The sequence below is a fragment of the Arachis hypogaea genome, chromosome 5 (assembly GCF_003086295.3).
Source record: "Arachis hypogaea cultivar Tifrunner chromosome 5, arahy.Tifrunner.gnm2.J5K5, whole genome shotgun sequence".
Classification (NCBI taxonomy): Eukaryota; Viridiplantae; Streptophyta; class Magnoliopsida; order Fabales; family Fabaceae; genus Arachis; species Arachis hypogaea.
Window position 1 is genome coordinate 112,662,613 of NC_092040.1, and position 104,988 is coordinate 112,767,600.

The window sequence follows — 104,988 nt, forward strand, 5'->3', positions numbered from 1 at the left end:
ACACATCAATTTCAGTCTCATTCCGATACAGTTTTCAGCATTAAGCTACTAATGATTAAGCAATGAGATTCCAAATAACATACATAAACCAGACACAAAATAAATAATTAGCCATACCTTATTATACATATATTAAGAGAAAACATCAAAGTCAATAAACACATGAATCAGCCATACATTCTTATAAGTAAATATGCACAAGTACCTTTTGCATATCTGATATGAAGTTAAACCCATTAGCTTAAAAATCTTCCACATCCTCCTGGAGTATCTCCAGAAACCACTTCCAACTTTCTTTGTTCTCTGATTCAACAAATGCGTAGGCAATAGGATAGATATGATTATTTGCGTCCTGTCCTATTGCAGTCAGTAACTGCCCCCCATAGTATCCTCTTATGAAGGTCCCATCCAAACCTATAAAAGTTCGACATCCTCCCACAAACCCCTTCTTGCACGCTTTAAAGCAAACATATATCCTCAGAAAAACTGGATTTGAATCAGGCATGGGATTTGTTTGTATCCTTACTGTCGAACCTGGATTAGTCTTCAATATCTGGTTACCATAATCACGAAGTCGTGCATATTGTGCAATCTCAGAACCTTCAATCCGCTCTTTTGCTTTCTTCATAGATCTATAAATTTTCCTTTCATTGATTAGTACATCATACTCGGATCTGAAGTATTGGTCAGCCTCTCTAACTGTCAAGTTTGGCTGCACTCGAATCCTCTCCTCCAACTCATTTATGACCCACTTTCCATCTGCTGACTTACATCGATTGTCCCTACTACATGTATGTTCATTTACGAATGTCTTTACCTGAAAACTTGCTGGAAATGTTCTCTTGGCACAGTATATTTGCCAAGGACACTCCTCATCATAGCATATAGCCTTCGATCTTGTAGAATCACATCGAGCAAAGAATATGCTCCTTCCAATATTGATATTAAACTTTCTGACAGCCTTCCTGAAGTGGCTTAGAGTTTCAAACTCCATCCCAACCTCCAACCGAACCTGGTTAACTGGAGCATCAGGATTGCTCTGAGGAAAAACTGGAGTTTGTTCGGTATCGTCGTCACTTGCTATGCTATGCAATTCCTCTGATTCATAGCAATGATGACCAGGATTTTCATCAGAGAAATCATCATCATCAACGGGGACGTAGAATGTTGGAGGCTTGTCTGGATCGGGGTTTGGAATGAAAGACTGGCCTGTAGGGGGGCCTCCTAGTTGATCTCCTCTTATTCACCTTTGGCCTTCCCTGAACCTCCTCTGAAGGATTGCTCTGATCATTCTGGGGAGTCCTATTGGTGTCAGAGGGTGGGACTGTCTGAGAGATTGATTGTGAGAGTGGATTCCCATATGGATGAGGGGTGTATTGGGTTAGTTGTTCTGGTTCAAGAGGTGCAGAGACATTGGGTTCAGAAGCAGGGACTGAGTCTGAACAAGCAGTGTGTGTTGGGTGCTGATCTTGTTCAATAGGTGGCTGGGAAGGTTGGGACTGACTTGGTGGTGGTTTATCTGGTATGCCAGGTGTTGGGGGAGGCTGAGAAACCTGTCCTGCCTCAACATATCCTGAGAGTTGTGGGTCTGCTGTCTCCTCTTCCATAGTGATATTGTGGTTTATCTGGGCCTTACTCCTTTTTCGGTCATCCATCCCAACTTGCAGATTACTTACAATATCAGCATCATCTTCATCTTCTACTACTATCAACCTTCTTTTGGGACTCTTTTTCGGAGTTGGAACCCTTTTAGCACAACGCTTTACTCTCATCTTTGATGGAGTCATGTTATTCTCCTCCACTAACACGGGCTCATCCACCGGATGCTCTGTATATACATTTACTCTGTTACTGTTCTTCACAGCTGCCTCATACATCCTAACTATATCCATGTCAACCTTGAGGTCCCTCAACCCATCATCAAGCCCTTTCCCAGGTTCCAGCCAGAAAAATTTAGAAACAGATGTATATCCTATGTCCTTCACCAAATTAGATACGAAAAAACCATTCAAGGTATCAACATTAACCCTCTCTATCTCTGTGACTTCACCACCAACATAAGTAAGCTTCCCACACGACCCTCTCTCAAACTGTCCTCTATGATTAATACACAGTGTTATATGGATGGTGGCCATTCCTGAAACTGAAATAAACCAACACATTCTAAGATAACAGTGCATGTTACTACATCTAACACAAACCATAAATCAACTACTTCAGCACCTAACAGAAACCCTAAATCAATTAATCAACTAATTTAGCAACTCTCAGCCATGATTTCATATGGTAATGTAATATGTCCAACTAGTCTCAGTGACATTTGAAATAAATTAACACTGGCAATGACATACCTCAGTTCTCTGCCGAGCAAAGGGGGTGACCTCTACACCGTTGGCGACGAAATCCCAGGGTTCGAGCTCCGCTGCCTATTCCTTGCAAGTTCCTCTTCCAGGTTCTCGTTTTGATGGCTCTGTACTGCTCCAAATGCCTTTTCCAACTTCCGAATGACAACGTTGAAAGCAGTAACACCCTACCACACAGAGCCTTACGCTTAAGTCGTAAAGCAGAGGTGGCAAGGTATTACGACCTCTAAAAATTAAAATACATACTTATAATAGTAGAAAGAAGATAATAGACTAGGAGCCTTGAAAAACAAGCTAAACAAATTGATAAACAGAAAATCGTGACACACTCGCATGGATATTCGTAAAACGGACAGGTAAAATCGAAAGATAACTGAACACATATATATACATATCAGAGTTCCAAAACTCAGATAGCAAGCTCCAGACTCGACCTGCGAAGCTAAGTCCGACCAGAGTATATAATTATGTTTATATACAACCCAAAATAAAACTCAAACCACAAAATAAACCCCTGTATCTCCAAGTCGACCTCTAGGAGGGACAAAACACAAAATATACAGGCGGAGATTCTATAAACATATATACATAGCATAAAACAAAATATGACAGTCCAAAAGACAGTTCTTCGCTCGTACAGAGGATACCCAAATGCTCAACGAGGTGTCTCTCGACCTGCATCTGAAAAACAACAACATAGTATGGGATGAGAACCGGAGGTTCTCAGTATGGTAAAGGTGCCCGCATAGTTAATATAAAAGGTCTCGGGAAAGCCAGAGGCATTCCTAAAACTTCGACACTCAGAATCATTCTTAAGGAAAATAAACTAAACCAAAAGTTAGGGAAGCTATCTAAGGTATTCTAATTCTGAATCTAACTTTAACCTAATAATTCACGTTCTGTATCCTCTAATCCTCCGAATCATTGGTGGAACTATCCTCTCTCCTCACACCTTCGTCAAGAGGAATTTTCCAAAAAACATACACATACAATTCAAGCAAAGAAAACACAGATAGAGAAGCATTTACAGCAAGTAGAACAGGTAGCAGATAAGTAGAATTTAACAGTTAAACAAACTAAAGCAATGCACACCCAAACAAAGCAAACAAATGCATATGATGTATGCCTGTCCTATGGCTGATGAGTCTCATCTGTCGGTTATACAGCCAACCCGACAAGTCCTGGTAGTTAACCATTGGACAGTCCCTCTGTGCGCGCATCCCCAAGCTCAATAATATTCCATGGAGTCAAACTCCAAGCTCAAATATAATATTCCATGGAGTCACACTCCAAGCTCAATAGTATAGTATTCCATGGAGTTAAACTCCAAGCTTAATAATATTCAATATTCATATTTATATGCATGCCCATGGGGGAATCCAGGGAGTTAAAGTGCCCGGTCACATCTTGCGACAGAGGGTCAACAAATAGTCTCAAATACACAAGCCACATAATAATCTCTTTCCCTTTTAAAATATTACCTCAAATCAAACTCCAATTCTTAAAGAAATTTTGGCAATATCCCCTCTAAGACTCAAATTTCTGCCACCCTTCAAGGGTCCCAACTATCAAACCAAACACCTCTCAGTCACTCAAATCATTTCCAGTAACAAATTATTTCATAATCAAACAAATACTAATATTAAATCTTTTTTCCAAACCGACCAACTTCAACAGCAAATTATTGACAACAGCTAAACCTCACATTTTATACTATATACACAATCCATCAATTATACATTCAGTTCATTCCTATCTTAAGGTCTTTTAGCCTAAGTTTTCACGTGACATTAAACATTAACTATGAGAAACCAAAACCATACCTTCGTACGGAATCAAAATATTCAAAGCTTCGGAGAAGCTTTCTGACTGAGCTATCGAAGAAGAAAATGTCCAGAATCGTCTATGTCTCCTAAAATTCCCGTTGGCCAAACCCAAAGAAAAGATGAGCTATGTCACTGTCAACTTCCACTAATCAAAAATGGTGCCAACGTGTAGAAGAAGAGGTTACGAATACTCTTACCGGATTAGATTTTTGATTGGAGTTACGGATTGTAAGAAATCGAAACCGAAAGTTTAACGTGATTTACGTTCTTTCGCTCCTCTCCTCTCGGTTACTCTTCTCTCTCGCCTCTCATTCCTGTATATACATACATATATATATGGCGGTGCAAGTATAATAATAATAATGAAGTAAATATTACTTAATTTCTTCAGTTAATACTATTATATATAGCTAATGATATAATAAGACTATAATAATACTCATACCTAGATATTATATATATGTGTATCCATATGCAATGGCTTTCCATTGAGTAAATGGCTGCCGCCTTATATATATATATGCGTCCATGCATAATAGTAATAATAATTAGAATAATATACATATATATAATCGTAATGCATAATCAACACCGCCTTTTATTTTTGTGCTTTATGATTAATAATAATAACAATAATAATAATAATAATAATAATAATAATAACATGAAGTTAAAAATAGTAATAATAATACTAGCGATAGTAATAATGGTCGTGTAATAATAATAATAAACGTAATAATAGTAATAATAATAGTAATGCAATGAATATAATATATATAAATTTATAATGCAATTTAATACTTACGATAATCATATACAATAATAATAATAATAATAATAATAATAATAATAATAATAATAATAATAATAATAATTTGAATTTGATTAAATTTAAATTATTATAAAATTAATTCAATTACTGATAATAAAAATAATTTTCTAAAAATAAGAAACTCTAATTTTATAAAATAAATTATAACTTATTTATATTTATATTTTTAAAACTGAGGGTCATTATATTCTACCCACCTTATAAAAATTTTCGTCCTCGAAAATTGATATAACATGGAAAAGATTCACGCTAACGTAACCTCCCTTCTTAAACATATCAAAGAAAAACAGAAAGATTTGGCATGCTTTGTTTGTAAATCCAGGATATTCTTATGGCTTAAAAGTCTACGCAAAACGGAAGATGCAAGATAGACTTGATACAGAAAGGTTATAAGGCAGGTTGGTATTAGATCGACGGGTTTATCACTTCTAATACTCACTTCGTCTAGCTCTTAAGTTCTGCCGATTCTAATGGTTCCACCTTTCGTAATACAATCGAAACTGGTTCAGTCTCTAACACTAAATCTATCACAACTTACTTTTTCTCTTGACACCTAATCGGTTATTAAAGAGATATTTCTATCGGCCTAATTTTCTAGTATGTATCTAAGTCCAAAACTACGTCCAGTCTTTCTAGTCCTAAACTTTCATATTCGATTATGTAACCTAAACGAAAGCGGGGTCCTAGCTCTATACAGAACAAATCCTTTCTACGCATTCGGTATCATACTTACCTCGATCCTGTCGTGGCCAACCCGTATCTGCGGCTCTCCCACGCGAACAATCTCTAGACATGTGTCCCGGTGCTCCACATCGAAAGCACATTCCCAGTCCGTACCTGCGCGGCTCCTCTGGAGTAGTTTCATCAAAGCCTTCCTGTAGCAGTGTCCACTTCATGGAGCAATCCTCTGCGAGCTGGCTCTTCTTAACCAACTCAGTGAAATTTGTTAGCTTTTGTGGATACACGTAATTAAAGATATCTCTCCTTAGTCCTTTCTCATACTGAGCACACTTCCATTCCTCATAATCGGCTGGATTTCCTTGACAAGTTTTTGAGAAACGGCACAGATTGTCGAATTCACGGGTATAGTCAGCGACGGACATATCCTTTTGCTTCAGTTGCATTAACTCCAATTCTTTTGCAATGCGAAACGCATGCAAGAAATATCTCCCGTAAAACTCTGTCTTGAATCCATGCCAAGAGACATCCGTTAACTCCACCTGCAAGGTATGACACAATTCTTGCCACCAATTCTGAGCATCTCCTTCCAACATATGAGTCACTATCTCTACTGACTGTACTTCAGGAACATGCTGAGTGTACAAAAACCTCTCCACTTCTCGAAACCACTGATCAGCCTCCAGGGCATTCGCGTTTCCGTTAAACCGAGGTGGACCACTCTTGAGGAAGTCAGTAAGGGTCATAGACCTATAGTATCGACTTACGTTACTTGTACTAGCACTAGGGTTTCCACCTGGACGTCCTCGCATTGGTTCAACCACGGGATTTCCTCTCTGAACACCTCGTTCGGATCCACGAGACGACATTTGGTCCCTGTTCACACCAAACAAGTGATATTAAGTTGATCAGTCTCAATATCGCAAGTTTAATGTTTCAAGTTCCAGATGCATGCTCATGAACATTTATGCCACATATATCAATCAGATATCCTAATAGCACATACACACACCCAGAGTATGCCCAGAAGCATAATCAGTCCATCCCTCAGGCTCTATAGGAACGAACTGCTCTGATACCATAATGTAACACCCTACCACACAGAGCCTTACGCTTAAGTCGTAAAGCAGAGGTGGCAAGGTATTACGACCTCTAAAAATTAAAATACATACTTATAATAGTAGAAAGAAGATAATAGACTAGGAGCCTTGAAAAACAAGCTAAACAAATTGATAAACAGAAAATCGTGACACACTCGCATGGATATTCGTAAAACGGACAGGTAAAATCGAAAGATAACTGAACACATATATATACATATCAGAGTTCCAAAACTCAGATAGCAAGCTCCAGACTCGACCTGCGAAGCTAAGTCCGACCAGAGTATATAATTATGTTTATATACAACCCAAAATAAAACTCAAACAACAAAATAAACCCCTGTATCTCCAAGTCGACCTCTAGGAGGGACAAAACACAAAATATACAGGCGGAGATTCTATAAACATATATACATAGCCTAAAACAAAATATGACAGTCCAAAAGACAGTTCTTCGCTCGTACAGAGGATACCCAAATGCTCAACGAGGTGTCTCTCGACCTGCATCTGAAAAACAACAACATAGTATGGGATGAGAACCGGAGGTTCTCAGTATGGTAAAGGTGCCCGCATAGTTAATATAAAAGGTCTCGGGAAAGCCAGAGGCATTCCTAAAACTTCGACACTCAGAATCATTCTTAAGGAAAATAAACTAAACCAAAAGTTAGGGAAGCTATCTAAGGTATTCTAATTCTGAATCTAACTTTAACCTAATAATTCACGTTCTGTATCCTCTAATCCTCCGAATCATTGGTGGAACTATCCTCTCTCCTCACACCTTCGTCAAGAGGAATTTTCCAAAAAACATACACATACAATTCAAGCAAAGAAAACACAGATAGAGAAGCATTTACAGCAAGTAGAACAGGTAGCAGATAAGTAGAATTTAACAGTTAAACAAACTAAAGCAATGCACACCCAAACAAAGCAAACAAATGCATATGATGTATGCCTGTCCTATGGCTGATGAGTCTCATCTGTCGGTTATACAGCCAACCCGACAAGTCCTGGTAGTTAACCATTGGACAGTCCCTCTGTGCGCGCATCCCCAAGCTCAATAATATTCCATGGAGTCAAACTCCAAGCTCAAATATAATATTCCATGGAGTCACACTCCAAGCTCAATAGTATAGTATTCCATGGAGTTAAACTCCAAGCTTAATAATATTCAATATTCATATTTATATGCATGCCCATGGGGGAATCCGGGGAGTTAAAGTGCCCGGTCACATCTTGCGACAGAGGGTCAACAAATAGTCTCAAATACACAAGCCACATAATAATCTCTTTCCCTTTTAAAATATTACCTCAAATCAAACTCCAATTCTTAAAGAAATTTTGGCAATATCTCCTCTAAGACTCAAATTTCTGCCACCCTTCAAGGGTCCCAACTATCAAACCAAACACCTCTCAGTCACTCAAATCATTTCCAGTAACAAATTATTTCATAATCAAACAAATACTAATATTAAATCTTTTTTCCAAACCGACCAACTTCAACAGCAAATTATTGACAACAGCTAAACCTCACATTTTATACTATATACACAATCCATCAATTATACATTCAGTTCATTCCTATCTTAAGGTCTTTTAGCCTAAGTTTTCACGTGACATTAAACATTAACTACGAGAAACCAAAACCATACCTTCGTACGGAATCAAAATATTCAAAGCTTCGGAGAAGCTTTCTGACTGAGCTATCGAAGAAGAAAATGTCCAGAATCGTCTATGTCTCCTAAAATTCCCGTTGGCCAAACCCAAAGAAAAGATGAGCTATGTCACTGTCAACTTCCACTAATCAAAAATGGTGCCAACGTGTAGAAGAAGAGGTTACGAATACTCTTACCGGATTAGATTTTTGATTGGAGTTACGGATTGTAAGAAATCGAAACCGAAAGTTTAACGTGGTTTACGTTCTTTCGCTCCTCTCCTCTCGGTTACTCTTCTCTCTCGCCTCTCATTCCTATATATACATACATATATATATGGCGGTGCAAGTATAATAATAATAATGAAGTAAATATTACTTAATTTCTTCAGTTAATACTATTATATATAGCTAATGATATAATAAGACTATAATAATACTCATACCTAGATATTATATATATGTGTATCCATATGCAATGGCTTTCCATTGAGTAAATGGCTGCCGCCTTATATATATATATGCGTCCATGCATAATAGTAATAATAATTAGAATAATATACATATATATACAATCGTAATGCATAATCAACACCGCCTTTTATTTTTGTGCTTTATGATTAATAATAATAACAATAATAATAATAATAATAATAATAATAATAATAATAACATGAAGTTAAAAATAGTAATAATAATACTAGCGATAGTAATAATGGTCGTGTAATAATAATAATAAACGTAATAATAGTAATAATAATAGTAATGCAATGAATATAATATATATAAATTTATAATGCAATTTAATACTTACGATAATCATATACAATATTTATAATAATAATAATAATAATAATAATAATTTGAATTTGATTAAATTTAAATTATTATAAAATTAATTCAATTACTGATAATAAAAATAATTTTCTAAAAATAAGAAACTCTAATTTTATAAAATAAATTATAACTTATTTATATTTATATTTTTAAAACTGAGGTCATTATAAAAGCCGTAGCTTCAGGGTGATGGTTTGGGAGTGTTCCCGGTGTCTTCTCCGGCTAGGAAACAAAAGGACGTTCTCTGCTAGGGCATAGTCAGGGTCCTGCGAATTTCTCTTCAATGTTAAATTGTTTAATGTTAAATTCCACGTGGATTGGGCTTTGGGAGGTTCGGATTGCCATGTAGGACTATACAAACCCGAAGCAGGTGCCAACCCAAGCCAGGCTATTTTTGTCACACGGAGCCCAACTCTCATGGTTACAAAGTCAGTTTCCTTCTACGATGGGTACATTTGTCAGCGTTCTGAACTATCATGGGTACAAATGGTCAATTATTCTTAGATTATTATATGATGTAACCTCTATCGTACAACATTATAAGGTTCCATTTCTTTTATTTGTCCCATATATAGACACATATATTTTTTTCATTTCATCATTTCTTTTATTTGTCCCATATATAGACACTTATATATTTTTTTCATTTCATCAATGGAATTATCGTTTCAAATATAAACCTTAAATAGAGATCATCTTTGCAGGCAACCCAGAAAGATGTTCATCTACAATTTTATTGACCAATTATTACTAAAAAATAAAGTTAATTTTCTAACAGCCATATTTTCGTTTTATTACAAATCATAACAGAGTATGATTAACACATGTTGGAGACAATGTGAACCTAAATAGAAACAGATAAAGGGAAAAGAAATGGATACTTATTAAGTTTTGTTGAATGAATAGTGCAGTAAAAAGTAAAAACATTTTTTTTCCTTCTTTAAGGCAGTTTCTGGATCCCAGCATTGTTATTGTTACCGAACATCATCAAAACCGTTTGATATGTTATAAATGCAATGCAATTCATGGTCCTAAGTTCTACCATAGGAAAATTCTACATAAGTAACTTAGATTAGAGTAAGTAAATACCTTCTTTTGAAAAACTTAAAATTATACACCATTTCTACTTTCATGCTAACATGAAAACTACGGCCTACCTCAGAGGCTAAGAGAAAATTCTAAAGGATTAAAGACCTAACAAAAGCACCATACCATACAAAGGCAAGAGTTCTAAGTTCTACTTGTTCTTTGCATAGCTTCCTAAACTGTACATATCAAAAGCTGATTGCAACTCTCTTCTCTTTTCTAGCAAACATTCCTTCTATCATCACCACAAGGAGGGATCTAGCTCCACCAGAATTTCCCATGTCAACATTTCTTGTGTGTTGATGATGCTGTTGGATCCACAAAAGACTCTTTAAACATTGGTTCCTGTTTATAGGCCATTTCGCTGGGATTTGTGTTTGATGAGCAAAGCTGCTGTTGAATGCAGTTCTTAGGATTCTGCTCTGAATCTAACGGGATAGAGCCAGTGAGCGTTTTGATTGCAAATTCAATGCATGGATCCATCCATGAAACATCAGGTTCCTTTTCAGAAGATGATGATCCTGTTTGGTTTTCATTAGTCTTGATGGCTGTTTCGGCTGCACCAGCATGTTGTTGTGGTATAATAGCATAGTTTTCTGGATGTGAGAACACATTGCACCCTCCCTTGTCATCACCACCCATATTTGCAGTAAGAGCTTCAGAATGCTCACTTGATTCGCCGGATACTTGCATTTCGAATGTTTCGCCGGTGAGAGTTTGTATTGCAAATGCAATGCATGGGTCCTGCAGCAGTTCTTTAAGAGGAAACTCATGGGAGTAATCGAGCACATGATCTTTCATAGTAGCATTGTTCTCTTGAGGCCAAAATGAGAAGCATTCTTGATCCTTGTTGCTTCCATCCTCTTGTGTAGTCTTGTTGGGAAGCCTTTCTGGAGTAGAGAACTTAGTTGACTGTAGCATGTTTGCTGCACTCTCAGATTTGCACTTTGTTTCTGATCCACCATCAGGCACATTCATCCTTTTCGCTGCGGCATTAGGCAAGCTGTTAGAGGATTTATCCTCATTTCTGATGGTTTCTCCCTGGCCTGATTGTTTAACTGCAGCTCGGCGTGCTCGGCTTCTTGTTACAAGTTCTGGAACTGGATCAAGCTGAATTCCAGCAAGGCGCTTTGAGGAACGGCGAGGAAGATTGATCTCCTTTTTACGCCTTTGTCGCTTTTGAGATTTTTCATTTCCCATTTGTTCATTTTGGGGAAGTTGCTTTGCTTGAGAATCTTCTTCACTAGCCTTCCCTTCTATCTGATCCGAGCCTAAGGTGGTCGATTTTGTCCCCATCGTGCCTAGATCATGTAATAAACATACATTGATACATGCATGCAAGATCTTATAAAGTAACATTGATAAAGAAAAGCTTGCATATGTTTAGAATAAAACTAAATTGTTGAATGGAAAAATTATAACAGTATGTGTACATAAGAGAAAAATTGGGAACTTTACACTGAGCAGAAGTATTTTCAGAGATTGGTGTAGATGCATATTCTGCTGAACACACAGGCTTTTGATCCTGTTGATCATTGGATATCCTGTCTGAATCTGAGCTCAAACCCATGCTAACAGATACAGTTGGTTTTGTGGTCGATACTGGCTGAAAAATGAACAGTAATTAAGAAGTTAATAAAGTAGAATTCTTTTCATAGAAATAGTTTTAAGACAACAGATTTAACAGAAATAATTTTAAGACAAAATCTTCTAATGAATATTAATTAAGGTACCAAAATAGTTAGATATGAGTTATGCTTGTTCCTAATTGTAATATTCTTAATAATGGATTACCTAACCAACTCCATAAAACTCCCCCTTCATTAACACAAGCAAAATAAGAAAACAGTAACACAACAAAAGAAGAGTAACCTAACCAACATATTTTTTTTTCTATTTCACATTTAACATCAACTCATACACAAAAAGCATGGCATGCAGAAGTAAAATTTCATCGAATTACAATAAGCCCAAAGGTGGCAATCCTTACAGAGAACTTGTCAGCTTTTAACTCTGTATCGCCGTTGTCTTTCGGCTTGAACGCGTTCCTTCCTATTTCCCCAGATTCAAGATAACGATCAACGTCTCTTAGCGAGCGGAACACATAGCCGCTTGCAGGATCTATGTAGTACTGCAAAGAAAAGCAGATAATCTGAAGAAGTGAGTCATTCAGGAGAGGCCAGAGGTGATATATATAGATGTATAAAGCACTTGAGTGTTCAAATGAAACAGTAAGCATGAGAGACCTCTCCTGAAATGCTGTCGAAAAGGTTATCCAGCAGTCATAATTTCAGGAGAGTCAACGCTCATTTATCATGTGTGTCCAAAGAGACATTTATAACTCAAATTTGAGTCATAGTCAGTTACAGATATGTGTAAATGCATTTAATCAGTGGAGTGTTTTCATGGAATGTGTGAACAGACTCTGATTGTCAATGCAATTTCTGCCTTAATATGAGGGGATGTGAATGATGAAAGAGAATATTGAAGTAGAAATTAATAGCATTTGTACACTATTGCTTAACATATTCATATCAAAATATGAATAATTATGGCCAGAAAGAGGCATTTTTTCATTTAATAGAAGTCAAACAGTTAATTTCGTTTATCTCCGGAGGACAATGTGAGGTACAGCAAAATATTTTCAAGATGAATGGAAATGGTGTATTACTATGGAATTGAAGATTAAGTGGCAATGTACTATGGAATTAGTGTATTACTATTGGATAAATGCACACTACTAAGAAATCTAAAATCAAGTGATTAAAAAAAGTAAAAGTTACAAAACTACCACATAAAAAATCAGCATCTTATATAGGAAATGAAAAACCACATTTAATTTCCTCTAACATGATAGTTAATTTAAGGGTACATTGACAATGCAATAATAGATTCTAGGTAGAAAAAAGAGACAAATATTGTGTGGGACAAACAAAATTTGGGACCAAGAGAGTGTTATTTACGGAATCTCTCCTAAGTGTGTCGCCCTTTGTTGTGATTCTGGTCTTTTTCATCGGTCCGGCCGGCAATCCTTTCTCAACTACAACCTAGATCGCTTGAATAACCAAAGTTTTACCACATAAGCTAAAACAACAAGATACACATTAAACATAAACAATGCCATGAAAAGAAAGATTTTGTTGACAGACATTGTCCGCAACTCTCCGAATGCCGACTTTGTTCCGAGCATTTTCGAGATGCCGAAAAACCTCTACCTTGGAACTGAATTTTAGTCCGCTCGAGGGTGAAAAGTAATACTGCAATAAATATAAGATTTTACCTTGAATATCATCTTTGATAAAGAGTTTTTATTATTTCCAAGCAATAATAGAAGTCAAAGAGAGGTAATATCTTAAAAATGCTTAAAATTTAAGAAATGTGGTTGCATTTTAAATCAAGTCAAACAGGGATATAGAGCAATAAAAGAAACCAAAAGCCATGTCATAAATTGAACCCAAATATGGCATTCACCAAACTTTCTTATGAGAAAATTATCCCAAAATTTCTCCTGTTTCAAAAGAGCATAGCCAGATCCTGTTCTCATCTTATAGATTCAACAAGTAACAGTGATTTTCTGGAGATACAATCCAAAGGGTCCATGGATAACATGCAAAGCATAGATTAATCTCAAATGTCAAGCATGTAACATTTTCCCCTCTCAAATTCACAGCAACTCCTAAAACCCTTCCTTGAAAACAAGTTAAGCATTAAGCAACACCAAAGATTCCAAGTTCCAACCTAAGATTTTTCAGACTACAAAGTACTAAACATACTAACATAGCAAACTACAACAAAACCAAGTACAAGTCTAAAAAATTTCCAGTCTTTGAACCCAACTAGTTAGGCCTAGTTCCAAGATCTCACATTTTCTTCAAACCCCATAAAAACAATAAAGCAGGATATAACATTGGTAGAGTCAAAAGAGAGAAAAAGGGGTTTACCTTGTCTCTCCTACCATTCTTTCTGACTTTAACTTCCACAGTCCAACCTTGTGGCAAACAGTCGCCGGAGCTGGGGTCTTCCATCGGCTCCGGCAAGTCTCCGGTGGCCGGAGAATCAAGTTCCTCTGGCTGTGGTGTGTTGAACCTTTGTATCTATCTATATATCTCTCTCTATGAACTTGTGTGACCCCCACTGGCTACTATTGTTATTGTATGTGTTCTTTTTCTTTGTCTCGTTTTCTGTGTATAGTGTGTGTGCGCCACTAGCCTAGTACCTACCACCGAGTCAGAAAACATAGAAAAAGAGAAAATGGGGTTCCATAAACATAACTTGCATTTTTCAGACAAACCAAAAAAAAAAATATATAAAAAAATAGAATTTGCATGGCCACGTGGTGCCAAACACATTTGGCATTTTGCAACTTGGTTTTGGTTTCTCATTTTTCTTCTTAGAAAACTATGATAGTAGAATTTTCCTATGTTTGGGTGCTTCCATTGTGATGCACACTTCAACATTATGACATCTATCTATCTATGAATCTCTCTTATCTTATGTGATGCAATCTTATGTGCTTCAGTTCTCTGTGTCTGCTTTCACCGTACACACTCCACTTTAGATCTCTTTTTTTCTCTTCACAAAAGAGAAAACTTTCTTCACTATATACCTTTTTCCGTGTCTATTTTCCATCACTTTTTTCAATTTAGAATATTTCTCATTTTACTCTAATTAAAAAATTATTTATAAAATTGTCCTTATGTATTTGTATTTTTTTTTTTGTGAGTATATGATCAAACGAGTCTTTTGAAAAATTTTACTTCAGACATTTTTGTTTCTAAAAAATTTTTTCTCTTAATTTTACAAAAATAAAATATATAAGTTTTTATTTTAGTTAGAGTCGTCGTTTTTATTTAAACAAATAGATTTTTAAGAGTGTAGCGAAAGAACTTATATGTCTTATTTTTATAAAATTTAAAAAATTTTAAATAATAAATTTTTTTCGAAAATGAAAATGTCTTATGCAAAATTGCTTTTTTTTTTTTAATTATTACATATGTTATGTTAACTATGTTTAAGTATGAATGTTAGTTCACAAAATTTTGTATATAAACTATGCATGTTTTGTTCCTTGTTCTATGGTTGGAACTTGTGATGCTGCCTTTTTTTTTTTCTCTTAAGTCATCTTTGAATTGCACTTTATTTTGTTGAGGAAAGTTGGCGCTGGATTCTGCTAAAAAGACCAATGTGTCCCCACTACCACCTCTTGAGTCTTGGCTTCACGTTTCTCCAATCATTCATTGTTTTTGTTGCCTTCATCATACACAACTTTCAAAGCCACGGATTCAACAATACCTTTAACTGCTTTTTTGGGCCTTCTGGGATTTTCACTTCTTCTCTTTCCCTCTCTTCCTATGGAATCTTTACATTTTTTTTTGTTTTAAATTTCTTATACATACTCCAATATAAGTAATTATTATTCCTTGCTATGTTTTGACCCAAAATGGGTCTATAAATATAAAATATAGAGTAAATTTAAAAAAATAAGAGAATAGAATTATGTCACTTATGAATTGTGATAGGTACTACTTCCTTTTTCAAAGAAATGTTTCTCCTATTTTTTGAATTTATTTAATGAATCTAAAAAAGGAAAATGATGTTTATTTTAAAAAAAATGGAGCATTATAGTTTTGGAAAATGATTTTACATAAAGCAAATAAAAATACAATGAAAATGATGTATTAGATTTGGATAGCTGTACTAATATTAATTAATATTAATAAGAAATGGATGATGGATATGCTATTATGGGGATTCGGACAAAGTGCATCTTTTAATTTCATTTCTTTTAGATTCTATTAATTGAACATGAAGGGTCAATATATATTCAAAATTATCTTCTAATGTTTACATTTAACATTGATAATCAATTGAGTTTAAATTAAGCCTATACTTCTAATTAACGAAAACAATTATACTATTATTAAGAGCTTCATATTTCACCACAAATCTATTGACTAGAACTCGTTAAATCTGTGACCTTCAGAAACCAGACCATAGAATGTCTTTTTATTATATTATCATGTTTTGGCATTGGCCGTACGAATTTGATGGAGAATAATCGCTTTTTCAGGCTTCTATTTTAAATTTTCTTTTGGGCTTATTTAATGGCTACATATTGGATCTGGAAGTAGATTAAGCCCAAGACCCTACCTAAATAAAACACCCTATGTTGGACCAAAAAGTCAAAAACAAATTGGCTCACATCGTTGGCTTCCCCCTACCAAATGTGCTTATTCGTTTATTTAATTAAATATTGAGGGTTTGAATTTTATTTTGTACATGTAATAATTCATTGGTCAGCATAGATTTTTAAATGAAGTTTAGATTTCCGATAGATCCGTCCTTGACCTGTCGAACTTAGGAGTAGGTAGATTTTAGACTCAATCCTAACCTTATCTGCAACTAGGGCTGGAAGTGAGTCGAGCTGAGCCGAGCTAGACCAAGCTCAAGCTCGGCTCACCAAAATTGAGCTTGGCTCACGGCTTGACTCATTAACAATCGAGCCTATTTTTTAAGCTTAAGCTCGGCTCACCGAAAGCTCATGAGCTGGCTCAAGCTCACGAGTTGGCTCAAATAATAGAAACATAAACACAAAATCTATAATTTTATATTAATAAATGATAACTTATATATTTTAAAAAATATTTAAAAAGAACAACTTTATATATTGTTTATCTATCAATAAATATAAATTTTTTATTTATGCCTACATCAAAATTATATGTAATAAATAAATATTAAATTTTAAATAATTAAGATCATTAATATATAAAAATTATATATTAACTATTTCATATGTAAATATATAATATTAAAAGTATAGACTAAATACATATATATATATATATATATATATATATATATATATATATATAAAATCGAGTCAACTCACGAGTTAATGAGCTGAGCTTATCCAAGCTCAAACTCGACTCATTTAATTTATGAGCTCAATTCCAGACTCAAGCTTCGCTCACGAGCTTAGCTTATCGAACTATTAACGAGTCGAGATCGAGCTAACTCATGAGCTGACTTGACTCACTTCCAGCCCTATCTACAACTTTATAACATTCCAACTTTAACTTTATTCGTCCTCAACTTTAACTCTATTGTTGGATCATAACAAATACAATATTCAATAATCTAATGAGATCTTGGGTTTATATTTTAGTATTTATATATCACTAAACTGATTTAACTTTTATATGTACCTAAGTATTAAATTTTTATTTAAAAGTCTTGGCTTAGTAGTTAAAGAGTTTTATATGAATAAAAGATTCTCGGATGTTTAAGTAGGATTAAGCCTCAACCTGTAGATCAATTCGATCCGTGCTTAATCCTATCGCAACGAATCGAATTGGCAACTCTACCCTAACAAAAAAAAGTATATATAATTTCTTTTTTTGAGGTGAGATAAATGTAACGCAAACAAATTGTTAATAGGGTTCCCTCCTACTCATTTGAAGATGAATCAAACTAAAAAAAGGATTTGAATTTTTAGTGCAAAATTCATTGGTCACACAGAATATCCAAGTGTAAAGCACATGAGAAGAAAAAAAGAACCATTGGAAACTTGAACAAATTAAAAGCATAGGACAACATAATAATAATAAGTGCATATATCTATTATTGTACTCTATTGGAGAATAATAACAATATATATAAAAAAAAAGCATATGATAAATAATGGAACACACTAAAGATAGTAACACTGGGTTGAAAGATTGGTACACAAATTCATCCTATTCTTAGTAGTATCTTGATGGAGTTGAATTCTTAATAATCAGATACTGGTAACAAAAACCAAAAAGACAATAGCATGATCAGGAATGAGATAACTTGCACCTTACTCAAAAGGAGAGAAAAGAGTCTCTAATTAACTGCATGAAAAACAGAACACTACAAGAGTTTGAAACATGTTATCAATTGTGAAGAGGGTTTGGTCCAGAAGGAACAACCCTGTGAGAAACTGCTTGAATATGCTTCAACTTGTTCTTCTTTGAGTTCTTCTTCAAAGAGGATAAAACTGCTGAATAACTCTCCACAAACATAGAAGAAGAATAATGTTTGGACCATGTTTCTGATCTCATTTCTCCATGACCATCAGTGTAATCAACTTTCACTAAGTTATTAGCATGGTTGACTACACGAGAAGTAGCTGAACCTTGCATTAGTGTGAATAAGAGAATGATGATGAGATGCAGAAAAAGGACTAATAGGGATTTTGAAGCTATCATAATTGTGATGATGATGAATGGATAGAAAATCACTGATGAAATATTAATGTGTCATTGAAAATAATTGTGGCATTTTTTCTTTAAAAGTCTAAGGAAGGTTGTTTAGTCTAGCAAGTAAGAGACTACGGTCTACAGCAATTAAAAAAAAAAACGATAATATTAGAGAGACAAAAAAAAACAATTAGTCTAAATTATTTAAATTTATTTTATTTAGTATTTATTTATTATAGAATATATTAAATAAAATCAAAAAAATAAATTTTGATAATTTTTTGTTAAATTTTTTTGTTATCAAATATTTTATAACCATGAATATGAAATATTGAAGCAAATTTAACATATAATCATATAGATATGCATATCTCTTCGTTATATTAATTATTTGGCGTGGTATTAGAAATTTCACTAATCTGATTTTAATATAATACAAAATTTTCTTCTTTAGGGTTCTGAAAGCCATTAATTATATTATATTATTATTATGACTGTTTCCTACTCAGGGGCGGAGCTAGAAATTATTTTGGGAGGGGCTAACATAAAAAATATAAGTTAAAAAAAAAATTAAAAATTAAAAAAGAATTAAATTAAAAAATTAAAAACTTAATACATACATTTTATTAGTTTGGGGGGGGGGGAGCCATTGCCCCCTTGCTCATAACGTGGCTCCGCCACTGTTCCTACTCGATCGATTAAGTATTAATTAACGTATATTATATAATAAAACAAAAACAAATTGGAAAAAAATATCTAATACCCTGATATAGTTAGATTATGGTTGGCATATTAATTCCATGACCAAATGTGGTATATGCTTAAATGTCAAAAATTGACTTTGCAGAAGTTGCCATTTAATTTGATGTATTGGGTGATAGAGTAGAATATAAAAGAATTTTTATCTTTTAAATTTTGAATTTTTACTTTAGAGAATAAAATATGGTCTTTTATTTTTGAATAATTTTTTTCATATTTTTTCTTTTAGTTTTACTTATAAAATAAATAGTGAAAGATCACACCTTTATCTTTTAAAATGAAATTTAAAATTTAGATACGTCGATTTGCGAATTTTAAAATCTTACATGACAGGAGACCAGTATACATATAAAATATAAAGTTTTTTTAGATAAATTGTAATGATATTTTGATATTTTATTGATATTAAAATATAAATTAAAAATTTTAATTATTTTTAATGTTTTATTTTAATTATATATATCAAGTATTTAAAATATTTTTTGTTTTAATAAATAATAATATATATTATATCTAACTTTATTTTAAGAATATATATTAAGAATAAGATTGGACATGCTGACACGTGATGATATTTAGGTGTCTCTAAGCGTGTCCGAAATTTTTTTATTATTTTTTTATTAAGACACGGTTTGACACAATAGACACACGTGTCAGGCGAGTATCGGTGAGCGTCGTGTCCGAAATGTGTCCGATATGCAATAGTTTATAGACTACTAGCGTATATAAAACGAATCTTTAATCATAATTTAAGTAAGCTAATTAAATTTAAAATACAATTTCATTATTCTCTCTTTTTGATGCAATACAATAATTACATTTCTAATATAAATTAATTGTTTTTTATTATATTTAAAATACTGTCAGTTAACTAATATACATCAAACTATGAATACATTTTATCGAAAAGAAAGTAATATAAAAAATTATTAGAAAAAAAATCTTTAATACTTTGTCCTTGTTATATATGTAATTTACTTGAACAAATTAAACACTATAAAATAGTATCGTCATCATCTTTTAATGTATGTAGCTCTCATGAGTTGAAAAGTTGCATCCTTGAACATACTAAATTATATACATATATAATAATATTATGATGTTATAGTAATGGTTTCAAACTTTCAATTTTTCAATAATTTGAAGATGGCAAAAGCAATAATGAATGAGCAAGACAAGTTAACACCAACAAGCAAGTTTATAAGTTGTAGTCTTAAGTACAGGACAAATTTAGTGTCCACCTTTTCATAGGGGTAGCACATTTTCTCACTACTTTATAACTCAATAATTTTTTACACTGTTTATAAACAAATATATTGAAAGAGAAACTCTTGGAGCAGCAATTTTTAATATTGTTGAACAATATAATATAAATATTAAATTATTTTTAATAAATAAATTTTATTAATTTATGTATATAAATTTTAAAAAAATATAAATATAAATTATATTAATTTATGTGCACAAAATTTTAGTAAATATAGGTACAAATTATATTATTGTTGTGTATAAAATATCTATAAATATCGGAGCAAATTATTGCTGAACATATAACATTGTTCTAATTGAAATACATACCTTATGAATCAAGTGGGTAGGGGTTGCACAACCTTTATAAAAGACTTATTATTATACTTTCTCATGCTTTAATTTAAAAATTTAGAAAGCAAATTTCATATGCAGTTTGATGGCTATAATCAATTTTTCTTTTTTTTTTCTTTTTCTACTCAGTAACTTATTAATTTCACTTCTTGTACTAGCAGACCAAAGATTTAAAGTCATTGAATTCATGATCTTTGCCATGTGTCAATTCATGCAAAGGGTGCGCTACTACATCAATTAAGATTTAGTTAACTAACTCCATTAAATTTTCTTGAATTATTTTCATGAATTAGTTAAGATGATTTATATTATGGATGAATCAAATAACTAAAGGGAAGTAATTGAAAAATGAGAAACCACCGTGTCTGTGTGTGAAAAAGGAAAAGAAAAAAAAAACCTTCATGGTTAAAACAGAATTGATGAATTTCTCTGTTGAACCTAGATTGAAGATTTTGTAAATGTACTTAAAAATCTATTTATTTATTTATTTTTTATCATACTGGTGCTCATTCGTGTATCTCCTTGTTTTTATAATTTCAATTGCAGAACAAGAATCCAAAAAATTGAGGACAAGTAAATCAATTGAACCTGAACAAAGTTGATGAGGATCTTCTTCAGTATGAACTTGCTAGATACAGATGAAAATAAAAATAAAAATACTATTACTAATAAGAACATGACATAATTAAGTAATTAATCTAACATAAAGTATTCTCTTTCACTATATATATAAAACAAAATAGCACCCCTTTAATTATAATTCTTATGCCACCTAGAACTACCAGATCTAATCTCAGTACAAATTTCATAGTGGTGCTTAAATCTCAGTTGTGAAGTGGATTCGGTCCTCCAGGTGTAGTTGCATGTGTAACAGTGTGAAGTTTACTAACCTTTTTATCTTTAACAACTTGTTGTGCTGAATGAAAATTAGGGAATGAAGTGAAAAACCTTGTTGTTGTTGTTCTTTGTTCCTTGCCACCCCAGGAAATGTGCCTCCAACTTGAGAGATTTAAGTGTATCATCACTAGTATAAAAAGAAGGAACATTATGATTAAGGATGAAGATTTATGATGATGAACTCTCATAATTTCAAAATGATAAGGAAAACTAAAAGGAGAGAGAATGAAGATGAATAATACACATTGATTTTAATAGCACAAAATGGAAAAGACATTACTTTAGTGTTTAGTTATATAACTCCTATAAATATATACTATAGTAGGTGGTTTTGCAGTTGTGTTATTTAATTTACTCAAAGGATTTTGTTACTACTTCAGTATATCTTCTTTTTTCTATGTGTTTTAATTGTTATACTGTATTTCTTTTTTTTTTTTCTTCATTAATTATATATATATTGCAATCAATGAACATGTGATAAGAGTGTAGACACATGAGCCAAATTATATCTCAATCAGAGGTAGGCCTTAGGTTAATAATTGATGTTTTCATTGGCCACAGATGGCTAAAGGATTAGGAGTACTAATGTTACATGCACGTACTCTACAAACTCTTATTTAACAATTGAACTTATTAGTTAACTATTTTGAATGGCTCAATTGTGTAGACATCCCTCATGCATGTCTCTGTAACCATCATTGTTTCTTACAAACTATTTTGTTTCCTAATTATTTGACTCCAATTAATAACAATAAGAGCAAATTATACATAACTTTAGTTTAGAAGCTCATTGTTATAGCAACACAGATGTTTTGATGTTTTGAGGGAAACAGAATTTGAAGAACTTTTATTTTTAGGAACAATGATGCATGGACACCTAAATTCGAATCTCTCTCTGAATTTTGAAGTGATACTTACAAATAGAGGTGTTCAAATCCAAACCGATCCAAATTAAACCGTTCATCCAATCAAATTCAAACGAAAAATCGATTAAAATCGCACTAATTCATATTTGATTGGATTCTATTTTTTGCAAATCGGATTTCGGATCTATTTTTCATAACCGATCCAATCCAATCCAAACCGCGTGCTATAATATTATTATTTTATTATTATATTTATAATTATACTTATATCATGTTCAATTTGTTATACATTTTTCTATTATTCATGTATTATTATTATTTAATAAATATTTTATATTCAAAATATTATTTATTTATTTATTTTAACTAACCTATAATTTTATTTCTATTGTTATGTTATCGTTGGCATTTTAAGATATTGTTAAGATTTGTTATGTCATTGTTGGTTATTTAAAATTTGATGTTGAGACTTGTGATATGTATTTAATTTTTTTTATTTAAAAAACCACAAATCCAAACCGCTTGTAATCGGATCGGATCGGATTTCAAAAAAAAATCATCTAATCCAAACCACACCGAACATAAATTAAGCGTTTTCCCTTAAAATCGAACCAAATCGCACCGCGAACACCCCTACTTACAAATAGCATTTTGGAATAAAATAATAGTGACTCTTACATAAAAATATTTGTATGTTAAACAGTTTAGTCAAATGTATCAAAACATTTAAAGTTTGTAAGCTATTTTATAAAAAGTCAATATAAATATGAAAGCCTTATTATCACTTTGAAAGGTAAATATTATTTAAGATAAGAATACAAGAATGCAGGAAAATTAAACCATGATGCTATGAGTATTGAAGTGTGTGTAACTAATTTGAATGTTTAGCAATGTTATTTATGTGTCTCAATGCACAAAATTGTCTTTCATTCTTTCTTATGGTTCAACAAGGGGATTGCATAGATATCATAAAATACAGTTGGAATGGCCAAGAGAAATTTAAGGTGGGAAAAAAGGAAGAAGAAACAGTAGAAGGGTAACTTAACTCATTTGACTTTTCCAAAGATATGGAGTATTTTGTTATAATGGGCAAAGTTTATTCATCAATCTCTTAGGGTAGCAATGGGTAATAAGAAGCTGAATGAACTGGCATCTTCTCATTCGTATTGGATTTTGATTTTGATTGAATAGAACAGCAGTTGTTGGTTCATTATTAACAAGAGAAATGGGACAACCCAATTAATTTGAGCTTTTAAATCTATGACCATAGAGTATGGGGTAGGTAAGTAGAGAGTGCAATGAATATGCAAGCAAAGCAGTACTAATTTTACACGTCACCTTTTATTTTTTATTTTTTCTGCATAATATGAATAGTAGTTCTAACTTTGTGCAACAGGTGAAATAAAAAGCATGTATATCATAAACAAGTTAGTATGAGTTTAAAATTTAAATTTGGGTACCCCAATTTTGTCCACAAATCCAATCCATATCCACGTTTATCTCATGCCAAATTAAGATCAAAATTGACAAATTATTTCAAGGGTCTACCATACCAAACTAAGTGGTTTGATATTTTTTCAATAAAAATTAGAGGACTATTTAATGTATGAGTGGAGATTTTCAGATATTTATGCTCCATCTTATGCATCAAACAGACTTACATCAGTATGAAATTCACATTATCTAATAGTAAGAAGATATATAATACACATATATACAAGAGTAATATGTATTGGATAGAAGACTTTGTTGTTGATGATTAGATGATGATGACAAAGAATACAATCCAAGGATTGGTTGAGTGGTTCTAGAAACTACAAAAATGGATGTGACAATGCAAGGCATGGCCTTTTCCATTTGTTAGGAGTGTAGTGTCCAACCACAACTTTGCTGTCTGCTCTCATAACAACATGCACAAAGCCAAGATCCCAGCAAGTTTCAAACCTGTCATACACCCCCACACACGCCCCACCACCCTGCAATTCAATCCTAAAATTTGATGTTGGATAAGATACATATGCCTTTTAGATATGCAATTTTGAGCTTGAATTCACTTTTCACTGTCCATCTTTTGTATCATATCACTTTGACACGAAAACTAAGTACTTTGAAGTTCTCAAATGTTGATTGGTATGCGTGTTATGAAAAAGAGACATGCAATGCAACTTTCAACATCTGTTTGGGAATGATAGCCAGCATGGAAAAGATGCTTGCACAAATCAGCTATGGCAAGTTTTCACTTTTCATAGGGTTGTGGAAGGGAGTTCAATGGCAAGTTTTCGTCACCCTTGAAGTTGTGGAATGCGGTGAGAGACAAGGGAACAGCTATCCATATGTGACAGTAACCATCTTCCAACTCCGAATCGATGCTCACCCCTATCATTGTCACCGATCCCTTCGCACCCGACCATCCCCTTCTGGAGTCCAAACTGTTGATGACACTCTATCCACTAAAAAGAGTGAATACCCTACCCGACTCTGACAATTACCAAGGACAATGAAGCCCCCAAGAAAAAAAACACCCCTGTACCAAAAAAAACAACATCAATTTTTTTTGGCACAGGAACCTCGTTGTCCTTTCGAAGTAATTATCAAGGGCCGGGTTGAGATTTTTTTTTGTTAAGAGCCTCGTTATCTTTCAAGGTAATTGTCAGGGGTTGTTTTGGGGTTTATTCAAAAAGGGATAAAAATTTACATATAATTGTCTTTACGTAAAAATTGATAGTTAAGAACAGGTAAATAGTAATTCAATCAAACATGTTAAATCATCTAACAGAATCTCTATTCTAAAAAATTCTCTCAAACATAACCTTAGTTTTTTGTTGTGTTCAGGAATCAACCATGCACCTCAATCACATAAGCAATACTCACAGAATCGGTTGTACCAAAGTAATATAGAAAATTGACCAACATTTAAATAGAGGACAAGTAATATAGAAAATTGACCCTTTAAGATTCATTATTCATCAAATGCAACATTTAAACAAAGTTCCATAGTAAAATCCAACCTAAACTAAAAGAAAACTTGTCCCAAATCATGTTGAACACATCCACAAAAGATCAACATTTTCTCATAAGCCTCTATGTAACCGATTCCATTATTTGTAAGTATTTGTTAGACATCAGCCATTACTCTTTATCTGCATCAACATGTGAATGGTTTTCCTCACTTTTAACAGCTACGTTTTCTGAGGAGCCACCTTCTTCAATAGTAGGTTTGGGAGCATCACCATCTTGGGGAGAGGATTCTGATGATTCACCTTTGAATTCTCCTTCGGTCACTGGAACTTCCTTTTTGATGGTTCCAACTTTAACATACTTGCTCATAAACTTGTATTCCCAGTCTTGCAACGCCTCAAGCTCAAATGGTCCAAGACCAGATATATCACCAGTTAGGTCTTTCTCTTCGAAAGACATTTTTGCTAACGCTCTGCTAGCATCCTTGCCGGCAAATAGAGCATATGGTCCACCAGGTCCATAAAACATCCTAACAGAAAATACACATACAGAAGCATTTATCATTTTTTTTGTAGGACAGTTTACTTTTGGATGATTTTTTATATGTCTAAAGCTCATAACTTCAAAATATCAGTCTCTCCAACAAGCTTAATTTCAAAATAAGTAACCTAACAATACATAATTCCAGGTAAATCCATTATGTGGGTACAATAGATAGGACATCAATGCTGTAAAGAGAACCACTTCAATCAAACTATGGTTCATTCAGATTAAGGAAACATACAATTCTATAGTTTCTCCAAATCAATTTGAAATTCATCAAAAAGATGTAGTTATAAAAATTGGAAAGAACACAATTACACATGGAAGTGTGTGAAGCATCTACATGCAAACAAGACACCCTTTTCAGCTAGAGAAAAAATCACTTCTGACTCCTCACTAAGGGACTGCTTGGTTGACTAGGTTAGGTTGCTTACAAGGTGTGGAAATGTTCAAATGAAGGCACCTCATGAACCTCACATTCATGAAGAGTTGAAAATAAAATTCAGTCACTTTCACCATAGGCCACAACTTTGGTTAAAAGTCATTTTCACTAAAGCGCTCTAGAATCTAGATTTTACCAACCCACTCTCCACCTAACTGAAACTAGACATAGCAAAAGTGGTCCAGATTATCAGAAGTTGGAAAATGTAGGTTTAGAATTTAAGAGTGTACTTGGATACCACATAGGTCTACATACATCCATCGTTTCAGTTAGCTTAACACACCAAATTTCAGAACTTTCATAGAAGCACATCCTCCTTTCATGATATCAACGACAAAATAACCACTAATCACATTCTAAAAAACAATAATAAGACCTCCATGCAAACAAAAACAAATCAGTTTCAAACCCAACAGAAATATAAATAAATAAATAAGAAACAAGCATGAAATAAAATCATCACCTGATTACAACACAAAAAGAAAAAAGGCACAAGAAGTATTAAAGTTAAACAAACAGAATGAAATTCCAGAAATATACAATACCCAATTTTCTATTTTTACCTTTTCATCAAAAAGCAAACCAAAAAAGTTCCTTGAAACTCACACTCGGTTCAAAATACAAAATATACCCAAAAAAAATACTTTGACCATCAAAAACAAGACCCATATCCCCAATCACAAAAAGCAAAAAGAGTCATAATCAAAATCAAAATTTTCCCCTTTCCCCCAAACTATATATACCTGCTCTGTGAAACATCATAGATCTCACCCTTGATGGCCATGAGCAGAGGCTTCTCAGGATCAGTGCCATCATAGGCCTTGAGCTCCTCCTCCGTGACCTCACCGAGCTGAACCGGCGGTTTCAGAGGCTGCATCTGCGGCTCGAAATCCCTGGTGGCTCCATGGGTGTTATTAGCGGAGGAACCAAAGAGGCCCGAAACGACGTAGTAAATGGCAAGGAAGAGTGCCAAAAGAGTGAAGAAGGTGGGTGGAGAGAGGCCAGTGTAAGCCACTATTGCTTCCTTCAAAGTCTCCCACAGTTGCAGAGCCATTTGTGTGTGACTGTGAGAGAGAGAGAGAGAGAAAAGAGAAGAGAGAGAGTGACACGTACAAAGAGACAAGTGAGATTTTTATAGGAACAGAACAGCATCAAACTCCGTAGCTTATTTGGTGCCTTAGATTTGTAAAAACTAAAAACGTTATCTTTTTTATTTTTAACCAGTGGGTAAAAAAAGTACAACAATATAAATGATTTTTTTCAAAAAAAAAATTATTTCAAATTATTTATTCTAATTTTAAAAATATATTAGTAAATATTGTACTATTAAAAATAATTTATATATTTTTATACAAATTTATAGTATCATTTATAAATATACATACAATTTTCAGTTTTACCTTATATACATAATTAGTATTAAAATATCATTATCATTATCAAAATTTTTTAAATAAATATAATATTTTATTTATTTAAATTAGAACAAGTTATCTAAATAAATTGAAATGCAATTAAAATTACTCAATTACAACTTTATGCAATTCGTTATCTAAATAAACATTTTCACACTTCTATGTAAACTGATGCAGGGTGTAGCAGATTACGAAACACAAAGAATATGCAACAATCTAGTGCGAATTATGAAGAGAAGCTGATTGACTAGAAATCGCTATAGAGTGGAGCGATTTCTAAGAAAGAATAAACATGCATAAACCGCTGGAGAGTGTAACTGTTTATGCAAAAATGGAAACTTATGGAATATGTGGGAGGGAGCCACGAAATTATACATAGCTAAACTCCTTATATACAGCAGTGTGTCACGATAAATTTTAAAAAGTTAAATTTAACAGTGCTTGTATAGTTTTCTGGAGTGTTTGAGAATCCTCTAGATGGTTTCAGAACATTCTATAATGACCTAGAAGGTCTCGGAATACCTTAGAAGGTTCTAGAAGACTCTAGAAGGTCATGGTGTATTCTAGAAGAGTATGGATATATATAGAAGTATGAAAGATATTTGTAATGAAGGTTTTAGATGATTAATCTAGACCGTTGATTAGATTTAATCTCAACCATCCATTGAGGAGGTGGATAGCTATAAATAGGAGGTGAGAGTTAGAGTTTGTGTGTGGGTCATGTGTGAGTCATTTGTAACAAACACTTGAATAATAAAGTGTTCTTTCCACCAAAACTTCATTTCTCTTGTGTTCTTAACTTTCTTGCTAAGTATCGAGGGTTAGGTTGACTTGACTTTAACTCGAGAGGTTGAGTAAGTTCGAGTGCCGATATGGTAGCGTTGGAGTGTATCCAAGGCCGTGACAATTCGGTATCAGAGCAAAGTTCAAGAGGGAATACAAGTGATTTGTGGGTATGACTTCTAGCGTAACTATGGAGCATGTTAAGTCTCAAAAGGGAAGGGATACTATTCCTTCTCAATGGGGAAGCAAGAAGGTGCGCTCTTCAAGTGAGCCTAGAGGTAAGAACTCTAACTTCTTAGAAGATAGAGTTTCTATGTTGGAGAATGTTCTATCTTCTATGGATGAGCGCTTTCAAATGATAGAACATGATAAGGAGACCCTCGAGGGTCACGTGTTAGGAGAACTAGATGCTTTAAAGAAAGCATGCTCCAAATCGAAGAGAAACTTGAGAATTCTTTAAAGCTATTTGAGGAAGTTCGAGTTTGGTTCGAGGAGGCAAAATCTCTACCAACCTTTATAAGGGAGACGACAAAGATTGATCTTCCAAAATAAGAGGAATTCAAGGGTGTGAGGGACGCTCAAGAGGTGGAGAACTTCCTATGGCAAATGGAGAGGTACTTTGAAGGCCAAGGGGTGGTCGAAGAAGCAATAAAGGTACGTACTGCAGCTCTATACCTTTCTGATAATACTACTTTGTGGTGGAGGAGAAAATGCTTAGATATGGAGAAGGGTACTTGCAACATAGCCACATGGAAAGATTTCAAAAGGGAATTGAAAATAAAATTCTTCCTTGAGAATGTGCCTTATGAAGTAAGAAAGAAGTTGAGGGAGTTGAAGCACAAGAGTATGATTAACGACTATATAAAGAAGTTCACTACTCTCATGCTTTAAATCCCCAACTTAGCATAAGAGGATGCATTGTTTTTTTTCATTGATGGACTCCAATCTTGGGCAAAGCAACAACTACAAAGAAGGAATGTTAAGGATGTCGATGAGGTCATCGTGGTGGCCGAATCACTCACTGAGTATCATAGGGGAGACTCTAAACCCAAGTTTTCCTCCAAACCTAGTTCTACTAAAGGTGGGGGAGAGAAGGAGAAGAGTTTCTCAACCAATAAGCTAAGGAAGGAAAATACTCTTCAAAGAAAGAGTACAAGAAAAAAAAGAAGATTTTCATGCCCAAAGGAGGATGCTTCATGTGCAAGGGACCACACTAAATGAAGGACTGTCCCAAGCTAGGGACTCTGGCATCTATCGTCGAGGAACGAGAGGCCCAAATTCAAGTAAATGAGTGTGTTGGATCTATCCAACTCATGAATACTGTGAAGGGCAAAGAGGCAAGCACCACATAAAAGAAAGGCTTGATATATGTCAAGACCTTTATAAATGAAAAACCCGTCATGGCTATGATCGACACTGGTGCTACACACAACTTCATCACGCCTGATGAAGCAAAGAGGCTTGGGTTAAAGATCATCGAAAAGAATGGCTGGTTCAAATCCGTGAATAACAAGAGTGAACCTCTTAACGGAGTAACAAAAGGGGTTGAGATGACTCTTGGTTCTTGGAAGGGTCTTATGGATTTCTCAGTAACACCCATGGACGATTTCAAAATAGTCATCGGACTTGATTTGCAAAGGAAGGGAAATATAATACCTATGCAGTTATGCTATACTATGACATAGTATGCGTCATGGAGAAAAGGTCTCCATGCATGGTCCCTACAGTCTCTAAAGTTGGAGGACCATCGATGCTCTCTGCTATGCAACTCAAAAAAGGGTTTAAGAAAGGAGAAATTACATATTTTGTTCTATTACAAGAGGAGTCAACATCTGAAAGAGAAGACGTTCCTCCTGAAATCAAGAAAGTCCTTGAAGAAAATAAATATGTGATGCCTCTCGAGTTGCCAAAACAACCACCACTTAGGAGGAAGGTGGACCACAAGATTGAATTAGATTCAGGAGCAAAGCCGCCTGCCTCAACACCTTATAGGATGGCACCACCAGAACTTGAGGAGCTGAAGAAGTAACTCAAGGATTTGCTAGATGCTGGATTCATCCGTCTATCGAAGGCACCTTATGACGCACCAGTCTAATTCCAAAAGAAGCATGATGGTTTGTTGAGACTATGCATTGACTATCAAACATTTAACAAGGTAACCCATCAAGAATAAATACCTTATTTCTGTGATAGCTGATTTGTTTGAACAACTTAGTAGAGTCAAGTGGTTTTCAAAATTGGATTGAGGTAAGGATATTACCAAGTGAGAATTGCTGATGGTGATGAGCCTAAGACCACATGTGTCATGAGGTATGGATCGTATGAGTGGTTGGTGATATCACGATAAGTTTTAGAAAGTTAAATTTAACCGTGTTTCTAAAGTTTTTTGGAGTATTTGAGAATACTCTAGATGGTTCCAGAACGTTCTAAAATGTCCTAGAAGCTCCCAGAATACCCTAGAAGCAGTGGTGGAGCTTGAAACAAAATTTTGGGGGGGCCAAATAGAAGATAATTGTCAATATGTTTTTCATATGAACCCCATTTAAGATAAGCTCGTCTAACCTCATCTCTCTGATTTGGGTGATATTACCAAATTTGGATCCGTTTTCTAGGGTTTCATTCCAAAGAATTAAGATCAAATTCATCAGATGCAACTCTTTGAACTTTTGAAAGTTGTATCTCACTTTTTTCGTGATTCATTAAAGTAGAAGAACTATCTCCAAGTGTTGATATTATAAAAGTTATATGTTCTCCTTTTTAAATATTAGCATTCCTCTAAAAGAATACATCAATTCTTTAATTTTTCATAATTATTTTATATAAAAATTTGAATATATATCCTGTAAAATATTTAAAAAAGAAGTTATTAGAAGGATAAATATTAAAATTTATAATATTTATTGAATTTTTTTATCAATTTATACAAATACAATAATATCAATATTTATTGAATATTCTAATATTTTGTATCATATAAAAAATTAAATTAAATTAACAATACAATATAAAATAATATTAAATTATATAAATAAAAAATACATAATTTTTTATATTTGAACTTATAAAGGTAGAAGGGGTGTTGCTTATTAAATAGAGGAGCTGCGAAATGTGAATACACTCGATTCAATCCAAATCCAACATGTTTGAATGTTTAAAACTAAAAACTATTGTATAATAAAAGCAAGAGATGAAGATTGAACTTTGGTATTTTAAGTCATAGTAAAGTATTTGAACTAACTAAACTATTTTTTTATTTTTTGAAGAAGTATTACTAATTTTTTTTAACAAAAGTTTGGGGCCATGACCTCATTGTCTCAACTAAGCTCCGCCGCTGCCTAGAAGGTTTTAGAAGACTCTAGAATGTCATGGAGTATTCTAGAAGAGTGTGGATATATATAGAAGTATGAATAGTAGTATGGAATAATCTAGAAATGTGTAGAAAGTTGTGGTATGATAGATATTTGTAATGAATGTTCTAGATGATTAATCTAGACCGTAGATTAGATTTAATCCCAACCATCAATTGAGGAGATGAATGGCTATAAATAGGAGGTGAGAGTTTGTGTGTGGGTCATGTGTGAGTCATTTGTAACAAACACTCGAGTAATAAAATATTCTTTCCACCAAAATTTCATTTTTCTTGTGTTCTTAACTTTCTTGCTAGTATTGAGGGTTAGACTGACTTGATTTTAACTCGAGAGGTTGAGTAAATCCGAGTGTCGATACGGTAGCATTGGAGTGTATATAAGGCCGTGACAAGTGGTAGGCAAATGTAAAATAGTTGAGTGCCATTCTTCATAATAGAGGGTGGAGAGAGTTTTCTATTTTTACGGCCGTTACATATTTAACTTAATCTTAAACAAGCTTCAAATTAAATAATTAACCTATTTTATTTTGTCAAGTATTATATTTTCTTATATCTTAATATAAAAAAATCAAATATAAAAAATTAATTTAATTTCTATATCAAAATAAAACTATTTAAAAAGTTTATACGAATTTTTTTATAAAAATAAAACCATTTATAATAGAAAATCTTTTATATTTTACCATTCTATTTTTATTATTAAATTTATATTTAACATTGTGTGTGGTATGAAGTTTCAGTTTTAATTCTATTTTTGCACATCTAATTTTATTTTTATATAATTTGCTATTTTTTTATAATACAAAATTCTAGACCCCAATAAAACATACATAAAACATATCTTACATTTTTTTTCTATTTTTATCTACTATATCATATACAATAAAATACTAAATACTAGTTATACAATAATTTTTTTACCTACTATATTCTACACAATAAAATATTTTATTTTATATTAATTTTTTTACATTATCCATCTATGTGAAACGAATCTTTAATCATCTTTTAAATAAGATATTAAGTTTAAAATGCAATTTTATTATTTTCTCTTTGATATAGTACAATAATTATACTTCAATATAAATAAAAATAGTTATTGTATTGTTTCAAAGAAAAAATAATAAAATTGTATTTTAAATTTAATATCTTATTTAAACGATGATTAAAAATTCGTTTCACATAAATTGATAATGTAAAAAAATTAATATAAAGTAAAAATATTTTGTTGTATAACATATGATAGATGAAAAAATTTATTCAGATAATGAATTATAAAAAATTATAATCGAATAATTTTGGTTGCATTTTAATTTATTTAGATAAATTACTCTTTAAATTATGTTACGACTGTTATTTTTTACATAGATTACATATTTGCAAAGTGTTTGGGATATAGATTAATTATAATTATTACTGTTAAATTATGTTAAATTGTAAAATAATCTTTATTTTTCATAAAAATTTTATAAATAAATATAAATAATTATGTTAAAACTTAAAACTATTAAGCGTATTGTATTGTTTATAAAAATATGTATCAAAATCAATATTATTTAGCTTCTTTTCAAATGATAATAATTAATTAATTATAGTTGAAAAGTAAATTTTTTGTGCTGAACAATTATTTTAAAAATTTTGTTAATTATAGCTAGTGATTAAATTATAAACGTAATTTGTCTCAAAACGGCGTCGTTCTTTGGTCCCTTTGTTCGAAACTACTTCCAATCTAACGAGTTTGAAATCGAAACCTCTCGTTCTCTCTCCAAAAGGTTTCGCATTTTTCCCTCCTTTTGAAGAAGCAACACTGTCTCTGCCTCTCAATCAGAGCAACGTCTCATACTCTCATTCTCCGTTCTGAAAATGGGTGTCAAGAATTTGTGGGACATCCTCGAATCATGCAAGAAAACGGTTCCGCTTCACCATCTCCAGTTAAGCGCACTTTCACTGTCAAAATCTGTTTTTTATGCAGAATTGTGTACCCTTTTTGCTGAATTGAAGTTGGTGTATGTTGGATTTTTCATTTTGAGCTACAGGAACAAGAGGGTGTGCGTGGACCTATCGTGCTGGATGGTGCAGCTTCAGAATGTGAGCAAGTCACACGCTTGCATGAAGGAGAAGGTTTACCTCAGAGGCCTCTTTCACCGCCTCAGAGCTCTCATTGCTCTCAATTGCAACGTTGTTTTCGTCGCAGGTGTGCCACTGAGAATTTTTCTTCTCAAGTTTTGAGATTTGGGTGAACTAAAAACACAGTCTTTAGAAAAAAGGGGTGTTTTCTATTTTTGTATTTTATGTAACTATATGATTGTAGCTTTCAAATGCAAATTTGAGTCTTTTTTTTTTTTTTTGGCCTCCATTTTTTACTGGTGAGGTTTGGGTATAGTGAATGCAGGGAGGATAGTTGAATTGTGATAGATATGAAAAAAGTCAGTGATTTTTATTTATGGTTAGAGGTGATACACTTTAGGCATACATGTATCTATTTCTTCTACTGTGGTGGTTGTCCACTGTGATTGGATTGGTCATTGGAGCTGGAAGTATAGTTATTGAAGTTGCAGGGGTAATTTAAGAATGATGAGACGAGTATGGATCTGAATTTGATTTTAGTTTGGGAATTTCACTGTTAAAACTTCTAAAGGTTAGTTTCATTGGTATAGAATTACTGTATGGTTTTTATTAGTTAGCCTATCCACCATATGCATAACAACCAATGGTCCCAAACTTAAGGATAAACCCTTAATTCAGGAAGCAATGGGGTGAATGCTTTTTCCTGGCTCTTGTTTTTTCAGTAATTGGATGTAATGATGTATGCTATTGACTTATGGCATCTTTTATAGTGGTGATAGTTAGGGTTTATCTTCCTACATTAATTATGATGTTTTTATTATCGTGTATTCTGCCTATATGCATCCCTGTTGAATTTGCTTGCTTTTACATTAGCCTCTTGTAACCCTTGATAATGAGTAATCTTCAATGTCTGGCAGACGGGTCAATTCCTGCCATCAAATTATCAACTTATAGGCGCCGCTTGAACATGGGGAAAGAGGTTAGTTTCCCTCTCATATTTGTTTCCTTTTTCCATTTTTAAATATAGCACACTTTATAAATATTTACTTGTATATGTTATATTTCTCCCATTCCCTTTCTTGCCTCTTTTAAACTCACTAACTAACTAACTAACATTAATAATAACAGGTGGAACATAATGAAACTAACTCACAGCAAGTGACATCATTAAGAAGAAACATGGGGTCTGAGTTTTCTATAATGATAAAGGAGGCTAAAGCCTTGGGGATGGCTCTTGGCATTTCTTGTTTGAATGGGTATAATGTAATCTGTTTTCCTCTAAATAATGCTGTCATAATTTGTCTACATGAAAGTACATTTAACTTTGTATTTAATAGACCATGAAAATCTCTCAGTTAATTTTTGTAAATTTAAGAGGATATTAGTTCTAGAGTAAATGAATACATCTAGTATCTACTTTAGTTCTTTTTAGTGGTTGATTGAAAAGGTTGCACCAAATGATTTAAAAGTGTGTTATTTTGAACTAATGTTGAATTGCTGTTTTTTTCAAAATTCAGGATTGAAGAAGCTGAAGCTCAGTGTGCTTTGTTGAACTTTGAGTCATTATGTGTGGGTACCATGTATACTTATTTGGCCACAAACACTGTTGTTTTACTCATTATTATTTGATTTTCGTGTGATGCTTATGCCTTATGCTATTTTTGTTGACTAAAGTATCGTTACTCTTGACATCCATTTTTAATTTTGGTAGGATGGATGTTTCAGTTCAGATTCAGATATATTTCTTTTTGGTGCAAGGACGGTGTATAGGGATATCTGCCTCGGTGAGCAGAACACCATTTTTTTTATCATATCTTGATTTTTTTGGACATTGATTACTCATTATATCCATACATACAACTTATAAGAAACTTTTTATTATGGGTTAGGTGACGGTGGACATATTGTTTGTTATGAGATGGCAGACATTGAAACAAAACTTGGATTTGGAAGGGATTCACTGGTAACCTTCTGATTGAGTTTCAAGTAGTAGTACTTAAGAATCATCACACTTGTTTTCTTTTATTTTTACATTTTATAACTGATTGATTATGTGTCATTGGGCACTGTGTTTGTATATTGCTAATTCAAACAGTTCTGTTGCTAATTCGAATTGTTCATTCTTCAGATTGCTCTCTCTTTACTTCTTGGCTGTGACTATTACCAAGGGGTTCATGGTTTGGGTCCGGTAAGTCGGTCCAGAATAACACCATGTTGCTTAGCAGAGCTGGGGATTACATGTTATACAGATGCTTATATTTTTGCATGATTTTCTCCTTTTCTGTAGGAATCAGCTTGCCAGATTGTAAAATCAATTGGGGACAAATTTGTTCTTAAAAAAATTGCTTCTGAAGGGCTTGAATGGGCCAAAAAAAGAAAAGGTTACCTTCTATGCTACATTTTAGTTCCATTAGTTTTATACAACTTTTACTCATGTCAGGAGCATTTTTCAAGATACTCATCAGTGGGAATTTTGTTTGTCTTTTATTTTTATCTATGCAGGAGGTGTAAATAATTTACAGAAAGACGAGAAGGTTTTGCAAGTAATTAATGCTTATATGAAACCAAAATGTCACTCAGCAGATTCAGATGTTGTGCATAGGTAGGCTTATTTCGTTCATTCGTTACAAGTAAACCATAGTTGTTGAGTGACATCAGTAATTCAACTATTTTTAGGGCTTTGGCTCAGTACCAGTTTCAACGTATTAAACTCCATCAGATATGTACTGAATTGTTTGAGTGGCCTTCAGAGAAAACAGGTTCTTAATCTTCATAATTAGTCAAGATCTTATATTCTTATGCTTTAGTTGGGTTGCTATGTGACAATAATGTTATTGGTTCAGAACTATAGAGTTTATATTCAATGTTATTCTAATATTAAGAATTGTTACAAGTTTGCAGTAATAGATGGTTAGTTATGCTGATTGAAGTTTCATTTCATGAAATAGATGGTTACATCCTTCCGAGCATCGCTGAGAGAGATTTACGAAGATTTGCTAATTTGCGGATAACTTCATCTGAACTTGGATTGAACCCTCCTTTACATGAGGTTCTGTTAATCCCCTTGTATTGTTTTTACTTAGAATGTTATAGTGTTGGATGCACAATTGAACTAGAATGTGAAGATGTCTCTCTTGTATTACAGATCCCTGTGAAGTGTCCTGTTTCGGAAATAGTCAAGAACAGAAGAGTTCAAGGGAGAGAATGCTATGAAGTTTCTTGGGAAAAAATGGATGGACTTGAAACTTCAATAGTACCTGCAGATCTTATAGAAAGGTAGTAATGTAACTGATGAACCTGTTTAATTCCTTTCTTTAATCACACTTAAAGTAGTATTTGTTATGTTATTCATGATGTGCAGTGCATGTCCTGAGAAGATTTTGGAGTTTGAGGAGAGAAAAGCTCAAAAGAAGAAACAAAACATTCAGAAAAGAAGATCAAAGAAGAATGAAACTGCATCATCTGTGGCTGAACTTGATGAAAAGCTTCAGAATTTGTTGCTGGATATCAATCTGGGAGACAAAGGCAACCACAATGGTGAGAGTTTCGGATTTTCAACTGCAATGGCTGCAACTGATCTCAGCACCTCAGAGTTTTCATATCAATCCCATGGTAACATAGAAGATATCAGGAACATATCTACCAATGATGCTGTTTCTAGTTCCATTACCATTTCAAGTATGCATAAAGTTGAGGTCATAGATCTTCTGAGCCCTTCACCAGCACCTAAGAAATCTCATGAACAACGATCAAGTAAACAAAATGTTGAAGTGATTAATTTGAGTGACATAGAAAATGACATGTCACCTGAACACAAGGAGAAAGCAAAAGACTTGAGATTGTTCTTAGCAAGTATTAGAAATGAAATGCACTGAATGGCAATGTTTGTTTCTAATTGTAAACTAATATGTAAAAAACAGATGTATTATTGTTACTCATCTTCGATGTTAAATATGTTGATGAAAGAATTCTAACGCTTATTTGATTATATTAAGCTCGAATTATTGTTGCTGGTGTTATCATTATTATTTAGATTTGGCTGCTGACATTGAGGTAGTGTTTGGAAGAGAGACAATGATCGAGAGACTGAGATTGAGGGACAGAGACTAAGAGATACAGATTGAAATACGTTTTAGTATTGTGTTGTGTAAAATAGGAGACAAAGACTGAAATAAGAATGACGTTCTAATTTAATTTGCACAAAAAGTAAAGTTGGAATTAATTAATTACAATAGAGGTATTTTAAATATAAAATGTTATTAAAATTTCAGTTTTTATCTTCAAAAGTTTCAGTCTCTTGTATTTTCACTTTTTGAAGGTAGTGAAATATTAAAATTTTAGAGATAGAGATTCAGAGACTGAAATTTTAGTACTAATATCTAGACTAAAAAAAATAGATACTGAGTCTTAATCTCTCCATTTTCATCTCAATATTTCAAAACAAATGTGAATCCAAAAAAGTTTTATTTAGTTTCAATTTAGTCCTACCGAAAGTCAAAGATAAATAATTAGCAAAATGTCCTACATGACAGAAGTATAAGAACAATATCGATAATTTAGAGAGTAAATATAAGACTCCAGAGGCATAAAATCAACCGTAATGAATTAATATATTTATTTATCATTTTTCTTATAATTAAAATGAAATATTTTCTATAAAACTAAAAAAAATGTTAAATAGGATTACGCCCAAAACGTATAAAATAATATAGACATAGTAAACTAATTAAAATACAAGATGTATAAAAAGTCTTGGTCAATCTCTTGATAAGGACCACGTGTTAACAATAATGACAAAAGAACCTCATCCATTTATAGTGTCATTCGGTCATTCTTTTCAAGTAGAATTTCATTCTTTGCCAGTGATACGTTAAGATCCTAAGCTTTTACTTTTTTTTTTAATTTTAAATATATGAACTTAATTTTGATTCACTTTTAATCAAATATTATTAATAAAAATAACTACTTTTTATATTTAACGTATAAAAAAATATTTTAAAAAATAAATACAATTTAAAAGATTATATAAAAATTATGAATACATCAGAATTAAACTTTAATATACTACTTTTATAAGTTAAACATATAACTTGTAGGTAATTTTTTAAAATAATACTATTTAATTTCAGCAAACCTTTTTTTAAGTTTAGCAATGCAAATGCACACGTAACTGTGGTACAGGGAATCCAAAATTACGTATAAACTCTTAGCTTATATACTGTTTTCTTGATTATTGTGTCCAAAATTGTATAGCCTATTATTATTTATTATGATTGAGATAGTCAAAGAAGCAAAGCATGCTCAAGAAATGAATAACTTATAACAATTATTGTACCAGAAGATAAATTATTGAATTGAACAGAAGAGAATCTCTCTTTGGTATAATTAAGTTAATGACACAATAATACAATAACCTATAAGTTTAAAATAGAGAGGCGATGAACTTATTATTAGATATAAAATTTAGGTTAAATTATTCTATTAATTTTTGTAAATTTATAAAATTTATAATTAGATTTTTATATGTTTTATTTAAATTTTTATACTATTTTAATTTAATTTTATAATTAAATTTTTATCAGTATAAAAAATAATAGAGTAATTAATAGAATATTTTTTTATAAATTAAAAATATCCATAATTAAAAACTTAATTAAATTTTTTATTATATATTTTTAAGAAGAATATTTTATTAATTTTAATTATTTGTACATAAAAAATCTAATTATAAAATTAAAATATATAATTAAAAGAAAAATATATAAAAATATAATTATAAATTTTATGAAATTATAAGAATTAATAATAGAATAATTAAACCTAAAATTTATTACATACTTCTATCTAATAATTTAAGTTTTTAAGTTTTTATGGGAGATAATTTTATATCATAATATGAATTGACCTGTATAATCGTTGCTAATAAATAACTTGGATACATACTAACCATGCAGGAATTATAGTTTTTAACAATGTTCAATTGGCTAGCTGGTTTTTCATGTATAGTATAGTATATTACAAGGATGTCACAATCAATATAATGTGTCAAATCATTAATAATTCGATGCGTAAGTTTCTCCAATTATGATGAGTTGAAAGTTGAGCTAAACCAAGTCCACATTATCATTGTCATGAGGACACATGTTGCTAGAACCAAAAGACCGTGTATATATATTCATTCATTATTGATTTATAAAATTTTAAGAATAAATATTTTACTTTCTTTGATTAACCAAAATTAAAATATATTAATGTATATATGTCTTGAGTATATAAAATAAAATGATAGTTTTATTAAATTTAAATTGGGTTAAAATAAGTTGTTATCTTGTCCGTCGGCTCTTAATTAATTAAAACTAAGTATGATTTACTAAACTAATAAAATTAGAATTAAGTGTGATCGAGCAAAAGATCGGACTTAGTTTACGAGTGTATAAAATATTATTATGATTATTAAAATATATTTTAATTTTTGATATTTATATTAAATTTTAATTTTATCTTTAACTTTTAAAATCTCTTATATATTTTTATTTTAGGTATTTTATTTCGTCATATTTTAATTTTTTAACTAAAATAATTTTTTTTCAAAATATGCTTTTTTTTTTTGTTTAAAGTAGCAGCAAAGATCATAATTGTAACTAGTGTGATTTGAAAATGAAAATAATAGAAGAATAAGAAAAAGAAACAGATAACGGTAGTATTTTTTAAAAGAAAAACTTTTAATTTTAATCAAATAAGACAAAAATAAATAAAATAAAATATTTTAAATGTTAAAGACGAAATAAAGTTAACCGAAACATTATATATTATTATTATTATTATTATTATTATTATTATTATTATTATTATTATTATCTCGAATCATAGTCCAGCTTAGTAGTATTGTTAATTAATGAATTAAGTTAGCTAAAATTAGAATGAAAATTATAGTCAAATCCTTGGAGAAAGGTCGCCGTCTAGATATGTGAATGTAATATATAATTGAATACTTCCATAAGAATATCTACATTGTTTTAAATTAATATAATTAAATTATAACCAACAATTTTAGTAGATGAATAAATTACTCATTTATTAAAATAATTTTAAAAATTTAAATACTGTTTTATGTATGTAATAATTTATTAATAAATAATAATTTATAACTCTTTATTGAGTCAAAAAATACAGTAAAAAACTATAATATAATTAAATTATATTTTATTTTCATTCTTTTATTATTGTTAATTAGTATAAAGATTGTATAAGGAAAAATAAAACCACACAAAATTTGTGGTAATTATTGAGACTCCCAAACGACCTGCTATATCCAAATATTACACGCTTATATAAGTTATAAGCCATCACAGTAAGATCCTAGCTAATACACAAGAAAACAATGCAATTAGATCTAAAAATTCAATTAAATTATTAAGCATGCTCTACCATGAATTGATCTTTTAAGAAGGACTTCATAACTTTCTGTGTCGCATGCTCCATGTTCTGATATTTATATGGACAAATCTAAGATCTCTTATGAACAAAAGATTTACATCACAAACTCTTTCAACGCAGAAAGCACGTTTGGATTATTCCACGTTTAATATTACCTCAATTCACTTTGTCAAACAATCAATTTGGGTTGGTCGAATTGTCAATTTACTCGTTCACTTAAACAAGTATTAAATTTGAATCCTGTGTATACATTAATTTACTGGCCAACAAAATATTTTTAAACAGAGCTCAAATCCGCAATAAATTAATCTTTAGTCTGTTAAGCTATGAAAAATACTGTGCCTAAAAAAAATCACTTTTCTAGAATGTTTTTCAGAATATATTAAAATTGCGATACCAAACATGTTTGCGAAAATAATCTTTATGATATTTATTATAAGTGTGAAGTAATTTTTTTTAGTTAAATTTTTATTTTGACTTCATAAAACTATTTCTTTTAAGTTAGTTTTTTTATATTGATTAAATATATGTAATACGTTGTTATTTAAAGATTACGTCTTTTTCTTTGATATAGTGTTATTTTTTTTAATTAATATTATTCAAATTGGTGCGATTTGTTTAAAAAAATTATTCAATTTGTATTTTTAAATTTTTTTATTTTTGAAAAAAAAATCAAACGGATTGATTTTAATATTAAAAGCTTTTTAATTTTTAAAAACATAAATTGGACAGTTCGATTTGTGATCGTTTAATTTGTTTGAAAAATTAAACAATATAAATAAATTGAAGACACCAATTTGTATAAAAACACTATTCTCTTATACTATTTCATGATACATATCTCTCTATCACACAAAAAAATTAATAAGCGACTTCTTCTAACTCTCAAAACTTTTAAGATTCTATGACAAGATTGATTTAATTTTAATAACATAATAAAATAAAAATGGTTGGAATACAATACAAGTTTCTAGAAAATTTATCACATGAACTTTTCTATTTATTACATACACTACAAGAAAATAGAGTTATTTTAACATTTTATTTTTTAACAATATAATTAAATGTCAAAATTAATATATATTTTTGACAAATATCACAAATATCAAATTTTCTATGTTTTCTTGATGAATAATTTGACCATAGAAAATTACTCTTCAATTTTGACACTCATTTGTTTTCAATTTACTCCACTATTTTTCTTCTTTTTTGGGCTCTGTTAATTTTGACATCACACTACTCTCAATTTAGGATTATACTACTCATTTTTTATCTTTAAAATCTCAATTTATTATTTAGTTTCAAGATCTCATTTCATTCTTTGTTAAAATTTTTTGTTGAAAATATTTTATAGTCAATAAGTGTCAAAATAAATAGTGTTTTTGACAATTAATAAGTATCACAGAAAATATATTCTCAAAATTTTCTAATAAATTATTTTTGACAGCCAATATTTATCAAAATAAAATTTAAATTTTTTTCACAATCATTTATATGTTAAAAATACTATTTTTGACAAAAAATTTATTAACATATTTTCATAGTTAAAATAGTGTCAAAATTTATTTTTTTGACAAATTTTAATTTTCTTTTACACATTATAACCCTAAAAAATAATCTATATTGTTGTAATGATATTTTCTTTGGCATTCTAATTTAATGCTTGTATTATACCTTTGAAATTTTGATGGACAATTTAATATTAACACACCAAATCATAGATAGGTTAAAGAATACTAACTATAAATTAAAATAAGTCTGTCTCAAAATTTTATCATCACTAGCTATTTTCAACCATAATAATATATATAGTCCATTATGAAATGAACATCTCTTGATACTGAGTACGTGGCCAGACTTAAAACCAATTAACTTGATGTCTAATTTTTTTAATCAATTTTTAATGCATGTACAACGATTCTAATTTTTTTTAATCAATTTTTAATGCATGTACAATAATCTGGCAAAGAGATTACTAGTATGTTAATTTATTTAACTAAAACCCAATTATTAAAATTCATCATTATTTTATGTTTTAAAGAATCGCATTTTCAATTATCAGCAATATTTAAGATTTCTTGTTGATCTCATTTAACTATTTTATTATTAATTATTGATTAAATCTTCTCAAATTTGTAATAATGTACCTTGCACGAGTTTTGGAACTTACTGAGTAATCTTTTCTCTTTGTCCCATCTCTCTCATATTCCTGTGTCCGTTGACCAAATTGAGATCACAATTGAGTCAATGATGGGATAAATGTTCCTGTTTTGAATTTGGCATATGCTTCATTAATTATATATTAAACGGAAGCTACCAAAAGTTTTATATATTTTAAAATATTTGAATAAAATATGACCTTGCTTCTCAGCTTATGTATTTTTCTCCATTAATAAAGACAAATGTGCCAACTAATTTAATTTATTAACTAAAATCTTTTCTCATGTTTCGTGAGCTTTAAAAAGACCATCTAATATATGATGAAGTGAAAGTAATTTGTTAATATCAACTGAAGTAATTAATATAATATTGAAGGATTAGACTTTTCATCCCCATTAAGGATTAGACTAAAATAATCTACCAAATAAATTACATTAGTTAAAGTGATTAGTATGTTAATTTTATCCATCTCTTAATTAATTAAGTATTCTGAAATCAATTAATCATGTTTATTTAATGAGAATAATAATAAAAAAGGCGAAACAAAAACCTAAAGAATTTATAATATTAGTCTTTTTGGTTCTCTTTTAATATATGTGTTTGTATGTGTATTGAATAATAATAAAATTATTTATTGATTAATACCAACACTGAATGGTATAATACTGGATATACATGTTAGATATTATAATATTTTAGAGTAATTTTATTGTAATTTATTTTTAATTCAGAAATGAAACATATAAAATTTTTATTTTAAAAACTAAAATAGTAAAAAAAATTTAAATCCAAGTTTTATATTAATTAGATTATATATGAATTTAATTAGTATTTATTAATTATAACTTCACAAAAATAAAAAATATTATAATAAAATATATTAAATAATTGTTCCTTTGAATTATTCATTTATATAAAAAATAAAGGGTATATTAAGAAGAGCATACAAAAATAAATGAGAGAGATGTGGCAATAGTACTCGTTTTGGGTGTTCCTTTAATTTATTATTGTTATTAATAAGATTTTTCCAATAAGTAAAATTCCTAAACCTAATACACGCTTTTTCCTTCATAATTTTGGATGGAGAAAGCCATAGAGGTGGTTATGTATTTAGGAGACTATTTTAATAAAAATATTAAAAATATTTTTTTTAAGATGTTATATGTGTCATGTTATTATTAGATATTTTTATTAAATTGATTAATAATTTATTTTTAATAAATTAGTACAAAATCGATTTATTATAACAACAATAATAAATTTAATATCTAAATGTCTGCATTATAATTATTAGACTTAATTTAATCCGATAAAATTATATAATCTAAATTGAATATCTTTAAATTTTTTAATAAAAAAATAAATATATCTCTAAATTTTTGTTTGTGGATATTTAAATTCTTAAAAATTTAAAAATATAATTAAATTCATAAAAAAATTAAATTTATTGTTATTGTTATAAAAAATTTGATTTTATTCTAATTTATTTAAAAATAAAAAAATAATCAATTCACTAATACGTTTAATAATAATAATACAATACATAAATATTTCTTTAAAAAAGCATTTTAAGCATTTTTATTGGAGCTTCCCAAGTACTTTATGTGTGCCAACTAAGGAAAACAATGAAGACAGAATATATGTCAGTTTTGAAACCATGTGGAACAAAAATTTTTTGAATCAAAACCATATGTATGTGTTAATAATGTGGATGATACCTTGACATTATTGTCAATCAAGATTATTATACTTCTCCAATAATTACAGCCTCTAAGCTATTAATATATAATTTTGTGGACCTAATTAATATATATTTAATAATAATAATCATAGACATATAATTTTTTGAAGGTGCAATTATTCTGGCAAGGTTGATTTTGGTTCAAATAATTCTTGAATATAATCTTATTGCTGATTCTTGTATAGTTAATTATAGTTGGAGCTGGTATTTTATGTCACCACTCATTAGATGCATACATCATCCAATCATAGGGGATATTTTTTGCAAGAGAAAATTTGACGTGTGCCATAAGAATAGGGGAATTATTTGATCAGTTACTATACAATATATAATTCTTTTTGTCTTTTTCGTTGTGCAATAACATATATATTCCTAGATATCTATATATAGTGCCTTTTTTAATCAAAGCATATCCCTTGAGATTAATTAATTAAGTTAATTTGGTCTTTCTTTTCACATCATCAATTTTATCAAATTATGGACTTTGCTTATTTTTTCCTTATTTACTAAGTTTAAGGTTAGATTTAATAAGTATATAAACTTAATATTAATTTAAATATACACATAATATTTATTTATCTACTATTACAGAAAATTTATTTTTTTTAGTGGTCATTTATTTTATTTTTAACAACAATAAAAATAATCATTAGTAGATTACCACCAATTAAATATTAACTATTTTATACTTCGTCGCTAAAAATTTTTAACGTAATTATACAATTATTGTTGGTAAAGACTTTTTAATTGCTACAAAAAATAGTATATAATTATCATTATAATATATAGTAATAACGATAAGTATATAATTGACACAAAAATATAAGTTAAATAAGATATATAACAGTTATTATATTATTGTTATTAAAATTTTATTATTAAAAATAATTTTGTTGTAGTGTATATATTAATAAAATAAATATATACAGTATTTTTTCACTTACCAGATTTAAACTATACTTGAAATCTTTGGGATGTAAATAATGTTTGAAGAAACTAGAAAGAACAATTTTACAAGTTTGTTTATCTTATCTTTTCCACATATTTTTATTTTACTATTCATAGGTCACAACTATAACGAAACAGGAAATCAAAGAGTTTGAGTTTATCAAGTCTTGTATACACACACAGTACTTTATGTTAATTATTGCTTTTGGGATAAAAAATGTGTCGGCACAAAAGCAGGTAAAGGTTGACCTTGAACAAGCTAATTGAGTGTCCTAAAACATTATGTGTTTAAGGACTTAGACAAATTAATTAAATTTGAAACAATTAGGCATAGTTTAGGACTTTAGGTTGTAGGTGAGGTTGGAAGATTCTTATCATGTATCATTAACAAAGGCCAAATATAACATAAAATAAGATTTTGATATTATTAGGTAAGAAAGGAAATCATTAGACATTAAACTATTATAAACCCTACTTAAGGTTTAAAATATATTGTCTCATATATTAACAAATTAATAACAATGATCAAAATGGGCCCGTCCTTTTGCAAAAAATCAAACCATGCACATTGACGTGGTTTTTAATTTGAGTATAATCAATTTGAGTTGGTCGAGTGGTCAACTTACTCGTTCGCTTAAGCAAGTATCGGTAATAATTTATTATCCAGTAACAAATTTTTAGATGAAATTCAAATTTGCAACAGATTAATCTTTGATCTATCGAGTTGAAAAATACTGTAAAAAAAAATTGAATAAATTCTATGATTGGTGCAGAGAAAAATGGCAAAAAGAAAAAAAATTGTACAAAACTATTCCAACATTTTTCAAGTTGGTAACCTTTGAGAGAGGTATATAGGATGAAATGAACCTGGTTTCAAACTCACACAGCAATATATAAAACACAAGTTTATTTATTTATTTATAGTTATTACATAAGGAAGTTACATGCTTTTGTTTTTATATACATTTTTTTATTTCAAAGCTCTTGTGTATGTGAATAACTGAATTAATTATAGCAACACTATTATTCACTGCTTTATATATATCAATCAGCTTGTTCATCACTGTTTCCATGCCAAATATTATTCTTAATTTTTCTCTCTCTGTCTCTCTTTCTCTTAGCCTCTTTGTGTCTATTCCGTGTGTCTCTACTTCCTCATATATATCTGTTTTTAAGGAATCAATAAAGCTTACATATATATACCATACATTAAACTGAATTTTGTGTGTTATAATTAAGAAACAGAAAATGGGGTGCCAGCAAATAGAAAAAACAAAAGCAAAACACAGAAAAGGGTTATGGTCACCTGAAGAAGATAACAAGCTCAGAAATTATATCCTAAACTATGGCCATGGTTGTTGGAGTTCAGTCCCCATTAAAGCAGGTTAGTGTTTCATCATTTTTCTCTTCATCTTTCTCTTTCTCTTTCTCTTTACCACTCATTAATTCCATATATATAAAGCTTTGCTTTAATTATAGTTTCATATGATAAAATGTGCCTAGCTACTAATTAGTTATTTTCTAATGCTGGCATGCTTCAATGAATTTGGCATCAATGATAAGCTTGTCCAATATAGTTAATCACTAATTCCAATGCAAATTGAGAATCAGAAATGTGATTTGAAGTTCAGGATCATTTTGATTGGTAGTATTCATTATTTTACTACATGGTGAGTTGTTATATATAACGGAAAAGTATAGGTAGATAATGAAAATTTTAAATAATGTGAATAATAGATATATCGGATGTTTATTTCATTAGGCGTACGGATAATTATTTTAATATTAAAATTTAGATGATTAATTTAGAGGTGTAATGTATTTTTATTTGATTAGTGGTTGTTTATGTTATTTAAGATAGTCATTGTTTATCTAGTATTCTCCATATATAATTAAATGTATATATAAATACATAGGGTTGCAAAGGAATGGAAAGAGTTGCAGATTAAGGTGGATTAATTACTTGAGGCCAGGGTTAAAAAGAGGCATGTTCACCAAACAAGAGGAGGATACAATTGTCACCTTTCACCACATGTTGGGAAACAAGTAAGCAACGCATACACAAATAATTGTACTTTTTTTCATAATTATTAAATTATTAATTTATTATTATTATTTTAAAACTGAATTGGATAATTGCTTTGCAAGTCAAAATTATGATAACATTTTAAAGTCTTAATCACCTAATAATAATTAGTGCAAATGGTTCAAGGAAAGGAAATTTTATTCATTTCATTGTTTTTTTCTTCTAAGCTTTTAAGTTAAAGAATTCAATTGGATTTGGCAGCTTATTTGTCATTTAATGATATTTTATGCTAAATGGAAAATCTAATAGGTTAGTAGACCATGAACAACTGGCATAGAAAGCATGCTCCTTTGTTTTTAAGTGAATGTACTTAGAAGAAAAGACACATGGGCTAATATTCCTTATTTGTTTATCTGACCCTCCATCACATTCAATCATTTATTTATACATTTTATAATTGGATAATTCTTCTTTATTCTTTCTTCACAATTATCATGCTTTGAAATGTGTATGATCATTGTAGTGAACATGATAAGCTTAACTAAGAGCTCCATCCTCCGAATTTAGAGCAGAAAGTCAACAAAATTTTATCCCTACTTGTGCTATTGTGGGGGTCCAGATTTCATTTATTTCTAATAACAAAGCACTTGCATAACTTCCTTTGCTATGTAAAAAATGTTACCTATAATATTTAATAAAAAATTGCTGCATATACACTAATTTAACACTAAAATCAGTATTATATATTTGTGTATAAATATATATTTTTTAATTTATTTTTAATATATATTTTATATTAATAATTAATTTTAATATATATTTGACATCATTGATATTTAATATATTATTTATGCAAAATTTAGAACTTTGTCATTTGTTCATACAATATATGATACAAAATACCATATTGATTTAGGTATTACAAAAAATAGAGGCGAGTAGGTTTTTTTTTATTATCAATTTTGGTTGGTATTTAATTAGCACAAGTATCAAATTGTCTTTAATATAAATTTATATATGTAAAATCTAATAAATATATGCAAATATAATTATGAGTACAATTTTTTTATAAATATGAGTATAAATTATTGTTGATCAAATATTAATCTAAAATAATAATATTTGCTAATCCTATAATACTAAAGTAGGTATTATTCACTATCAAATGAGATAATAAACTATTATTTTTTTATAAAAAAATACTGATAAATCTATTCATGAATAAAATTAACATCGGAATATATTTGTTATACAAAAATCATGTTTATAAATACTATTTTTTGTGATGTATAATAAATTTATTAGCATCTAAAATTTTAATAGTAAAAATGATATATAGTTTATTCCAAATGAAATATAAATCTTATCTAAGTTAAGTCCACACCTCTACATCTATTTTAAATCAACGAATAATATGAATCAACACATTATATATCTTAAAAAACAAGCACAAATTTTTTCATAAAATCTCTTTATAATTGAAAACATTTTATTCTGAATATTATAGACTAACTTGAATTATGTTTGGTTATAGGTGGTCTCAGATAGCACAAAAATTGCCAGGAAGAACTGACAATGAGATAAAGAATTATTGGCATTCGTATTTGAAGAAGAAAGTTGCCAAAGAAAAAGAGATTGATGAATCTCATCAACAAGTTCAGTATGCTACCTCAAGCTCAGAAACAATAGACTATTCATTCTCTCCCAATAAACTTGTAACTAATGATCCAAACTATGGATTGTTACTACAAAACATGGATAAACCAGCACCAAATTTAGTTGATCACTCATATGAACATAATCATAATAATATTACTAATAATAATTACCAATTATCCAAGGAGGCTTCACATGGCTCCTTACCAAAATTGTTATTTGCTGAGTGGCTTTCATTAGACCAAGTAAATGGTGGTAGTTCTATGAACTCAGATGAGTCTTTGATGATATTGGGAAATGGGTTTGATCAAAATTCAACTTTTCAAGAAGATTTGATGCATATGTCATCATCAGAAGGACCCTTTGGTGGAGAATATCAAAATAGTCTAAGTCAATGTTCAGCAACTGAAGTGTACAATTCAGAGGTTAATAAGTTCTCAAATCAGGTTGTTGGAAATGACTACATTCAACATTTCATTGATGATGATGCTGATTTGTGCAGCAATTTCAGCCTCAACAATGGTGCAATGTATGTTATGAGTAATTCACTATGAGGACAAAGTTTCCAAATGTCTTCTAATTTATTATTGTCTTACATTACATACTGAAACCAAACAAATCTCAGCATTATAGTATACTTATATGAGTTCAGAAGGATATATATATATATACTAGATATGTATCTGTATTTAGTTGTTATTCTTCATATATATATATATATATATATATATATATATATATATATATATATATATTTGCTGATGTAAATTTGATTCAAAAAAAGATGTCAAAATCTGCTGGTCTTAATTAAATCAATTTGTTTGTCTGTAAATGTTTAAAATTTCTAGCATTGGAACTTATAAGGCTTAAGTGTGAGAAAAAATCCAAGCATATATGCCAAATCTTTAGCATTTAATTTTGTCATGATCAAGAAATTAACTCATATCTTTGGCATTGATAACGATCCTTTCACTTAAAGTTATTGCAAATTCAGTACACCCTCAATTTAATATACACATGAACCTAAAATGTATCAGAATTTTATAGTAATAAATAATTAGAAAGAAACAGAAAAAGTACTTCATACTAACTTTGATGGCCTTTTCAGCACATGAATGAAACAAAGGTTTTTATAATCTATGGACCAAGCATTGAATTTTAATCCTTTGGGTTGGAATTGTACCCAACATATTTGTGAAAGTAACATTTACCAGTGACCAAAGTACCAAAATATAGAAGCCAAGTTGACATATTTGACTCCTCAGTTACCCTGCAATGCAATTGACATCATCATTATTGTTCATTTAATAGCAATAAGTCTTATTAGCTGACACGTGGAATATGGCCCCTCTATGACATTCCTTGGAATAGTTCAATTCTAATGATTTTTTCCCATTTATGATATATACATCTGTGCCTTGTCTTTTCTAACTTTTGTCCATTGGTTCATATATTTTTTCACTCACACAATCACAATGCAGCTTCTATACTCTCCCTAAACATTTAATAACAAGCTCATAAGTAAAATTAATCATCAAATGTCTAATATATATCTTTATGATATTAACAATGTGTCAAATGTGATATTTACTTATCAAAATTTGTATATCAATCAATTCAGTTTATTTCAAACTGTGATCACTGCTATTTATCTTGATGCAGGAATCTCTCACTATCTGATAGCTTTTTTGAGGATTCTTCACATCCCAACACTTGTTTCTCTGAGTATTTTGTCATTTTGCACCATTCTCTTTAAAGGGATTGTGATGTTTATTATTTTTTTTGCTTTTTATGCTGTCATTGAGAACCTTGATGCATTGCCATAGTGGTCATGAACTTCATTAAATGCAAGCCTGAAAACTCAATTGTCCTATACATTATGCATTTATTGCCCTCAGTTGTTTTCAATTTGACTCATCCCATCACTTCACTTCACTTGATCTTTTTACTTCTGCAACACTCCAACTCTTATTTTAGAGTGAGAGTTTTATTATTATTGTTGTGGTGATGAGGCACTAGTAGTAGAAGTAGTGGTGGTGAAGATGGGGAAAACACCATGCTGTGATAAACATGGAGTGAGAAGAGGTGCTTGGACTCCTGAAGAAGATGAAGCATTGATTGAATACATTAAGAAACATGGCCATGGAAGTTGGAGAACAGTTCCAAAGCAAGCAGGTGCAAGTTTGAATTCCCTGTGTCATTGCATTTCTATTTCTTCTTTTTTGCTTTCTTTTCTAGTGTGGAGTTTTTTAGAACTTTTTGAAGCTAGAAAAAAAACAGAAAAACCAAGTGGGGTGTCTTAAAATTGCACCAACTCAAATTCTTGAATTTAACTGGTCAAGTCTTAGATGAATATAACTTTTATACCCTTGAGAAATAGTTCACAGAATCATGTTTGAGGAGAAAATTGATGACAGAACCATGTATATCTAAGTATCTAACTATAGGTCTTAAAAATTAGTTAAATGTTGTATGAAAAAATGAACAAACATGACACATTATATGATTCTGTTGGTGAACTCTAATCTTTAAACTTGGCACTAACTAAGGTCTCCTGAGATGTGGCAAAAGCTGTCGTCTAAGGTGGATAAATTACCTTCGCCCTGACATAAAACGTGGTCCATTTACAACTGAAGAAGAGGGTACAATTATTCAGCTTCATGGCATGCTTGGAAACAGGTACCTCACATTATGAGTTAACAAAGAACAATAATAGTGCTTGAATGAATGAATGAATGAATGAACTCTAGTTGATTCCTTTAATGTTGATTTCTTCAGTTTCAGCATTTATGTTGCAATTCCATTATGCTTGTAATGTTACATTCAATTTGCATGTAAAAAAACAAATACTTTTTAGGTGGGCTGCTATAGCATCCCATCTTCCAGGAAGAACAGATAATGAAATCAAGAACTTTTGGAACACGCAACTGAAGAAGCGCCTGCCTCGATCCTCCTTCGTGCCTGATCATAACAATGTTAAATCTGAATCTCCTTCTACACGCCATATGGTGCAATGGGAAAGTGCAAGAGTTGAAGCTGAGGCAAGGTTGTCAATGGAATCCTCATTGCATAATTCATTCTCAGCAAGTGAATCATACCAGGATCACTTTCTCCAACTCTGGCATTCTGAGGTTGGACAGTCTTTTCGCGTGATCAAGGCGAAAGAAGAAGGAGCAGTGGTGACTCAGAACCTTGTGTCACAAGCATCATTATCTTCGTCCAAATTGGAGTCGAGTTCTGAAGTCTCATTGAAGTTGAAGAACACAGAAAGCAGTTTCTTTGCTGACATTACACATGAACAACAAAAAAGTAGCTCTAAGGCAAAGCTTGAAGATGGTGGCACGGCCGAGTCGAGTTTAGGCTATTATGAATTTCTTGATACTTCTGATTCTTCAATAAATCATCTGCTAGATGTGCCTGATGGGGAAGTGTTGTTCTTAGGACAGAATGACAATTTCCTCAATACCCTTGATGGTAGATGTGAGTAAGAAAGAGTCTTCATAATATGCTTTGATTTTAGGATCATTTTATTGCTTTTTCCTAATGTAGTCATAATGTTGCAGCAACTAATTTGAGATCTTAATAATGTCCTTATCATTGATTATATCATTTTTCCAGGCTCCTAGACTAATCAAAGAGTAATTATTGGACAAAAGGAATGGAATAATTTAATTTCATTGTCCTCAAAGTAGATGGTATATATAAATAAATATAAATATATATATATATATATATACACTCCAACATAACAATCTCTATAGACACATAATGAAAGGAACATTGAACTAAATTTTGCATGACATAAAATTAAACTCAGATCACACAGTTGTATTGATATATGAATGGGAAGAGATGAAAGAAATGCACAAATAGTAATTCACATCTTTGATTTCCAAACAGGCTTTTTTGCTTGAATGAGAGGCATTAGAAACAACCAAGGAGTTTCTTTGGAGCAGTTCCAGTAGCCCTATACTTTGCAGCTACCTCCTCTGCCTTCAAGAGATCCTCTCCTTTTTTAGCTTCAATGATAGCTCTCTTTTCTTCAGCTTCTTTGTGGATTGCAGCTATTTTGTTCTTTATTTTCTCTGCATATTCTGCCTTTTTCTTCTCTAGTTGCTCCTACTCACATGTGAAAAAATTTGTCAACTTAGATTCCTCTCTTTTTCCATAAAAAATCCCAAGAAAGTGATATAAAATAAGCCACAATTTGGTATTTAAATCTAAGTGGTCCCTCAAATTGGCTGACTGCATGCATTGAAATAGTTCTCGAGATTAGCAAAAGTGCATCATGTTAGTCTCGTCATGCCGTTAGAGACTAACGTGGTTTTTTTTGTCAATCTTAAGGACGTAATTGATGTGATTAAAATATCAGAGACTTATTTTAATGCATCCGATCAATTTCGAGGACTACTTTGAGGATTAACTACTATTTATTTGCTTGTAGGATCAATTCTAATAAAACAGAAAGAGAAAAGAACTAATGAAATGAATTCTTACTTCAATTTTTTTCAACTCAGCCTCCACAGAAGCTTTCTTGCTGTTCTCCCATGCAGAAATGGCTGAAAGCTTCTTGTGAGCCCTGCTCAACGTTTTCATTTCAATTAGTATTCAAAACATTATTAAATAAAGCCAAAGAACAAAAGAATATGATAAACTAATATGAATGCCTAATGCTAAATTAGCAAAAACAAAGCTACTTTCTAATAGAAAATTTTCATTCAAAAGACCAAAAGAAGAACAAGATGTTTTCATTTGAAGCAAGGAATTGATGCTCTTACTTGTTTTCTGCTTTTGACTTTTCACTTTCTTCCCATGCTTTGACTAGTGATAGCCTCTTCTCTGTTGCAACTCTTGCAAGCACAGCATCTACAAACCCCAAAGAAAAAAGAAAAAAAGAAAAAACATGTTTCATAATCTGTAATTTGAAGATAATGTTGCATAAAAGAGAAACCAAAATTCACAAAGAAAATCGACATACCTCGGTCAACGGAGCCCTCAGATGGTTTCTCTTCAACAAGAGGCTCTGGCAATCACCAAATTAACAAGAATAAACATAACAAAAACAATTAACATCAACTTATGATTGTGATTATACTCATGTTTATGAACTAAACTGCATGGTGAAAGTTTAGAAAGTTTGAGCTAAATGAATTCTTTGCTAATAGAAGAATCAATCTCTCTGCTAATAGAAGCTGAAGGGTGCAGAGTAATTCAACTTAAATAGGAAAATTCTAGCAAAAAGTTAACACATAAAAGAACAAGAACAAAAAAGAATCAAATACAATTTCTAATTCTATTTCCAAAAGGGGGAAGATATATGATAAAATAACAACAACCTATTCTATAGAATTATAACAATTAAAAATTTCAGTGATTTTTATACTTTTTGGGAAAGAAGAGAAATATAATATCTATAAACACCATGATGCAAGATTTTTGTTTTGGCACTAAAATTTGGAAAAAAAACAACCTTGTAAGTTGAAATTCAGAAGAACAACAGAAAAATATAAACAACACTTGCTCACAACCAAACATATATTAATCATTAATAAAAGAATAGAAACAAGAATCCTTTTGGAGCATATAATATAATAATAAAAAGGGTAGTAGTTATAGTATATATAATTAGATATCATACTCTCAACTAGAACAAGAGCCTTGGATTCATCAGGCTTGGTATCTGGAATTACAGATTTCTCCTCAGCCACATCCTTAGAAGCTTCATGAACATGTTCTTCATGAGAAGGAGCCTCAGTTGTAGCAGCTGGAGAAGGATCATCAGAAGAAGGTTTTTGAGATTCCACACTAGTTTGAGGTTGCTCTTCTGTCATTTTTCTTTACCAATAAGAGAGCTCAGTTTAGTTTACAAAATTGAATTATATGTAACACAAAACAAAGAAAGCAGTTTCACTTACTTCAAAGTTGAAAGAAAGAGAGAGAGAGAAATAAGGGGTTGGTTGAGATATTATGGTTGTAGCTGTTAAATGAAGAATATGAAGAAGGATTTTTCTGATTTCTTAGGGGGTGTGTTAGGTACAAATTGGCCTCAGAATGAGTTGGCACAGTAACAGATTATGGAGTATGAAAGCAGCTCCACATGCTATCTTCCAATCAAATTATTTATATACACAAAACAACACCAAAATGGATAACCAAACTTCAAAGTTTCAATCACTCTTTTACACATACCCCTTTCTGGGCTCCATTTTCTTTTTTTTTTTTCCCCTTGTTTCATCATTTTTCTCCTTTGAGTTTCCATGTATGATTCATTGAGATAGGATTAAAATGAAAAATAAAAAAAGTAATTTGATTGCCATAATTGTTAATACACAAAAATATATATGATAACTATTTTTAATAAGCAACATAATTTTGAATTTAGTTGCATTCAATTTGATTTATCATTCTTTTTTCTTTAAGATTTTTCTTCATTTTTCGACCACGCACCGTTGGATGAATACCTTTAGTGCAGTATTTTTGGAAAATCCCCACTTTTTATTATGCTGTCCTGCTTTTGGACATCTTTATATTTCATTTTTCAATAATTAATGAAATATACCCTAAAAAAAAACATAATTTTGAATTGAGAAAAGTATAACTATTAGTGAGACATAAAGTATATTTTTATCGTTGAAGTTTGTCAAAAATTTTAAAAATATCTTTAACTTTTATTTTATTTTAATTTTATCTTTGAATAAGTTTCAATTTATATCAAATATACTCCTAATAGCTAAATTTTTAAAAAATTTAGAATCAATCCAGTAATAACGTATGACATTTATGTCTGATTTGTTTATGTTAAAGGTTATTTTTGTAAAATTATTGTTAAATTTATCATAAAAAATTAGTCGTAAGGAGTATATTTGATACAAATAAAAAATTTTTTGAGACAACATTAAAATAAAATAAAATTTAAAGGTATTATTTTTTTAAATTTTTAATAAATTTTAAAAATAAAAAATACTTTATTCTGGGAGAGAAAAGAAAAAACCGTAGATAACAAAGATGGAATCAATTCTAATTAGATGAATATGAATATTAGTCTAGTGGAAGGGTTACATAGCTCTAATAAAAAAAAAAACTCAAACCTAAAGGTTCTCAAAACAAAATAATATTTGATAATGAATACTCAATTATATTCGAGATTTTATTTATAAGGCCAAGGGCATCAATTCTTTTTATTATTTCATTAACAAAGGTTCTCATATTTAATAACTCTTAATTTTGTGGGTATGTAAATCTCTTTCTTTGAAAAATGATAACCAAAAAGGAGCAATTTTAATTAATCATTAAGTTCAATAATTAGCCCTAACATCTGAACCGAAATAGTTAATATAGAAAGAACATCTCCTTAATCAATAAGCCAACACCCTAAATTATTATGTCGATATATAATATAAATACCTAAATCAAAACATTTCACGCCAATAAACATGCCTTCCTTTTTGTGAGGAAAATATTCTTTAATTTAATCATTTCATAATCTTCCAAATGGGAATATTGGTGGATACTATAAAGTTGAACATAATTCGTTGGCATTATCGTATTAATCAAGGTTTCACCAGGTGTAACAAATTAATGAGTTTAGTTCTAAAGGTCAATAATCTCTAAAAAACCACTCATGTGTTAATTTTATTTTTAAGAGATTAAAATGTTATCTTTAAAAAATACACTTATAATAAATTAAATTGGTCTCTATTTTAGTTAAATAAACATACATAATATGAGTTTAATTTGATGCAGTAATAATATAAAATATTTTATACAATTGTGTAATCATATTTGTTCTTTTGAGATGTTTAATTTTTTAAAAATTAAATTTACATACGATTAATTAAAGATTAATTTAAGTATTAAACTTAATTTTAGAATATATATATCAAAACGGTGTTTAATTTGTGTGTGGAGTAGCTTCAATTCCATGATGAAAGAGAAAACGGAGAAAGATTCAATAACTTCATAGAGATTCTTTAGAGTTTTCATAATCGTGCACAAAACGGAATCTTATTTTGTTTGTGGGACAACCTTAGAAAAACACAGCTCATTAAATCTCTCACAATCAATCCCAATCGACCAACGTTGGTTTCTTGCTCAACTTGTCCAACCCTTTATTTATTTATATATTTATTTATTAATAATGCTTTCCATAATTTTCTTTTGCTTTCAATGTATTTATCATTTTGAAGACAAATCTTAGCTGGAAGATATAGAAGATTATTATATAAGGGGTGAGGGTCCTTTTATTTATTGCAATAAAGTTGAGGGTGTGATTGTTACTACTAATTATTATTATTATATCTCTCTTTGAGAAGTAACGAGAGTACTTTTTATTATTGTTGAATTATATTTACTGAAAAATATTATAAACATTCCAAGTATTGATAATAACTGTTTGAAATAATATATACTAGTATTTAAGTGATTTTATAAAGCAACTGAACTCATTATTGCAAATTAATCTAACTAATTACTAATTGATACCATAAACAACAATATGGAGTGCATAGCTCACTTGATAACGGATTTTTAATTTTTGAATAATATTACATAACTAATTTTTTCAATTAATATCAATTAGTTTTTTAAATTATTTTATTTATTTTAAATTTAGAGTCTAAATTATAAACTATTACCTCTAAATCTTAAATTATAAAATTGATTAATTGTTCCGCCCAACTTAATAAGAGCCAGAAATTCATTTTGCGGACTACCGATTCGACGGGTCTTTGATCCATATGTGCAAAAATGACCTGCGCGTTACTCTACTTCTCGAGAAAGACCTAAACAGTCAGCAAAAGCTTTCAGGCGAATGAGTCTAAATCAAAAGACCCACCCAAATACAAAGTATAAATGAGGAGGGACCTTCCTCTCATTTATCCTAATTAGTCGTCTCGTCGTACTGACACTTATTTTGTTATCAGAGTATCTTTATAAGTGGCCCCATCCGCCGACCCACTCTCTTAAAGCCTACGTTCAGATCCAAATACCTTCCTCTCTTTAGTAGTTGTTCTTGACCCAACACTCAATTGACCTCTAATCCTAGGAACAACCGAACACTAATATTATTAACTAATTAACATTTGGTTCTTATATTTTCTATTAATTATTTTTTATTGATTTAGTGATGAGTGTGCATATCAAATTTCAAATAGGATTGTTTCTCGTAGAAGGGTATCTAATCCGGAGAATTATTATAGGAAATGTGTAGAAAAAAAAGTAGTATCATGAATAGTTTTACTTTTATAAAGCATAATTTATTAATTTTGTTATCATCAATAGTTATCCCATTAGCTTCCACTTTATTAGAGAGTGCAAGCCATATTGGTTAATAAAAAATATCAGCCATTATTGGGCTTCTCCTTAGTTCTCAGGATCATTCTCGACAATCCAAATTACAGGTACAACACCATGTCCTCCATTTCTTTATTTATTGTTCATCCAACTTTTAAGTCATGTAATAAAAATAATAATATTTTCATAAACAAATAAAATTATATTATTTGTAAAATTCTATTTTTTGTTTGCAGATAATCAGGATAGTCCAACCCAATTATGAATAGTAGAAAAATCGGGTGAACCAACCTAATTTTATTGTGGTCCTCCAGTTAAAAAAAAAAATCGAGGTACTATTCTTCTTTTTGTCGAAGAAAAAAAAATTAGGAAAATGTATATCTCACACAAGGAAACACAAACCAGAAAAAATAAAGTATTCGTATTAGAAAAAGAAATAGAATTGTATTTATACTTGTAAATGCTATAGATCCAATAGTTAAAGAGTAAAATATATTTACTATTGCATGAAACAATTAATTTGTGAAATTAAATATAGTTTCAAGTAAATATGAATATGTATGTTAATATGATTATCTTTTAAATTAGATTTTAATAAGTATTATCAATATTATTCTCTCATAACTTGTCATCGTTTAAAAATCTTAAAAAAGAGTACCCAGAGAAAAAAAAAAGAATGTATATGAATCAAGAAAATTATGTCAATTTCACAATTAAGAAAATGTAACAATATTTAATAACATTTTGTATTAATTTTTCAATATATCACCGCTCTAATTCCAGTTTTTATAGACAGAATTTAATATTAGCAACAACAACAACAAACTTTGTCCCACTAGGTGGGGTCGCCTACATAAATCAAACAATGTCAATGTGCTTTATCATGTATCATGTTTATAGAGAGATCGTTTACATGTAGATCTCGTTTGACCACCTCATGAATAGTCTTCTTAGGTCTTTCTCTACCTTTCACCCCTTGTCCATCTTCCATCTCATCTACCCTCCTAACTGAGTGTTATATCGGTCTTCTTTTCACATGTTCAAACCACTTGAGACGCAATACATGACAGAGCAAAAATAACTATTTTTTATATTAACTGCATGAATATAAAAAATTATGATGGTACTACTATGTAAAACGTTTTACATTGTTATAATACATTAACATTAAACTCTTTATAGATATTGTAAATAGATTGGGACATTGCGTTATGGTTAGTGCTAAATAGGTTAGGACAAAAATAGGAAAAGAAGAAAATTGGACAAAGGTTTGGTCGAAGAAACAAAGTACAAACTACAAAGTGTAGAAATTGATTGGGAGATTGTCACTATTTGAAACTATGTCCCCCCTTTTGTATTGGCCTTTCTTTAAGTTACGACAAAAAAGACCATCGGTTTTCATATTCCATCACTTTGTTGTTACTTTGGAATTGCACATGCCATGCTTCAAGACAGAATATTTGTAATTTGTTTGAACCTCTCTCTTTCGGAAATGGTAAGGTTTTATTTTTAGCCATTCAGAAATGGTAAGGTAGGATAAAGTATCATTTCAACTATAACTTCATCAGAGCCACTGAGATATCATGAATTCCAAATAAAATAAAATAACATATTGAAAATAGAGCAATAATGACATCATCATTGGATGCAGATCCCAGGATATTATTGCACCTTTGTACTAGAAAGGCAGTTTGGTGGTTTGTGTCTATATTTATTTATTTTCAGTAATTTTAAGATGACAAAAAATAAATCAGAATTTATTTTATTTAATAATTAATAAATATTAAATAAAATACGTTTTGGTTATTTTTGGCTAATTTATTTTTAGAAAATGTAGAAATTTAAATGTAGTCAACTTAACGTGAAGTTTATAACTGAGAGTCGTTAGATGATTTAACTGATTTGACTAAATTTTCATTTAACGACTCTCAACTATCAACTTCACATGAAGTCGACTGTATCTGAGTTTTCACTTTCAGAGAATCTATTGTTGAAATGGTCTCTGAGAAACAAAATAATAGAAAAATAGTAAATATTTTAAGTTACTCACAAAAAAATGGAAGAGTGAATCTGGGTCTAAATTTGTGCATCATGTAGATTTTAGCATAACTTTACACCAATATGTAGTTTCTATTAAAGCAATAGTATTATATTATCTTATTGCATTGTGTACTAAGTTTCAGTTGATGTATTTAATTAAGTCATTCTCTTATAATAATATTACACGTTTACAGATGACAAATTTTGTTGAAAGTTAAATGGATAATGATGGCGACAGAAGAATTATTTTGACCTTAGAAACTTGATGAAAACATTCATTCAAAATCTCACACATTTTTATGATCATTTTAATTTAGCTTGTCTTGAAAACACAGTTTATCGAGAGATATTCATTGTTTTCAAGAGATGGATGAACATTGCTTTCAATGACAATCTTCATTGTCAAAAAGAAAAAAAAATAATAATAAAAATAAAAAATTGAAAAAGTAGCTTAAAAGAACATGCACCAGAGCAAATAAAATATACTATTCCAAAAGGTTGCTAGCTAGAGATATTCAGTGCAAGCACAAGAAACAGAAACCAAAAGATATATAGATTAAGAGTAAGATAAGATGGTAAGAATAATGAGTGCAACAAAGTTATATTTTTTGTTTGCTTAAAACTTATGACTTCGCTTTAATTTCCAAGCAAACATTCAAAGTTTTTTTTTTTTTTCCTTCTTATAACTTTTCTTTATCATCTCTTTAATAATCGTATGATGATAATAATTTATCTTTTCTTTCAACTGCTATTGTAGATAGATGAATAACATTTAATTTGATAGAGAAGTGACATAATAAACAAGTGATGACACAAAATTATAACCACATAATTGTAGAGAATTAATAAACTTGTAGAAAGCACATGCCATATTCAATAATTGTATAGCCATTGAAGTAAACATCAACGTGAATTTGTCCCCAAGCAATGGGCAAGGAAAAGGTAGAATGTAGCACGTAAATGAGGTTTGAAGACACTTCATTTTCTCAATTTTCATTGTCACTCCTAATTAATTCTATTTAGCCAAAACTTTTGTTAATCATATATAATATACAACTAAATGTGATGCATTATTAGACTTTGTGTAAAACTCGAGATAAGAAATTCAAGTCAAAGAAAAATAATTAGGCGTATATAAATGTCCATGTCTCTTGTAACTTGTAAGCTGAAACTTACAAGCATATATGAGCTAGCCCATGAGAGTGACAAGACGGCGACACCCCAGAATTTGATCAGAAGCATGACCAATTTTTCTTTGTTCTAAAAGGCCCAAATATAAAACAAATAGCACTACCCCAAAACCTACAGTACTGCAATGTGTCCCACTCTCCCTCTATCAGATACCAATTTCAGGGCCCAAAAAAGAAAAAAAAAAAGAAAGAATGTATTACAGTATTACACTATTAATGTTCAACCATTTTTTTTGGTGACTAATGATCAACCATTTTAAATGTAAAGTATAATTTTGATATTTTACAAAGTTACACAATTACATCCGTTTTTTTAGATAATTATTCACACGGTTAATATAAAATGTAATTATTTTTTTAATATAACGTTATATAATTGGATGAACATATAAAACTACATTGACAGTATATTAAAATTAAATTATTTAAATGTATATAAAAAATCAGATAAACTAACTATCAGTATAAATACATATTAAAATATAAATAAATAATAATTAATCTGCTAGTTGATTTTTTACGTGCATATAACCTTTTTTATTTCCGATTCACAGTACACTAAAGACTCATGTCAGACGAATAATAATAATAATAATAATAATAATAATAATAATAATAATAATAATAATAATAATAATAATAATAGTAAACATTATTTCTAATTATGCCATTTTATTTTCGTTGAGTTACAAATTACAATACTTACTTCCCACTAGTAAATACACATAGGATTGAACATTGATGTACAAAAAGTGATGTATATGAAAATGAAAAGGAATTGAGAGTATATTACCATATTATATGGGTGAATAGTCATCTTCACCGGGAGCAGAAGAAATAGAAGACAAGACAACAAAGGTACCAAACAAGATTGTGACAATGGCAGTGAAGTTAACAAGGAGTGCCTCTGAACCATATTTAGCCACACCTGCTGAACTCTCCAGGAATGTGAGCTTCTCTAAGAACCCAAGAGAAGCTGTCCCAAGTGCAAGCACATACACTATCAGCCCAAACAACACGTGCCATGGGATTGATTGGCTTCTTAGTGTTTCACTCCCTCCAGGGTAGAAAAACATCACAAACCCAAATATCCACTGCATGCAGGTGTATTAATTAAACAATAAATCTCATTCTTATCATTGAATAAAAATACAAAGGACAAAATTGGTCTAAAACAAACTTGTCCTCCACCATTATCTAGAAATCTTGAGGAGTTACTTTGTAATAATAGAGATTATACTTCAAAATCATTGTGACCATCAGATTGAACTAAACTATATGATGAATTATTTATTTAATTTGTCACAGCTTAAGATTGATATCATGTCTGTATTTTTCTTAATGCATGTCAAACTCTTGTATGCATGTAGGTTTAACTGTTTAAGGTTTAATTAATCTAAGATTTCAATGGTTTTACCTGAATCCCGTAAAGGGAAATAACTCCAATGCCAAGCCATGAATGCAAGCTGTACATATTGGCGATGCCACTTTCATTATGATTCTTGAAGGCAGCACAAATTCCAACTATTCCAAGTACTAGTGCAATTGCATGGAGAATAAGATGTATCAACTTCTTAATTTCCTTCTTCAGGGGTAGAGCCTTGTAAGTTATGATAGCTACAAGTAACCGAAAAATATAAAGGGAAAAAATATGAGACCTATAATAACTATGCAAGTTGAAGACAAAATAGAGAATTGTAGAAATAGTTACACATTAGTTCATAAAACGGTATCTTGTGAAAGTATTTTGGTTACCTTCACCTCCCATGATTATTAATCCAATTAGCATAAGAACAGGATGGATCTGTATCAAGAAAAAGGAATGCGTAAGATTAGGGGCACTTCACTAACTATATATTGACATTTTTATATAATAATAGGCACTAATATAAGATATATATGGGCTTAATATAGATTAGTAACTTCAACTTGTGTAATATTATATGATTATCTTGTGTTATATATAAATGATTGTATTAAAAACTAAACCCAGTCCCAAATCAGTTTAGTTACTAATTCATCAATGTAATGGTAGGAGAAAAAAATAACAAAAGCATCTAAATAAAGTAGTTTAAGCCTTTTAAGGACTAAGGAGTACCCTTTGCCTCATTTATTATTTGATTTGAAACCACATGAATGTATTAGAATATGGAATTCACACCGAAGAAATAGAAGGATAAGCATGTGGAGCCTGCAAGCAATGAATTGTTGGGACCCCTTTTTTATGAGGGTTGGGGCCGATAATAAATAGAAAAGATGGAAAAAAAACTTGAAGAGCCTTTTTAAAATATTGTTAAAGTAAATAAAAAAATATGTGAAACTTTACAAGATTGAAGTAAATACTAGTATGAAATACTAAGCAGAAACTGAGAAAAATGGTGGTAGATATGTAAAGTGTAAAGTGTAAACTGTCCACAAAATATACAATATTAGTCTCTAATAACTTTAAGGTAATCAATCACTGAAACCATGGAACTCAAACTAAAGGCAAGGTATATTACTAGTGTGTCTTGCTTTTAAGGTTCAAACATACAAGGCAAATGCCAATTTCAGTTAAGGTTCATTCAACAGAGGACCAAACGAAACAGAGTAAGAATCAAGAAGAGCCATATATCAATACATCATAGTACCAAAAATAATAGCAAATAGAGAGTAAAGAGCAAGATGAAACAAGAAACATACATTGAATATGAGATTTTTGTTGGTAGCTTCCCAAGCTAAGCCACCCCTGAAGTGTATGTTCCAAAGCAAGACCATGACAATAGCAGCCACTCCTAGAAGGTGAGCCACAAAGGTAAATGGAAGAGCAGGAACTCCCAACCCCATCTTCTTCAATGTTTTCTCCTTTTGTCTCCCAATCTGAGAAGTAAGAACTCAAGTGAAGTAATAACTGATAAGCTTGAGCTGTAGATGGAAAGCACACATACTATAACTGAAGTTTCTATACTTACTGACTTCTAGATGCTCGCCACGTAGCTTGTTTTCATTGGAAGTTTGAAGCAATTTTGTTTTGGCCTCGTGTCTCTTCTGTGTGCGCTACAATTTTTATTTAGTTTATTGCATTATTTTAGTGGTGTGTATTTTTTGAAAGCACAAGTTATAAGAACGAAACATTGGAGGAAAAGAAAAATTACTCTGAAGCACGAATACGATCTCTCAATCTTAAGATTTGGATATGCACACATTTGACACATTTTTTTACATGAAGGTGTCTAAAATTAGGTATTGAAAATAATTTTAAAACACAATACATGCTTTACTCTTTTTTTAAGGTCTCAAACTCTCAATATATAGTTTTTCTTTTTAGTTGACTACGGTATTTTCAATTTAACAGGTTAAATACTAATTTATTGCGGGTCTGAACTATATTTAAAGATCTACTAGTCAATAAATTACTATATGTATAAAGTGAAATTCGAATTTCTAACAATTATTTAAGTTGATGAATACATATTTCTTTTTTTTTTTTGGTTGGTTATTGTATCCTCTAACTCAACAGGTGAGTGAATAATACATATTTTACTTTTGATTTTTGGTATATTGAGGGGCCAAAGGCCCATATCGTACTTTACTTTACTTTGAATCTTTGATGACTAGAAACTTTCTTTCATATGAAGTATCCATTTTCTTTTTCTCTTTTTGTAATTGGACTTGTTTTTTACCAAAAAAGGGCAATAGTACGAAAATGGTCCACTCCAAAAAATGTGCCTGTACACAGTAGGCCTCAATAATTTTTTAATATTTTCTTCTTCAAGTTACAAGAATCTTCTTTTTGTTTTTTTCGGTACAAACTAGAATCTTCTTATGATAAACATTTTTAAATACAAGGTCCAACATACGTTTAGGAGTATTAGGTTGATCCAATCCAAATCGATTTGACCCAATTGTATATGGGCCACAGCAGCTTGGACTATGTTAGGCGAAATGACTCAACTAAAATTATTACCTGAGCAAAAGATAAATGTTTAGTTATTAAAGATCTACACCTCCAATCCATATTGACCCAATAAAACAGAAATAGACACGACCAAAAAATAAAATAAAAAACTACTCAAAGGAGAAAGAAATGAATTGTGGGTCGAGAAAATAATTAGGAAAATGAATTCTTTTCAAGTTTGGTTTCAGAATACTTCTGGTTATGTTAAGAATTTTATTACTTTAAAATGTGTTTTTCCTTTTTATATATCATTTAATTTAAAAGATAAAGTACTTTTAAAATAAAAAAACATTTTCTTTAATTTAAAGTACTTTTTTAATGTGAAACATAAATAAATTTCGTTTAATGATCTACCATCGAACTTATTCATAATTCCTCAAGCGTTTTTGGCTTTTGGCTAGGTATTTTAATTTTGACAAAGGAAAGTTATTAACCAATAATTCCTTATCTAGACAATTCAAGAACTTTGCAATAATGCATCTATCCATTTACGATACCTATCATCCTAGAGGAAAAATGGATAAGCACTTGACAACCGATTACACTTGTCAATCTCTGAAGCTTTGATTGATATGATGTCATTGCATGATAAGTACCATGCAAAGCAACACAAACCAAGCAGTGCCATGGAAAGTTGAATTGCCATAGGCGATGACAACTTTAGAAGTTAAGCTGTACAACACAACAACAAACTTAAACTAACTGACGTGAAGCTACACACACAGAAGGCGACACTTCACACTTTTAGGGTGTTATTTTCCAATTTGGTAATCTTTTGGGTAATTTGTTTTAAACCATATAATAGAATTATTATAAACTTCAGGATATTACTGGAGAGCCTGATTTACGCAAATCTGATTTTCTTATCTTAGATGTAGTGATATTTTTTGTTTTCTTTTAAATTTAGAAAATAAATCCACACAGTTCCATAACTGATATCCAAGCATAGTTAGATATCTTCTGATCTGTTTGTTTTAACTTGGGCACTATAAACATTGTCCTATTATATGATAGAGTATAAGAAATTCATGGCCCATGCGGCATGCGCACAAAATTTCCCTTTGGTCATAACAAATTAAAGTCGACACTCATTAAAGTGTTGATATGTTATCCTGTCGGCCTCTCCATATCAGAGAAAGTGAAGATGTTTCTGTGAACATGAAAAGCTAATCGAATGTTTATACGCCATACGATAATAATAGGAATACTTAATGTACAATTTTTGCATTAAAATGCGGTGTAGTGCCTGCTTAGTAGTATTAGTGCTTACTAATTTACTTAGAGCAAACATGGGCACTTCTAATTCCCTTTTGTGAATGAATAAATGATGGTGAATGAAAAGCTGATTTAACTTTACCATTTTGTCAACATATTGCCATGATCTGCAAATAGAGGTGAGACAAGAAATTGCTGGTGTTGTAGCCCTCATATATGGTTGCTAAGAATTAAAGACAAACTCATGCTGATGGAGAATGAATTATTAACTTCTTTTAGGTGTAAAGGATACTAAAATGAGGACTTTTACTAAGTACTTGAGAATACTGAATGAAGAAATGGAAGTAAGGTGGGTTTTTTTATTGATATATTGAAATGACCAATAGACCAGTTTAGTTGACAATGATGTGTTCATGAATGGAGTGGGGATTGAACTGGTAAGGAAAGCATAGAAGCTGACTGCACTGGAGCAGCACGGAAGCTGAAAGGCTATCATTAATGATTGATGGGTTCGGAACTTCGGATCCCTATAATAATCTATATGCTGGCCAAGGAATTTGGTGGAAGCTACGGTGTACAGATGTTTTCTCTTTAGTCATACAAATTGTACTACCTATTTGCATCATTGCATGCATGTGGTTCACTTCGAGCTGATTGTGACCGGAAAAAAAAGGCCCCAGGGGACACTTATTAGCACAGATCACACAACACATTCATTTACTTACGCTACGGAATACCATGTTGTCCCTCAAATTGAGAAATATGGCACATTATGACATTATTATCAACCTATGTAAGAGTAGAAATTGTTCTATTCATTGTAGTACTCATAATTCTCATATAAGAAGTCACTGCGGACTTCACATTTTACGGAATTCAATGTAACTAACTAACCTTAATAAAAGAAGCCTTCATTCCAAGTTCCAACTATACGCCTATACGGCTATACCCACCGAATTTAATTTTACACGTGGGTAATACTTGAGTGATTTTTTTTTCTTGTTCAAACTTTTTTGCCTTACTATGATTACTAATATTTTTCTTAAATATTTATTTTCTCTTAATATATTAACTATAAGATATAGATTAGTGCAAATTTATTATTTTTCCCCTACTAAGATATAAAATAGATCTATTTCCCTTTTAGTTTTGACATTTTGTTCTGCAAGTTTGTTAAGAATATTAAATATTCTATTTCTATATATGTTTCTTATTTTAAGTATTTACTCACTACTAAATATTTGGGTCTATCTATTTCAATGGAAAAATGATTAAACTTACATCAACAGAGATACAGTTCATTATGTTTTTGCATTTGAAAAGATACGCCTAAGAAAATAAAGTTGTATGGGTCAGTCTTGTGATTTTATTTTGTCTGGCTCCCTCAGATGACCCCTTCCATTTTCTTTTAAAGTAAAAAACAAAAGCTAAAACCAAAAAAGTGAACCATACAATTCAGAAACGTTCCTTTATTTATTTCCTCAGTCCCTTTAGTCTTCCGAAGAAGCTTTTAGTATCAAATTAACTTCTATTAAGTTTGCTAACGATACAAGTTCAGTATAGCATCTAGTACTAGTAACTAAGCCAATAAATCAGCAGGAAGGGATTTGAGAAGAGCGTACCGACATTTCATTCCAGTTGGTAACTGAATCTGTCAGAAACGTACTTTCAGGTTTCAAATCAACACAACAACTGGCCAACTCACCAATGACGTGTCACTGGGACTCCTAGGAATTAAACACTGTCAGTCTTCCATAAAACCAAAGTGCAATATTTTATCAATCATTCAGAAAATCATGTTCAGGTCATGGAGCAAGAAGAACAAAATAAAAGCTGTATTCAAACTGCAATTTCAGGCAACTCAGGTAACACTCACCGAGGCATAACAAAGTTTTTATGCCATCTTATGCTAAATCTAAAAATGGGGTTTGTCCCAGATTTTACTCAAAACATATTTACCAGGAAGTTTGAAAGATACAGTGGATACTGTAGATGGTTAAGGAGTATGAAAGCTAACATATACTGGGCATGTCATGCCTATGAACAGATTCTGTATACAGTATCTTATCTTGTTCTCTTCTCCTTTCTATCAGGTGCCAAAGATGAAAAAGCCGGCACTGATGATAGCTTTGGTTCCAGATGGTGCTGGGAAGCCAACAGTTAAACTAGAGAAAGTTGCTATCCAGGGTGGATCCTGTTTATGGGATAAACCAATTTTTGAAACAGTTAAATTCGTTAGAGACACAAAATCAGGAAAACTACATGAAAAAATCTATCATTTCGTCGTTTCAACTGTAAGCTGTAGACTTGTAATTGCATACTATATAGTCTACCGGACTAGGACGTCGAATGGAGGGTCTAACCTTTAACCTCCCCTGCAGGGATCTTCAAAATCTGGATTTCTTGGAGAAGCCTCAGTTGATTTCGCTGATTTTGCTGCAGAAACTGAGCCATTGACTATATCTCTACCCTTGAAGTTTGCCAATTCAGGAGCGATTCTACATGTTAGTACCTTCTGTCTCGCTCCCTTACTCGTTTATTCTCTCTCAACATGCACACATTATTCATTCTCTTAATGTTGGCATCTATCTATTCAAGAATCTAATCTTCGGGGGAGATTTTAACATTAAGTCATTAACAGCCTATTACCATCATATTGCAAAACATAATACCTCACATAATTGTTGAGACAGGTGACGATTCAGAATATTGAAGGATATACAGATCAAAGGTGAAAAATCAATCAACAATTCCAGTGAAAATAATCTGTTTTAAGTTTATTTATTTTGCTTTCTTGATTTTATATCTGATGTGCTTGCTCACTTTTCACCTCAGTTTCAGAAATGGAGTAGACAGTGGAGGTGGAAGCTTGAAACACCAGCAGAGCAATCGCAGTACAGATGACAGTTCCTATAATGCTGAAGTATGACCTCTTTCTCATATGAGATGAATATATATATATATTCGTCATTTTATAGCCAGCACTTTCTATTCAACAAAATTGAAAATTTTCTAAATAAAAACTATTTAGGAGGATTAGTTAAGAAAATAAATAATGTATATGTTTAAAGTAATAAAAGTATTATTAGCATTTTGCATTATGGGAACTCAGCAAAATGTCACCTTTGAATAATCCAATGGCATCACTCTTGTGCTAACTTCATGGCAGGATTCTTCTAGGCTATTACTATTACCACCGCCCATCAGAACGACTTCAATGCCATCAAATGGAAGAGTTGAAGTCCCTGCTTCAGAAACCCATAGGCATAGGAGGTCAAACACAGAGGTGTCAACTGGTTCAGTGTCAGATGGGAATTTGGGTGACTGGACTAACAGCCTGGAAGATAATCTTCCCATAGAAAGGTTGCTAATAGGGCCTCCTGATAGTACCACTGAAAACCTCAAGACAGAAATTGCTTCTCTAAAGAGACAAGTAGAAGTATCAGAACAAGAGCATCAATCACTTCAGAAGCAGTTAGAGAAAGAAAGCATTCGGGGACAAAATATGGCAAGACAGATAATCCTCCTCAGAGAGGAGAGAAATATGCTCAAAACAAAATATGAGCAGCTCAATTCCCAGCAGAACCTTGATAATGAGACCAAAGCCTCAAAATCCTTGCCGTCTGAGATTGAAGATACTAGGCTTCAGTTAGAAGCATTAAAGGAAGAGCTTGTACATGAAAAATCTTTTAGTGCCAGTCTTCGCTCACAGCTCCAAAAGACACAAGATTCAAACTCTGAACTGCTTTCGGCAGTGAGGGAGCTTGAAGCAGTGCTGGAACTAAAGAATAAGGAAATTTCTGACCAGATTGACAAGCACAGTGATCGGACAGAAATAGACCTCTTGAGGCAGAAAATTGCAGATCAGAATCGTGAAATCGACACTTATAGTCAGCAACTTGATGAGTTAAACGAGCATATAGAAGTGCTCACTTCGGACTCCGAGCTATTGAAGAGGGAAAACCTGGATATCTGTTTGAGATTAAAGAAAGTAGAAGCACAACATAAGATGTTACAAAATAAACATTCAGCTTCGTTGACTGCCATAGAACAACTTGAATCACAGGTAGAGATATTAGAAGAAAAGATAAAGAATCGGGAAGAGGAATTTTCAGAGTCTTTGGTCTACATCAATGAGCTTGAAAATCAAGTCAATAATTTGGAGAGAGAACTGCAAACACAGGCAGACAAGTTTGAAGAAGATCTCCATTCTTTGAAATGTGCAAAGATTGAGCAAGAAGAACAGGCCATGAAAGCTGAGGAGGCCTTGAGAATGATGACACGCAATAATGCTCTCGTATCTGAGCGTTTTCAGGATGAACTTCGAAGGCTTTCAGTTGAAATGGCATCGAAAGTAGAAGAAAATGAAAAGATGATCGTTAAAGCCAATGCAGAAGCTGATGAATTGCAGAAGCAGAACAAACTTATGGAAGAAACACTCCAGAAATGCAATCAAGAGCTCAGGCTAATTACAAACCAGAACGATTTGAAACTGCAAGAGCTCTTGAACCAAATGAACTCAAAAGAAAAAACAGTAGAGATGTTGACACAAGAACTTGAGGTTAAATCTAAACAACTTGAAAATGTGCAAAGGCAAAAGGATGAAAAGGATCACGCATTATCAAAGCAAATTCAGGTTCTTAGGATTGAAATTAAGAAGCTGATGGTAGAAAAGCACGCATTTTCTAAAGCAAAGCCAACAGAGCAAATGACCGAGGTGGTATTGCAAGGGAACCAAGATGTGGATAAGATACTTGGTACCCTGATGACAGAAGTGGAAATCTTGAAGAAGCATCACAATGAATTGACAAATATCCTGCAGAAAGAACATGCTGAGAAAGAAAATATGTGCAAAACAATATCTCAACTAGAAGGAGAGCTTAAGAAGAAAGAAGCAGAATTAAGCATTATGGAAAAGAAGCAGACGAATAACAAAAGACAACCAGCAGCAGCAAACATAAATATGACTCCAAGAGACAACGAGCGTTGTGGTGCATCTCCTTCCAATGAGGAACAGCTGAAGACATCAAATTCAGAATGGCACAAGGTATGTCCAGCTTCAATTCTTGAAATCATAAAGAACATAAGTTTCTATCACATATTAGGGCATGCATGCTTCAATACACACACTGTTAGACTTGATGCTAAATATTTACTGTGTTGTTATATATGAACACAAGGGCATGGATGCTGGAAATACTGCTGTTGGGTTGGAAGAAAAAGGAATATGCAATTTGGCTGAGAAAAAAGTTTGTCAAGCACTGCACAGAAGGTAAAAATCGAATTCATTTCTGTCCATCTAAACTCCAGGTTCTCTTGAACACATCCATGAACTTCAATATATTCATTAAAATTGAAAAACAAAAAAACTGCAGCTTGGGATTAAGAAATCAAATTTCTATTTATGTTGCACATCATCCAGAAACTAATTGTTGCTTTCTTTTCCCTCCATTTTACTCTGACAGTGATGCGAAAACTTGCTTGCCAAATGAGGTGATTCTCTTCAGTCATGATCATAGTGGTCGGTGCCACACAAATGAATTGTTGAATGAAGTGGCACTCCTAAAGGAAAGGAATAAATATATGGAAAATGAGCTGAAAGAATTAGAAGAAAGGTATTCGGATATTAGTCTAAAATTTGCAGAGGTAGAGGGAGAAAGACAACAACTTGTTATGGCTCTACGTAGTATCAAGAATGGTAAGAACTTGAATTCTTAACAGGTGTTGTTACATAATCACATTATAAAGCATACAAGGGCCATGAAGGAGGCAACAGGATATCTTAATCACAATGGGTTCTACTAGAGGTTTGAGACCTTTATAATGTATGTCAACCATGACTGTCACTTGATCAGAAATATCCTTTCCAGTATTTCTCCTCAAACGATACATGGACAATGTGGTTTGGGATGTTGCTTCATATGCCTATGTAGCAAATGTATGTCATCAGTTTGATCATTTTGGCATATAAATATGAGAACAATACACAGATAAATGAAAAATGATGTTCAGAGGAAAACTTTTGGTTGAATAAAAGAGAAAAAACAACTCAAAAGCTATTGCCTATTGAATCCAGAAAACCATCATCTTAGCTGGTACTGGTGCTTTTCAGAAGTTATTGTAATAAGCAAATTTGGGGAGTTCCTATTTGTATTTTTGATGTAATTAAAACAATATCTTGTATCATGGCAAAAGCTAGCTTTAAAACGCAATTTTTTTTTTCAGGGGGGAAAGGGTGGTATTTTTCACAGGTTATGTTCCTATGAATTATGCAGCTTTCCCATTTTAAGATGCAACTACCATTAAATTTATGAACGCACTGACATTGAATTGATGAATTTATTTCCATCACTTGAAACCTGCATACTTCAACTAACATTCATATAAATCAGAAACTGCATAGTCATTGACTATGAGAATCTGTGAAGTGGTACAGCAGCAAAATAAAGACGATGTATACCTAGTCCTGAAAGCATCTTTTTTTTTTTAAGGAAAACAACCTTAGTGTATGAAACTTTCTATTGTGCAAGAATTTCATTGTAATTAACGTTTCAAAGCAAAAAACCTTTCAAAGGTTATACCCATCAAATGTATAATAGTAAATCTCCATTCGTTACTTCAATGATAGATTATTGTGCCCGATACCGTGACTGATCTCTATCGCTCCAGACCAGCTTAGTTTGGCTTCCACTTCCTTTCCTCCCAAAAGTAAGTGTCTGCAGTGACCAAATGTCGATGAATAATAGAACAGAAGCGTAGTATGGATATCAAATACTAAGCTAAACTTATAAAGGACACAATTGTAACTTGCAGGCATCTTAATTTTTAAGCAATTAGCATTATTGCTGAAATGAAGATGGCGACATAAAGTTATAAATATCTACCGTTCTGGACGAAGACTATCCCCCGTGAAAACATCACACCCAGTGTTACATTATTTATCCATTCATTAACATGCTTGGTGTAAGGTAAAACCCATAAACAAAATCGTATTTAGAACTCTACTTTTCCCGCCACTTTTTTCCATATAGCAGTTAAATATATTATATACAATTCGAGTATTGTCAGTTTACTAGTCTACTCCACATAACAGAAAACTCTTAGGAGAAAGAGAGAGACACTATCCTGTTGGAGTTACCTTGGTTGATATCTTATCATTTGGAGTATGTGAGGGTAGCGAAGCGGAATATTTTCCTCTCTTGACTGGTTCTGAAGATTGCCCAGATTGCTTCTGCCTTTTCTGTTGAATGTTTGCTAGAGTCTCACCAGATTGGTACTTGAACAACTCAATTATTGAAGGACTTCTTCTCTTAGAAACGTTGGACGTGTTACCTGGGTACCCAAAACAAGGAGCAGATTTCCCACTTGATAACGATTTTTGACGCAATTTGCTCTTCTCTTTAAACCTGTTCATAAATTCTGTTGTCCAAGGTGAATTCACGGGATTAGTTGACCAGCGTGCGCGTGAAAGTGGAGTTCTCCCCAAATGTGACATTTCCTCCTGGAAGGGTAATCTTTGCAGGTTTCCCATAGATGTCTGAGCTAAACCCTCTTCGAGAATGTTTTGACCGTGCTTGAAACCAAGAGGTAGTACATCTTTCCCAAAATCTGGTTCAGCATAGTTATCAACCTCCTGTGGTGTATTTTTTGAAGATCTACATGCCATTGATGGGTTGCCTTCAGGGTGAAAGCTATCACCAAATGACAATCTCCTTGCAATTTTGTTCTTTCTTATGTGATCTTTCTCGGTTTCAATCGTCAAACTTGGGAACTTCATGAAATCAGAAACAGAGAAGTCTTTATCTAATAAGGGAAAATCAGTGAAGTTAACCACCTCACCTCTAATGTCCTCATGCATCTTCTTAGAATTACTTGGTTTATGCCAATTCAGTTCTGTGCTCATCGTTGCAGTGTCCAGCATATCATTTTGAGCAAACTCTCTATTTTTTAAAGATGAATGGGGCTGTTCCACCTGCAGTTCTTCATCTTTGAAGTTCCATAGATCACACGACGACTGGGGAAAGCTGGCAGGGTTTCTCATTGTAGTCATGCTGGATCTTTGCTTTGGCTTGAAAAATTCCCCCATGGGTAAACTAGCCTCTGCCAACTCACTGGATCTCCCAGCATCTTTTGGCATACCAAGATCACAGAATTTTGGCATAGCAGAGGAATCCGGAACAGCTTCAACTACTGGATTTAATGTGTTGAATTGCAACAACTCCTCAAGACGTAGTTCATCCATCTGGTGACTACTTGCATTAGTTTTCCTTTTTCTTTGATTGTCAACTTGACGAGATAGATAACACTTATCTGAGTCTGGTTCTGATGACACCGAAGAGGAGCAGTCTGTCATTATGGATTTTGAATCCTCCCGCTCTCCATATTTACAGAAAACACTGAACAGAGAAATACTTTCTTCTGGAACGTTGTACTTCTCTAAAACATGCATCCTTTGTTCATGTGACCAACTAAGAAACTCATTGAGCGTGACCCCTGAAGATAGTATACAGTGTGCCGTTAAAGGATTTACTCCAGGAAATTGTGTAAGAAATGACTCTGCAAGAGTTACTGACTCGGTCATTTTAGGATACAGACCCATTTTCGATTTGGTGACACTCTTAATGCAGCTTATTATAACTTCAGTTGTCAATTCTGGTGAGTAAGAGAAGAAGATCTGTAAATCAATTCCCAAGCTTGATGCTGCAGCATAAAGTGCATCTGAGAATTCCATTACAGTTGAAAGGAAGTTATATTCTCCCTCGAAGACCTGAAAAGATAAGAAAACATATGGAAACACTAGTAGATAAAGTATGAAGCTCAACTAACAAGCACCACAACAACAACTCTCCTATTTTAAGGATCATGTTTACATCATATAAAATGCAGATTCGGCAATTTAATTTTGCCTGTTCCCTTGTGTTAACTGCTTACTGTCTTCCAAGCATAAAGTTTCCCCTTCTACACGAGGTCTATATTAGATTGTCTGCTCATTGAGATGCTGTTCTTCCAAATTGTCTACAGGAAGGTCCTAAAATGGGAAAGCTGAGGCTGAGGTAGGAAATTAAAATTTCGCCCAAAAGGTTTCACAAGCAACCCCTAAAGAAAGCATCTGACTAACAAGTCATCGACAAGCAATTTATCACTTTCGAACATACTCGATACTGCAGTATTTTGTGAAGTTGAGACAGAAATAAATATTAATACGCACGTATATAAGTATAGTACAACTTATAAAAGTGAAATTACCAAAAAGCAGCCGCGGAAGTAAAAACTCAGCATTGTCAGAACATCTGCTGCAATATTCTCAATATATAAATGCAAGCTTGAAGATGCTTCAGTGACTGGTGTTGCTTTCTTCGCAAGATTTGTACTATCGTACCATGCCAAGCAAATTGCAGAACTTAGTATGATATCTACAGGTAAATCCAAATCACGTTCAACAACTTGAATTCCTCCTTTCTCCATCGCAAGAATTACTTGGTAAGAGCTTCTTCTAGAGAATATCACTTCCTTATCTACGTTTTGAGTATTCACAATAATAACTGACCCGGTAAAAAGCTCCATGCCTTGATGACCATGGTCAGTTTTCAATCCAGCTATTAGTGGCACAAAATCATCTGCTTCAGCTGCAACACGTGAAGATTCTATGTTGGCAGGTGTAAATTCTGGAACCCGAGCATTAGTATCTGTAGACTCTACTGCAAAATTACATTCCCGGCTAACAGTTGCTTTTTGAGGGTTTAAGAAGTAATCAAGACTGCTGATCTCTGACACAGACTTAAATAACCTAGAAGCCCTCTCAGCACCTTTTTCAGGTAATGGCTCTTGACTCTCTTTAGTAGAAGATCCACGTTCCAGTTGTTTGATTGGAGCAAATTCTGTAGGACTAATGTCAAGCAGAGACATATTATCAGAAAGCAACTTCTGCAACTCTTCACTTTGATTATTGTCATGAGCATCTGTAGTATCCTCAGATAAAACAAGATCAAATACTGATTTTCCATCCTCACAAAATTTCCCTATGAAGCCTTGGTTCTTCAGATCTATCTTGGCCCATATGTTCTGATGCCAACTAGAAATTTTGTAATTGCATTCATCTTCCTCTAGTAGATCCCAGTTTAAGTATATTCCATCAGATGCAGATAGGGGACGGGTCTTCAAGTTGGAAAAAAGTTCTTGAATGATATCATGCAGAGCTATAAGCTTTTTGTAATCAGAGATAACAGGTACAGGCAATGATTTGAATTTGTCATCCATTAGTGCCATCTCATTGCTGACAATCAATTCATCAAAATTCTTTAAGTTAAACTCTTTCTCAAACATCCAGTTACTTGATTCTAGAATATCTGATGATGATTTGTGATAGAAGGCTTCAATGCTTTGAGTGAAATCCTCATCAAGGAACACAAATTCCTGAAACGTTACTAGATTCATGAACAAATTAAAATCGGCCTGAGATGTACCCTCCAGGGCACCAAAATGTTCAGTTTCCAACATATTTATAAGATCACTTTCTGGTGACATGGGTGATAACACCAGGCTTTGCTTTGATGTGCACTCATCAGAGAAACGTTTCACCATATTATAACTCATAGACTTGTCATCCGTGATGGATTGGCACTCTTCATCAAAATTAAGAGATTTGGTAAAATCAAAGTACGTGCCAAGAATTTCTATCAGAGATAAGCACGAGGGAATTCCCAAACTTTCTTCATCCACTTCTAAATTCAGAAACATGTTTTGGCCTGAGTGCAAAGGGTGACGAACAGAAATGCTATCTTCAAAAGAATATGCATCCTCCACTTTTAGGTACTCTGAAATAGCATTTTCAGCACGAGGTATTGCTTCCAGAGCCTCGTAAGGAAACTGCATTGATGGCTCAGGCTTGAACATTTCCTGTTCAGAAAACAAAACAAGTAATTCTCTGTGAATTTCAAAGATGCGCATATGAACAATTAAAATCTTCGTTAATAAATGTCCTTTTCCCTAAATGTCTATGGCCTGTAAAACGGTGAAGGTTGGACTATAAGCTTCTGTTGTGCTATAAAAATCATACCAAATGAGGCAATACTTTTACCCAAACGAATTGGATATTATTTAATTTGACTGAGTATGTACAGTGAACTTACAGACTAATTTCATGAAGATGAACAGTTCAAAATACAAAGTGATTATGTAAGCGTGTTGCACGTATAGTGTTGTTACCATGCAATTTTTAACCTCCGGCGTTTGATCCAGCATTTGCACCCACTCCCTCTCAATGAAGCAACCATTGTCCTTTAAAATCCAAAGAGAAAATAAACAAATAGGGATGTAATCCGAAATACATAACAAGTTACAACAATAAATATAAAAAATAAGCATCTCTCACCAATAGTGCATCTAGCTCAGGTGTTTCGAATTGAATCACTTTGTACGCGTTCGTGCTCTTATCACTGCAATCAATTCTTTTAATCTCCTATGAACAATAACACTTAAGACTTTAGCCATAAACCAAAAATAAAAGGAAAAAGAAACGAAGAGAACAAGAATCACGTAGCTACCTTCGGAAATTCAGTATCAGCTTTGGAGCAAACATTTCTACAGCTCTGGCGTCCATCCTCTTCAAATGACGTCTCAGCTTCTTGCTGAAGAGCAATCAAATCATTCAAAAAGCACAATCACTTAGAAATGCACATAAATACAGTTTCAGAGCAAAAACTATGGTACTGATGATATAATCCACACAAGGCGCAAGATGATTCACTATTGCTCATCAAACTCATGCAGATGTAAACAAGCTTCTAAGCTTCAGAGGCTCAACTCACCTGGGGATTCTGATCTTCATAGCTTCCGCGGCTGAATGACGAGGAGCGATCTCGATCTCGAGGTGGAGACGGAACAGCAGCTGGATCTTCGAGATCGAGAAGTTCAAGATGGATTTTGTGAGGTAGCACGGAGGAGAGGAAGATGGAGAGAGCGGCGGCGATCGGCAGTGGTTCAATGTGGTGGGAGACAGGGAGCGTGGAGTCAAATCGCAGGATGTCGTGCACGGCGGATGTAGGCGGCGCGTGGAGGCGAGGGACGGGGAGGTGTAGGAACCGTTGCGACGGAGGGAGAGCAAAGTAGTCGTTGTTCAGAAAGCGAGTTCGCATTATTCCGGCCAAGAAGAATAACGAATTTTGAAATCGAATTGAATTTCGCGCTTTAAATTTGGTATTTATAGCACATAGCATTCGGACCTTGGAGCATCTAATCAATTCGGGTACGAATGTCAGTATTCGCTCCTCTGGCCCAAATTGAATCTGAAGTTCGTTGATTCTATTCTATGTCTAATAGACCCAAAAAGTGAGGTTGTTTTTGTCAATAAACATGTGTAATATTTCATGACCAAAAAAGAAAATGTGTGTAATATATTAATATCAAATGAAAATTTTTTTTATCTAATTTTAATTGGTCTAATAATTAATTCACTACTTTTCTGTTTAAGTAAATGCGAGTTGGAATCTCATGTCTAGAACAATCCATTAGCCGGCGACAAAAAAAAATTGGGGATTCTTTTTGTAAATGGTAGAAAATTGTCTCATAAAATTACAAAAGAAGTTTATTGATTATATTTTATTAGAATTTTTTATGTCTTTCTTCGATAATTAATTAAATATTCTCAAAAAAATCAAATAAAATATATAATAAATAGTTTAGAAATACAAATATTTGTTGCTTATAAAAAGAATAATATTTTTTAATTTTTATTATATTTTTAAATGTTTTTAAAAATATTATTATTTTAATCTTTTAAATATAATTTTATCAACATAAGAATTTTTTCCAGAGATTTTTAGTAGGTTAACCACAATTATATTTTGATATTAGGACTGTATTACTATTACTAAAATTATAAAAATATTACATTATTACATGTAAATTAATTTATGTATAAATATATCTATTATTTTTAATTAATTTTGATTGTATAGTGTATACACGTATATGATAATTGCTACAATTAATATATATAACTAACATTCAACGTATATTCCATTTAGTGACTCCCAATTGCTATCGAAAGCTTTGAGAAATGAGATTATTTGAACAATTTACGTGTGTGTCCCTGTGCTTAGATTTGATGATTCGTTAGCCTTCTAAATATAGCACGATGCCAACTTTAGCAGGTAGCGTTATCCAGTGTTCTCTCTTCTTTATCACAAAAAAACATTAACAAATGATTATTGCATGTCCAATACGAAAGCAACAGTGTTATTCCTACAAGCCACGTGCACTAACTATCTAACACGTGTACATGCAAATGGACGCGTGGTTGTTTCACACGTGTCCTCAAATTTCACATGCCAAGTGCCCACGTCCATGCAAATGTGGCAGAACAGGGTAACATATCTTTCTCTATATACTGTTTTGAGAACCATGTTTTGTCAATTGAAGTAAGAAGTAACTTCCTTCTTCGGTTATCACAAATCTTTTTTCTCTCTGAAGTTTTAATCATGGATTCCAGACAAGTCCAAAGTCATGACTATGATGAACATCACAATCATCCACATGGCCATGATGTTGGCATTGGCATACATCAAGGTATAGCATGTACAGATCTCATTTACTTTTGATTCATTTATAATGTTTCTTTTAATAGATATGTGAATGATTTATAGTTGTTGGTCTGTTCTTGATTTCAGTTCTTCATGGTTCAGATGAGCACCAACATGACCATGAGAAGAAGTCTGTTGTTAAGAAAGTGAAGGCAAAGGCTAAGAAAATCAAGGACAAAGTCACCAAGCATGGTCATCATGACAATGAACATGATCATGATCAGTATCACTATGAAGGTCAACATATCCCTGATGATCATGATTTGGATGAGGAAGATGATGAAGATGAAGAAATGATTGATGACCCTGAAGTCCATGGTGCACCAAGTATGTTGTTGTACTAGTACATTTAATTTATTTGCGTCTTGTGCCCTTTAATTAATTTATTTATCCAATGAAACAGAAACTGAAATTCTCAAGAAAATTTCCAGCATGATAGAAGAACTTAGCCCTGTTTATAACTGACTACCTTCTATAACAAAAATGTTTTTTCTTGTCTCTATGTTTGTTTTAATGATAAAAAGAAAATATTTGTTTTAAGTTGACTTAGATTATCACATCATTTATATGCTTTATTGTTCTGCAGTTTATGATAGTACTGCTTTTAGAAGTGCTGTACCAGGCCAAACACAATACTTGGCAAGTCCTAATGTTAATTTAGGAGGTACATCAGTTATGGGAGTAGAACCCCATCATCACCAGCCAAGAGTTGTAGTTGTTTCTTCAACTGCTGAACCTGATCAAAGCAGAGTCACTGATCCAAGTAAAACATTTGTTGGCATTGGAGAAGACAAGGCAATGCATCATAAGGTTAATTTGGAGAGACCAATGGGATTGGAGGAAGATCCTCATGCGCCACGTAGTAGTCCTCTTTCACATGCTCCTGCCAATTACCAAACCAAAGTCACTGATCCTACTGGAGCAGGTAAGTAGAAAAAAAATTGATATAGTCACAATATAATGGAATGGTGTCTGTGATATTTATGTATTTGTTTGATACAACATTTTCAAAAGTTGAATAGGTGACCCAAACTTCATGAACTAAATTGATTGTCACAAAGGATTCAAGGAACAAGTTTATGTAACATGTTAGTACCAAACTATATTGAGTTATTGTTTTGGTGTGATTTTGGCTTATAGGTGGTGGAGAAATTGATATCACCCCAGTTGAGAGATCATTGGAAAGAATGAATATCCAAAATGAGCCAAGAGCTGACCAAGAATCCAAGGTTCTTCCAACTATTTCAGAGACTCAATATCCTTCTCATCTTGGTGGGCTTGGCCACCACAACCACCGCTTTTCACCTGAGCTTTCAACAGCAACCAAAACTCCATTCCCAACAGCTGATAAAAGCCATGATCAGTACTTGCCACACTTGTCAAGTGAAATCAAAACTCAATACCCTTCTGCTGGAAGCCATGACCAATTCGTGCCGGAATTTTCTAACACACTCTACCCTCCAATTAAAAGCCATGACCAAAACTTGACACAAGAGTCAACAGTTCAGTATCCTTCTACTGAAAGCCATAATCAGTTTTCAGCAGAAACAATTCCTAGAAGCTCTAATATATATGAACAAAATCCTCGGCAAAAACCAGCTTCCGACACCACCAAGGCTAGATTTGAAGAACAAACCCAACCACCTTATGAAGCAATGGAGAAACCATCAAGTCAAAGTAGTTACACTGACAAAATCTCTTCAGCTACTTCAGCCATAGCTGATAAAGCCATTACTGCTAAAAATGCTGTGGCCTCCAAGCTTGGATATGGTGAGAAAGATGATAAAACAAAGTGCCATGAAGAAAACATAAGCAGTGATAAACCATCGAACCAGAGCAGTTACACTGAGAAAATCTCGTCCGCAACTTCAGCAATAGCCGATAAAGCTGTGTCAGCTAAGAACACCGTAGCTTCGAAACTAGGTTATGGCGACAAAGGAGACAGCCACGAAGAGACACAAGGAGAGAATGCTGCTGCTACTTCCACAACAGAATATGGGAAGAGAATAGCACAGTCCTTGACAGATAAACTTGTACCGGTTTATGGAAAGGTTGCTGGTGTAGGAAGTGCAGTGAAATCAAAGGTTCCTGGAACCTCAACTGGGAGTGAAAGCGACAGAGGAGTGTCAGTGAAGGACTATTTTGCAGAGAAGTTGAGGCCTGGGGATGAAGACAGAGCTCTATCTGAGGTTATATCAGAGACTCTGCATCATAAGAGGAACAAAGAAGAGGAAAATGTAGTTCATAGGGAAGCAGATAACGATGTGAAGAGGGTGGTTTCTGATGCAGTTCACAAGAGAGGAGAAGAGGAGGAGGAGGAGCATGAGAGAAGGAAGAAGATACCAATGGGGAAGGTGACAGAGTCCGAAGAAGTGAAGAGAAGGTTGGGGAGTGGAAATGAAGAGATAGAGAGGTATGAAGAGAGCTATGTAAATAGTCCTGGGAAGAGTGTGGTTGATAAGGTTAAGGATGTGGTTTTTGGTTCTTGGTTTACCAAACCGGATGAAAATCAACAGTCAGAAGGTTAGAGTTGTCGTTTTTCTAATTTATGTTCTTTAAACTTTAAAGAAGAAATATGAAGATTAACATGTAGGTGTCTAAATTTTGGCTAATCTATTTTGATGGTAAATTTTAAATTATTTTAAAAATTAAATATTAATTTTTTTAGATACGGTAGCAATAATCTAATGTGTGTATTGGTTTCAGGTGGGGAGCAGCTCCCCAAGAACTCTGGTGCTGTGGACGTGGATCAGGCGGTGAACCAAGCCGCGGATGCAAGATGACTCCATGAGTCGTGTAATTGAGAAATTAGATTCCTGTGATTTGTAGTTTGTACGTGTGTGAATGTGTGTGTGTGTGTGTGTGTGTGTGTGTGTCTGTTTGTGTACATGTGAAAGATGTGAATTTGCATTATCGGACGATTTGCTCTTTTTTAAAAGGTCTTGTTTTCCATTGTACTATTGTTATTACCAAAATTAAGCACTACTTGTGATTTTGCATTCATCCTGTATTGCCTTTCTGGGATTGTGCATTATCAAAATTGGTCAATCACAATTAAAAATATATAATGTGGTATCGTTAATAACAGGGTTATCTAGGTAATTAATGATTTCTCTTTAATTCTTTTGAATAATATTAACGACAACTCTAAAATTGGTCTAATTCAAGTAAAACTGGTCTAATTCAAATAAAACGTAATATTTTTTAAATTACTAATTTAAATCTTAATAATAAAATAATTATTCACACACTTAGTGAATTAAAAATTTGATATATTCATTGTATATATTATTTAATATTTTTATTATATATCTATATGCGGCTCTGTATACTCTATACATTTATATTGTTTATCCTCCTTGATCGATGGATGCAGAAAAGAAGATGGTAGCCATATTCATCAAATTGTGCCATTCTTTTCTGAAGGAAGTGGGAATGCCCAGCGAGGCACTCGACGAGTTGCTTAGCAGGGTAACTTCCACAACCACTACCAGCGACCTTCAAGCCTTCCAACCGCTCTTGTTTTGGAAATATGTCTATGCAAGCTTCTATGCCCTTGAACAGAAAATGGCAATAGCCCCATTCAACAAGCCTCAAATCCCTGATCTCAATCACCTCGTACCACACAAGGATGAAGTTGGCCCCTCTCGTATGCTCCCCATGCAGGTACGTGTTATGTATGTTAACCAATAATGGAGTCATACTTCTAAATTCTAACTAACTACCTTATCAGTAACTGAAGTAGAGATATGATCCTGATCGATTGGCTTCTTTTTTTTTCTAATCTGAAAATGGAATTAAGGACCCTGATGCTAAGAGTACTGTTGAAGTCCAAGCCACTACTACTAAAAGAAAGGCAGTTCATCAGGCCTGTCAGAGTGAGGGCAAAAGGTTTAAGGGTGAATGAGGTCCTGCGAACTTTTCCAATTTAAAAGACCAAGTTGAGTGGTTGACTATGTTTTGTGTGTATTTCTTTCTAGATGTTCTCTGTTTTCAATTTGGGTCACTCTTATAATTCCTCAGATGTACTACTTCTTTCTCGTCGAGTGTAAGGCAGTGAATATTTCACAACGATGGCATATTGAAATTGTGCCTTTTATTTCTATCTTAGTATGATATATATTAATGCAAAGAAAAATAAAATTAAATTAAATCTTGCATATAAACTCATTCGCCTGTTTTTTGTTTTTGACATTTTGAGCTACTTTTAACACCCAACCCCTTCTTGAATCCGAAGCCGTTAATTGCACTAGTTGGATCATTATGCTCAAATAGTGGCACACATGTAGTGCGTTGTCTTTTTTCTTCTCTGCTTTTTTTTTTTTTCGGAATTAGGTGTTGAATTGTGTTATTTCCAAACTAGTATCTGAGTAATAAATTCGTTTACTTCTAGAACATCTAAGATGTTACAACTTACAACCCCTTATTCTCAAATAAGATAATCTTATATCTTTAGCGCAATTTACATAAGCAAAATAAGCAAAAAATAACGGTTGTCCGGTCGAAATTTAATTGATAACTTCCACGAAATGCTAGATTTTTTTGGTCAGAAATGACTGATGTTTTTTTTGGTCTCGAGAAATGTATTTTTTTGTCAATGTCTCGAGAATTGCTACATATTTATTTCGGTCTGTAAACAATACATAGTGTTTCTCTTATTTTTTGTCAGGTCTCTGATAGTTTTTTGTCATAATAGTTTCCGACTTATAATTTTATAGACCCAATGTTTTCGATCGGTTACAGGCCTAAATAAACTATCATACAAAATGGGATTTAGAGGTTTTCTGGTGATGCGCTTTTTACCCAATACAACCCATATTCCTCACCCGCTCCGACCCGGCTTCAAACCCAGCTGAAGAACTGTACCATTAAGGGTGTTCAAATCGCTCATCCATTCCAATTCAAATCGAAATCGATTAAAATCATACTAATTTAAATTTGATTGGATTTTATTTTTTGTAAATCGTTAGAACAAATCGAATTTTGGATTTATTTTTCATAACCGACTCAATTCAATTCAAATCACACAATGTTCAATTTGTTATATATTTTTATATTATTTATGTATTATTATTATTTAGTGAATATTTTATATATTTAGAATGTGATTTATTTATTATTTTAGCTAATTTATAATTTTATTTTTATTATTATATTATTATTGGTTTTTAAGATATTATTAAAATTTATTAGGGATAAATATTGTTTTGGTCTCTCACGTTGAGGGTCGGAATCGAACTCGTCCCTGATGTATATTTTGATTTAATTTAAAGTCATCCTTAAAGTCGTATTTAAATTTAAAATCGTCCTTTTAATTTTTTTGACAAAAATACCATCACCACTACCAACACAATTACCTCTTCCACCACCACTATCACCACCACCAAAAGCACCAACTACAACACCACCACCACCACCACCAACCAACCAACCAACCAACAAACAGCAACAACACCCAAAAAAGCAGGAAACAACACCAAACATAAAACAAAAATAACAAATCAGAAGCAAAAAAGCAGAGGCCAAGCAGAGGCGGCGATGGGATCACCATGCGATCTCCAACGGCGACGGGACCACCACGGCGACGGCGGCTCCAAGCTTCGCTGCTGCCGTCCCCCTCCCCCTCTCCCCTTCCCCCTCCTCCTCCTCCCACCCCCCTTTCCCCTTCCCCCCACCCCCCTTTCCCCTTCCCCGCGTCCTTTCCCCTTCCCTCCACCCCCACTGTGCGTTCTTTCCCCCTTCCCCCTTCGCCGCCGCCGTCCCCCTCCCCCTCTCCCCTTTCCCCTCCCCCTCCCCCCACCCCCACTGCGCGTCCTTTCCCCTTCCCCCACCTCGAACCCGTGTCCCTTTATTTTCTTCCTCTTCTTCTCTGGCTTCTTCCACTTCCCCTCCTCCCTCTCTTTGCCGTCGACGCCGTCCCTCCTCCCCTTCCCCTTCGTATACCCTTTTCTCCCCTCCCACCAAATACGTTTTCTTTTATTTTTAAAAATTTTATAATTTTTTTTATTACAAGGTAGTTTAGGAGTAAATTAAAAAAATTTATTAGAAAGGACGATTTTAAATTCAAATACAACTTTAAGGATGATTTTAAATCAAAATATACATCAAGGACGGATTCGATTCCGACCCTCGACGTGAGGGACCAAAATAATACTTATCCCAATTTATTATGTTATTGATGATTATTTAAAATTTAATATTAAAACTTGTTATATATATTTAATTTTTTTAATTTACAAAATAATAAATCTAATCAAATTCTAATTGTTTAAAAAAAATCATTCAATTCAAACTCTACGGCAAGTAAAATTATTGAGTTTTTTGACCCAAAATCGCACCGCAAACTGCCCTATGTGCCATCTCCATTTGTAGGAAATTATGCAATCAACCTTTTCATTGCGATGATGATGAAGTTCGGAGTGGTTTTGAATTCGTTGAGGAACCTTTGAAGAAAATGTGTGCTACCTCTTGTGACATTGTTGATTTTGATTTAAATGGGGATATCCCTAGCTTCGAGAGGAAGCAATTTTTGCATAGGAATGGGTCCATAGAAAATGTGAGGATGGATGCTTAGAAAATTCTTGAGGTTCTTGGACAGGATAGTCCCGAGTTAGATTTCAGACTGGCTTTGGATGGATTGCGTGGTAGGCCATCAGCTTTTCTCGTGAGGGACGTTCTGTATGGGATGTTGAAAGGCATAAACTGCGAAAACAAGGGGAGATGCGCTAAACTGGCGTACAAATTTTTTCTGTGGTGTGGTTAGCAGGAGGGTTACTGGCACAATGCAAATTCCTATCACTTAGTTCTGCAGATATTTGCCGCGTGTGATGAGTTTCAAGTGATGTGGAGGCTTGTTGATGAGATGAGAAAGGATTTCCAGCTACTGCTTGCACTTTCCACATTTTGATTTGCACTTGTGGTGAGGCAGGGTTTGCTAGGAAGTTGGTGATGAAGTTCATTAAGTCAAAATCATTTAACTACCGGCCCTTTAGGCACTCCTACAATGCAATTCTCCATTGTGTTCTTGTTTTAAACCAGTACCGTTTGATTGAGTGGGTTTATAGGCAGATGTTGCTTGATAGTTTTTCCTCTGATGTTTTGACTTACAGCATTGTTTATGTAACATGTTAGTATCAAGTTTTTTGGTGTGATTTTGGCTTATAGGTGGTGGAGAAATTGATATCACCCCAATTGAGAGATCATTGGAAGGATTGAATATCCAAAATGAGCTAAGACCTAAGCAAGAATCCAAGGTTCTTCCAACTATTTCAGAAACTCAATATCCTTCACATCTTGGTGGCCATCACAACCACCAATTTTCACATGAGCTTTCAACAGCAGCCAAAACTCCATTCCCAACAGCTGATAAAAGCCATGATCAGCACTTGCCACACTTGTCAAGTGAAATCAAAACTCAATACCCTTCTGCTGGAAGCCATGATCAATTCGTGGCAGAATTTTCTAACACACTCTACCCTCCAATTAAAATCCATGACCAAAACTTGACAGAAGAGTCACACTCAACAGTTCAGTATCCCTCTACTGAAGGCCATAAGTTTTCAGCAGAAACAATTCCTAGAATCTCTAATATATATGAACAAAATGTCAAAATTCTCAGCTTCCGACACCACCAAGGTAAGATTTGAAGAACAAACCCAACCACCTTATGAAGCAACGGAGAATCCATCAAGTCAAAGCAGTTATACTGACAAAATCTTTTCAGCTACTTCAGCTATAGCTGATAAAGCCATAACTGCTAAAAATGTTGTGGCCTCCAAGCTTGGATATAGTGAAAAAGATGATAAAACAAAGGGGGTAAAATATACTTTTTGTCCCTAGAGTTTGACAAAAGTTTCAAAAATACCCCCTAAGGTTTATTTGGTTTTAATTTTGTCCCAAAAGTTTTCGATATCGATATCCTGAGGGCTAATTTTTCAAAAAATTAAGATCAATTCAACGACAATAACATAAGAACAACCCTCAACATAAGTAAATCAAACATAATTTTCGTGCATTATTGTTAGATTGGTCTGAAAATTTTTTGAAAATGCATCCGTCGAGGGTATATTTGATGTAAATGGAAAACTTCTGACACAAAATTAAAACAAAATAAAACTTAGGAGAACTTTTGAAACTTTTCACAAACTTGACAAAATGTATACTTACCCTAAAACAAAGTAGCATGAAGAAAACATAAGCAGTGATACACCATCGAACCAGAGCAGTTACACCGAGAAAATCTCGTCCGCAACTTTAGCAATAGCCGATAAAGCTGTGTCAGCTAAGAACACCGTAGCTTCAAAGCTCGGTTACCGCCACAAAGGTGACAGCAATGAAGAGACACAAAGAGAGAATGCTGCTTCTACTTCCACAGCAGAATATGGGAAGAGAATAGCTCACTCCTTAACAGATAAACTTGCACCGGTTTATGGAAAGGTTGCTGGTGTAGGAAGTGCAGTGAAATCAAAGGTTCCTGGAACCTCAACTGGGAGTGAAAACGACAAAGGATGGTCAGTGAAGGACTATTTTGCAGAGAGGTTGAGGCCTCAAGATGAAGACAGGGCTCTATCTAAGGTTATATCAGAGACTCTGCATCATAAGAGGAACCAAGAGGAGGAAAATGTGGTTCATGGGGAAGCAGAGAACCATGTGAAGAGGGTGGTTTCTGATGCAGTTCACATGAGAGGAGAAGAGGAGGGGGAGGAGGAGCATGAGAGAAGGAAGAAGATATCAATGGGGAAGGTGAGAGAGTCTGAAGAAGTGAAGAGAAGGTTGGGGAGTGGGAATGAAGAGACAGAGAGGTATGAAGAGTGTTATGTGAATAGTCCTGGGAAGAGTGTGGTTGATAAGGTTAAGGATGTGGTTTTTGGTTCTTGGTTCACGAAACCGTATGAAGATCAACCGTCAGAAGGTTTGAGTTCTCATTTTACTAATTTATGTTTATTAAGACGACATGTGAAGATTAATGTGTATTAATTTCAGGTGGGGAACAGTTTTCCAAGAACTCTGGTGCTGTTGCCATGGATCAGGGGTGAACCAGGCTACGGATGTAAGAGGACTCCATGAGTCGTATAAGTGAGGAACGGTTAATTATATGGTAAAAATGTAAATTTACAGATTTTTTTTTATGTGATGAAAGAAGGATTGAAAATATTAAGATTCACATTTTGAATATTAATAAAATAATAAAAATAACTATAAAAAAAAATTATATTCTCTTTCTATCTAATTTCAATTTGCATAATAAAATGTCCCTTAGAATTAGTTCAGATTAGTGTCGTCGTGTAATTTCTGCGTGTGTATTAATGTGTACATGTTTGAGATTTTGCATTATCGGATGATTTGTTCTTTTTGTTCATATGATTTGTTCTTTTTGTACGCGGAAAATATTTTGATAAAAAAATTAATAAAAAAAGTTAGAATTTTAAATAAAATAAATTTTGGTTTTTTAATATTATAGTTCGTATACTAGCTAAGTATAATGAAATGGGAATTCAGATACCTATGTATACATATGGCAAGAAATGGGAATTCAGATACCTATGCAAAGTATGGCAAAGTTACGGGATTTATGGTTGGGTGAAATTGGGTTTGTTCTGATTTAAATTCAACTCTAAATATATATTGGATCTAATTTTAAATTTTAATTCGGTTCTAAATCTGATGAAATCTAAACATTTTCGAGTCACAATTATATCGGGTGAAAATAAGGTTTTTAAAGTTTTAACAATAATTTATCAAGAAGAAATTTGTTATCGAAAAGTTGATATCTAAATTTGAATTTAAATTTGTTTATAAATTCTAATTTGATGTTTCTTTGGTCTATTTTCTAATTTAACAAGTGTAATTAAAAATAAAATAATAAATTTATAATTAATATAACATAATATTAAAATTAATTTAAAATATATATATCATTTTTAGTTCCCTTAGGGTGCACATAGGTCGGGTGAAGTCGGGTTTGCCTTGACTGAACCCGGCATAAAATAATGACCAGTTTATTTTTTATATCTTTATCCAACTCAATCCTAAACCCAATAAAATTACATCAAATTAATTCTTAAAATGTTCGAGACCGAACCAAATCTTTAAATTGGGCTAGGCCATGTGCACCCCCTTAAGTAAGGTAATAAGGTGTCGTGGTGTTAAAAAAAAAATGTCTACAGTAAAAAATTAAGTTAAATTGTTCCGTTAACAAAAATAAATGGAATGTGTGTTCTTATGGAATTTTATTTTATGTTTTAAATTTTATTAAAAAATGCAAATTAGAAAACTAATTTTAGAATAGTAAAAAATTAATTTTTATAAATAATAAATTAATAATTTTACTAATCTTTTGTATATTTTTTATAAAAAAATTAATTAATAATTTTAGAGTATAAATTAGAATAACGATACATTTTAAATTTTTTTATGAATCAAATTTAATTAAATTAATTAATATAATCATTATCAGGTAGTATTATTTAAAATAATAATATTTAAAATTTTATTATTTAACTTTATTCTACACATTAAGGTTTTGTTTTATTTGTAAGAGATGAGCTTGGTCTTGTTATTACGTGTAGGGTATTTGCAAGGTTTTGATCTGATTCAAAAATTCATTCGATTCAAACATTAATTTTACTTGAGGTGTGGTTTGGATTGAATGATTTTCTTAAAAAAATCTGATTCGATCTAATTTCAAGCGGTTTAAATTTGATTAGATTTACGGTTTTATAAATTAAAAAACTTAAATATATATTAGGGGTGTCCATGGATCGGATCCGATCCGCATATCCGCGGTGTTTATCCGAATCCGATCCGATCCGCAAGGCTTTCGGATCGGATCCGCATACTAATCGGATCGGATTGCGGATTTTGTGTTGGTATCTGCATATCCGCGTATCCGCAAAAATAAAGAAATAAATAAGTAAATATTCTTTTTATATTTTATTTCAACTAATAATTATCATATATTTTATATTATTTTAATTTATTATTTAAAAAAAATATGTTTAATATTATTTTAAAAGTAAACATATTTAAAAGAATAAAAAAATGAATTTTATTGATATTTTTTAATAAAAATAAGTTTTTAAAAATATTTTTATGTTTTGCGGATATATCGGATCCAACCTTAAAAACTGCGGATATTGGATCCGATCCGATCCGATAATTTTAATGCGGACCGGATCAAAATTTTGGCCATATCCGATCCGATCCGCGGACACCCCTAATATATATAACAAGTCTCAACATCAAAGTCTAAATAACCATCAATGACATAACAAGTCTCAACAATATCTTAAAAATTAACGATAACATAACAATAGAAATAAAATTATAGATTAGTTAAAATAAATAAATAAATCACATTTTGAACATAAAATATTTACTAAATAATAATACATGAATAACAAAAAAATATATAACAAATTGAACATGATATAAGTATAATTGTAAATATAATAATAAAATAATAATATTATAGCACATTGTGCGGTTTGGATTGGATTTGATCGATTATGAAAATAGATTAAAAATCTGATCCGATTTAGCAGTTTGCAAAAAAATAAAATTCAATCAACTCCAAATTAGTGCGATTTTAATTGATTTTCGATTTGGATTTGATTTGATGAGCGGTTTAATTTAAACACCCATATACGTACATTACATCTTTTTTACCAACTCAGTTATTCTAAATAAAATTGTTTGAAGATTGATTCTAGAATCACTTATTATAATATTTAAATATAATTTAATTCAATTATAAAATTATATTATTTATATATAACGTATTTTTTAATTTTCGTGTGAGCATTTTCTGTGCGATCCTTTTCATGCATAGCATGAATCATTTACTAGAGTTTATACTATAGTAGACATTGTATTATTTCACACTATAAAAAAATCAAACATAGGATAAATAAATATTTCTTTGATTAAGAGTCAATTTTCAGATCGAATTATCTAGGGTCAAAACCCATATCCCCAAAAAAAAAAAAGTTCAAACATTGGCAAATAACTTTAGCTTTATCACAGAATTTAAAATTTTATTTTCCAAAAAAAAAATCGAGAGGATTTTAAAAATTTTGAAATAAAACAAAATCTGATAAAAAAAAATAAGAAATTTCCAACTAATTTTGTTTTTAATACAAAAAAGTTTTGAACTTCTAAAAACAAAATGTTTTTTTGTTAGAAAATAATTACTACTTATTATAATTAATTATTTTATTTATTATTTTAAAATTTAGTTTATTACTTGAATAATTTATGATAAATATTTGTTAATTCACATTTTAAACATAAAATATTTATTAAATAATAATAATACATGAATAATATAAAAATATATAACAAATTGAACATGTTATAAGTATAATTGTAAATATAATAATAATAAAATAATAACATTATAGCACATTGTGCGTTTGGATTGGATGGATCCGTTATGAAAGTAGATCCGAAATCCGTCCGATCCAACAGTTTGCAAAAAATAAAATCCAATCAAATCCAAATTAGTGCGCTTTTAATTGATTTTCGGTTTAGATTGGATTGAATGAGCAGTTTAATTTGGACCGGTTTGGATTTGAACACCCTATACATATGTACATCTTTTTAGCTAATTCAGTTATTCTAAATAAAACTTTTTAAGGGTGATTCTGGAATCACTTATTATAGTATTTAAAAAATAATTTAATTCGATTATGAAATTATATTATTTATATATAACATATTTTTTTAATTTTCGTGTGAGTATTTTCCGTGCGATCCCAGTACGACCTCTGTGCACCAGCACAGATCATTCATTAGCGTTCACACTATAGTAAAATACCTGAATTTAAAAGGAAATGAATTTGGTGGTCTTTTGCTGAGTTAGTTGGGACAATTTAAAAATCTAGAGTCTTTCAATTTGATGTCAAATTCATTCTCTAGTCCCATTCTTTTTTTCTATTAAGAATTTGACAAAATTGACGCAGTTAAATCTTGGAGGTAACCTTTTCAATGGATTAATATCCTATAGTCTTGCCAAACTTGTGGATCTTCGGCATCTTAATCTTTCTTCTAATCATTTTGGTGGTGTTATTTCTGAAAGCCTTGGTCAACTCAAAAATTTGGAATGACTTTTTCTTTCTTCTAACTACTTGCAAGACACAAAATACGGATTAACAAATTCGTGGCCGCCAGCTCATGAGCCTCGTGTACTTGAATCTCTCGCATAATCAAATAACTGGATCAATTCCTGAAAGACTTCAAAACAAAATGCCCGCATTGAAATCCTTGCTTCTTAATGATAACTTCATAAATTGTTCATTGCCAAGTTCATTGGGCAAACTTGAATTTTTGAAAAAAATTGATGTTTCCAATAATAAGTTATCTGGCAAAAGTCCCAGCACAATTTGAAATGTTTCATTATTGATGTGGCTGTATTTGAATAATAACAAGTTTCAAGGAAAACTTCCTTCGTCCTTGTCAAACATGAAAAATTTGACATTATTAAATGTTGGGGAGAATCAACTATCAAGTTTCATATCTTCTTGGAATGGCGGTGAATTTTCATACTTTCAGATTCTGTCAATTTGATGAATTGCAAATCTTGCACCTTGATCAAAATAAATTAGTAGGACCAATTCCTTGTTGCATTGCCAATATTACAAGAATGACTTCAGCATATAATCCATAAGCATATAATCCATCATCTTCAGTGGAATGGTATTATGAGGATGTGAATCAACAATCAAGTCATTAAAAAAAGAGAACTTGATTACATTTGTAATTTGATATATCTAGTCAATTTGAACTTGTCAAATATCTTATTGTCTGGACTAATTTCTACTGGAATATCTTCTCTTTCAAGATTGATTGAACTCAATTTCTCCTATAATAATTTGTCTGGCAAGATTTTTGACATGAGTGGAGACATGAAATCATTGAAATCTATTGACTTGTTTCATAATTATCTTTGTGGTGCTATTCCAAAGAGCATGATTGACTTGACTTTTCTAAGTCACTTGAATTTATCATACAACAACCTTTCAGGACCAATTCCAAATGGAAACCAATTTCAAAACATTTAATGATCTCAGTTAAACTGATAACCAATATCTCTGTGGAGCTCGACTCCCAAAATATTGTCCTGGTGATGGTCCTAATCATGTTCTTACCTTTGAAAGCTATGAAGATGAAGATAAGGAAAATGACAAGCTAGACAAAGCGTTGTTTTAATCAATCACATCCTTAGCTTTGTAACTGGTTTCAGAAGAATTATTAGGTTTTTGTATTTCAAAAATAATTGGAGGTGTGTTTGCTTTGGATATGCAGAGAAGGTTGCTGATAAGATCCATGTTGCAGTTGTCTTGAAAGTAATCAAATTGAAGAAAATGATGAAGATGAAGTAGTCATGTTTGTAAGTTTGAAGATTGGTTTTCACAGGAGGATTTTTTTTTTTTGAAATGTAAGGAGCTCAACACCGCAAGGTGGAGCATTGAAAAGCAATTAAACCAGGTACAACAAACACGACAGAGACCTTAAAGAACCTAGTAACCCCAAGTCATCTTCGGCATTGCCATCAACAACTACAGGGTGCATCCCCAAGCCATTCATAAGAAAATACACTATATATATATATATATATATATATATATATATATATATATATATATATATATATATATATATATATATATATATATATAGTGTAAGGTTAGTACAAGTTAATTTAGCCCCAACTCATAGGATAAACATTCTGTAGTTACTGCTATTACTAAAAAATAAAAAAAAATTGCAGTTAATAATCTTAATTTGCTATAGAATCCAACAGTAATAATTTAATTTTAAATGAAAAGTTGTGAGAATTTTTTTCAAATATTGCTGCTGATATATAACGTATTTTTTAAGTTTTCGTGTGAGCATTTTCCGTGTGATCCCAGTACGATACCCGTACATAGCACGGGTCATTCTCTAGTGTTCATACTATAGTAGAATACCTGAATTTGGTGGTCTTTTGTTGAGTTGGTTGGAACAATTTAAAAATCTAGAGTCTCTCAATTTGATGTCAAATTTATTCTCCGGTCCCATTCTTTTTTCTATTGAGAATTTGACAAAATTGACAGAGTTAAATCTTGGAGGTAACATATTCAATGGATTAATATTCCACAGTCTTGCAAAACTTGTGGATCTACGACATCTGAATCTTTCTTCTAACCATTTTGGTGGTATTATTCGTCAAAGCCTTGGCCAACTCAAAAATCCGAAATGGCTTTTTCTTTCTTCTAACTAGTTGAAAGTCACAATAAATGGATTAACAAATTTGTGGCCACAGCTCATGAGTCTCGTGTACTTGGATCTCTTGCATAATCAAATAAGTGGATCAATTCCTAAAAGCCTTCGAAACAAAATGCCCACATTGAAGTCCTTGCTTCTTAATGATAACTTCATAAATTGTTCATTGCTAAGTTCGTTGGGCAAACTTGAAATCTTTCATCATTGATGTGGCTGAATTTGAATAATAACCAGTTTCAAGGAAAACTTCCTTTATCCTTGTCAAACATGAAAAACTTGACATTATTAGATGTTTGGGGAGAATCAACTATCAGGTTTCATATCTTCTTGGAACGGCAGTGAATTTCCAGACTTTCAAATTCTTAGGATGAAAAGAAATCAGTTATATGGTGGCATACCTTCAAACCTCTATCAATTTGATGCATTGCCAATCTTGGACCTTGCTAAAAATAAATTATTAGGCCTGATTCCTCATTGCATTGCCAATATTACAGGAATGACTTCAGCATATAATCCATCATCTTCAGTGGAATGCTATTATGAGGATGTGAAGAAGTCATTGAAGGAAGAGAACTTGATTATATTCGTAATTTAATATATGTAGTCAATTTGGACTTGTCAAATAACTTATTGTCTGGATTAATTCTTACAAGAATATCTTTCCTTTCAAGATTTATTAGACTCAATTTCTCCTACAATAATTTGTCTGTCAAGTTTCCTGAAATGATTGGAGATATAAGGTAATTGTAATTTATTAATTTGTCTTATAACCATCTTTGTGGTGCTATTCTAAGGAGTATGATTGGCTTGACATTTCTAAGTCGCTTGAATTTATCATACAACAAACTTTCAGGACCAATTCAAGATGGAAACCAATTTCAAACCTTTAATGATCCCAGTTACACTGGTAACCAACATCTCTATGTAGCTCCACTCCCAAAATATTGTCCCAGTGATGGTCCTTGTTATGTTCCTACCTTTAAAGACTATGAAGATGAAGAGAGGAAAATGACAAGCTAGACAAAGCATTGTTTTACTCAATCACATCCCTTGGCTTTGCAACTGGTTTCTAGAGAATTATTGGGTTTTTGTATTTCAAAAAGAATTGGAGGTATTTTTGCTTTGGATATGTGGAGAAGGTTGCTGGTAGGATCTATGTTGCAGTTGTCTTGAAAGTAGTCAAATTGAAGAAAATGATGCAGAGAAAGTAGTCATGTTTGTAAGTTTGAATATTGATTTTCACACCCTCATTCATGTAGCCATTCTTAATGTAAAATAAGATTGTTGTACTTCTAGATCATTAGAGATGTGTTTTCATTGAAATATGTTTAAATATTTCTTCTGTTTTTGTATCAATTACCACTCGCATATATGTTAAAATTGCAAGTAGCGTTTATATATTTCTGGTGCTAAAATATTTAAAGATGTCGACCCATATTACAAATGAAAAATATGAAAGTGTGGTAAATTTGAAAAATAACAACAATCTAATATGATTGGTAGCATGAGGAGGATTTTAACTTAACCAGTAAATGCACTATATATATAAATATAACAAGAATCAAGAGAAAGCGAATGACAATAGTGTTGAGAATAAGACACCATTCCCCCTTGAGAAAACACCTTTGACAGAGAAATAAAATAGACACAATCACAACACAAGAATTTAACGTGGAAACTCCAATTACTGGAGAAAAAACCACGTCCGTTGCCAAATGACAACCAGAGAATATCACTATGTGAAAATTGTTACAACACATAGACTTCTTTCTCTCTAATACCGGCACCCCAGTACACCCACACTCTCAAAGCAAATATTTAACTACACCTCATAACACTCTCTAATAAAAGAGTATAGAGGAAAAGAAAAGTCAGATACAAGCTTTAAGTGTTTCCGACTGGTGCAAAAATTATGGAGAACTGAGCCTCATATTTATAGCCTAGGCCACCCACTCCATTTGCTATCCTAAGTAATGTGGGACTTCAACCAAATTCTAACAATCTTCACCTTGATTGAAATAGTCACACATCTTCAGCTTCTATAGTCAACACCGACAATTCTTTGCTGCCATTGTCTATACCGACAATCATAGTTCAGAGAACTATCATACTCCACCATGAAAGTATACTCACTTGGAATTAGACCACTCCAAGCATTTCGCCTTGGTACAGATCAAAACCTTGTTGAAAATTCATGGTGCAACTTCCAATTTGGCTTTTCCTGGAAGTTCTTCAGCCATCGACATAACTCCGCCACACACCTTACATCTCAACGACAACCAATGCCAGTGTGCAATTGTGGACCCGATTGCCACAACTTATCCTTATCCATGGCAGTGTGGCAATACCATGAGGATACTTCTTATCTTCTACGCCTTGTGCAAACCTGATTGTATTAACACATCCTTGACTTGTATTTGCCACAAGTCAAAATTGATTCTTCCATCAAATTTCTCTATTTCAAGCTTCATAGCACTTGAATATCCTGACATTGTTGCAACCGTATACTGGAATAGTATAACTCAACTGTAGACCGTGCACTAAGAAGGGTCCCCAGGAAAGAGAGGTGGGTCACAATGGACACACTTAAATACCAAGTCTTTCCTTAGCCAGAATATTTCCAAACTGCACTTTCACAGTGTCATACTGCCTTCCAGCAACAACAACAACAACCAAAGATCAACCTCAAGTCACAGGATAAAATTCTTTTCTGATGTGGAAGGTCAGACTAGGCTGCAACCACAAAGCATACTAAGAATAAATTCCACCGAACCGAAACTCTGATACCACTTGTTGGGAATAAGACACCATTTTCCCTTGAGAAAACACCTTTGATAGAGAAATAAAATAGACACAATCACAACACAAGAATTTAACGTGGAAACTCTAATTACTGGAGAAAAAACCACGGCCTTTGCCAAATGACAACCAAAGAATATCACTATGTGAAAATTGTTACAACACATAGACTTCTTTCTCTCTAACACCGGCACCCAGTACACCCACACTCTCAAAGCAAATATTTAACTACACCTCACAACACTCTCTAATCAAAGAGTATAGAGGAAAAGAAAAGTCAGATACAAGCTTTAAGTGTTTCCGACTGGTGCAAAAATTATGGAGAACTTAGCCTCATATTTATAGCCTAGGCCACCCACTCCATTTGCTATCCTAAGCAATGTGGGACTAATTCAACCAAATTCTAACAAATAGATAAGGTTAGTACAAGTTAATTTAGCCCCAACTCATAGGATAAACATTCTATAGTTACTGCTATTATTAATAAATAAAAAAATTGCAACTAATAATCTTAATTTGCTAATGAATCCAACCGTAATAATTTCATTTTAAACGAAAATTCGTGAGAAAAGTTTTTTAATTTTATAGATAATATATAACATATTTTTTCAAATTTTGTGTGAGCATTCTCCGTGCGATCTCAGTACGATCCCCGTATACGCACGATTCATTCACTAGTGTTCACACTATAGTAGAGTACCTGAATTTGGTGGTCTTTTGCCGAGTTGGTTGGGGCAATTTAAAAATCTAGAGTCTCTCAATTTGATGTCAAATTCATTCTCAGGTCCCATTCTTTTTTATATTGAAAATTTGACAAAATTGGAAGAGTTAAATCTTGGAGGTAACATTTTCAATGGATCAATATCCCACATTCTTGCAAAACTTTTGGATCTTTTTTCTAATCATTTTGGTGGTATTATTCAAAACCATGGCTAACTTGAAAATATGGAATGGCTTTTGCTTTCTTCTAATTACTTGCAAGGCACAATAAACGGATTAACAAATTCGTGGCCCCAGCTCATGAGTCTCGTGTACTTGGATCTCTCGCATAATCAAATAAGTGGATTAATTCCTGAAAGCCTTCAAAATAAAATGCCCATATTGAAGTCCTTGTTTCTTAATGATAACTTCATAAATGGTTCGTTGCCAAGTTTCCAATAATAAGTTATCTGGTGAAATGCCAAACACAATTTGAAATCTTTCATCATTAATATGGCTACATTTGAATAATAACAAGTTTTAAGGAAAACTTCCTTCGTCGTTGTCAAACATGAAAAACTTGATATTATTAGATGTTTGGGGGGAATCAACTATCAAGGTTCATACCTTCTTAGAACGGGAGTGAATTTCCATACTTTCAAATTATTAAGATGAGAAGAAATCACTTATATGGTGGCATACCTTCAAGTCTCTATCAATTTGATGCATTGCAAATCTTGGACCCTGCTGAAAATAAATTAGTAGGCCCAATTCCTCATTGCATTGTCAATATTACAGGAATGACTTTAGCATATAATGCATCTTCTTCAGCGGAATGGTATTATGAGGATGTGAAGCAAGTCACCAAAGTAAGAGAACTTGATTACATTTGTAACTTAATATATGTAGTCAATTTGGACTTGTCAAATAACTGATTGTCTAGATTAATTCCTACAAAAATATCTTTCTTTTCAAGATTTATTGGACTCAATTTCTCCTACAATAATTTTTCTGGCAAGATTCCTGACATGATTGGAGACATGAGGTCATTGAAATCTATTGACTTGTTTCATAACCATCTATGTGGTGCTATTCTGAGGAGCATGATTGGCTTGGCTTTTTTAAGTCGCTTGAAATTATCATACAACAATCTTTCAGGACCAATTCCATATGGAAACCAATTTCAAACCTTTAATGATCTCAGTTACACTGATAACCAATATCTATGTATAGCTCCACTCCCACAATATTGTCCCAGTGATGGTCCTCGTTATATTCCTATCTTTGAAGGCTATGACGATGAAGATAGGGAAAATGACAAGTTAGACAAAGCGTTGTTTTACTCAATCACATCCCTTGGCTTTGCAACTTATTTCTGGAGAATTATTAGGATTTTGTATTTCAAAAAGAATCGGAGGTATTTTTGCTTTAGATATGTGGAGAAGCTTACTGACAGGATCTATGTTGCAGTTGTCTTGAAAGTTGTCAAATTGAAGAAAATGATATAGAGGAAGTAGTCATGTTTGTAAATTTGAATATTGATTTTCACACCCTCATTCATGTAGCCGTTCTTAATGTAAAATAAGATTGTTGTGCTTCTAGATCATTAGAGTTGTGTTTTCATTGAGATATGTTTAAATATTTCTTCTGTTTTTGTATCAATTACCACTCGCATTTATGTTAAAATTGCAATTAGCTTTTATATATTTCTGGTGCTAAAATATTTAAAGAAGTCGGCCCATATTACAAATGAAAAATATGAAAGTGTGGTAAATTTGAAAAATAACAACAATCTATTATGATTGGTAGCATGAGGAGGATTTTAACTTAACTAGGAAATACACTACATATATAAATATAACAAGAATCAAGAGAAAGTGAATGGTAATAGATAAGGTTATTACAAGTTAATTTAGCCCCAACTCATAGAATAAACATTCTCTAGTTACTGCTATTACTAAAAAATAAAAATAAAAATTGCAGCTAATAATCTTAATTTGCTAACAAATCCAATTATAATAATTTTATTTTAAACGAAAAGTTGTAAGAAAAGTTTTTTAATTTTACAGCTGATATATAACGTATTTTTTTAAAATTTTGTGTGAGCAATCTCCGTGCGATTTCAGTACGATCCCCGTGCACGATTCATTCACTAGTGTTCACACAATAGTAATTCAATGGCCACTTTAGAAGCCCGCGAATTCAAGTCTAAAATACATTTATTTCCTCTCCTTTTCTTCCATCTTATTCTACAAATTCAAACAGCCTAAACTAATAATGTTAAAACAGGTTATCGGATAAATAAAATTATTGGTATGGCTAATTCTTTGAAATTTATTGATAAACACTTAGCATAGAATTACCAAGGACACATTATATATTTCTAGAAAATTAATATATATATTGTTAGGAAACAAAGCCTGAGAACGGAGTTACAAAATTACATTAAATATTTTACTAAAAAACATAACAACAATTATAAAATTAGAATACTCTATTTTATTCAATTTTTTAACATATGGGATATCAGTCATCTTCTTCCTACACTTTTATACGGGGTTTCTCCTTCAGAACCTCTTCCGCGTCTTCTTCCGGGTCCTCCTCCATTGGATCTTCTTCCTCCTCGCTAGAACTATTGTGAAGGTTGTGGTAGGCTTAGAGAAGGGGGGTTGAATCTATGCCTTCCTTTATAAGTTGTTGTTATGAACCCTTTTTTAAGCAAAGTTACAAATCTGATTATGTTTAAACTCAGTAGCGGAAATTTATGAGACAAATTATTTTTGTCTCATGAATATCAGAAAACAGAACATGACAGAGAAGAAAAAGCTAACACCAGCATATATTCTGGTTCGGTTGCTTTGTGCTATGCAACCTACATCCAGTCTCCTCCACAACTATGGAAGAATTTCACTATAGTTAACAGTATTACATACACCAATTTCACACTCAAGTTCTGACCTAACTTGACATTGGCTATGCTAACACTCAACTATTCACTCTTAGTGCTATCCCAACTAAGAAAGGGTTACCAAACAGGTACAAGATACAAGATACTTAATCAACCTAAAGAAATCTGAAAATAACTCTAGGCTTTTCTCTCAAGTGTTTCACTCAGCCTTTTTCCACTCATGGCTTTTTCTTGAGCTTTCTCACAATGCCTTTTCTCACAAGAAATTACAGAAAGATAAACTTAGAAAAGTACATTACAATCAGTAAAACATGAAGGAGATTGACTTCATCAACAGCCTCTAAGCTATGTGAAAAACCAGCTTTGCAAACCTCTGAATTTGTTCTTCAGTGTTGGCAGAATGCTTCTTTGAAAGAGAGCATTGTCCAAGTAGAGGAACTTCACAGGGAATACTTCACAGAACTCAACTTCTCAAACTCTGGTTTTCTCTCCTTGCTCCAGAATGAACAACAAGCTTCTTTTTATCTCCTTGCATGTTCTTTGGTTCTTCTTCCAAGGTCAACATCTTGAGCCTTGAGCTTCACCAACCTACAAGCTCATTTTTTCTTCTTAATCATCAAAGTGGAACCTTTCCTTCTGACGTTTCCAACTTGACCGAAAGCAATGAAGGAGTAACCAAAATTGTTTTCCAATAGTCAACCAAATCTGAACCATAGAGATGCAACTTGGTCCCTAAGAATCTCTTGTGACCGTGGATTTGTAGCAGTGAAGAACATAGATCAACTTTTTCTTTGAATGCCATTTTCGGATAGAACAGAGAGTAGGGAAGAAAAGATGAAGATCTGATGCATGCAAGATGAGATGGATTACCTTTCTTAAGCTTGATTTGTATTAGATTTTCTGCTTTAGCTTCTGTGCTTCAAGCTTAGATTTTCTCTTTCTTGCTTCTTTGGTTACTAGCTTATGGAGGAAGCTTTTCTTCTCTTTCTCTTTCTTACTTTACTGAAGTCTTGATGTGACTTGATTAGAGAGGAGAACGTTGCTTTGGTTGGAGCAATATGGTGGGAATTGAAAATCAAATCGGGCTTGGATCGGTTTGGTTCATGTAACCCGTTTGGCCCATCTGATTTCTTTGGCTTCTATCTTTTGCTTTTGTTTGGGCTTTACCCATCAGCCTTGCTATATCATTTTCATACCATTTGGCTGCTTGAGATTTTGTTGGCCTGCAATATGAAATAAATAATTAGCAACATATACTTGTTAACACTTAACACTAATTATTTATTTTGCCCAAAAATAATGTTTGTCATCACTAATTAATTTAGTTAATTTCTTAACTCAACAATCTCCCCCTTGATGACAAACATGATTTAAGCAACGATCAAAAGGAAATGAGTTTGAGTAAGGTTTTAGAGACTCCCTTTGAATGATGTTGCTTGCTAATGTGTTGCTCCCCCTTTCCTTTTCAACAGTAGCTCCCCCTGAATCTATGCTTTTTCCTTTTTGTTCCTGTTTGTATTAAGCTTAAAAGGAGCTATTCAAGATGTAACTTGACTAAGGGATTCTATATAACTAGCAACACATATTCAGCCCAGTATTTCTTATCATGACAACAGCCAAAGCATATTGTAAATCAAAAATAATTTGCAAAAACAAAGTTCAGAACAGAATTAGCAGCATCAATAAATTATCAGCATCAATCAACTAACTAATCAGAAAAATCAGTAGCATCATTCAACTGAATCAAAAACCAACTTTTAATGGCTATTACTCCCCCTTTTGTCATCAAGGGCGGATAAC

At 32.1% G+C, this 104,988-nt stretch overlaps 11 protein-coding genes across 23 annotated transcripts; 6 read left to right on the forward strand and 5 right to left on the reverse strand.

The window, feature by feature from the left end:
* Positions 1-10,359: 10,359 nt before the first annotated feature.
* Positions 10,360-14,942, reverse strand: LOC112802837 (uncharacterized). 12 transcript variants are annotated; one of them, XM_025846206.3, is made up of 6 exons: positions 14,315-14,942; positions 13,589-13,630; positions 13,337-13,428; positions 12,364-12,504; positions 11,832-11,979; positions 10,360-11,674 (listed from the first exon to the last, which is right to left on the reverse strand). In XM_025846206.3, the coding sequence occupies exons 3-6, from the start codon at positions 13,385-13,387 to the stop codon at positions 10,656-10,658; spliced, it is 1,359 nt and encodes a 452-aa protein (XP_025701991.1). In that variant the 5' UTR covers positions 13,388-13,428; positions 13,589-13,630; positions 14,315-14,942; the 3' UTR covers positions 10,360-10,655. The 12 variants fall into 12 exon arrangements, with proteins under 12 accessions (XP_025701991.1, XP_072093974.1, XP_025701983.1 ...); XM_072237873.1 differs by having other exon boundaries at positions 13,523-13,630; positions 14,315-14,646; XM_025846198.3 differs by having other exon boundaries at positions 13,337-13,420; positions 13,523-13,630; positions 14,315-14,626.
* Positions 14,943-25,634: 10,692 nt separating this feature from the next.
* LOC112802839 (membrane steroid-binding protein 1) lies at positions 25,635-27,827 on the reverse strand. The gene is made up of 2 exons (XM_025846208.3): positions 27,409-27,827; positions 25,635-26,209 (listed from the first exon to the last, which is right to left on the reverse strand). Exons 1-2 carry the CDS (start codon positions 27,717-27,719, stop codon positions 25,852-25,854), a joined length of 669 nt encoding a protein of 222 aa, XP_025701993.1. The 5' UTR covers positions 27,720-27,827; the 3' UTR covers positions 25,635-25,851.
* Positions 27,828-33,930: 6,103 nt separating this feature from the next.
* LOC112802840 (single-strand DNA endonuclease 1) lies at positions 33,931-38,316 on the forward strand. Its single transcript, XM_025846209.3, has 14 exons — positions 33,931-34,161; positions 34,267-34,424; positions 35,215-35,276; positions 35,426-35,553; positions 35,815-35,866; positions 36,009-36,081; positions 36,187-36,260; positions 36,426-36,485; positions 36,585-36,678; positions 36,800-36,899; positions 36,974-37,056; positions 37,246-37,346; positions 37,443-37,573; positions 37,659-38,316. The coding sequence occupies exons 1-14, from the start codon at positions 34,094-34,096 to the stop codon at positions 38,170-38,172; spliced, it is 1,698 nt and encodes a 565-aa protein (XP_025701994.1). The 5' UTR covers positions 33,931-34,093; the 3' UTR covers positions 38,173-38,316.
* A 9,338-nt stretch (positions 38,317-47,654) lies between these two features.
* LOC112802843 (transcription factor LAF1) lies at positions 47,655-50,945 on the forward strand. Its single transcript, XM_025846210.3, has 3 exons — positions 47,655-47,967; positions 48,500-48,629; positions 50,144-50,945. The coding sequence occupies exons 1-3, from the start codon at positions 47,832-47,834 to the stop codon at positions 50,817-50,819; spliced, it is 942 nt and encodes a 313-aa protein (XP_025701995.1). The 5' UTR covers positions 47,655-47,831; the 3' UTR covers positions 50,820-50,945.
* Positions 50,946-52,307: 1,362 nt separating this feature from the next.
* Positions 52,308-53,753, forward strand: LOC112802844 (transcription factor MYB17-like). The gene is made up of 3 exons (XM_072196127.1): positions 52,308-52,440; positions 52,815-52,944; positions 53,123-53,753. The coding sequence occupies exons 1-3, from the start codon at positions 52,308-52,310 to the stop codon at positions 53,751-53,753; spliced, it is 894 nt and encodes a 297-aa protein (XP_072052228.1).
* Positions 53,754-53,924: 171 nt separating this feature from the next.
* Positions 53,925-56,633, reverse strand: LOC112802846 (remorin). The gene is made up of 6 exons (XM_025846215.3): positions 56,181-56,633; positions 55,904-56,100; positions 55,244-55,288; positions 55,044-55,131; positions 54,763-54,844; positions 53,925-54,384 (listed from the first exon to the last, which is right to left on the reverse strand). The coding sequence occupies exons 2-6, from the start codon at positions 56,094-56,096 to the stop codon at positions 54,190-54,192; spliced, it is 603 nt and encodes a 200-aa protein (XP_025702000.1). The 5' UTR covers positions 56,097-56,100; positions 56,181-56,633; the 3' UTR covers positions 53,925-54,189.
* A 6,805-nt stretch (positions 56,634-63,438) lies between these two features.
* LOC112802845 (transmembrane ascorbate ferrireductase 1) lies at positions 63,439-65,855 on the reverse strand. The gene is made up of 4 exons (XM_072236384.1): positions 65,469-65,855; positions 64,542-64,590; positions 64,204-64,403; positions 63,439-63,880 (listed from the first exon to the last, which is right to left on the reverse strand). Exons 1-4 carry the CDS (start codon positions 65,610-65,612, stop codon positions 63,584-63,586), a joined length of 690 nt encoding a protein of 229 aa, XP_072092485.1. The 5' UTR covers positions 65,613-65,855; the 3' UTR covers positions 63,439-63,583.
* Positions 65,856-69,285: 3,430 nt separating this feature from the next.
* Positions 69,286-74,289, forward strand: LOC112802848 (uncharacterized). 2 transcript variants are annotated; one of them, XM_025846217.3, is made up of 8 exons: positions 69,286-69,803; positions 70,032-70,232; positions 70,320-70,442; positions 70,632-70,669; positions 70,774-70,861; positions 71,108-72,985; positions 73,119-73,210; positions 73,404-74,289. In XM_025846217.3, exons 1-8 carry the CDS (start codon positions 69,735-69,737, stop codon positions 73,654-73,656), a joined length of 2,742 nt encoding a protein of 913 aa, XP_025702002.1. In that variant the 5' UTR covers positions 69,286-69,734; the 3' UTR covers positions 73,657-74,289. The 2 variants fall into 2 exon arrangements, with proteins under 2 accessions (XP_025702002.1, XP_072093977.1); XM_072237876.1 differs by lacking the exon at positions 69,286-69,803 and having other exon boundaries at positions 70,082-70,232; positions 71,119-72,985.
* On the reverse strand, positions 74,268-80,106 carry LOC112802847 (protein SHORTAGE IN CHIASMATA 1). The gene is made up of 7 exons (XM_025846216.3): positions 79,746-80,106; positions 79,482-79,565; positions 79,310-79,396; positions 79,144-79,215; positions 77,185-78,834; positions 75,077-76,705; positions 74,268-74,654 (listed from the first exon to the last, which is right to left on the reverse strand). Exons 1-7 carry the CDS (start codon positions 80,070-80,072, stop codon positions 74,568-74,570), a joined length of 3,936 nt encoding a protein of 1,311 aa, XP_025702001.2. The 5' UTR covers positions 80,073-80,106; the 3' UTR covers positions 74,268-74,567.
* Positions 80,107-81,322: 1,216 nt separating this feature from the next.
* LOC112802849 (low-temperature-induced 65 kDa protein) lies at positions 81,323-84,521 on the forward strand. Its single transcript, XM_025846219.3, has 5 exons — positions 81,323-81,504; positions 81,606-81,845; positions 82,105-82,443; positions 82,659-84,041; positions 84,225-84,521. Exons 1-5 carry the CDS (start codon positions 81,417-81,419, stop codon positions 84,299-84,301), a joined length of 2,127 nt encoding a protein of 708 aa, XP_025702004.1. The 5' UTR covers positions 81,323-81,416; the 3' UTR covers positions 84,302-84,521.
* Positions 84,522-84,747: 226 nt separating this feature from the next.
* Positions 84,748-85,623, forward strand: LOC112802851 (uncharacterized). Its single transcript, XM_025846222.3, has 2 exons — positions 84,748-85,184; positions 85,321-85,623. The coding sequence occupies exons 1-2, from the start codon at positions 84,885-84,887 to the stop codon at positions 85,423-85,425; spliced, it is 405 nt and encodes a 134-aa protein (XP_025702007.1). The 5' UTR covers positions 84,748-84,884; the 3' UTR covers positions 85,426-85,623.
* The last annotated feature ends 19,365 nt before the right edge of the window (positions 85,624-104,988 follow it).

Excerpts from the sequence above, each read along its gene's own strand:
- LOC112802839 (XM_025846208.3), bottom strand. The coding sequence starts at position 27,719 with ATGGCTCTGCAACTGTGGGAGACTTTGAAGGAAGCAATAGTGGCTTAC. Across the intron at positions 26,210-27,408 it reads TATGATGTTTCACAGAGCAG|GATGTTTTATGGACCTGGTG; the intron begins GTATATATAGTT and ends ATTTTCTGTTAG.
- LOC112802846 (XM_025846215.3), bottom strand. The coding sequence starts at position 56,096 with ATGACAGAAGAGCAACCTCAAACTAGTGTGGAATCTCAAAAACCTTCT. Across the intron at positions 55,132-55,243 it reads TGAGGGCTCCGTTGACCGAG|ATGCTGTGCTTGCAAGAGTT; the intron begins GTATGTCGATTT and ends TGGGGTTTGTAG. Across the intron at positions 54,845-55,043 it reads AAGTCAAAAGCAGAAAACAA|GGCTCACAAGAAGCTTTCAG; the intron begins GTAAGAGCATCA and ends AACGTTGAGCAG.
- LOC112802837 (XM_072237867.1), bottom strand. The coding sequence starts at position 14,398 with ATGGAAGACCCCAGCTCCGGCGACTGTTTGCCACAAGGTTGGACTGTG. Across the intron at positions 13,631-14,314 it reads AGAATGGTAGGAGAGACAAG|TATTACTTTTCACCCTCGAG; the intron begins GTAAACCCCTTT and ends TATTTATTGCAG. Across the intron at positions 12,526-13,336 it reads ACACACTTAGGAGAGATTCC|ATTATCTGCTTTTCTTTGCA; the intron begins GTAAATAACACT and ends TCACTTCTTCAG.
- LOC112802847 (XM_025846216.3), bottom strand. The coding sequence starts at position 80,072 with ATGCGAACTCGCTTTCTGAACAACGACTACTTTGCTCTCCCTCCGTCG. Across the intron at positions 79,566-79,745 it reads ATGAAGATCAGAATCCCCAG|CAAGAAGCTGAGACGTCATT; the intron begins GTGAGTTGAGCC and ends ATTGCTCTTCAG. Across the intron at positions 78,835-79,143 it reads CGGAGGTTAAAAATTGCATG|GAAATGTTCAAGCCTGAGCC; the intron begins GTAACAACACTA and ends TTTTCTGAACAG.
- LOC112802851 (XM_025846222.3), top strand. The coding sequence starts at position 84,885 with ATGGATGCAGAAAAGAAGATGGTAGCCATATTCATCAAATTGTGCCAT. Across the intron at positions 85,185-85,320 it reads CTCGTATGCTCCCCATGCAG|GACCCTGATGCTAAGAGTAC; the intron begins GTACGTGTTATG and ends AATGGAATTAAG.
- LOC112802843 (XM_025846210.3), top strand. The coding sequence starts at position 47,832 with ATGGGGTGCCAGCAAATAGAAAAAACAAAAGCAAAACACAGAAAAGGG. Across the intron at positions 47,968-48,499 it reads TTCAGTCCCCATTAAAGCAG|GGTTGCAAAGGAATGGAAAG; the intron begins GTTAGTGTTTCA and ends ATAAATACATAG. Across the intron at positions 48,630-50,143 it reads CACCACATGTTGGGAAACAA|GTGGTCTCAGATAGCACAAA; the intron begins GTAAGCAACGCA and ends GTTTGGTTATAG.
- LOC112802848 (XM_025846217.3), top strand. The coding sequence starts at position 69,735 with ATGTTCAGGTCATGGAGCAAGAAGAACAAAATAAAAGCTGTATTCAAA. Across the intron at positions 70,443-70,631 it reads ATTCAGGAGCGATTCTACAT|GTGACGATTCAGAATATTGA; the intron begins GTTAGTACCTTC and ends TTGTTGAGACAG. Across the intron at positions 72,986-73,118 it reads CAAATTCAGAATGGCACAAG|GGCATGGATGCTGGAAATAC; the intron begins GTATGTCCAGCT and ends TATGAACACAAG.
- LOC112802849 (XM_025846219.3), top strand. The coding sequence starts at position 81,417 with ATGGATTCCAGACAAGTCCAAAGTCATGACTATGATGAACATCACAAT. Across the intron at positions 81,505-81,605 it reads TGGCATTGGCATACATCAAG|TTCTTCATGGTTCAGATGAG; the intron begins GTATAGCATGTA and ends TCTTGATTTCAG. Across the intron at positions 81,846-82,104 it reads TGAAGTCCATGGTGCACCAA|TTTATGATAGTACTGCTTTT; the intron begins GTATGTTGTTGT and ends ATTGTTCTGCAG.
- LOC112802844 (XM_072196127.1), top strand. The coding sequence starts at position 52,308 with ATGGGGAAAACACCATGCTGTGATAAACATGGAGTGAGAAGAGGTGCT. Across the intron at positions 52,441-52,814 it reads AACAGTTCCAAAGCAAGCAG|GTCTCCTGAGATGTGGCAAA; the intron begins GTGCAAGTTTGA and ends GCACTAACTAAG. Across the intron at positions 52,945-53,122 it reads CATGGCATGCTTGGAAACAG|GTGGGCTGCTATAGCATCCC; the intron begins GTACCTCACATT and ends AATACTTTTTAG.
- LOC112802845 (XM_072236384.1), bottom strand. The coding sequence starts at position 65,612 with ATGGGGTTGGGAGTTCCTGCTCTTCCATTTACCTTTGTGGCTCACCTT. Across the intron at positions 64,591-65,468 it reads ACAAAAATCTCATATTCAAT|ATCCATCCTGTTCTTATGCT; the intron begins GTATGTTTCTTG and ends TTCTTGATACAG. Across the intron at positions 63,881-64,203 it reads TTTCCCTTTACGGGATTCAG|TGGATATTTGGGTTTGTGAT; the intron begins GTAAAACCATTG and ends ACCTGCATGCAG.
- LOC112802840 (XM_025846209.3), top strand. The coding sequence starts at position 34,094 with ATGGGTGTCAAGAATTTGTGGGACATCCTCGAATCATGCAAGAAAACG. Across the intron at positions 34,425-35,214 it reads CAACGTTGTTTTCGTCGCAG|ACGGGTCAATTCCTGCCATC; the intron begins GTGTGCCACTGA and ends AATGTCTGGCAG. Across the intron at positions 35,554-35,814 it reads GGCATTTCTTGTTTGAATGG|GATTGAAGAAGCTGAAGCTC; the intron begins GTATAATGTAAT and ends TTCAAAATTCAG.